We start from the raw sequence: 144,179 nt of genomic DNA, 5'->3' as shown, positions 1-144,179 counted from the left end.
ACCTCAGTAGAAACCAGAAAAATCATCATAAAGCAATGCAGTCATTAAGCAAGACATCGCATGAACGCAACTTGTGACCTTCCCTGTCAGTTTTCCCATTATCTTTACTTGTTGGAAGCCAGTTGAGAAAGTCATGAAGTGTGGGATACTGCAACCATCCTAAATGCACAATAATTGACAAGTGCCTGAATTACCATCACATGACCACAGGGATGTTGCAATGATCATTAAGTGTGAGGATTGCTTGTAAATCACTGTTTTCGGTGCACTGTAAATTTGTCATTAAACAAATGGTCATAAGTAAAGAACTACTTGAATTCATAATTGAATTTTTAATATCTCCATGAGGAGAACCTAAAAGAATTCCATGAAGCATTATTCAGATACCTTCTCTATAAAGAATTTATTTAATTGCAAAAACTCTGCACATCCTTGAAACCAGACTTAACCTCAAAAAGAAACCTCCAGATATGTTGAATTGTAATTCCTGGAATTCCTAGATATCTTTGCCTACAGTTATACAGTTAACCAGGATTTCTGGGAATTTAAATCAAACAGGAAGATTTAAGGCAAGAGAAAGCTGCTTAAGTCATAAGGTCAGAGTTGAAGATAATTTTTGTATGCAAATCTGCAGGTGCATCTGGAACTGGAACATCCTCAATAAATCCCCAGCTTTAATATAAAGTTTTGGATTGTCATGTTTTTAAATTCATTGTTTCCACTGTTGTTTTGCTCTTATCAGGAAAAAGTTTTTCTTAATCAGTGATTGAAAATATATCTATCCCATGAATTCTAATCTGGCCTTTTAAAAAAAAAAAAACAACTCTTTAAAGATGAATCTTTTATGTACACTGAGAGCATATGCACCAAGACAAATTCCTTGTGTGTCCAATCACACTTGGCCAATAAAAAAAATTCTATTCTATTCTATTCTATTCTATTCTGTTCTGTTCTGTTCTGTTCTATTCTATTCTATTCTATATTCTTTCTCTATCTCTATTTAGTCCCTGTTACGCAAGCTTTGTTTTCCATAGCTTTGTTTCCCATACTATTGAGCATTTTTGCTATCATTCTCTGAAATGATTTCTGAATTTATATCCTCCTTAAAAATATGCGTTGACCCAAAAGTCTTAAAAAATGTCTCCACTAAACATGTATCATTTTGGTTGTTATTTATGTCTCCTTTTCATTAAAAAGCTCTTTAGAATTGTCTGTACTCAGAAGAAAGGACTGATCAGGTTTTTTACCACACCCCGTGAAAATTTGGAGTATCTCACTATTTATAATTTATTATAAATTCGCACTTACCATTACAGCAGACAGGGCAGATACAGATCCTAAGCAAGTCAACCCTGTTGTGTAACTTGGATCCATCATGTATGGAACCATTCCACCTATGCTTAATGTTAACAAACCAGCATTCAGTAAGTGTCGTCCTGGTAAGTGGAGTGGGGCAGAATTCAGGATACCTATAAACGTGAAAACAATGTAATTTAAATTCTGGAACTAATGTAGACACAACAAAAAAAGTCAGGATGAATCCCACAGACCCAATATCGCAGGGGTGTCAAACTCACGGTGTCACGGTGGCATCACGTGACGTATCAGGACTTTTTCACCCCTTCGCTAAACCGGGCATGGCCAGCACGAGATGCATCCGGCCCATGGGCCAGGATTTTGACAGCCCTGCAATATCAGGTCTCTTTTTTTCCTCTGTCATATTAACAAAAGTACATCCTATACTTAACAATTCACTATAGGTTGTCCACAGGGACCAGATACTTGACTAAACATTGTTTTCTACTATTTATCATTCCATAATTTAAATGATATGGGCCTTATGAAACAGAATGCAAAGCTGCTGAGAGTCAACCAAAACAACTGAACTTATGACAAACCTTTATTTATTTAATATATTTATATCTTCCAGGAGGCTCAAGGTATGCTCTCCTTCCATTTTAGTCCCTCAACGATCCTATTCAGTCTCATGCTCTAGGCAGAGAGCATGAGACTGGAAAGAGTTTACAGGTTCAGAGGACTGCCCTCCTAAGGAAATCTAAAATCTCGTATTTTAATTAAAAGAAACGCTAGGATTTAGGGCGCCATAAATATTGCCTGCACGAATACTTTGTATTTTTCAGCTATCACAAATGCATGAGAAAAATTTTTCCCAAGTATTTCTGTTCAAGTATAATTGTATACTTATATACTATGTAGGAGACCTGGCTCACATCCTATTTCATTGTTGCTTGTATAAGGGTGAGAGACAGGTACCTTGGTCCATATATCAAACGACTGACCCATTGGGATCGCCATATCAAAACAATTTATATCAAAATAATTAACAATTTGCAGCCAGAACCTGAAAATAACATTTAACACAGCACAGTACTTAAACAAAATGGTTTGGTTGAGATCTGCATACATGGGACTGATTGGAGTAGATTGTAAGGATGATACCGAAATATAATTTTATGTCATTTTACTCTATTTTATATATTTATGTATCAACTTATATTGTATCTTATCCTATAACTATTGTACTTTGCCCTACTTTTATTTTAAATTGTTTGTATAAGATTCTATTGGTGATATGTGTTTACACCTTGTGTTTTGATATGGCCTATAGGCTAATCAATAAAGCTAACTGAAACTGAAACTGAATTATACTTTGCAGATGTTTCTCAGATGATCAGCATAATCCTCATTGTGTAAGTAAGTACATCTGGGTTCTATCCCATCTAGTTTCATCTTGTCAATTATTAAGCAAAACATGGTTCTCCACTCCGACATGTTAGTTTTCCATATGCAGCACATTTTGATGCATGTGAAGGAACAACAGAATCCATAAGCCCATATATGGATCAATTACAGTTTTTCAATGTAATAAGCTTCATACACACTCTGATGATAATTATAATATGTGAAATCTAATGTCTCTAAAGTCACCAAGCTTTGAAAGAGTGTTTAGCATCTTAGCGCAATTTAAGCCAAAGAAAATAGATAGTGAATATATGTCACGCACATACGCAGGCACTCTTATAAAAAAAAGAGCACACTATGGAAGAAAAAGGAGAGTTTACCCTGTAGTTTTCCATAAGCAACAAGAGAGCCACTGAAGGTTACACCTCCTATGTATGTGCCAAGATAGGCCACAATCATTGTGAGGCTTGCAGCTGGATCAGTTGCAAAATGGGGAAATTCAATCATGTATTCTGCGACACAAGTGAGAACAGCAGCCAAGCCAACCAAGCTATGGAAAGCAGCCACTAACTGAGGTAAATCTGAAATCTGGATACGTTTAGCAATTGTCAGACCTGCAGAAACAAAAAAAAAAACAGTTGCATGTTAACTGTGAAAGGGGATAACATTGCTCAATAATTCAGATCAATAATTCAGACCATAGGAACAACTGCTTCTTCAACATCAGCATGACTTTTAATCTCTGTGATTGGTGTTTTGTCCTTTAATTATATTTAATCAGAAATATAATCTGAGGAATCTGAGGGCCTAAATACAAAAGGCTAAGGAGCAGGTTTCTATCACATTCTAACAGTCCTATAACTTTTTCAAGTAGACCTCCTTTCCCATCACCTAACTGCAAATGCCACAACAGAATTAGGTAAGCCTTCCAAATCATGCAAATCCTTTTGCTTTGCACTTACCTATGGTGCCACCAAGGGCCATCGCACCCGACATCTGGGCCAGAAGCTCAACTGATGGTTTTAGACTTCCCAGGGTAGCTGCCAAACCTCCAGCAACACCTATCATACCCAAAGCATTGCCAAGTCGAGCTGTTCCTTGGGTAGAAAGGCCAGCCAGGGCACCAACACAGCACAATCCTGAACCCAGGTACATCATCTTTAAAAGATGAAAATAATATAGACATTTTTTTTTTTTTTAGAAAGGACTTAAAATTGTAGATTTGACTGGGGTACAAAGCACTGCTTAGCTGGGTTTCAAAATCCTCACAGCAGATACATGCTGCTTTCTCTTCAAATATATTTCTGCCCAACTGAGATTTTAAGCAAATCTGGAAGTTTGCAATGGAGTGGGCTAATGCCCGAAGGAAGTTCGTTCTGCTTGTTCAAAATTATTCCAATATTATCAGCGCCAAGAAAAGGCAGAGCTGATTATAAAATTTATACAGAAGACCTCTGGACAATCAAATTAATTTTCAACCTAATACATTTTACATAACGATTGGCTGCAAAGGAAAAGAAACACGCTCATTAGTAATCACAGCTTTTTTTAAAATATCAATACAGTTTTTTGCCTTTGCTAGATCAAGTTGTGTCATCCAATGCAACTGAAAAAGAATGTGTTCTACTCAATGGATTTTGTCATTAGGATAATGCAGGTGCTAATTTGATTTGGGGATAAAGAAATATATTAAGAAATGAGTACTTCCTTCTGTACAACTTCACCTTGAAGCCAAATCCGTATCTGAACCAACACAAACCATAGTTAAGGTTAACCAAGATTTCCTTTTAACCTGAAAACCTTTTCTGAAGATGGTTTCTGATATTCAAGTATAGTAACAACAGACTTCTGAAATTGCTACAAGGAGCATAAGAACTTTTGAGGCTACCAACTTACAATTCTGTCAACTGAGGTCACTATCATTTTAGTCTAAAGGATTGCATTAACATAGGAAATGAAGTTTTTGAAAGTAAATATATTCTTAAGATAACTTTCTTCTTTCTTCCTACCAAGATTATACCAAGAAGTTATATTTCGCTAGCTATATCACTGTGGCACGGCTACTAATTGTGTAACTATTATATTGGGCACTGCCACTTCCAATTTCCTCTCAGCAAAGGAAACAATAGCTGGTCTATTTAGTGTTTTACTTAAACACTTAACTTAAAATACACATCAAAACAAGAAACACAAATTATCAGCAGCCTTGAATCCATTTGCAAGGATACAGTTCTTGCAAGTCCTCAACTTACAACCACAATTAGAACCAGGACTTCTGTCACTAAGCAAGGTGATCATTAAATTGATTGATTTTTGCAAGCTTTTTGTTATAGACATTAAGTGAATCACACGGTCATTATTCTGGATTTCCTCACTGATTGCTAGTAAAACTGTCTGGGAAGTTTGCAAATAACGATCATGCGACTCCCACAGGACACCGCAACCATCATAAATACATGCCAGTTGCCAAGTGCCTGAATTTTTATAATGTGATTTTGGAGGTGCTACAGTGGTCAGAAGGATGAGGACAGGTTGCAAGTCACTTGTTTCAGCACCATTGTAACTTTGAATGTTTATTAAACAAATAGTTGTAAGTCAAGGACTATCGGTACTAATATATGAGGTACTATAAATGTTATACTACACATGCTGGATTCTCTTTTCATCCTAGCAAGCATAGAAAGACATCAGACAAGAGTAAGATTGACTACAACTCAGCAAATCAGCATCAGATGGCCTTTAATAACCTGTTCACAAGGATCTATGGATGCCTGAGTAACCTTCGTACCTGTTCAATGTTATAACCGCTTTGCAGTGATGTTCCATATCCTCCTATAAACAAAGCAGCAGGCAACAAATATAAATAGTTGTATTCAGGAGGATCAGTAGGACGCTTGAACATATCCAGCATTCTCTGAGTGACCAGGAAACCACCTATGCCACAAAAAAAATAATAATAATTAGGTTCTGAAAACTACCGTATTTTTCAGAGTATAAGACGCACCTTAGTTTTTGGGGAGGAAAATAAGAAAAAAGCTGATTGGCAGGTGGATCAGCCTCTCGGAATACGCCCAATCAGCTGTTCCCAGAGGTGAATTTTAGCAACAGGTTCCTTGGTTGTAAGCTCTGTGCCTTGCTTTTTTTTTTTTTTTTTGCTTTTTTTTCTGCCTCTGAAACTTCTGAAACTCTGTTTCAGAAAAAACTTTTTTTCCTGCCTCTGAAAGCCTCCGAAACAGTTTCAGAAAAAAAGCCTCTGAAGCTCTGTTTGGGGGCTTCTTTTCTGAAGCTCTGTTTGGGGGCTTCTTTTCTGAAGCTTCATTTCTGAGCCTTTTTTCAGCCTCTGAAACCTCCATTTGAGAAGATGGGCGGGGCTACATTCGGAGTATAAGACACACCCAGATTTTCACCCTCTTTTTTGGGAGGGAAAAGGTGCGTGTTATACTCCAAAAAATACAGTAAAAAGTGCTTCAGGTATGTGCTATAGGGAATCCACAAATTCAGTTAAATAGGAAATTGTCAGTCTTCCCTAGGAAGGACTATTATCTGGCTAGGTAACATTTTGATGCAGGAAAGAAAAGCAAGGAATAATTCAGAACAATGACTATTATAGGAACACTTGAGGTATACCATCAATGAAATGAAAATAATGAAGTAGCTCTGGCCTCAAAAAACCTTTCAGCTTATTGGAAAACCTTACGGCACTGGCCAGAAATTGTACAAAAAACATGCAAACAAGCCAGGTCAGATTTAGAATGGAAGACATTCCATTTACAACATCTGATGAATTTTGCTGCTATTGCCCAGATGCTTCAAACTCACTTTGTTGGCTAAAGTCTCTCAAGCTCTCCAAGCACTCAAGAAAATTGTAGCGTTTGAGCTATTCTATTCAGCACCACTTTTGAAAACAGATTTCCTGAAGATAGGAAGCAGGAAAGCTAGGAACTGCTTGATACCTGCAATGTTGACAGAGGAAATAAAAGCAGCAAGGACAGCAAGGCCCTGAGGCAGAGTTCCAGGTAAGTATTCCCCTCCCATCAGCGCTAATCCTCCAACAGCAGTCAATCCTGTTCAAAAAGAAAAACATCAACAGCACTGAAATCCTTGTAGCAAAAGAGAAGTGCTTCTGTTTGCAGGACGCAATTCTGATTATCATGACTAATTAGTACCAACATATCCTCCACAAAATGCATTTTAAGTCTTTAATTACATAGGTGGACTCCTCACAGTACTGATGCCAAAAAGTATGTTTTTTTAGTTTCCTCAATCCTCTTGTCTGTTGTACGGTCTCTCCTTTGCTTTCTATTCCTTTTTTTATATATAGTGCTTAGTGAACAGTGAACAGTAAATACTTAATACTTATTAAGTTCCTAATTTCTATCCCTTTTATCCAACCATAGATAAAACAAGTCCCAAGTTCAAAAGTATTGTGTCTTCTTTATCTTCAGTGTTAATCTGTCCATTTCTGCAGAGTCCAATATTTTTTTAATTATATCTTCTTCCGTAGGTGTTTCCTTGCTTTTCCAATGTTGTGCAAATACAATTCTTGTTGCTGTTAAAACATCAAATATCCATTCCCTTTATCATACTTTTTCTAGTATTATACCTAACAAAAATAGTTCTGGCTTTAAATCTATATGCTGTCTTAACATTTTTTGTAACCAAATGTGCATTTCATCCATTTTTTATTTTTTTTTGCTTTCCTTTGCTTTCCATTCCTGTTATAAAACTAGTTCTTGTACTTTGGGAGGGGGCTTTGTGAGTCAATGCAATTGAACAAAGAATGCCTAGATCAAAATTATTTCATTGTATGAAGTTATTTGCTACTCAGGTAGTCCTCAACTTACAACTACAATTGAGCCCAAAATTTATGTTAAGTTTTGCCCCATTTTACAACTTTTCTTGCCAGATTTGTTAAGTGAATCACTGCAGTTCTTAAATTAGTAACACGGTTGTTAAGTGCATCTTGACTTTGTCAGGTCACAGAAGGAGATCACATGACTCCAGGACACAGCAACCGTCACAAATGTGAGTCAGTTGTCAAGCATCCGAATGTAAATCACATGACCATGGGGATATTGCAATGGCCCTAAGTGTGAAAAAATGGTCATAAGTCACTTTTTTCAGTCCTGTTGTAACTTCAAATGGTCACTGTTGTAAATCGAGGATTATCTGTATTCAGGTAGTCAGCAATTTACAATCTTTCATTTACAGACAGTTCAAAATTAGAGTGACACTGAAAAAAGTGACTGACAGCCCATCCTTCCACCTACATCTCCCTCAGTCACATGATCAAAATTTGGCTGCTTGGCAACCAGTGTTTGTTTGTTTGTTTGTTTGTTTATGAATGAATGAATGAATGAATGAAATGGATAGTGCCGCCTATTCGCACATGGCAACTCAAGGTGGCTTACAAGAATATAAAAACCTCATATAAAAACCAATAAAACTAATAAGAGAATCATATAATAAAATAATAAAATAATAACCCCTTGCCCTGGTGACAACACATCACACAAGCCATTTAAACGGTTCCATCCCACTCTGCATTCCCCAGGCCCACTGGCAGAACCAGGTCTTTTGATGTTTGCAGCATCCTGAGGTCATCGGATCGCCATTTGCAATCTTCCCAGTTGTCTTCTGACAAGCAAAGCCAATGGGGAAATCTGTATTTGCCTAACAACTACACAATACACTTAACAACTGCAGCGATTCACTAAATTAACCCTCCTCTAGCAAAAAAGGTTGTAAAATCAGGCATGACCCAATTTAACAATCTCCTTGCTTAGCAACAAGAATACTGGTGCCAATTCTGGTCATAAGTCAAGGACTACCTGTAGTTATTTGCTATACATAAGTCTTAAAGACTTAATTTTGTACTTTCGGATCTTTTCATGGATTAGCAACAAGAACAGCAGACTTTTCTCTACCACACCTTTGGTTTAAGAACATCATATGCCTGCAGCTAATCAACAAAGATTATCATATTAAGAAAGGTGTTGCATACAAACATCTACCCAATGCATTCTTTATTATGGAAATCTATGCTGTACTGCTATAGAGCAGAGGTGTCAAACTCAATTTCATTGAGGGCTGCATCAGGGTTGTGTTTGATCTCAAGGGTGAGGAAGACATGGCCAGCTCAACGTCACTCGTTTTGGGGGCGCCTTGGTGGCCTGAGCACTCTGCCAGCAAAAACAGGCTCCCAAGCTCCATTTTTGGCTGCGACAGCCTCCTGCAACCCTCTGCCAAACAGAAGGCCGAGTGCAGGAGCCATTGCAACCAAAAACGGAGCTTGGGAGCCCATTTTTGCTGGCAGAGGCACCATGGGCCGGTCCTTCACTGTTTCCAGGGCAGCCCCAAGGGCCAGATCTAAGCAGCCCGTGGGCCAGATCCAGCCCCCCAGGCCTTGAGTTCGACACCCCTGCTATAAAGCAAAGCAGAAAGGTTCTTGGAGAAAATATGCAGAGGCTATTAGCAAAAAATGAACTCAGTCCAGGAAAGTCAAACAAAATGAAAAATAACTTAAAACAGTCCTGCTTTTAGGAGGGTAAGAAGGGGAAATATTGTTAGTTTTTCAGGATTCTGTTACAGTATTAGTCATTTCTTATTCTGTCTTTATTTTTTATACATAAATAATTTAAGGCTGCAAACGTATCTACAATTTCTTCCTCTTCCTATTTGCCACACCTCAATGGGCTGAGCTGAGAGTGACTGGGCCAAAGTCACCCAGCCTGCTTTCATATCTAAGCCAGGACTAGAACTCACAGTCTATTTCCTACTCAAAGAGCTGATAATTCAAAAGTTGCCATGATGTTTTGGCAACATCTTGACCAATCAGAAGTTGGAACTTGCCATAGTCCTGCACATTAAATATGCCTCAGGAGCAACCATCGGTAGAATGCAGATTTAGAAGTTTATTAGTACATATGGCAATCCATCTTTTGAACCAAATAAGGATTGGTACAAAGAGTTTAGTCTATGTAGTCTGCTTCTCAAGTGATAAACCTTGCCATAAACAGTGCAAAAATTAACTTTGGAAGAGTTAGGTCTCTAGGAGGTAAGAATTGAAAGTTCCACAGTAGTTCTAAACATATTTAGGAACTGAATTGATAGGTTTTATTACTGGTTGATTACAAGAGCAAATAGATAACCATCTTATCATAGATAAGATGAAGTAGGTCTAGATTCTTTTCCATCCTGATGTACTCCAGATGTAATAACTAATATATATTTTATATAACATATTTTAAGACATTATATCACTCATACTAATGGCAAAGTAGATACGGAAAGACAAACGATGAGCTTCGGAATACATTCTCTAGCAACACACAGCGCGCAGGCCAGATGCATCACACGCTGGCCATGCCCATCCCCAGTTTAGCAGAGAGGAAAAAAGTCACAATATGTTATGTGACAATGACGTGAGGAAGCAAGTTTGATGCCCCTGCTCTAGCAGAAAGTATGAATTGTATTAGCTGTACCCTCAAACAGACAATTATAACTAACACATAACTCAAATGCACAGTAATTTCATTCACATATTTTCATTTTTATTGTATAGAAATTCTTCTCAATCAGTTAAAAACAGAAGTATTAATGTTCAAAAGAAATACTGGCACCAAATGTACCTGCTCCTGGATAGGGAGGTCCTTCAGACCCTCATGTCCTAGTCAACTCATGCTTTATATTGTAATGTACTGTGCATGGAACTGCCCTTGAACTCAGAAACATCACCTGGTCCAGAACTCAGCACAGCCAATTATGCCTTGATATATCCATGTGAGACTTCTGCTCCACAAGCCAGACTGGTTGCCAGCTTGCTTCCAAGTGTGATTCAAAATGCTGGTTATGGCCTATAAAGCCCTAAATGGCATGGGGCTCATTATTTGAAGGACTGCCTATCTGCCACAGAGTCTGTTCAACTGATTTCAGCTGACAGAGTTGGTGTATTCCAGGTTCTTTCAATCAAACAGGACTCAGGAAGCACACCTTCTCTGTCGCAGTGCCTGCCCTCTGGAATAAGGTTCTCTCTGGCATCCATGTGGCTCCCACTCTGCTGGCATTCTGCAGGGCCGTAAGGATCTGATTGATATCCGAGACCTTGGCTTGCTGGCTATTGGAAGTTGTGGAATGTTTGAGTTATTACTGAATTTACTCACTTCTTCTTTGCTAGTTCTTGTTTTTGTTACACAGTATGTCTCTTTTTATTCTAGCCACCCAGAATCACCTCAGTACCAAATCAAATCAAATCAATAAAGTTATAGTCATACCCGAGATGGCATTGGTCACTGACATGAGTGGTGAATGGAGTGCAGGAGTCACGCCCCATACAGTATGGTATCCAACAATCCCAGCCAAGCCGAAGGTTGTCACCATCTGAGTGAAAGCTGAATTTGGAGAGGCAATGCCCAACCCAAGCAGGCTAGCAATTCCTGTAAAACAAGACAAAACACATTCAGCCTTTTGGAATACTGCAATCACCTTCCTGTGAATGGAGGCTAAGATGACCATTGCTTGTCTCAGGTAGGGGTGCTAGAGGCAGAAAGTATATATTAACTAACTGGCTGGCTATCTATGGAAAACAGCTCCCTTAAACCGTTGATTGTGTGTCCTCATTAGAGACAGCCCACTCAGTTTTGCATCAATTTTCAGGTCCTTGTCTAATACAGCCCTGAATATATGACATCACCATCCCAAGCAAGAGTGCCAAAGGTATGACTCTAAAGGGGTTTACCACTTAATAGACACTTGTTAGAAAAGCGTCTAGGTCAGGGGTGTCAAACTTGATTTCATTGAGGGCCGCATCAGGGTTGCGTTTGACCTCAAGGGGCCGGGGTGGGCATGGCTGGGGTGGGCCAGCTCAAAGCCACTCATGTTGGGGGGCACCTGTGGAGGCCCAAATGCTCTGCCAGCGAAAAAAGCCTCCTGCAACCCTCTGCAAGCGAAAATGGAGCTCGGGAGAGCCCCGCACGCGCCCCATGTGAGCTCTGTTTTTAGCTGCGACGGCCTCCTGCATCCCTCTTCCAGCAAAAACGGAGCTCTGGCAGAGGCCCAACAAGCCGGACTTCGCTATCTCCAGGGCGACCCCGTGGGCCACATCTAAGCACCCTGCTGACCGGATCTGGCCCCCAGGCCTTGAGTTTGACACCCCTGGTCTAGGTGAAGAGCACCCCCTTTTAATTTTTACTGATGCTAGAAGAAGTCTGGAGACAGGGACCTGAACTACAACAGCATGATGTTAAGAATTGTCCCAGGAAACTCAGGGGTATCAAACTCGCATTGTCACGGTGTCATCATGTGACGTATTGGACCTTTTTCCCCTTCGCTAAACCGGGAGTGGGTGTAGCCAGCGTGTGACGCATCTGGTCCGTGGACTGCGAGTTTGATACCCATGATGCAGGTGAATGGAAAATAAAGAAATAACCAGGGGGCAAACACCGAAGCAATGAAGAGCAGAGGGGGATATGGTGCAACTTAGCAGTTGCAAGAAAAAAAAATGGCAGTTTGCAGTATATTCAGAAAACAGTAGCAATGACATTTCCTTGTACCTAAAATTCCTGTTCTCCACACCTACAGTATGTCAATTGTTGGAAAGTACCTATGATCTAGGAGTTAATCCTGGATGAAAATGCTGACATGCTGTAACACTAAGTCTTGGCTGAACTAACAGAGTGAAGAGTCAAACTCTCTGTCTGCTTCTGTCTGCCAAGATTAGATGTAAAGAATGTGGTCTACAGGAATTCTATATTGCTCAACAGATGTCCCATTTGACAGTCTGCCAGCTTTAAGGTCATGCAACTGGAGTTGAATGGCTGAGTCTATCATCTTGGATTGTCTAACTCCAAGAATTCTCCAGCCAACATGATCTCTCAAGAAAATTCCGGGAATTGATCTGGATGATGCCAACAATGGAGACAGTTGCATTTTCTTGGACTGGGCAAGGCCAGCCTTTAACTGGGTCAGCAAATTCCAGAGAAGAAGCCGAAGAGTGGCACTCATTTCTCACCTGCTGTATAGGCAGACGCAGAGGTCATCGTTTTCCTGAAAGGTGTAATAGTAGCAGCTTTCTCTGCTTCTAGCTCTGCCACTGTCTTCTGCTTCACAGGTGCTGCCTGGGGAATGTTCTTAGGAGGCGGTGCTGGGAAAATCACTTTCCCATCCTAAGAAGAAAAAAGAACTAAGGGCTTAATTAAAAGATCAAATGGTTTACATTAATGATTCAAAAACCAGTCTCTGAGTCAACGAAACCTTCCAGAGGCCCTGTTATCTTCAAAGTTCCAATAGAAAATATAAAGGGAGCGGTGACTTTGATATCAAGAGGGTTTTTTTTTTTAACTTTTTGATTAAGTTAGAGCAGTCTTTGCCAACAGAGCATCCTGAAAATGCATCAACTCCCATACTCCTTCAAAACTTCTGATAATAATCTGATTTGCAATCCTAATGCATCAGGAAGCACCTGGCTGGATAAATTGAGGTAACAGACAAAGCAATAGACAAGGCAATTTGTCTTTTGGGAATGAATTCCAAAGTGGAGTAATTAATACTTTGTAAAAGTACAAACTTTTCCTATGGCAGAAGACAATACATGGACTCCTATTCTGCTGAATTTGATTGGCAGAAAATAAATCAACTCCAAGGTTGGAGCAATTTCAGGCTGATGTTATGGAAGTGTCAGAGGAACAAAGAGACTTTGATCCAGGTTAGTAGTGGTCTTTCCCACCACTACTAGTGGCAGCTACTCATGAGTATTTCAGTAGACTGTCGATATTATAGGTGTCATACTTGGGCATCCTAAAGATCTTCCTCTCCGTGGCATATATATTTCCCAATTAAACTTTAACCACTTTCATCATAGCCATATATTTTTCTCATTAACTTTGTTTGATACCCAGATGCACACAGATTTTCTTTGCCTTCCATGTCCTAACTCTTTATGCCAATCATATCTTTGGGCCTTCTTTTTCTTATCCAAATGGATTAAAAGGAAAGGAGAAATGTGTAACCAAAAATGTTGAATGGGAAATTCCCTGTCCCCAGTTTTACTCATTCACCATGTATATTTATTCCATATTGTTTTAATTGATTTTACACGTTTACAGTGAATACTGCCCGGAATAATTTGAGATGGGTGGCTGCAGAAATCAAATAAATAAATAAAAACTATAATGACCACCTCAAACAGATTTTTCAAGCATAAAAACTGGCAATCCATATTTTAATCCTTCTGAAGTGAAAGATGCTAACAGAATAGCATACCAACAGCACAGGAAAATACTATTGATTTTAAAATAATAAATGAGAAATAAGCTACTCTCCTTGCAAAATACATTTCAAAATGGGAATGAGTATATTTCACTCACAGGAAATTCAAATGCAGAGCCGTAAATAAGATTACTTAAATAAATAAGTAATAAGTATTAAATATATATAATCAGCTTTGGGGGGGTGGGGAAGAGCTCCTTTACCTTCATTACCACTGTTCCTCTAACAACGTGGTCAAGGGTGCCATAATCAAATTCATCCTTTATGTGAAAGTAAAAGTTTTCTTTGTCTGGGCTGATGGCTTTCAGGAGCTTTGTGATGTTGTTTGAATACAAGGTACTAGCTTGGGTAGCCATTCTGCTGGGCAGGTCTGAGTAACCTATATGTGTGATCCCCTGTAGGCAATAAAAAATATAGATGAAAGAACATAAGAAATTGCTTTATGCCAAGTTGGATTATTTATCTAGCTTGTCCAATATTGTTGCTGCTGCCTGGGGCCAATTTTCAGGGTTCCAGGCCTAACATATTTAACTTTTTCCAGAGGATACTAAAGTTCTACATGTCCTTTTGTCATATATTTGTACATATGATTAAATAAACTTAGAAATAACTTGGGGGGGGGAAGAAATCCAATTCTTCAAAATCTAAATCTAGTCATGACAGTAAATAAAGCAATTGTTTTCCTACATATTAACTTTTTTGAAAGCAATTTCTGAGCTTATATATGGGGCATCTTCCATGTCAATAGGCCTGCTTTGATTAACAAATATAAGGGTTAAAGTGCGAACCAGTGATTCTTAGGATGAAGGTGACTGTTAAATAAACACAGGGCAACTTGGTTTCAAGGCCTCCAAGAACAACAAGTATCTATTATTTCAGAAAACCAAGAGGAAGAAGCTATTAAGTTGAAATACTGAAGTCATAAAAGGAATTTATATCTTCAGGCAATTAACTGTCGTGAGTGGCTTTATCCTTGCTTACAATCAAGATTGTAATCTAGCCATGTCTGAAAGTCTTCTATCAAATCTAGTTTAGGAGCTCAATTAGGATACCTTGAGTTTAGTTTTTTTTTTTTTTTAAAGTGTTATTCATTAAATTAAAAAAGGCTAAATTAATATACTTTGTGCTTTTACAGTTTAATTTTAACTATTTTCATGGGCCTATTTATTTATAGCACAATTTATCTGAAAAAAAAATTACAAGGAAATAAAGGTAGTCCTCAACTCATAATGGCAATTGGGACCAGACATTCCATAGCTAAGCATGACTCGCTTAGTGAAGGCAATTGCTGCAGTCCCGGTTCTTGTTAACTGAATCCCAAAGTCCATTAGGTGAGGCAATTTCCTGTTGGCTTCCCACAGTCAAAGTGAGAAGGAAAACCTGCAAGAAACTGCAAGACCCAGATAGGCCAAGTAGAGGACCAGAATGGTGAACGGAGATGGAGCGATGCAGTGTGGGTCAGAGGGTGAGGTGAGAATCAGGGAGAGTGTGGTGTGGGTTGAGGAGGGGAGGGTGACCAAGAGTATACTAGAGTTGTGCACCATAGAGGGCATGCAAAGATGCAGCAAGGGTCAGGGACAGTGAGCAAAGCTACGAGAGAGGTGTTTTGGGGAGCGAGCACAGAGATATGCAAGTGGCCAGCAGGGTGCAAGTGCAGAGGGCTGGGGGAGGATGCATAGGTTGCGGAGACTTAGCCCAGTGACTTGCAACCTTCCCTGCTGCCTTTCCCACTGATGTTCTGGGGAAGCCAGTAGGGAAGTTTGCAAATGGTGATAATGTGATCACAGGGCACTGCAACCAATCATGAGACTGAAGCGATGACCATAGTGTCCTGGGATAGCCGGATCTTCAAGAACTGATCATAACCACCATTCACTCTGATAACGTTGAAAGATTACTGAATGTAATGGTCATAGAATAAGGACAACCTGTTAGCAGGCCCAAGTGGTAATATCACATGTGTCTGCCCATGGAACACTAAATATATTAATGATCAACGTTTTGCCAATATTGACTAAAACAAGTCCATTTGTTCCACTTAACTGTGAGTAAACAAAGTAAGGAAACTTACTGTGTTAAGTTGTTTAAGTATGAGATAACTACCATATTCATATCTGGAGATGAGAAATATTAGGAAATAACCACTTCATAGAGCACTAGGTTGGGACATTTAGCCTAGGAACTCCTTACTTTATACTATAAAAGGACAGCTATAAAGAACCTGATGAAGCTACCTTGTGAACATAGAGTTCCCCTGGCTTTGTAGTTTCAATATTCCCGCCTGCTTCAGCAGCTAGATCTACAACCACTGATCCTTCCTTCATCAATTCAATCATATCTTTTCGAAAGAGGATCGGAGCTTTTTTACCTGAAAAGACAAAAAATATCCACAATATTCCAAAGTTGTAATTTGTACTTAATAGAAATAACCCATTCGGTCATTTTTCTCTAGATAAAAAAAGAACAGTTAAGCTTATTCAGTTGTGTAAATTTCCAGAGAATCAGCCTTACTGACATAAACTTATAGGTAGTCCTTGATTTACAACTAATCACTTAGTAACCATTTCAAGCTTCGACAAACCTAGCTGAGAGGTGCTTATGGATTCAAAGTGCTAACAGTCAGTTCCCCACCAGTTACGTGACCTTATTTTGAGATGGGGCAGCCAGGCTGCATGTACAGCATTCCACAGTCAAATCACTGTGTTTTATGATGGTTTTCTGAAAATCGGTATTTAGTTCTGCTTTTCAATAATACAGCACTCATAGTGAACCATTGGCTTGCTTACAAACCACAGCATTTGGTTAATGCTAGCGGATTCACTTAATGACTATGGGGATTAACAACTGTAAAAAACAAATTCATTTTACAACTGTCATGAGCTCAACTGTGATAGACAGGCTTTATTATGTCATAACTCATGGACTACCTGTATAAACTTGGAAGGGGTCATTTAGATCACAAACCTGCTATATAGTGCAAAAATCACCACATTGTTGGGTATCAAAGTCATGTCACCACTCCAGAACTACAATAAATTTTTGGCCTTTAACCTAATTTTTTAAGATGAGTTGGAGCAAATATTATCAATCTTTGCTCCAATCAAACATTCTAGTGAAAAACTCATGTATATTCTACAGAATACTTACCAGGAATAAGTGCTGTTGTAATAATGATATCAACTTCTTCACATTGTTTAGCAAAGAGTTTCATTTCAGCTTCAATAAACTCTTTGGACATCTCCTTTGCGTATCCCCCTTGGCCTTCTCCAGATTCCTTCATGTCAACTTCCAATGGCTCAGCACCTAATGATTTAAATTGTTCTAATGCAGCAGCTCTACCAAGTAGAAAATAAAGCAAACTCTTAATAACAAGGAAAAGAGCAAAAAATATACAGAACATAATACCAGAAAAAAGTCTGTGCAGGAGTCTTCAAACCAGAAAATCATATTCTCCCTTAAAAATGACCTCCAATAAATTCAGATGTGTAACTAAAGTGATGATGAGTTTGTCAAATAAGAATTATTTCAGTATAGAAATAATGTCTGTAATTACTTGTTTACTTAATCTCGCAGGGATGTAATAAAAATTGAAATTTTCAGGAAGCCTGGGGGTCAAACAAAAGTGGTAGTCACCATGTGAAAACAGTAAGACAAAGGATGTTTTCATAAAAATCCTTCACTTTTCTATGAGATGAGCAGCTATGTAAATACGATGAACAAATGAATGAATGAATATCCCTACCTGTTTACTAAACAGTTTCTATTATTTTCTGTATTTTATTGTTTTTGCTGTCTTGATATTATGATTAAAGGTTTTATTGTTGATAACTCTCATCGTAATTTCTGTTGTATCACTGGCCTTGTTTATGAGGAGAAGGAGCATAAGAACAAAATAATAAATATAAACACGCAAGGTGGTGATGGGGATAGGGTTATCGCACTGAATATAAGAAGGGAATCAATCAAATTTGAGACTACAGTTTCAAATACCGATAGTCCTCATTCACTGACTACCTGTTCAGCAACCATTCAAAGTTGTGACAGCACCAAACAAGGAGACTTACAACTACCGTGTTTCTCCAAAAAGAAGGCCTGATCTTATTTTCTTTTGACCCCCGAAAAAATGGCTAGGCCTTCCCACTTCTTCTGCGGCCGCTTGCCACCACTTGCACGCATCGCTCTGGCCTCTGTTTCGGCTCCAGATGCCTGCCAGAAGGCATCTGCAGCTGATAATAGAGCTCCGGATCATCATCATCATCATCATCATAGAAAATAGTAGCAACCCACTACATGAATGTGTTTGTATTTCAAAACAAGTAAATCAAGATGATATTTCTTTACTCCAAAATCTTGTGTGAATTACTAAGGTGCAATCCAGAAAAATGTAAAAAGCTGAATTATTCCTTACGTTATGCAGTATATAGTGGTGTTCAGTTATGCAGCCTACTTGGGATATTCAAAAATTCATGGGGGGGGCACAAAGTTGTTTTAAGAAGAAATGGAAATAAACTCTTTGCAAGCTGTTCTGATTATTCTTGAGGAACAACAGAATACAAATGAATTATTAACTAATAAATTTTGAGAACCACTTTGATGTAGTGGTTAAGAAACCAGGCTAGAACCTGGAAGAGTGTGAGTTCTACTCCTGCCTTGGTCACAAAAGCAGCTGGATAATCTTTGGCCAGTGACAACTTCTCAGACCCTTCTCAGACTCAGGAAGGTATCAACTGCAAACACTTCTGAAAAACTTTGTCAAGAAAATTTGCAGGGATTAGTCCAAACCATTGCCAGGAGCCAACAGTGACAGGAAGGAACAAAATAAATAAATTTGTAAGAGTCATATATGTCTACCTGGTATCAAATCCACGAACTACAGCTCCCATTGATTTAGCTGTTCCTGCAGATGCTAATCCAGCAACTCCACCTCCAATGATCAGAACCTACATCCAAGCAAAGAATAATAATAACTTATACCAATCTAAATTGTAAACACTAAATGGCCGACATGAATCAACATAAAGTGAAGATGTAGGATGGTTTTAAGCAGCACCCAACAGCAGCTGTTTGTCTAAGAACATAAAGTTTCTTGAAAAGGAAAATATTAACCAATCAATGGTATTGTATATCAGTTATCCAAATCTTAAGGACTTTGCAGGAAAAAAAAATTATCAATCACTACAAGTAGTGTTGAATTCTCCCATAGTGGAATGTCTGGTTTTCAGATTCCATACAAGAGCAGTAAATACCAGTGGTTTAAAAATCTAATTTTGTTCAGTAACATCTAGAAACAGCCAAAACTATTTCCAGCCTGCGCTTGTCAAGTGCAAAGAATCAGGATCGCATGTTAAGTTCCAGTTAAGTAGATTTATTGCTCATGCCTATATCAGTGATGGATTTCAATTTTTTTTACTACCGGTTCTGTGGGTGTGACTTGGTGGGCATGACAGGGGAAGGATACTGCAAAATCCCCATTCCCTCCACACTCCACTAACCTGCTTTGGGAAGGAATCAAACTCCCCCCTCTTCATTTCCCTGAATAAAATATTACTCATAAGAAAAGGCTCCCAGAAAAGCAAGGAAAAATCAAGCTGCCAACAAGGAACCTGCCTGATACTCATTCCACATTCCTGCCAGCTGCATAAAGGAAACTTTGTAAGAAGAAAACAGTTACCAGTGCTTAGAGAGAATAGAAGGTGGAAACCGGAAGTTCGGCTCCATTTACAAGCAGGCAGAAAACTCATTGAAGGCAGGATATTTCACAATGGAAATCGCCCAAACCTTTTTAGAAACACAAAGCCCATGTTGCACAAACCCCAAAACTTCAAAAACATAGAACCATATAAGAATCCCTCCTCTTATCCAGTTTGTTGTTCAGCTGACCCAGAAACGAACTGCTGAACATCACTTTGCTTCTGCAAGTAAAAACCTCCTTCCAGCAGCTCCTTCTTGACTTGTCAATTTAAAGCAATGGCGTCTTTTTTTTTCCCCTTCTTCTTCTTTGCCAAGTGATCTCCTGGCTGAAAAGCAAGCCCTGATTTTTTTCCTTCTAGCCGATCAGTTGGGAGGCTTCTTGGCTTCTCAATTTAAAGCGACAGTATCTTGTTTTTTTTTCTTGTCAAGTGAGCCCTGATTTTTTCCTTATAGCCGATCAGCTGGGAGACTGGGGGGCAGCAAATAGATTGGGGGCGGGGCCAGGTAGAGGTGGTATTTACCGGTTCTCCAAACTACTCAAAATTTCCACTAGAAAGAACCGGGGAGAATCGGTAGCAACCCACCACTGGCCTATATACCAGAATCTAGTCAACTAACTTTCAGCACTAAATTGGCATTAGGCAAGAGTCAATGGAATTGGAGCATTTGTGGACACGTAACAATTCTAGGCTGAGTTGTCCCTTGACTCCATCTCCAGGTTGTGTTTCTTCCCCTACAGCTTTGCTTGAAACACAGCTAGTCAGGTGCATGACTATGCCAGTGCCATTATAAGCACAGTATTACTGAGTTACCCAATAAGAAATGCAAGCATTCTTATAGGAACCATGATGTTTTCAAAACTACAAACATGTATTTAGAAAATAATTTAATGGAGTAAAACCTTTTAAAAAGCCCAGTGCTGTTTGATTCCACTTAGCAATTGTGGAACACTAAACGATAATTAGGAGGAAAAAAGAAAACAGAAGGAAAAGTAATCACACTGAATTGCTTTAATTCTATAGAGCATCACATCATGCTACGTTTCATTGTAACTCTGTTTGCATAATTCATCCTCCTCCTGCTTGACATAGAGAGAAAATATCACTTTTGATTGGGCTTAGCTTTAGACTAATGAGGTTTCACCAGACTTTATTCACAAATCTCAAGTTTATTTATCAACACTATAAAGAATGAAAGGTTGAGTTCAAAAGATTCTACCGGATACCGAGTCATGCTTTTAATACATGTTTGCAAGGAACTATTTGTACAACTTGGAAAAGAATTTTCAGCATTCTTGGCAAGAATTCTGTTATCATTAACAGACATCAGTTAATTTCTGAATGCCAAGGTAACTAGTTTCTCTGTTAGCTGGGAAGAACGGAATTTACTCTTCCTCCTTCGGAAGAATTTAGCGCTACTGTCTGTACTTTTATAGTAATACTGAATACTGAAAACACTGCAGCACATGAGAAAATCATTTAATATTTTAAAACATAGTGTGGAATGGATGTAATTGTCTTCTACTTTAGAAGAGATAATGTAAGAAACCCATCAAACAGTATTAGCAGATTATATTTTGTATTGTAGTAATAGAACATGAATGTTTAAAAGATTGCATAACTCTATACAGGACTGTAATGAAACATATCACTTTAGAAAGTTATTTCAGTTATGACTGCTAATGACTGGACTAGTCATGTTATTTAGCCTGAAGTCAAGATTAAAATTACAGGATTACCCTATCCGTAATAGCAGTTCTTCAGACAAAGTTGTTAACATGTAGAAGTGACAGACATTTTACTGTTTGCCAGCAACAGTAAACCAGTTTTTATATTAATTTTATAATCTGCATAGCTTAAGCTTTCAGACATTAATTTGCAAATTACTCAGTATTCATTACAATTTAACAAATCACTGCCAACATCAAAAGAAATTGCATTTGATTTACCAGGGAAAGGCTAAAAGGAGTCTCTGGAGAAGAAAACTCACTAGAAGAGATTGTAATCAGCATATGAAGGCACAAAGAGCATTGCTAACCTGCTTATGATTGATTCATTACACATTTTTCCCACACATACCTTAGCTGGAGGAACTTTGCCAGCTGCCGTGATCTGACCAGTGAAAAAACGACCAAAATTATTAGCTGCAAGTACAACTGCCTTGTAACTGTTAAAAGAAGGAAAACCAGCCATCAGTATAATTGCATTTACATTTCTCCATAGATATAGTATGGTTTCTGTGTGTGGCTTCGAAGAGTAGCATATGCTGATCTACCCATCTGTCTTCTGTTCCCATTCACATAACCAACACAGCATAAGGGATAGTTCAAATGAATCTGATAACTGAAAGAAAGAATGAGTCACAACTGGTCATCAGAAAGCTGGACACAATGCAAATCATGGAATGAGAGAATCATGCTAAAGCACAGCTACTAATTGTGAACAATAAGCACTACTGTATCAATCTGTTTGCCATCAATTGTGTATGCTTCAGTTGCTCCCAGTATCAAAATACAAGTACTGCTTCAGTCAGCCTGACAAAGCAGTTCCCATACACAGAAGTTAAGTCCATGAAAACACACCATCAGCTACAGAAGTTCACAGCAAAACTTCAGGCTAACTGCTATTTTGAGCCCAACCTCAGAGGGTGGCTATGAGGAAATGCTGAGAAGTCACCTTGAACTCCTGGAGAACAAGATGAATGTTAATCTAACATAAACAGATTTGTTTACAGTTACTTCCCAGTTTTTTATTTTTCTGCTTCTCTTGTAGCATGTTTCAGTTTCAGATTTGTTTGTCACAGAGAATTCCTTCTTCAACTAGTGGATCTGAGTATCTTGTGAGATGGGACACTATATGAATTTGATTAATAAATAAATGATTCAAAATTTTTGTTCTTCCCTTGCACTAAGATGAACATTTTTCACATTTATGACTGTTGTAGCATCCCCACGGTCAGGCAATCAAAATTCAGATGCTTGGCAACTTAGATGCATTCATGACAATTGCAGTGGCCTGGGATCGTAGGATCACTTTTTTGTGATCTTCCGACAAACAAAGTTAATGGAGAACCCCGACTCACTTAACAACTGCAATGATTTACTTAACAACTGTGGCCAAAAAAAAACATAAAATGGGGCAAAACTTTCTTAACTGTCTTGCTTAGCAATAGAAATTTTGGGCTAATAAATTCTTTATTAGTAGAATTCTGCAAATTAGTAAAAACGGTAGATGGTATCATACCCAGAAATGTTGGCCATAGAGCTGAGAGCATCATATCCCTGAGCAATGGTCACGCGTGGAACCTGATCCATAGCCAAGACAGTGATGTTTTTTTCTGCTAGTTTGTTCAGCAGATCTGGATTTTGAGCAGGATAGATAAAACTGATCAGAGTACCATGCGATTTAAAAAGCTCAATCTCATGGATGCCAAGTACAGAATTAAACATTGGAGCCCTCACCTAGAGAGGAGTAGAAAAAGAGTAAATCACAAAAACTCATAATGCAAGAATGAAAATAAAGCAAAATGAAACAATATTCTAATTATATTAATTTTTAAAAGCATTTCATACTTTGTTTTAATTGCTGCATTTGGTTTGTGAACTCCAAGTAGAATAGCTCTACAAGCAAGGGAAACAAATAAATGAAATGTCATTTAATAATTTTGTACTTAATAGTTACATTATTACATATAGTTTATTAACATTAGCAATTTATAAATTATTATATTAAGACATGTAAGTCCTAAATAGGACTAAGACTCAAAATAGCAATTGGCAAATGCCTCAATTACTTGTTTAAAAAAGAAGTAGCACAAGAACTGACACGGGATAAGGAGTCAAGAAAGAGGACAGACAATTTTTAACTCTTTCTTCCCATTGCAATCTCAACTGAATGGACTTGCAATGTCTATCAATTGTACTGGGGGGGAGACCTAATTTGGTTACCTAGAAATATTTTTTCCAATGCAAAAGGGTATTTGAAAAGAAGAATCCAGAATCTATACACTTGCTAATGGTGTGGAAAATTTAATTTTCTCTTTCTTTACAATAGAAAATTCCTTTAGTTAATGGTACATAACTTTTTAATGAATAATTCATGGTTCGTACTGAACTCTCCCCTTAGGGCTATAACTCTCACACAAAATATTTCAGAAATGACCTTGTATTGTTTTGGAGACCATGAGCTGCTGGACAATTCTTAAGTATTTTTTAAGTTGGGGCATCCTAGTTGCCAATTCATGCTTAATAATGCCTCTTTCTCTGCTTGTCATGATAGCAAAAGATGAAGAGTTCTGTTCCTGAGATCACCTAATAATAATCACCTGAAAAATTATCTTAATAGAATTCCTGGACAGATCTTGTCCATCAATACAAACCAGTGATTCTTAAGCTGTTTGACCCAATTACCCTTCTCCCAATCCTGAATAACATCATAAACCTCACCCCCTCACCCCAAAAAACTCTCACTAATACAGACTGCTGTTTTACAAAAGCAACTTACAAACTGGATCCTCAACTCACAAACAAGTAATTACAAATTGCTCCATTACTACTAGGATACCCCAAATTATCCTTGGGGTAATTTACACCTACTTTAAGAATTGGTCTAATTCAGTATTTTTCAGCAGGAATGCCTGTTTTGAGTGAAAATAAATTATTCAAAACAAGGAAGAGTCAAGTTGACATAAGGTACCTAGTTAGATAATTTATTATTTTATTTGATATTATTTAGTGTTTTTCAACTTAAGCAAATTTAAGATGGGTGGAACTTTAACTCCCAGAATTCCCCAGCCACTCATGCTGGCTAGGGAATTCTGAGAGTTGATATCCACCTATCTTAAAGCTGCTTGAGAAACACTAGACTAGATAATATCAAATAAAATAATAAATTATCTAACTAGATAGCTTTCACCAACTTGATTCCTCCTTGTTTTCAGTCATTTATTCTCACTCAAAACCAGCATTCCTGCTGTCAGTGTAGACAGAAGGGGGGGGGCCGGAGAGGACAAATAATCATCATTAAAGATTCAGTTTGTGGAAGTAAAATGTTAGCACAATGTTGCCCCTGAAAAGTAACAGCAAAATGGACTTTGCTCAGTCAACAGTTTGCCTGATAATGCATCTGCTCTACAGCAACTGAAGTTTGCTCTCTGCAAGACAAAGCTTTATCAGATGTGCTTTGTCCTAGTTCCAAAGAAACTTTTCTAATGCTATGCCTGTTTTTAAAATGCATTGCCTGTGAAAGATTTCAAATAATGAAGCTAGCTAGTAAAAGTGACTGAATTTTGTAACTCAAACACTATGATTTATGTTCAAAGTACCACCATAGTTTAAAATGTACTGTGCACTATGCAAATAGTATTTTAAGATGATGTTTGAAGAATTAGGATAGGCTAGCAGCATAGCAAGTCCTACATGAAAATTCTTTCGACTTCTTGCAAAAAAATGTTATAATGGTCTTCGGCAGTGATGCAGCCAGTGAATAGAGTTTGCCAATCAAGAGATGAAAGGCTGATCATCAGTGTCAGATAATAATCTAAAGTAGTGCCACTGAACTACACTGTCTATACTGGAAGGATGGTTTTGTGTTTATACTTTCCCTCCATTTTCTTTAAGGGACTGAAAGGGGAGTGGCTTAGCCACTCTATAAATATGACCCCCCTTTATTCACACACACTGAGAGAAGAAGGATATACACTGACTTGACAGACTTACAGCTGCTCAATAACAGACATTCTGTCTCTGTCAAAATGGCTAGATAAGAAAGGAATGTGCTCTAAGCACATTTACCTAAGAAATAAATAAAGACCAAGGGATAATGCTCTGTGATTTAAAATGTAAATAGTTTATTGATTTTAAATAAACAATTAAGGTTTTTCTTGATAAAGGAAACCTGGCTTAAATGTAACTGCTGGGACATTCCAAGATCTTATTGACCTCTACAACCTAAACTAAAAACTTTTCCAACAATCAATTATGAGATCATAGTTGGCTTTTCTAAAATTATACTTTGGGATTCCGTCACATTGTCTATATGAGGATGTAAATTGAGATACAAATCTATAACGCTATGGTCACTGTTGGAAAGGGTTCTTTTATTTGTAGTCCATAATAGCAATTATGTACCGGTAGCAATTCTCTTATACAGAAAGCCAATAGGGTGTTGTGGTTAAGGTGCTGACCTAGAAACCAGGAGTTTCTGAGTTCTAGTCCCACCTTAAGTGTGAAAGATGGCCGGGTGACTGTGGCGCAATTCATCTTTCTCAGCCCAGCCTACCTCACAAGATTGTTATGAGGAAAATAAGAAGCAGGAGCATTAGGTATGTTTGCCACCTTGAATTATATATATATATATGGTATGTGCAAATTTCTCAAAATCAAAGTTTTGGATTCAACATGCCTACTTCCTGAGTTCAAAATGGCTTTGGACATTTGAAACAGTTGCTTCACATTTGAAATGGCTGTTTCCACCACCTGGGAGGTGTTTTGAGCTTGAAATGCTTCCAAAATGATGAGAACAATTCATTTCAAATGCAAACCATCTGCTTTAAACTTAATTATTTTGACAATCTGAATTCAAAACTGTAAATTTTTAATGGAAAAACTTTCCATAATGCATATACAGGAACTCCTCACAATCACAACTAGGTCCCATCATTAAGCAAGACATCATGTGATTATGATCTGTGATTTTACTGTTTGCTTCTCCATTAACTTTGCGCATTGGAAGCCAACTCTGAAGCACACCAATGGCTTTCCTTTGACTATGGGAATATTACAAAGATCATAAGTGTGAGATTAGTTATACATTTACCTTTTCAGTGCCATCATAACTTTGAATGGTCAACAAAGTGAGGGCCGCCTGTATATACTTAATTTATTTTGACAGACTTCTTGCATTTACATTGTCAGACAAATTCTCTGTTACTTATAGAAATAAGTATTTCTATATCTACGGTATAGAAATAAAATTATTATATTATTATTATTATATTATACTTATTCCCTGTTGATTGATCCACACCTTAAGGATAAACTGATGACAAAGTGGCACTGGCTTCCCAAAGGTCTACTATATATGCAGGCTCTCTTGAGTTCAACTGAGTTTTCTTGAAATTCCTCTTTCACATGTCTGGTTTTTACATCTGTAGCCTTCTATCTTCTTTACCTTTAGGAAGCCGATATTGCTTTGTCTCTTATCAGTGCCTGTGTGTTCCTACCAATTCCAAAAATGCAGCCAAAATATGCAGTGGTGGGATTCAAAAATTTTTACTACCGGTTCTGTGGGTGTGGCTTGGTGGGCATGGCATGCCATGGTGGGCATGACAGGGGGAGGATACTGTAAAATCTCCATTCCCACCCCATTCCAGGGGAAGGTTACTGCAAAATCCCCATTCCCTCCCCACTCCAGGAGAAGGTTACTGCAAAATTCCCATTTCCTCCCAATCAGCTGGGACTTGGGAGGCAAAAAATAGATGGGGGCGGGGCCAGTCAATTTTTATTACCGGTTCTCCGAACTACTCAAAATTTCCGCTACCGGTTCTCCAGAACCTGTCAGAACCTGGTGAATAGCACCCCTGCACCCAACCCACTAGCAACAACAAAGTGGAAAAACACTTTGGGGGGGGGAGAGAGAAACTGATTTCATAGGAGTAATAGTAAACAGATAATGATTACCTTGAGGACTATGTCAGAAGCCAATACTTCCTTGGGGCCCTGGATCTGTGCTCCAGCCTGTCTATAGTGGTCATCAGAGAATTTAGCAGCTTCTCCTGCACTTGACTCCACAATAACGTTAAAACCCTGCTTAACCAGTGCTTGAACTCCAGCTGGTGACAAAGCAATCCTTTTCTCATTTTGAAAGATCTCCTTTGGAACCCCTACAGTCAATTCCTTATATGGAATACCTATAAAGGCAGAAGTATTTGAAGTAATAGTTAAAAGCCTGAACATATTATAATATCCTATGCAAAGTATTATTTGCACGTACCGTAAAACTGTTTTTAAAAAGCATTTAAAGCATTATTTCAAATATAGTAAATTTTAGGAACACAGCCCCACAAGTCATGCACAAAACTAAAAATAATACGTTGCTGTTTTATTATTGCAGCTTTCCCCTACGTGGCAAATTCAAATGTTTTGGGTCTCACTAACTCCCATAATTCTGAAAGACCATAGCCAAAAGGAAATTGTGTAAGAGTGAATTTGGATTATTTTGCATCCATTAGCATAGCAATTTAGGTTTGATGGCATGTATAATCTCCATTTCTTGGGCTATTCTCTTATTCCATGGACAAAAATAATCCCAGTTCACCTACTAAGGCCAAATTAGTGCATCACTGTATAAAGTAGATATGAAGCCATAACTCACTACCGGTATTTATTTATTTCTTTACAGATTTTTTATGACTGCCCAGTGATCCTAGATAGCTCACAACCACCAATAAAAACAGGATATCCGCCATCAAGGGCTAGACTAATCCAACCGTTACTTCCTGGCTCAACCCCCATCCTAGCCTAATTCTTGGGGGAAGAATCAGGACTTTGTGGCCTTCCAGAAGACTAAAAGGTCTAAAAGTATGTCTCAAATTTGAAGTAGGATGCTACTCCAAAGGGGGTTATAAAGAAAGCATGCCTCCTACCGTGTTTCCTTGAAAATAAGACCCTGTCTTATATTTTTTTGAAGCCTGAAATAAGTGCTTGGCCTTATTGTCATGCACTCAAAAGCCCATTTAGGCTTATTATCAGGGGATGTCTTATTTTGGGGAAAACAGAGTAGGTCCCATAAGATGACCACATTTAAGGGAAGGGACCTACAGCATGCAATGTTTCAGCCGAGATTCCATCAACATCTATGTAGCCCCAAATACTGTGAAAACTATTCTTGACTCACATAGGTGATAATATCCCTAGGATGCCAACAGTCAAGGAAGCAAGCATAGCCAATTATTTAGTAGCTGAGAGTTTCATTCATTGGGCGGGGGGGAGGGGTTGGAGATACCAGAGAGAGAAAGAGAGAGAGAAGGTCCATAATGTGTGATGTGAGCAAAAGCCAGGATATTGTTTTATAACTAGGGTTGACAGTTTTGGGTTTTTTTAGTTTACACTTTGTGGGGTTGCCACAAAGAAGAGGGAGTCAAACTATTCTCCAAAGCACCTGAGGGTAAAACAAGAAGCAATGGGTGGAAACTAATCAAGGAGAGAAGCAACTTAGAACTAAGTTCTAAAAGAACTTAGAAATTTCCTGACTTAGAACAATTAATCAGTGGAACAACTTGCCTCCACAAGTTGTGAATGCTCCAACACTGGAAGTTTTTAAGAAGAGATTAGATAACCATTTGTCTGAAGTGGGGTAGGGTTTCCTGCCTAAACAGGGGGTTGGACTAGAAGACCTCCAAGGTCCCTTCCAACTCTGTTATTCTGTTCTATTCTATATTCCAAGTTTGCCATCTCAAGAGGTCAGTTTTGAGCATAAAGTCAAGAGTTTCTGGGAACCATAAAAAGGGGGCTCAAGAGGCATTAGTTCCCTGCTTGCGATAAAGATTCTTTTTTTACGTACAACTATGGGAAGGTTCAATTTAATGTGCGGCAATGCGAGTGACACTTATTAAAACTCTTCTGTATACACACTGTGGAAATAACCTTTTATGAGTATGAGAGAGGCTAAGCGTGCCTTGAAGACAAGAGGCATCAGATAACCCAACTACATACACATGATTAAAAGGTGAGGAACGAATGATTGTGAATCAACATCTACTTATCAGCACTGCTGAGTGAACACTAATTTCTATTCTGCCACCTTTCAAAAGGCGGGTGCAGAATGCATGGTGATGTTTAACAATAGCCGCTTCTATTGAACAAGCCAAGTGCACAGTTCCCCTCATTCCTTTATCTTTCCTCAAAAGGAAAGTTCCAGCACGAATTCTGTGTTGGATAAGCAGCAGCAGAATAGAAAACAATAGTGGGAACTGCAGCTAACACATATGTAGGGATCCAGCCTATAATATGGGTGCCATCGCAGAGTACCATTTGCTTATAGGAGATAACAGTAATCGTCAACTTACAACCTATTCATTTAGTGACCTTTCAAATTTACAACAGCGCTGAAAAAAGTGACTTATGACCATTTTTCACACAACGATTGCAGCCTCTTCATGGTCACATGATCAAAATCTGAGTGCTTAGCAACTGGCTTATATTTATGACAGTTGCATTGTCCTGGGGTCATGTGATCACCATTAGTAATCTTCCCACAAAGTCAACAGGGAAAACCAGATTCATTTAACATCCACATGAACCTCATGAGTCACTTAACCACTGCATGTTTCACTTAACAACTTGCAGTGATTTGCTTAACAGCTGTGGCAAAAAAAAAGGTCATATCATGGGGTGCAACTTACTTAACTACCTGTACTTACTACTGACCATTCACTTTGCTGAAACAAGCATCAGCCTATATCCATAGAAGCACCAAAACCCTACCAAAACTGCTATTGCACTTTTTTTAAATCACATGTTGATACATTAAGCATTACTAGCCACAGACAGTCCTCCATTTACAACTGTAATGGAGCCTGCCACTACAGTTGTAAAGGGGGTCATCTGACTGTGGGGGGATGTAGGTGTGGGCAGCAGCCATCAGAACTTCAGAACTGGGTCTAAGTACCCCTGGCGAGGTCTGTCATAATTTTGAAGAGTCACTAACTAACCGGTGGTAAGTCAAGGACTACCTGTTATTGATCAAGGCAATAAGAATTGACTACCTCTTTGGAATAAGTTCAAATCATGCATTTATTAGTATAGCTGAAAAAGCACACACAAGTCCACTTTCCCACACAATTTAACTTTATTCCAAAATTCAAGCAGCAATGTTATACATACTAAGGATATTACTAAGCAGATTCTTAATACTGCATCTTCCCTATGGATATTTTTCTTGATATGGCAAAATTTCTGGAAGACACCTGTTGGAGAAGACAACTACTGTAATACAAGTGTTCTGTGTAGATAATGAACTTTTAAGTATGCCATCTTCATTAATATTTTCTCAAAAATATGTTTGATGCATACTTTTATTAGTCTTTTCTATTGTACTCCATTGTATTAGATTCAGTCCTACAGACAAAATAATTGAACTCATAAAATATTTTATAGTCACTCATACTTTCTATTCAACCATATACTTAACTTCTTCTGTCCTATCAGGAAAATAAAAAAACAGAAATATATATCTCTGAAGGCAAAGCAAGCAACAAAGGCGATAGTTCTCATATGTAACAAGCCAAAAAAAAAAATATGCGAAGTTATTCCCGTTTGTTTCATCAGGAACGCCCTTTAACTGTGTTGCATTATTGACAAAGCTAACTATTGTTAATGTGATATAAAAACCACAGATCTTAAAAATAAAGATAAAAACATTTTTTTCTGGGAATCAGTCCAATTAATAAACCTCAGTTACTCTTAAAAATCTCACAATTAAGCAGAAATACAGAACTGAAGGAAGGCAGGCAAGTACAGGTAGTTCTCGACTTACAACAGTTCATTTAATGACCGCTCAAAGTTACAATGGGATTGAAAAAAGTGATTTATGACCATTTTTCACAGTTACAACCTTCGTAGCATCCTCATGATCATGTGATCAAAATTCAGATGCTTAGAAATTGGTTCATACTTATGACCACTGCTCTGTCCCAAAGGTCATGTGATCCCATTTTGCAACCTTTGGACAAGCAAAGTCAACGGGGAAGCCAGATTCACTTAACAACCGGGTTACCAATTTATCAACTGCGTGATTCACTTAACAACTGTGGCAAGAAAGGTTGTAAAATGGGGCAAATCTCACTTAACAACACGGAGATGTTGGGCTCAATTGTGGTCGTAAGTTGAGGACTACCTGTAGCTGGCTATGTTGGCCTTCATTGTGACTCCCTTAATGGTCTTCCGCAAGAGAAAAGTAGACAGACTAACCAAATCACAGCCACTTATATCAGTGATGGAAATTCTAAACTAGGAGTTCTATAAAAGAAATTGTTGCAAAGATTACTCACTAATGCTAAGGTGGGGAATAAATCTGCAAAATGTGTACCTCATAATTGGTTTACTATATCAACAGCTCTAGAAGCTGCTCACCTTTATTCAGAGTTCTGCAGGAAGAGGAGGAAATAGCCTAATAGAGCAAAATGAAATGAAGACAAAAGAATGCAGTGAATAACACAGAGGAAACAGAAATCCTTGCAATCAAATTTACCCGTATTTCAAAGGAAAATAAGACATTCAAAATGCACAAGCACACAATTTTCAATATAGATATATTACATTAAAGAGCTGAAGCAACAGAAAAGAAATACAAAAATGAAAGAAAAGAGACAAGAAAATTTAAGATGTGAAGGGTGGCAATAAGTGGATAAGCCTAGATTAATTGGATAAGCTTGGATAAATTCAAAAAATAATCATAGATCCTGAAGGCTATGTAAGAGCTGTAGCTTAGGTGCTATAGGTAACAAATAAAAATGGATTTCATGCATTGGTTTATCAGATGACTAATTTTAACCACAGTTCCTCCAACACAATAACTTTCAAGTGAGCCAGAATGTAACTCTCATTATGCCAGGCTCTAATAGATTTTTCTGATTCGACTCATGACCACAATTGAATCCAAAATTTCTGTTGCTAAGTGGGACGGTTAAATGAATTTTAGCCCATTTTACGAGCTTTCTTGCCACAGTTATTAAGCGAATCACTGCAGTTGTTAAATCTGGCTTCCCCATTGGCTGCTTGTCAGAAGGTCGTCAAAGGTGATCACATGATCCCAGGACACTGCAACTGTCATAAATATGAATTTTGATCACGTGACTATGGGGATACTCTTAACGGTCGTGTGAAGTCTCTTTTTTCAATGCCATTGTAACTTCAGTCACTAAATGAACTGTAGTAAGTTGAGGACTACCTGTAGTCTTGTAATTGAAAATATATATATAGAATACTAAAAGCTAGTATTCTAAAAACAAAGCAACATATTTCTAGCAACATTTCTATTTATTTGTAAAATTCCCTTGAGTCCCATAGCAGGAACGATGGAAGAGGAGTCATTTTGTGACCGTATAGATAGTCCTAGACATACAAACGTTCATTAAATGTTATAAGTTTTGAAAACAGAGTTATCTAAAGTGACTTATGATATTTACCTCACATTTACAACCATTGCAGCATCCCCAGAGTCATGTGATCAAAATTCACACTTGGCAACCAGCATATATTTACAACAGTGGTGAAATCCAAATTTTTTTACTATCGGTTCTGTGGGTGTGGCTTGGTGGGCGTGATGTGGCTTGGTGGGCATGGCTTGGTGGGCGTGGCAGGGGAAGGATACTGCAAAATCTCCATTCCCACCCCACTCCAGGGGAAGAATACTGCAATATCCCCATTCCCTCCCCACTCCTGGGGGAAGGATACTGCAAAATCTCCATTCCCACACCACTCTGGGGCCAGCCAGAGGTGGTATTTGCCGGTTCTCCAAACTGCTCAAAATTTCCCCTACCGGTTCTCCAGAACCTGTCAGAACCTGCTGGATTTCACCCCTGATTTACAACAATTGTAAACAATTGCCATTATGATCTTCCCAGAGGGCTTCCAACAAGCAAAATCAATATGGGAAGCCAGATTTGCTTAACAACTGTGTGACCATAGTAAAAAAAAAGTAATAAAATCTGATGCGATTCACTCAACCACATTGCTTAGCAACAGAAATTGCAATCCCAATTGTGGTCATAAATCACGGATTACTTGTACCCACCAAATGCTCCCAAAATTCTGAATGAACACTTTTTAGTGTAAAAGGTAATTAATTCTAAATTAAACTTTCAGTGTAAAAGGGGTTTTTTAGCATGTGGATAATTCACTTTCTTGAACTTCAACTTTTCATATTAGCCACTAGCAAAAATGAAGTAGCAATACTTCCTGCACCATTATATTACTGAAAATTCTGGGTTTGTCCTTTTTTTTTCTTTGTAAAAAAAAAAAAAAGCAGCAGCAGCAGAGGATCCATTTCAAAACACTTGCATGCCATTAATTTTCACTTTCATTTTATTTTCAAAGTCTTTTATTAGAGCTAGCCTTAGTCACTGAGAGCCACCGTTCTGCCTTCTCCTGCCATGTGCCAAATTTCAAGAGATCTCCAGACAGGCACACTTCCAGGCGTCCTAAGCATGTGTATAAACATGTCTTTCAGTCATTTAATCAGAAGAAAATACCACCCATTTTTTTCTGGCTACAGACTAGAAATGCTCTTCAAATTTCCTCTTACAAAGCAAATATGTTCCAGTGACTGAAGTTGCTATTATAGTTATAAAATTTTGTACTGAATAATTAAAAGTGGGTTTTGCTGACTCTTTTTCTGGAATTCTGTATTTACCTGCTGGTATAGGTATAGTAAAGGTAAAGGTTCTCCTCGCACATATGTGCTAGTTGTTCCCAACTCTAGGGGGCGGTACTCACCTCTGTTTCAAAGCCGAAGAGCCAGCGCTGTCTGAAGACATCTCCGTGGTTATGTGGCCGGCATGACTAAACGCCAAAGGCACACAGAACGCTGTTACCTTCCCACCAAAGGTGATCCCTATTTTTCTACTTGCATTTTTTACGTGCTTTCAAACTGCTAGGTTGGCAGAAGCTGGGACAAATGAGCTCACCCCGTTACATGGCACTAGGATTCAAACCGCTGAACTGCCAACCTTTCAATCGACAAGCTCAGCGTCACAGCCACTGAGCCACCGCATCCCTTAGTACTTAGTACCTGCTGGTACTCAATATCAAATTATTCCTCAGCAATTTCACCAACTCAGCTTTTTTTAGGACATGTTGCACTTCTCAATGCACTATAACTAGGAAAACATGCTGACTCTTCAGTAATATGGTTTCTTCCGAATTCTTTCTTTTTTCATTAAAACATCATTTTTAACCACACTCTTTATCAGTCTGCCAAGACTGCTCACCATTATTTTCTGCAGAAAACATCACCAATGTCTCAGCTTGGAGGAGGGGGTGTCTTTTTTTTTTTTTTTTTTTGCAGATTGCATAAGAACTACCACAAGTTTCTGTTCCTTCTATTCCTAGGTTATGTTGCCAATTTCTGACAAACCAACTGATTTTCTCTCATGCAATTATTTCTTATGCATTTTATAGTAAGAGACAAAATACAGAGGTGAAGTTCTATGAGATACAAGTACTTATCATTAGCCTTTAGCCCCAAACAAACACGCAGGTATATGCAGATACACATTAACAGAGGCTTCAAAATTTCAATGGGAAAAGTTTTGGTTTTGTCACCAGGGCCAAAATAAAATCATTCTTATAGAGTGAAAAAAGATTTTTAAACCAAAACAATGACTTTTGGGCACTTAAAAGTTACCCAGCCCAACTCTACACAATGTCCTAAATTCCTTAGTTAACCATGTGTCTTGAAACCTCTGGCTTCCTTAAAAAATGAATGATAACGATATTATTTCAAAAGTCTTCTCAGAGTCTCCTCAGTGAGGGACAATATATAAATTTAATAAAACACTTAAATAAAATATGATGATACTCATTATTGATTTCTGCCATCAAATCCAACATCAATATTGGACTATCAAAAATAATCAAATAATATATCTAGTTTGAAGAAAACTGACAGTAAGATGCAGCATTATGGTACTTAGAAGTCTATTTGGACAAGTAATAAGTTATATAGACATATTAAGAACATTCATTTACATACACTTCAACTTTCATGTAGTATCTTGGTGTTCAAGAGAATCACATTTCTCAAATAAGATCTAAAATATTCACTAATATGCTTTTAACTTTGTAGATTCAAATTTGCAAAGCTCCTATAAATTCTCCAAAAATGTTGATACGTAGGACTGTAATTTTTTTGTCCCACTTATATAACTTAATGGATTTTTAAAAGCAGACTTATCCACGTTTGGAATAGTTTTCCAAAATGAATGAATCTGTAAGGCTCTTGTTAAATTTCATATGGAGCTATTATTTTAAAAATACCAAGGAAAGATTTCTTAGTACATAACTGAATATATTCTGTATTGGGAAAAAAATATAATCTCTTAAGGCATCACTGATTTAATAAACATGTTAACACCTTGCAATTTAGTTAGCATGGAGTTTTCATAGCCAAGAGGCAATCTTCCCCATTCAAGACAGCTTTCACCATTCCTTCCAACTTGCTATCTCCGAAAATAACACAATAAGAATAGTACCGTGTTTCCCCGAAAATAAGACTGTCTTATATTTTTTTGAACCCTGAAATAAGCTCTTGTCCTTATTTTCGAGGAGGTCTTACTATTTTGGGGGGTGTGGAGCAAGATGGGACTCCTCTTGCCATCTTACCTGATTTACAGCTGTCTCCCTAACCCTAACCAGAGGAAATGGTGGGGACTGGCTACGCATGCATTCAAATATTTTCGGGGGGGGCGCTTATTTTCGGGGGGGGGTTATTTTAGCGCATGAGCATAACAGCCAGATTGGTCTTATTATCCAGGGAGGTCTTATTTTCGGGGAAACAGGGTATATAATTTTTCATGTGCATTTAGACTGGATATACAGTATTAGTATATCCCTATACTGTTTCATTAACAACACTTGCAGAACATAGTAGTACATAAACAAAAAAGTATACTTCCTATTGCAAAATAGGGATGGGAGAAAAGTCAAAGCCACACGTGTTGATTGTACAGGTAGTCCTCGACATATGACCACAATTTAGATAAGTTTTTGTCGCTAATCATCATGGTTAAGTGAGTCGTGCCCGATTTTATGACTTTTGACATGGTTATGTGAATCATGTGGTCATTAAACAAATCTGGCTTCCCCCATTGACTTTGTGTGTAAGAAGCCAGCTGGGAAGGCATTCGCATGATCTTGGGATACTGCAACCATCATAAATGAGAAGGCCAGCATCTCTTTTCCAGGGCTCTTGTAACTTCAAACGGTCGCTAAATGAATGGTTTTAAATCGAGGACTATCTGTGGTGCCATTTCTCTTTGAATCCCAAGCAAACAGTGAGAGCTACAGTTGCAATACATCCAGTATAATAAATTGGGAAAGCAACAAAATGAAAGTAGAAAAATGAATGAACCGTTTTCTAGGTCCCATGCCAAACTGTGTAAATCATTTCCAAACACGTGTGGAAAAATGTGCTCTGTGAAATTCTGCCACTACAGACTAAATTATAAAACATGCACCGACAGATACCCATTACATTAATTCAAGAGATAGTCTTATCAGTCTATCGTTTCTCCAGTTTGTAATAAGACTGCATTGTGTAATGTATCTAACAACCCATTCATCTAGGAACTGTTCTAGATAATTGGCTAACTAACAGATTAGTTAATACACAAAGGCATTTCTAAAGCACAATTCCATACTTTCAAGGAGAACTATTGTCTTTGTTTAACAAAGTATTAGTTGTTACAATCAAAGAACAAGGGCTAATGTGGTACAAAGAGCATCTGAAGGACATACATTAATGTGGACTGGAGCTCTTGAATAAGTTCTACATGCTAATTCTGAAATGCAGTGTCTTGTTTTCTTCCAAAAGTACATCACTACCAAGCCAAACTTAGGCATTTGACAGCCCTGGGGGGCCATATTGGCCCTTTCTCTGTCCCTGTCCAGCTGCATGAGGTCAATCAGAAATCAGACATAAATGGTACACCATGCACACAATTCAACTGCATTGCTTTTATTTTGAAGGAGAGTTTTCATGTTTATGCATGTACACCTATGGACTGTCACAGCCCTATTGGTTCAGCCCTGCACAACAGTCCCAATCTCTCACAGCCCCTTAGCAAAATTAATTGCCCACCCTTGCTCCAAGGTAACTTTCTGAGCTATGGTGCAGTGCAGATTACTAATGCCTATTATTCAAGTTCAAGTCCCATCTTAGCCACGAAAGCCAGCTGGATGATCTTGGGTCACTCATTCTCAGTCCAACCCACCTCACAGGGTTGCTGTTGTGAGGAAAATAGGAGGAGGAAAGTGTGTTGGATATGTTCACTGCCTTGAGTTATTTGTAAAAATAATAAACGTGTGATTCTGAATAAATTTCTACAGTTGGCTTCTGCAAATGGAACACAGAAATGATGTGCTGTCTTTCTCTTTAAGGTGTAAATGTCTAGGTCTTTCACATCCTATTCCTCTAGTGTCGTGATGGCGAACCTTTGGTACAGGTGCCACAGGTGGCACACGGAGCCATATCTGTGGGCACGCGAGCGTTGCCCTACCTCAGTCCAGCACACATGTGCGTGCTGGCCAGCTGATTTTTGGGCCTTCCGGGCCCACCGGAAGTCGGGAAACTGGTTGTTTCCGGACCTCCGGAGGGGCTCTGGGGGGGGTGGAGAAGGCCGTTTTCACTCTCCCCAGGCTCCTAGAAAGCCTCTGGAGCCTGGGGAGGGCAAAAAAATGGGCCTATTGGGCCCACCATGCCATCGTGTGCCAAAAGCGGGGGGGGTTACGCACGCATGCATGGGGGGACTGGGCACATTGAATTATGGGTGTGGGCACGCGTGTGCACAATCCCCCCCACTCCCCCCGCTTTTGGCACGTGACGGCAAAAAGGTTAGCCATCACTGCTCTAGTGTAATGAGTGAACCAAGTTTCAAAAACTCTATTAGAACACAGCCAAAGTCTGCTGCTTATCTTTAGATAAGGAACTATGATTCCTGTAGAATACAGTTGTATCCTGGCTTCTTTTTTTTATATTATTAGTGTGATAACTACTGGAAGACCAGAAAAACGTAATGGGACTGGCCTTTATCCATTTTAACACCAGACAGATTTGAACTGAAATCCTGTGAACCAGTTTACATACCTGGTTTGATAGCTGATTTACACCAGAGAACCTGGTGGGTAAGGAATGTCCGCACCCTTGACGTCTTCACAGTCTTCACCTTGTGGCATATCACATTGTTGAAAAGGGGAACAGAGAAATTACTAACAACTGTACGCAGGATGCCTGCCATATTGCCCAAATCCAGCAAGGGAGATCACACGTTCGGAAGCCGCACAGCTGCCCTGCTGTATACAAAAAAAAAACATTTTCAATTTAGCAAATAACACATGAAACTTGAAATGTGTCATTGCTAAAAAGAAGCTCAGGTTAAGGTTACAAAATACACTTGGACTTTAAAATGTGCTTGGCAAATTTTACAAGACAAATGAATGATCTTTTCTCCATAAATGCGTAGGATTTAGTAATTGTTTTAAATACACACCTTGAGAAAGTGTACAGAACCTGACTGCCAAAGCACAACAAAGACTGTATTTCATCATGACTTTGATGTAATGTTAAAATTTAAGCTAATATATACACAATTATGTAGCTGCAATTCTAATTACAATAGGAGAGTTGATAGATGACGTAGTCTTCAAGTACAAAGTACGGAGTTCAAAGCACCATTGCCAAATAAAAAAATAGTATCTGAACCCTTTGAGATTCCTAATTTTCAATAAGAGAAACCAAGAGAGATTCATGATAATGTAAATATATGTATGTGTGTGAAGTTGTACTATTTCAGAGATTAGGACTGAATATTTGTATTTAAATTACTTAAACAGCTGCTCCTCAAAGCAAGTGCAATAATTTAAAGTATTAAAAGAGTACTAGCTGGTTTAGTTGCAATAAGCAAATAAAGTATGGGTAAAATAGAATAACACATTATCAACTAGTGACATATGTATTTCAAACTGTGTATTTTATTTATGTTAGGAAAGGGATAAAGTTTCATTCCTTTATTAACCTTCAGCTGTGTATTTCTGGTTATCTATTTGGACTATATTTAACCCAAAACATTGACAGTAAAGTTAGCAAGATTAAACAAATTACAACCATGAAAAAGTCTGACAAACAAGGAAGAATATTTTAAAAAACACACAAACTGTACATAGCTGATAGCCAACAGTACAGATCTGTTGAGCTATTATAAAGTATGTTTATACAACTGCCAATGCAAGCATTTTATAATAGATACTGCAATTGGAATGGTTAATATATAAATCTAACTATAAGAACATTCAAAAGATTTAAAAGTGGAGTCTAGCATTCCAGTGTACTCGTACCCACAAGAAATTCAGGCAATAAAAAGCCAGCACGATAGTGAATAAAACTTTTGCTTTTGGATAACTTATATACCAACAACTACTGCATATTTAGCAATATACAACATACCACATCTATTTCCAAATTTATTAAAAATGCTTGAGCATTGAAAATGCATGATTATTCTAAGCTTTCAAAAAAATCAAATCATGGACAACATTTTCATTTAAGAAATAAGTTCATTGTAAGGTAGCTCTTATTATATAGCCACCCAACAATGAGAAACAGTAATAGTATTTCAACTAGAAATAAATGTGTAACCATTTCCAACACCAACATGAAGTGTTTCTAAGGAAACTGCTATAAATAGAAAACACTGAGAAACAGACTTCTGCCACGTACTCACACATTCAGAACACATATTCTTTCCAGCAAAGAGAAAATTAACCTCATTTGTGGTCGTCTATGCCCTCAAGAGTGACATGCTGGCAGATAAAAGAATTCTCTTAAATCAATAACCTTCATTAGTGACTAACGAGGCATTACCAAATCTTCAGCAAATGCAGGAAGCTGAATTCTTCATTCAAAGGAAACTCCAAGGGCTGGTCACTAAAGACAAGGATGTGCATAATCTGCCTAGGCATAGATGATTGGATACAGCTCCTGTCAATCTCCAACTAGTGTCAAATTCATTCATTGACTTGTAAAAGCTGCCTTAGCTTGAGAACTTTTAACTTGCACCATTTGCAGTCACAGTCCAATCTGATTCAAGCTCCCCAACTTTTTAAACAGAAGCTTGAAACAGAAGTTTCAGCCTGCTTTAATCTTTAAACCATCCAATGATTTTTTTAAAAAAGAAAAAAGATTCTATCTTTTGGAGTTATTTGGAATGCACTTGTGAATTTAGAATTAGTCTTCCATTTATGGGGTCTAAATAAGTAGAGCATTCTGTTTACTTCAAAAGCTTACTCCCAATTAAGAGTATCATTTATAGCTCATCTTCATGAATTTTTGAATAGTATTTTTAAAAAGCTGATAATTAGATTTCACAATAACTGTTTAAAGCTTTAGGGCAACTTTTTTTTTTTAACCTTTCATCATTCCTATGCTGTACAATCCTGGCATACATGTGCTATTTTTAAAGAATCTTTCAGTCAGTTCTGAACATTGCAGTTAAGTAGATGGGAATGGAGACAGCAATTAGTGTAAATTTTTATATCACTAATTCCTGGTCATCCATTAAGAATTACTGGCAGAAATATACCCTATTACACTTTCCAGGTTTGCATTTTTTGATAGCATGAAATCACATATTTCCTTTTCCTATTTTATTGGGGTACAGGGTTATCTGCACTAGCTCTAAATACCAGAAGTATCTATGTTCAATCCAAGACACGCTCACACCTCTACAAAGACATCCACCAAAGTATTATGCACGGAGGTACAAGCCCAACTAAAACCTTTCAACATCTTCCAAGACATTCTGAGAGTTGTCCCACTTTTGAATCAAAACAGATTCACAGTCAGCATTCATTAAAGCAAGATTTCAAAAGAGGTCCTCCTAATACATGTAATGGCCACCCTCCGGCATTTATCTCAAAACTTTTAAAGGGTGTGACTCCCTAAACTCAAAAAGTTGTTGAAGAATCCCTAAGTCGTCCTTTCAAGCCTCTTCCCACCCAGCCCCTTCTACTCAGTAAATAAACCTGACTAAATATTGGTTGATAGAGGAGTCTGGAAACTCAACCAAGGTCATAGCCACAGTTCCCACTGCATGTTTGACCTCCACCTAACAGTTGTGTTTGACTTTAGTTGCCCTCTGTCAGTGAGAAAAACTCACAACTCTCTCTTCCAAGGGTGGGTTGTTGTTGTTGTTGTTGTTTTGCAACCTGCAGCATTCATCTGCTACCTTTGGATTTCTTCTCCCGCTTCCCATCTACCGAAATATCTTTTCTCTCCTTAGAAGGCAGGCCGGTTTGTTTTATATTTCTAGTGGCTGCCCGTGAAAGTTCCTAGTTTCTGCAGGGGTCCTGGGGGATGCCAGACCTTCCCACCCTGCAGCCCAGCTACGAGGCCAGAGGCGTCCCTAGACATCCCCCACCGGGAGTGTTTTTCCACAGGGCTTCTTAGCAGGCAGGACAAGCTCCGCTTCTTGCACCCTAAAAGGAGCCTCCTCGCGAGAAGACCGATCCCTCTACTTCGGGGTCCGCAGCATCCAACGGGGGGGGGGAGCAGTTTCACCTCCCTCTGCAACATGGGGGTGAGGAAGGCAGAGTCACCGCAGGTGGCGACCCCTCCTTTGCCCAAACCCGCGTTGCTAGGCGCATGAACGACAACTGGCCCGGCAAGAGGACAATTAACCTCTTTGTCCTGCGCTCGGTCGGTCACAGCCAGGAGACGGCTGTGGGGGGGGGGGTTGGTTTTTCCTGCGCGATTCCCCAATTCCTCCTCCCCAGCCACCCACCCCCGTGGCCCGTTACCTCTCCCGTGGGCGCTGGGCTGCACACGGGTGGGAGATGCAACCCGAGAAATCCTCCAGAAAGCCTCGGGATTTGCTTTGCTGGCCCTCGCGCGAAAAGGGGATGAAAGGGCGGAATCGCCCCGCTTTCGTTCTCCCACCCTTCACCCACCCCCACCCACACGTGCAGCCCGGGGCATCCGCAGCGAGCCTCGGGTTGCCCCAGGCCGCCTTCCCCTCCCCTCCCCTCGGGGTAAAACCAGACAAGAGACCAAAGCAAAGCTACCTACCGCCTCCGCGCCCAGCCTTGCAAAACGCGGCGGCGGCGGCGGCGGCGGCTGCAGCTGCGCCGACGACCTACTTTGGCTCGCCCTAGCTAGCCGGCTCGAGACGGGAAGCCGGAGAGCCGCGCGCCAGCGCGAGGCCCGCGCCAAAGAGGGCGGGGCGGCTCGTGCGAGCACGAGCACGAGACGGCACCCGGGCTCCGGGCAAAACGCAAAGGCTGTTTGCGTGCGTGTGTGGACAACAGGAGCCCAACCTCTGCCGGCCGAGCGAGCGAGCTAGGGTGGAAGGGCGGGAGGCGACGTCACGCTTTTTGAAAGCGGGGGAGGGGGGCGACGAAGGGGGCTCTCTGAGGGCACGTGACGGCGCGGCTTGCTTTTTTTGTTTTGTTTTTTGCGCCCGCCCGAGTGCGCATGGGCTTCCCTTCCTGCAAAAAAAAAAAAAAAAAACGGGAAGAAGGGGAAGCCTTTTAGGTCCTGTCACCCGTCTCTTTGCGGGAGGGTAGGAGGAGGTGGTTTCTTCGGGGGAGACTTTAAAAAAGAGGAAGACTTCTCCGGGTAAGGGCAGGAGTGTTGGAGGTGGGCGGGAAAAGAAGGGGAAAAAAAAAACACTCTTTTGCTTTTCCTGCAGAGCAGAGCCGGCTGGCTTTGACAATCCTTGAGGTGGTTTTTTTTTCCGCTTCAGCGCTCTTCAGTGGGGCTGGTTTTCTAGGGTTTTTTTTTTTTTTTAGCAGGAGGGCTGTGTGGGAAATCCTTGGCAGGGAGGTGGGGTGGGCTACCCTGCTACTGAGGGACGAAGGGAGCATTTTTTTAAATGCCTGACTGGCTTAGTGGCTAAGACTCTGAGCAAAGGTCGGCGGTTCGAGTCCCTAGTACGGGTCTCCTGCGTGAACCAGGGGGTTGGATTAGATGACCTCCAAGGTCCCTTTCCAACTGTTGTTACTGTTAAAGCATGCAGGTTGGGAAAGAGCTGATGTCAAAAATACATTCATTGATGTCTATGGGGATTCTCAGCCATCCCCATAGGTTCAGGGTTGTCAATTTTTTTATTTCCCCAAGAGGCAACTGGACTTTCTGGTTTTTCTTTGAAGATGTTTCGCTTCTCACCCAAGAAGCTTCTTCAGCTCTGACGCAAACATTAATTGCCACCTGAAAGTGAAACCCGAGTTGAAAGTGTCTCTTTTTTTTTTTAATGTTTTCCTGCCATGGGTGTGATCCCATCACATGAGTCGCTCTCCTTCCTATGTTAATGTGGTCAGAGATTGACATTTCCCAATGAAATCCTAGCTAACTAAACTTAAAAAAAAAAAAAAAACTATAAAGCTATCAGCCATGGAACTGATAAAATCAACCTGAATTGAAAAACAAAAATAGTTCATATAAACCATATTATTTTGGTTTTTACACATGCCATAAATCGTGAATTACAAATTCCAATGACTGCAACAAGTAATATGCTACGTGAAACTGCGTTGTTCCTTTTTTTGCCCATTTCCTCATTAGGGACTTACAGTATCTGCTGGTATGACCTGACCCGATCCTCATGTTGGAACTAGAAGGCCTGCTATCTCTATTCAGTGATAGCTGAATATACGCCACTAGGGAGGAAATGACCTTAATTTGTAAACCTAATCAAGTTACTGCAGAAGTTGTTCCTTATACCCTGTTTCCCCGAAAAATAAGACATCCCCTGATAATAAGCCCAACCGGACTTTTGAGCGCATGCCCTAAAATAAGCCCCACCTGAAAACAAGCCCTCCCCGAAAATATTTAAACGTATGTGCAGCTGGTCACTGCCATTTCCTCTGGTTTCCTCCATGCACCTCAAAATAATAAGACCTCCGCGAAAATAAGGCCAAGCACTTATTTCGGGGTTCAAAAAAATATAAGACAAGGTCTTATTTTCGGAGAAACACGATACTAGACACAAAGCTTGGAGGGGTGACTAATACAAGTATTAGTCTTGTACTCGATTTACAACAGTTCGTTTAGTGACCGTTCAAATTTACAACAGCATTGAGAAAAATGACATGTTTTTTTCACACTTATGACCGTTGTAGCATCCCCATTGTCACATGATCAAAATTCAGACATTTGGCAACTGCCTCATATTTATGATGCTTGCAATATCCCAGGATCACTTGATTCCCTTTTGCGACCTTCCGACAAGCAAAGTCAGTGTGGAAGCCAGGTTCATTTAACATCCACATTACTAACTTAATGGCAGCAATTCACTTAACAATGGCAAGAAAGGTCGTAAAATGGGGCAAAACTCACTTAGCCAATGTCTCACTCAGCAACATAAATTTTGGGTTCAATTGTGGTCGTAACTGAAGGACGACCTGTACTTCAGAAGAGGGAGGGTAGTTCTTTTTAAACTGAACAAAGTGGTAGTCCTTGACTTACAACCGCAACTGGGACCAATATTTCCACTGCTAAGCAAAGCAGCTGTTCAGTGAGTCAAACCCAATTTTATGAACCCTTTTTTTACCATGGTTGTTAAGCAGTCACTCCGGTTGTTAAATGAATCATGCAGTCATTAAGCAAATCTGATTTTCCCCATTGAGTTTGCTTGTCAGAAGCGTGCTGGGAATGTCACAAATGACAATCGTGTGGCCCCAGGAGGCTGCAACTATTGTAAATACACGCTGGTTGCCAAGTGCCTGAATTTTGATCACAGGGTTGTGGGGAATGCTGCGATGGTTAAGGACCAGCCATTAAGTCACTTTTTTCAGTGCCGTTGTAACTTCAAATGGTTGCTAAATGTATGGTTGTAAGTCAAGGACTACTACTAGTCGGGCTTCAACAATTGAAATTGACAGGATGGAATTTAATAAGGAGATTGTAAAGTTCTGCATCTGGGTAAGAAAAATGTATGCCAGCAGTATGATGCAGTTACTATTGTTAGAAGAAATATCCTTCTGAGTTCAGCTCTAAGCGGGGGAAAAGACACTGGAAACATGGCGACTGCTTGGAAAGATGGTTTAATGGTGGACAGGATCACATGGTTTGAGTTCCTGAACAGAAAAGGGTCGAGATGGTGCAAGTTCCCGGGTTTTATGCCCTCTCTGGCTTTGAACTTCCTGGGGCCCAGAAAAAGTATCCTGATTGGTTGTCAGACTCCCATGGGGTGGGGGTCTTAACTAGCCTTGCTGGCTGATGTAATCTTCCCAGGTGCCATGTGGGGAGTTTCTGTTGCTAGATAGGTCCTATTGTGTTAGTTTCTGTTGCTAGATGGGTCCTATTGTGTTGCAGATGATGGTCCATTGACAAAAATGGTAGGGAATTGAGTTTCTGCCTCTGGCCCATTGACAAAGGGTGGGGAGGGCAAGAAGGTGGGAGCTGCTTCATCTTTAAAACATGCTTCTCCATTCCTCATCCAGGGAAACGTAATATTCTGCCTTTTTAATATTTCCTAAAATATTTCATTCTTCTAGGAAAGGGGTAGGTGCTAACTTCCTACACTATCTTGAGGTGCATGAACAAGAGCATAGATTTCAGCTCATGGAAAGTAATTGTGCCACCCTGCTGTAGTCAGACCTCACTTGCAATACTGGTTCCTGGCAGTAAAGTTCAAAAAAAGGGAGTGGCTTATTGGAGTGAATTCAAAAGCGGGTTACCTAGAGGGTGAATGAGCCTAGAAACTAAACCTGTCAGGAACAGTTACAGCTCTTCAATAGAAGAGATTGAAATATGATAACCATCTTTAAGTACCTGTCATGTAAAAGGGGGAGTTGATTTATTCTTTGTTTGCTCCAGGGAACAAACCAAAACCAGTAGCCATCAGTAACTGATGTACAACTAGTAGCTTGTAATATCACTTCCTGAAACCAGTGAAACAGGGTGGAATATGAAGAGGTAAAGTTTTCCCTGGAGACTTTCAAAGGCTAGATGCACATTTGCTAGATATGCTTAAATGAATCTTGCTCTCAGCGAAGAACTGACATCTAGAGTACCTTCCAATGTTATAATTCTATGAATAGATCATAATCACAAAATCAAGAAAAATGCAGTACTGAGCATTCTGAATTGTGAGGTATTATTGGATTAGAAATGCAGAAAATGGCTAAAATTCTAAATAGGTTGGTGTTGGAATAAAAATGTCTCCTATCCCTGAACTGAGATTGTTGTAGGAACATTGCAGTTTTTAAAAATGATATCTATACCTGTTTCCACCTGCCTTCCCACTCATGTCCCTCTTTTGGAGATTATAAAACTGAGGCAAGAATTATATTATTCTAATATAATGTCTTTCCAATATCTATTAGGTTAAACTTATTTCAAAAATTCTTCATAAAGTAATACCATAATAATCTGCCTAAAAGATAGGATATAAAATAGTGCCTCAATAAATTGTTTCTAAAACAGTTGTTAGTAATGGTTGGACTGCATTTTTATATGAAAAGCAGTATATAAATGATCCTTTTGCTTATATATTGTAATTCATCAAATCATTCTAAGAGGCATAATGGTCCTGGAATCTGAATTCTAGTACACAGAATACATGTAACATCTATCCTTACATTGTAAACCTAGTTGCAGATATGAATCAGGTATAAGGGAACAAAAGACATACTAGCCATAAGAAAAATTAAGAGCAAAATTGAAAGTCCTTGCCATTGAAATGCAGAGGTCGAAAGCAAAAGAATGGGATCATCAGGTATCTCAAATAAAAGCCAGGTGTTTATGGGCCACCCAAGGCTGGTTTGTTTGCTTGCTTGCTTGCTTTAGGACAGCGGTTCTCAACCTGGGGGTCGAACGGCCATTTCACGGGGGTCGCCAAAGCCCTCTCCCCCCCCCCTGCCTTCACTCACCCTCACCCTCTGCCTCTGCTGGATCGCCCGGTCGCCGTTCGCTTACCCCGCCCACTCCCAATCTATTGCTGCCTCCGGAGTCCCAGCTAATGGCTAGAGGGGAAAAAAACTTTAAATTCTTGCCACCAGGCTTCAAAGAGCCGCCCTACTCTCAGCTGTTTTGCGGAGGGCTCTGTTGCTAGCTAGCTGCAAAGAGGTAAATTCCTGGAGCAGATTTTTTTCCCCCTAGCTATGCTGAAAAAGCAAAATTGAAAGTAAGCAGGGTCTTGGCTGCAACGTGACAAAATGAGGCAGAGATATTTCTTTTTCTTTTTCCTCACCAAAAAAGGTAGGTGCAAACTGCAAACAATGGGACATTTAGGGCAAGAGGAGGTTCAAGATTTTAAAACACAGAAGAAAAAAAAGCTCTATTTAACTAGGGAATTGTAATAATTGAGATACTATTAATTGCATATTGTGTTGAAAGCAGAAATGGTTAAGTTGTGGTTTGGAGGAATATATGGGGGAAATTATTTGGTTTATTATTATTGGTAAATATAATTAATTGATTTGTAAGAAATTGGATTACATGGAAATAATTGGAATATTCATGTTCATATTGATTAATATACAAAAAAGGTAGTTATATAACTAATTGATTTATATTAAAATGTTGAATTTGTATTAAACAACTGTATTACATAATTAACCAATGTGAGGATGGATATAAAAATAGATGACAATGGGAAGGGGTATAATATAGAATAGAAGGGAAAAATTGAATTTGATTAAGATTAGAGATGAGGATGAAGGGTAATATTGGTTTTTTAAAAAAATAGATGAGGAATAAATATGGTAAAAAGGAAATATAAAAATTGTAAATTTAATTGAAATGACTAAATACTGTGTTGGAAGAAATATCCTTCTGGGTTCTGCTCCAAGTGGGGAAAAAGACACTGGAAACATGGAGACTGCTTGGAAAGATGGTTTAATGGTGGACAGGATCACATGGCTTGATAGGGCCCATTGTGTTAGTTTCTGTTGCTATTGTGTTGCAAATGTCCTTTGACAAAGGATTGAGTTTCTGCCTCTGGCCCATTAACAAAGGGTGGGGGGCAGGAAGGTGGGAGTTGCTTTGTCTGTAAAATATGCTTCTCCATTTCTCATACAGGAAAATATAATATTCTGCCTTTTTAATATTTCCCAAAATATTTCATTCTTCTAGGAAAGGGGTGGGTGCTAACCTCCTACAACTGTTTAAATTTGTGAACTGGCCAAATACTCTGTTCAAAGAAAATACGTTGTATGTTTGTATGTGTGTTTCTAATTATTGCTATTTATTCATATTTGTTCTCTTTTATTCTTTAAAGTTTAACAATTCATTCTTTATCTTAATATCTTTATATTTGTTTGGGGTTGGCTTTCTTCCCTTTCATCTTTTTTATTGTACAGCAATCTTTCTCCTCAAACCTACCACCTCTGTCTTTTCTTTCTTACTTACTTTCTCTTCCCTCCCCTTCTTCTTCTCCCTACTTCCTCTTTCTTTCTCCTTCTCCTCCTCTCTTCCTCCCTCTCTTACCTTCACTCCTACTCTAATTTCCCTTCCCTTCCTTCATCCCTCTCTATTGCTGTATCCTTTTATGCATATGGACTACTCAGAGGGCTGAAAAAGTTATTTTTGACTGGTCCTCGCACTTTTGACCAGTCCTCGAACTTACGACTGTCCTCACATTTTACGTTTTTTGCCCTATCTTATACCCTTGAAGAGAAGCAGTAGTGAAATGAGTGACATGGTTGTTAAGAATGCTGCACAGGCATAAATGTGAGGATGGTCATAAGTGTGAGGACCAGTCAAAAGTGCGAGGACCTGTAAGAAATGACTTTTTTCAGCCCTCTGAGTAGTCCCTATACACATAGCCATGGCCACCCGGTCACATGACCAGCTAGCCACGTCCACTCAGTCACATGACCTCCAAGCCACGCCCACAAAATAAGCCACACCCACAGAACCGGTAGTAAAAAAATTTAGAACCCACCCCTGGTTGGGGGTCACCACAACATGAGAAACTGTATTAAAGGGTCGTGGCATTAGGAAGGTTGAGAACCACTGCTTTAGGATAATACAGAGCTCAATTTACGAGTCAGCTTTGGTTGTTGCAATAGAATACAACCAGATTCATACAACAGATCCAGTGGTGGGATTCAACATTTTTTACTACCATTTCTGTGGGTGTGGTTTGATGGGCGTGGCATGGCATGACTTGGTGGGCTTGCTTGGTGGGCATGGCAGGGGAAGGATACTGCAAAATCCCCATTCCCTCCCCACTCCAGGGGAAGGTTACTGCAAAATCCCCATTTCCTCCTGATCAGCTGGGACTTGGGAGGCAGAGAATAGATGGGGGCGGGACCAGTCAGAGGTGGTATTTACCGGTTCTCCAAACTACTCAAAATTTCTGCAACCGGTTCTCCAGAACTGGTCAGAAACTACTGAAACCTATCTCTGATGCAGTTGTTAGGGAATCCAGTTTCCCCCATTGACTTTGCTTGTTGTAAGCCGGCTGGGAAAGTGATCCCATGGTGATCACATGACCCAAGATACTACAACCATTATTACTGCAGGGTTCGAATCACGCCAAGGCTCAAGGTTGACTCATCCTTCCATCCTTTCTAAGGTAGGTAAATTGAGGACCCAGTTGTGGGGGCAATAAGCTGACTTTGTATAAATATACAAAAAGGATGAAGGCTATTGCTGAGCACATTGTAAGCCGCCCTGAGTCTTCGGAGAAGGGTGGCATATAAATCAAATTAAAAAAAAAAAAAAACAACCATTATAAATGCATGCTAAATCCAAGCGTTCAAATTTTGATTACGTGGGGGTGCTGTGATGGTTCTAAGTCAGTTTTTTTAGTACTGTTAGAACGTCAAACGATCTCTAAACAAATGTTGTAAAACAAGGACTAGTTTAGTTAACTTGGCAAAAATGTGAAAAAATAGTTTGCATCATCTAAACTTTTCGTCTTTTTTCATACTCTAGTTTTCCTAGTGGTCTCTCTTCTGAGCATAACCAAAACAATCCCTTTAAGTTTTTGAGAAGGATAGCAGCCCAAGTCTTTTAAGAAGAGGTGCTATGAGAACATTGGAAGCCGGTTGGAATAGTTCAGTAATGATATCAGGATCTATTTGGCAAGGATTTAAGACAGGGCTCTCCAATCTTGGCAACTTTAAGACTTGTGGACTTCAAACTTTAAGACTTGTGGAGTTGAAGTCCACAAGTCTTAAAGTTGCCAAGATTGGAGACCCCTGATTTAAGATATAATATGGCTGCTTTGTGTAGCTTTTGTGTTATATTAGAATCCCTGCACTGTAATACCTTAAAAGTTAAGATTTTGCACACAGGTTGAAAAGAGCAGATAACTGATTCACTCTCTGCTGCTCTGACTATAATTAATCAGCATAAATCTATTAACCCATTGGATTCACATATTACATTTTCTTGTTTTGTTTCTTTGACAAAAATATGCAAATATAAAAACCAATGTGCATGTTGTTTAATGCTGTGTGAATACACACACACACACACACACACACACACACACATATTATGACATTGAAAAGAAAATGAAAACTAAATGGCTTGGGTGGGAGGTTATATGAAAAAAGGAGACAGACAGTTCTTGCCCCTGTGTACTGTTGGAAAAAATATCCTTCTGGGTTCAGCTCCAAGTGGGGAAAAAACACTGGAAACATGGAGACTGCTTGGTTTAATGGTGGACAGGATCACATGGTTTGAGTTCCTGAGCAGAAAAAGGGCCGAGATGCTGAGCGTACCTTGGTTTTATGCCCTGAGCTTTGAACTTCCTGGGGCACAGGAAGAGTATCCTGATTGGTTGTCAGACTCCCAGGGAGTGGGGGTCTTAGCTAGCCTTGCTGGCTGATGTAATCTTCCCAGGTGCCATGTGGGGAGTTTCTGTTGCTAGATGGGTCCTATTGTGTTGCAGATGATGGTCCATTGACAAAGGTGGGGGAATGAGTGAGCTTGGCTGAGGCCTTAATGGCCCATTGATAAAGGTGGGGGGAGGCAGGAAGTTGCTTTGTTTTTAAAACATGTTTCTCCATTTCTCATCCAAGGAAATATATTCTGCCTTTTTAATATTTCTTAAAATATTTCATTCTTCTAGGAGAGGGGTGGGTGCTAACTACAGTTAGCACCCACCCCTCTCCTAGAAGAATGAAATATTTTAGGAAATATTTAATAAAAGGCAGAATATTATATTTCCCTGGATGAGAAATGGAGAAACATGTTTTAAAAACAAAGCAGCTTCCTGCCTCCCCCCCACACACACCTTTGTCAATGGGCCATTAAGGCCTCAGCCAGACTCACTCATCCCCCCCCCCCTTTCATCTATGGGCCTTCATCTGCAACACAATAGGACCCATCTAGCAACAGAAACTCACCTCATCACAAGACTCAAGCAAGCTTGAGAGACACCTACAAAGTTAGCTAAGACCCCAGACCACCTGGGAGTTTGACAACCAATCAGGGTACATTTCTTATAAAGGAAGAAAAAACTCAGAGGTGGGGCCCAACAGAGGGCATAAAAACCAAGGCACTCCCAGATTCTGGGGCTTCTTTGTTTTCTACTCAGGAACTCAAGCCATGTGATTCTGCTCAGGAGCTCAAGCCATGTGATTCCTGTCCACCATTAAACCATCTTTCCAAGCAGTCTCCATGTTTCCAGTGTCTTTTTCTCCACTTGGAACTGAACCCAGATGGACATTTCTTCCAACACTACAGTTCAAACAATTGTTTTCAAAATGATTTGTTGGTGAAGCAATAACAAGAAGAAATGGAATTTCAAGTGCCAGTGAAGATTATTAATCAAGCCTAACACTTTTCAGCTACATGCTTTTGAAGGGGGACTTTGTAAAGGTGGTAGAGATGTATTGCATTGATATCCCTAGTTGGCACACACACTAAAAATCTAAATGTGTCAGACTTTATTGCCTTTATCTTCTTTGTTTTCTCGCTTATTTTTACTGAATTGGATTGGCACATCGATCTAATAAATTTAGTTCGCCGAAAATTTAGTAAAAAGTTGTAAGCAAAAGGCTTTGCTTTGTTTTGGCTTAGTCTTGATGCAGACTGGCTAAGCGTCCTTCCGGGACCGTCCCCTATAGCGCATTCAGCAAACGTTGGCTTCCCCAGCGGCAGCCTCGAAACCGGAAGAAGCTTCCTCCGCTGTGCCAACAGAGGGCGCTGCGAGCTCAGGCCCTTGCCTTGGAGGGAACTCGCTTGTGTGTGTACAGTACTGTGTACAGTAATATACTTGCCGGATTGTTAATGCGACGTCCTGGCAGAGGCCTCCGGAGCGCTAGGTGGCGCTGTGCGCAAAAGGCGGGGATCGCTTAGAGCCGCTCTGCTTCTCGTTCGCCCGGCGCGTCTGCGACCAGAAGCGGGGAAGCGGAGTGGGGAGGACGAAGAGCGGCGGGGCGAGGGCGGCGGGCGGCCCGGACCCTGCTGCTGCCCCCCCCTCCCCACTCGAAAGAAGCAAAGGCTGTGGAGAGCTGATATGTCCGACAACGGCTTTGACCGGGCTCCCGGCGCTGGTCGAGGCCGAGGGGGTGGTGCCCCATTGGCCCCGGAAAGCGGGGCTCGCTTGGGGGGCGGAGGCGGAGGCGGCGGAGGCACTTTCGGGACTCCCGAACAGCTCCTGAAGCAGAGCTTCGCGCGTCCTCAGGAGCCTCTCCGGCCGCCCAAGACAGCGCCTCCGGGCACCAACGCCGCCTCAGGTACTGCGCTCCGCCGTCGTCCCCCCCCCCACACCCCCCCCGGGTCCCCTTCGCTCCAGCAGCCCAGTTTCTGTGGCTTGGTTTGGTTTGGGTGGAGGAAATGTGTGTGTGTGGGGGGGGCTCAGTCCGCTCTCGCCTCCAGGGATGGGCCGCTGGGGAACCGTTTCCCGCCTGGTGAGAAAAAGGCCGTCCCACGCCCCCCCCCACCCTCCCCTCCTTAATGCACCATTATGGGGGAGTGGGGGTGGGGAGGTTGCCTTCATCCACCCGCTTCCAAATGTCTCTCGACGCCCCTGTTGAGTTGCTCGCCACATTCCTCGGTCTCCAAGCTCTGCAGTTGTGTGGCAACATACTAAAACATACTCCAGGTTTACCTCTGCTTTTTCAAAGAAATAAAACACGCAGCCGCCTTAATTTAAGCCCCGGCCGCCTTTTGCTGTAGTCCTTGATAACAGTGAACGATCAAATCGCATTTAAAGTTGTGTTGTGTTGGTGGGGGTGGGTGGGTGGGGGGTGTTGTCGGTGTGCAGTTTGCGTGAGATTTGGCCGTTTCACCAGATGAGATCCAAACGTGAGCTTTGCAAATATTAGGGGGGGGGCAATTCTTAGATAACGCTTCGCTTTCGTTTTAATTGCCAGTGGATGTAATGGGACTTCCGAATAAACGATTATAAATTGTAGTGTGAAACATCTCTGCTCGTAGAAAGCTGATTTTTTTTTTTTTTTACTTGGAAGGAAAGAAGGAATCGAATTATTAACTTAACGAAAGGCTGTCTAGCTTCATTTTATATGAATATAGCTATGGATATTGTAGAATGACTGACTGGCTTTCAGCTGCAGTTAGCAATCCTATTCCTTGAATACTCCTTCCTCTGTTTAGATTGCCCTTTAAAATGCCCTGGAATAGATATTGTAGGGTTGTAACAATGTGTCATTGATCTATATTTGTGTAACTTCTGGTGAGGTATGTATGATTTGACCTTTTCAATGCATGAACCCATTCATGCCTATATCTCCTGGGAATATAAATACGAAGACAGTACTCTTTTAATAAGGGGTTTATTATAAATAAATAACTTATTTTTATTTTTGCCTTCCTGATGCTAAATTTTAGGCCAAATGGACATCATTTTGCTCAATCAGTAGAATTTAGTTCCAAATTTGTATATTGTTCGCTCTGTGAAATCCTAAACATGTGAATAAAAATACAAAAAAAAATCCTAAACTTAATTCTGAATACTCAAGTTTTTAGGGATACATTAAACTTAGTACAACTATATTTAATCAATCCAAATAAAAAATTAAGATACTCAAGTAATTCTATTCTAGGCATGTAAAAGACATAAACTGAATTTATATTTAAATCAATTTTACAATGTACAATAAGACACTAAGAATAAATAGCAATCTAGGTAAAACCTGTGTAAACCATGTTTACATGTTGCACTCTGATTGAGAAGCAAATTCTATTAAAATCATTACCTGTAGCTTATTTCTAAATAACTTTGATTTGTTCACTTACTTGAAAATGTTCTGGACCATCCTTCATAGCTCTCAATAGTTCAGATTCTGGACAAATGGGGAAAAAAACTGTTTTTTCCCCAATTTTTCTGGTTTTTTTCCAGGCGTTCCCATCTCTAGGACTTCACCATTCTTGTACTTTACAAGGATATTATCAAGCTACAAATGTGAGTGAAAAAGTCAGAAGAACGTGTGTTTTCAATAAATGCCTGCTGTGGCATTTTTTATTCCTTGGGGAGGGATAGTTTATTCAATTTTGTCAAATAGCATAAATATTTATGGCACTATTAAACTAATCATGAGATAATGTGCTTTTTAAAATACTGTTAAAATAAATTGATTGCTATTTTTTTTCAGAAAATAGTATCTATACAACTTTTGATTATTATTATTTATCATTTTAATGTTTATTGGTTTTTAATGTTTGTGTGCCACCCAGAGTTGCCTCTAGACGAGATGGGTGGCACACAAATCTAATAAATAAATAAAATACAGTATTGCTCTTGATCCATCCTATTTGTACTTTTTACCTTTCATTTTAATATTCATATCTTCTTAGGTATTGGAAGGATGCTCAATGTTTGACTTCCTTTTTTCCGACATTGAAGGATTTCAGTATATTTTAAATAATATTTAAAGCCAGGCAGTATAAGGATCTGTCCTCGGATGGAAGAGGTAGCATTTTAAAACAAAAATGTTATCTTGTGATTATATCGTATATTACAATCTGGACTGTTTATCTTTTCATAAGAGGGGTGTTGCATATTAACATTTGCATTTTGGTGGATAATGTCATCAGTACTCTAGTGTAAGAATGACCCCCACACATACACTATTGGTGGCAAAAATGCATGATGCTATTCGCCACTCAGTCCCAGTTAGTAGCTAACGTAACTTCTGCTTCTGTTTTCTGGCTCCACATCAGATGTACACAGGTTGAAGGCTGTAGGGCAGAGAAGTCCATTGGGTATTAACTGCCTTTAAACAATTCTACAGCAGTGTAAACAGCCTTCCTAGATTAGTGCTCTTTGATTGGCATTACAATCAGCATTCTGGAGGAGGTAAAAAGGACAAGATTCTTTGATTCAGGTAATCAGCCAGATATTCTACCTATCCAATAATTCCTCAGTCTTTGGGATGCTGTTGGAAAAGAGCTGCATTAGCTTGCTGTACTATATAGACATAAATCATTATGCACTATGATTTTATTTTGCAGTTTTGAAGTGACACTGTACTTTATGTACTTTAACAGTATGTGAACAGAATTAATGATGATAGTCAGCTATTACTTGGTATTTTAAAATTGTATTTTTCTTTGTGACTTGCAGATTTCACACTGATTCAATAATTTTCTTAAGGTTGAAATCTTCTGTAGATGTTCCAGTTAAATTTGGATTAGAGTCAGGGTCACTGGGTTTATTCTACTCCATTGATTTCAAAATTGCAAAGAAATATTTTCTCTTAGAAACTTTTAGAAAAATCTTGGACTATAAGATTAGTACAACTTTTCCTCTGATTGATAGCAATTTACATTTAAATTACCACAGATTCTAATACTGAATTCTAAAAATGCAAATACCCCTTATTTATAATTAAATGTATTTATTTAGGTGATCCCTGGCTGCTTCCAACATTAAAAATCCAAACATAAAAACCCATACGCATCGCCCCCGCCCCCATGGCAGCAGCCACACAAACCAACCCCTTGATTGGCTCCATCTCCATTCATTCATCCCCAATCCCACTGACAAAAATCATTTATTCAAGGCCTTTCATAAAAGCAACAAGATGGAGGCCATTCATTCCTCCAAGAGAATGATGTTTTATAGAGAAGGGTCCACCACCAAGAAAGCCTTTTTTCATGGTCCCTCAAATGAACACCCTAATAGATGGAACTCATAACATATCTTGCCTTTCCATCCTGGTGGGCTGGGTAGATGTAAAGGGAAAGAAGTGGTCCTTCAAATAGTCTGGTACCAAGCCATGTAGGGTATTAAAGGTGATAACCGGTATCTTTAAATTGTGCTGGGAAGCAGATTGGTAGCCAGTGCAGTTCCTGCAAAAGAGATGACACATGCACAAGTCTAGATTTGTGTAAAACTGCAGACCACTGCATTCTAAACCAACCAAAGTTTCTGGACCCTCTCCAAAGGCAGCCCCATGTAGAGTGCATTATAATAATCCAGGTGGGAGGTGACCAAATTGTGGGTATTGTGGGTAACTCTGAGAAGGTCACGTTGGTCCAAGAATGGGCATAACTGACACGCATCTTGAAAATTGATGCAAGATTCTTACAGCGCCATCATATGTATTCTTGCAGACAGCAGTCTTTGAACAGAATTACTGTTACCTAGAAAAGAGATATCAACCATTTCCACTGCTATGGGCCATTTTTATCCTCTCAGGAACCACTCCTTATATGTGTGTTGTATTAATTTCAGTAGAGGACTGTGAAATGAAGTCATTTTCAACTCCCATTACTTTTTAATTTCAGAGGGCTTTCATTACTTTCAGAGACCATTCTTGTAATTTAGTACAATCCTTTCCAAAGTTAGTCAACAGTGAGATTATTTGACCAAACTCTGGGAGAATTCTCTCTGTTCTGCTTCAACTATCCTTAAAGGAGAAAAAAAACAATATGTAGAGGAGGATGCATTTCCTTTCAGACTCTCCACCAGAATACTGGTGAGAACTAGATTCATCCTGCCAGGATAACAATATAGATGGGAAGGAGAAATATGTGTATGAAATATACAAATATATATCATATGAAATATGAAACCAATGCAAGTTTGTATAAGGGAGTCAGAGGAGCAGAATCTGATTGAAATTAAGTAATTTAATATATTTTTAACAATTATAAATTTAAAAAATTGTATAAAATAAAAATAGAGAAAAATTTAAAATTAAAAACAAATCTCGTTAAAATATACGTGAAAGATATATCTACCAATGGCTACTAATCTTGACAACTATATGAAATACAGGTAGCTGACTTTATTATATATTCTGGAGCGACAATGAAAAATGGTATCTTCATGTCCTGCTCATCATCATCTTTAATTGGCCACTTTTGGTACAGGGTTAATAGAGCTCTTCTGAAGCTGGGAATATAGTCAAGTAATGAAGCTTAAGTAAAAAAATATGTATATACAGTTCTCTCACTGCTACTACTTCCACTAAAGTGTTAGAACCAACTCCATTTAGACTATCATCCCATGATGGCATTTGATAGAAAAAGGAGAGCAGCTGACTATCAATTCCCATATATTTGACTATTTTATAAATGTTCAAAGTTATGTTTAAAAAATTAAAAATTGTTCCCCCACCCTCAGGCTTTAGAAATTCAGTCAGTAAATTAAACAAATATGCTAGGAGAAAGTCCCAACAGAGTAAGAGGAGAGAGTAGGAATGCCTCACCATTCTCATAAAGTAGACTCTGATGTCAGCATGTACTCACATGCATTATATAACTTCAATAGATAAGATCAGAGGGTACTAGATAACCACTTTTTCAGCAGTAGCTCCAGAGTCACAGAACATTCAAGGAGTTCTTGCTTCATTTAGATGTGTTATTAAACCAACTCTTGTTCCTGAAAACTTTCTGCCCCCTGTTTTCGTAGTGCTTCAGATATTGCCTAGTGAGGCAATATTTCTTGATTTTTAATTGCTTTTTACTGTTAAGGAGTCTAATATTGTAAAATATCTTGGAAGGAATTTATCACTAAGGTTGACATATCCATAGTAAAAACAGTAAAATAGTAAGTGAAATCCATCTCACTATTTTTCTGTTTACAGAAGCAGTTTCCGTTAGTTTCAGGTGCCTTACAACAGCTCTATAGTGGATTTTGAGGGTGTATAAGGAGGGAAGGAGAGAATGTGACATCCTGTCACATGTGAAGGTTCACCTGTTCATTTTTTATTTTTTTATTTTTTGGTCTTGTCTTTTAATGACCCCGTTATCCCTTACATCAGGGTGGAGTCAGGGCAACTGAATGGAGCTGAGTGTTTACTGGCCGGATGCCCTTCCTGTCGCTAAGGCAGAGTGTTGTGCCCAGAGAGAGAAATATCTGCCACTACCTAGGATCAAACTCACAGCCTCCTGATTGTGAGGCGAGAGCTCTACCTCTAGGCCACTGCACCACTCGTTCACCTGTTCAATAAATACACTTAATATATTTTACTGGTTTATTTATATAATTTTTTATAATTACATATCCCCTAATTATTTGCTGAGCTAGTAATTTATAATGGCAGATTGTATTTGTCTGCTTCCAGAATAGATAACGGTAGTTTTAAATTGACATATAGTGCAGCATATGAAAGCTATTTAATTAGGTTTTGTATATTTTTTCAGAGCCAGCAAGACCTGCATCATTACCAGAAAAAAAAAATCCGGGCTCAGCAGTAACTAAACCTCAGGTGGTTGTGGCTCCAGTGGTAATGTCAAAGCTGTCAGTAAATGCTCCTGAATTTTACCCATCAGGATATACCCCAAATCATACTGTAAGTATTAAGAATTTCTCTCTACCTGTTCCATCTAAATAAAAAAAATTATAAATTTATTTTAAAAAATTAGGAAATGCATTCACTCTTAAAAGAATAACTATTTCATTCAAACAAAATTTCCTTTGTGATGTAGATTTAAAAACTAAAATGTTTAAAATTAATGTCATTCCATTAGTATTCCTTGAATACTAAACTCAACATATAGAGAAATTTTAAGTCTAAATTAATGATAATGAACCAATTCAAATTGATAATTATTTTTAGGAATCTTCTTTAGAAGATGACTGTGATGGATATCCAACTTCAACAGAATATGTGCAGGATTTTCTGAATCATCTTGCAGCGCAGCCAGCCTGTTTTGAAACTGAAATAGTACATTTTGCAGAAATTCTAAATGGCTGTGTGACTACATACGAAGCTTTACAAGAACTTGTTGAACTCATATATCAACAGGTAATGTGTTGGGTAGCTATGGTTTTAGAAATTTATGTAAATAAAGCAAGGGACTACATGGCCCAGGACCAAGTTATTTGAGGAACCTCTTTCTGCCTGTCCAAACATGCCTCAACAGAGAGCTCGTGTTCCAGGTCCCTCCCTTATTATTTATTATTATTATTTATTTTGTCGCATTTCTATGCCGCCCAACTCTCAAGGGACCCTTGAAACAGGGTCATCTCATGGGACTTAGGAGGTGGGCCTTCTCTGCTTTCACATCTGCCTAGTGAAATGATTCCTCTCCCTCCCACACACCCCCAAAGATTCAACTAGCCCCAATCCTTCTAGCCTTTAGGAAAACTTTGAAGACCTGGTTTTTCCTCAGATGTTAGGGGCAGAATGGGGTTCATCTTGCAGGTAGGTGTAACAGGTGTGTTGACAATTATGTTACCTTTTAATGGTTATTGTAATTTTGGATGTTATTACTGTATGCCTCAGAGAGTCTCATTTTTGCAAATTGGGTAGTCATATAAATCTTTAAAATAAGTAAATAAGTAATGCAATAAAATCTTTACCTCAAATAATTAAAAGCTTAGACCAATTGGAAATTTTGAGATGAAAAAAGGTTTGTTGTGCAATATAAAATAATAGAGGGAAGCATTTCTTTTGAATATTGAGTAGCAAATTAATTGTGTACTTTATCTGTTTTAACACCTGATATGAAAGAACATTGCAATCTAGCTTAACTGAGAAATAGTTACCAAATATTTTTGTTCAAGAAAATAAATGGAAAGAGTGTATAGTAAACTTCTAGGCATTATTTTTAGGAGAAAATCATCAGCGAATCAGCTGTTTTTGATTAGAATCTAACCAAAGGAAAGTTTTTGTATATAAAGCAGAAGTAACAGAAACATGCAAGGAAAATAGCCATATATTTTGCAGATTATTTATTTTAGAAGAAACTAAAGCTGAATGCTCTTACATTCATATTTAGGATGTCAAGAAAATGGATTATAATAGGGAAACAATAGCAACATTTTATTATGGAGAAGGTAATGTGAAAATCCTAAAATTTGAGTTATTAAAATTAAATTGCAAATAGTTCCAACAAAAGAAAGAAAGAAAGATAGTTGAAGATATTAAAGTGCTCAGAATGCTTTTTACAGAATCTGAAAATCACAAGGATATATAGATAAAAGGAATGGACCATCAAGAGTGCACAGAGATAGTCCAATTTTGTAGCGATGGTGTCCAGAAGGCTTAAGTACAAAAATTATCTGAATTAAGTGAAGGATGCTAGCAATAATAAAAAGAGCTTCTGCTAATATATTCAAAATAAATAGAGAAGAAAACAATTTACCATCCCCTCAATGGAAATGACAAAAGAACAGCAAAATTCAGCATCTATTTTGTCTTGTTTTTGAAAAGAATATGGATTCCAGTAGGCAATTGAAAAGAAGCAGTAAAAGGTGCACATTTCAATTTGAATTAAGGGATACCTACTGGCTCTGAATTATGTTCAAATTTTTAGCCCATATGGATTGCATCTTAGTGCCATGAAATACCTGGATGATGATCTGTCCAAACCTCTTATTAGTATCTTTGAGAAATTCTGAAGAATGTGTGAAGTGTCAGATGACTGGAAAGCAATGCAATATCTGTTTTCAAAAAGGGGTGGGGGATCAGTATTTGGAAAGATTGTAATTCAAATCCTAAATCAGTATGTTAGTGTCTTGAAAATAATGCAGTCATTGCCAAGCAATTTGCTAGGCAAATTCTTTAATGTGTGTGTGGAGTGGGGGAGGGTGAATAACTTCTTAGCAGATGACGGAAATGGGATGGACATAACGCATCAGGACGTCAGCTAAACATTTGATAAAATATCCCATGATATTCTTATTAGCAAGCTAGTGGAAGATGGGATGGGATGGGATGTTAGTTGGATCCTTTGGAGACTTGAAAGGTTTACAGACAATGTTAATCATTGTTTTGAGAGAGTATTTTTCAAATGGACTGCCATGTAGTTTGGTCATTAAATATATTCCCTAATGACTCAGATAAAGAGAGAAAAGGGTTTTTTTTTTTTTTTTTTCAAATTTGTGAATGGTATAAAAACTAGGAAAGCTAAAACTTCAATAGATGGAAATAAAATACAAGATCATATCGATACAGCAATGCCAGGATTAAATTTAGCAGAGTGAGAAGAGGGAAATGCCAGTTACCAGTTCTTTATGAACGGGCAGGAGAAAGAAACCTAGGACTGAATCCAGCACTATATTTTTTTCCAGTATTATGAGGCACTTTGCACAGTCACTCATGCCCTGTCATCTCTCAGTTGGTTGACCACAACTCACTCTACATTTGGAAGCTACCACTGGTGCAGAACGCAGCAGTACAAACAGTTCTGGAGGCCCCTCAGGTAGCACATGTAACACTGTTGTTGAATGATTAAGGTGTTGATTAATGCTTTTAAAGCCCTTTATGTCCAGGATATCTGAGGAGCCATCTCACCCCAATGGAATTAGTCTGTCCTACTCCAGCAGAAGAAGTCTATTTTAGATCCTGTCTTTCAAAAAAAATTTGGCTTGCAGGGTCCAGGAGAAGATCCTTCTGTGGGCCCTGTCCTCTGGAATATTTTCCTGCCAGAGGTGAAGTCCAGACCTGGCCTTCTGGAAGAGCCTTAAAATCTGGCTCTGCTGGCTGGTCTGGGATCCTGATAAGAGTGGTGCCCTCTGCTGAGAATGACTGACAGGATAGATAAAAGATCCCCACCCATCCTCTCCTGTATCCCTGGGTGGTCTTGATTTTTAATTTCTATTTAATCTTAATTATTTTACATCAGATTTTAATAGTTTATAAGCCACCCAGAATCACTTCAACAGATGGGTGGCAATAAATTAAATAAATATATCATTGGAATCTTTAGGCTGCTAGAAGCTTCGTCTCATTTAGGATGCTATGATTGCAGTAACAGAATTTTACTCATTCAAGTCAGATTCTAGGTTTCTTGTGAATGTGCCAAATTCCAGAGAAAATTATTGCTAGTATCCAAGGCAATCTTGGGATGTAGGGAAATGGGCTGTAAACAGATTGAATTCAATAAAGATCTAAAGTACTTTGCTGAGAAAAAAGAAGCACCAACAATAATATAATTTCCAGTCAGACAAAATAATTATTTCACTGTCTCATTTTCAGGAGAATGTCCTATTCTGGGCTCTAGACTCCTAAGAAAAATGTGAACAAACTGAAACTGAGCAAATAAAAATAGTGAAAATTATCAAGATGTGTTACACAGAAGACAGCAAAAACCTTTTGTCTGGAGTCCTAGGTGCTCTTTGTTTCTTGCATACGTTTTATCACCGATTAGCTAATATTAGGATCATGATGTTGATCATGATGGGAGATCATGATATTAGCAATAGCACTTAGACTTATGTACTTCTTCACAGTGCTTTACAGCTCTCTCTAAGTGGTTTACATTATCTAGTCGTGTGATGAAACATCTGCAAGCAAACAGCCACGCTCAGAGAGCACCAAGGATTCCATAGTTCAAACCTGAACTTCATATATTCTCTTCTATTGGAACGTGTTATCTATCAGTCCTGAGTGCATAGCATGGAATGATGGTCTTCTGTTAAAAGAAAAGAAGGTTCTGAGTGAATGGTAGAAAACAATTTGACCAGAACAGATTATCTAGGGAGACCTAAGCTGTTTTCTCTGGATATGATCAGACAGAATTTAGACAGCCATCTGTCAAGGACGCTTTAATTTGGATTCTTGACCTAAGCAGACTCAATAGTTTAAATGCCCCTTTGAACCTTGTTTCTGTGAGGGGAGTTAGGTAGAAGTACATAGATGCCATTTCAATACAAATTCATGAAAACTTTAGATATAAAAGAGTAATAGGTTGGTTTTCTACAATGCTTTCATAATAAATAGTAGATATTAGGACAGTCAGTCTTGGTTTCTTGATTTGGTGTATTTTATAATAATAAAAAAACCCTGATGTTTGTTAATATTGCCTCATTTTTTATCTAATCAAACCAGATATAGATTGTTTTTTTATGGGTAAATTTCAAAATAGTATTCTAAGCATGACATCTCTCTATTCTTTTACTATAAAGGTAGTAAATGGCCGTAACGGAGCTTGCCAATCACAGTCATAACTCATGACCATGATAAAATGGTTTGGTCAACCCGATTATATGACCTTTTTTGCAGTGGTCATTGAATAAATCAAAGGTTTGCTATGAGCACGGTTTTGCCATAAACAGGACATGCTGATTTTCAGCAAAACTCTCATAATCCCCGGTCATGTGACCATGGAATGCTGCAAATGGCCATAAATGCAGCCTAATAGCCAGGTGCCCAAAGTTTAGTCATGTGTCCGTGAGGGGAAATGTTGAAATTTTGAATTCAGATTGTAAGTATCCCCTAGGGAGGTCCATTAAAATTTCAAGCACTTGCTAAGTGAGCAGTTGTAAGTCAAGGACTACTTGTAGACATATGTTTATCTTATATATGTACATCATTTAAGAAATTGGTTTTTTAATCTTGGAAAACGTCTGCTGCATAAATGTAGAAAAATAATACTTACTGTGGAAGATAGTAATTGTAGAAAAAGAACATTTAAATACCAAAGTTAAGACCATCTGTATATTTTGAAAATGAGGACAAAGGATATGAATTGAGAACATGAATCCACTAGGGAATTCATTTGAGATTACAAAGCAGCATTTGTTTGTAAATATTCTGTGGTGAGTTATGTTAAGTGCATTTGGTTTCTGTTTTGTTTTAGCATGGGTTTTGTTCTTTGTTAAAGGAAAGTGAAACTAGCAAGGGCAGTTTTGTTTTCTCAATTAAAAAAATTGACATTCAGGGAAAGGAAGCTGTGTATCTGTAAAAAATGAAATGGTTCAGGAATTCATAATGCTGGGCACAGATTGATGTACATGTGTTTTCAAAATTGTTATAAAGTAAAAGATTAGGTGTTGCTAGTAATGTTCATATGCTTTTGAGTTGTTTTGACTCTTTGCTACTTCCTGCACAAGTCCCTGTAAGATTTCAGAAGTGGCTCCCGCTTGCCTGCTTCCTAAGGCTGAGAGAGATTCACTGGCCTAAGGCCATCTGTCTTTGTGTCTAAAGCAAGACTAGAACACATCGTTTCCTGGTTTCTAGCCTGGTGTCTTAATCACTACACCAAACTGGCTCTCATAAAGAAGTGAACTAATAATTTGAGAGAATTCGTATGTGTTTAAAGGAAGGATTGCCTAACTTCTAAGCAATCTTTTCTTACTCTCTTTATGAGAGAGTAAGAACTCCTAAATCTCTGAGAAACTCTTTCAAGCCCCAACCTTAAAATTCAATTCTGAAGTCAAATACAACCTTAATGTTCTATTAATGACTATCCAGTTTTTATTGTGATGTCAAGTTTTAGCAAAAATCCAGAGAGACTTGCCGCTTAAAATTCCTGAAACAGTATTCAGAATATTACCTATATTTGAAATAAGTAGAAAATATACAACCACCACAGAACTTTTGAAAATGTCTAATTCTGGTTGTTTTTCTGATTGTTTTCAAAGGCTACATCTGTCCCCAATTTTTCCTATATTGGGGCACGGCTATGCAATTATCTCTCTCATCACCTCACGATTAATCCACAAAATGGCAACTTCAGAACATTACTCCTTTCCAGGTCAGTACGTGTGTATGTGTGTGAGTGAATTATAGAAAAAAACTTCTGATTCAATATTTCCAAAGAACTTTTCAAGACAATTTTTTATTTCAAAATTAATTCTCTATGCATTGTTACCAGCTTTAGTTCGTAAGATACTTGTATCAGGTTGAAATGGAAGTTTGCAGATCTTGTTATATTGAAAGAAGCTGCCATTGACAGAAACTAGACTGTCAATCTTGATTCTGTGTGTATTCTGCATTAGAGCTCTGCATACTTTAAAAATAATTCACAGAACATGCTAACACAAGCCCTTTCTACTATTCATTAAAGCAGTCCATTTTTCCACACTTCCAATCAAGGATGAAGAAAAATGTTGCTGCTTAAGATGTTCATTATTAATAGAATAGTTTAAAGCAGCAGTATCTGTTTTCCAAGCTTATGTAAAAGGCTAAAAAAAAATGAATGATAATACAGTATGCTAGATATGTATTGCTCAGAACTATTGTTTCAACATTTAAAATCATTTCTCTTTTGTTAAAAATGAAGAACACTTTTCTTCAAACTTGCTTCTTCCAGAAATATTATTTGAAATTTCAAGTGAACAAAATACCTTAACTAAAAATGAATCAAAACATCTGCAAATTTCAGAGGGAAAAATCTTTAGCTTTTCTTATATCAGACATTATTTGTTTCAATTATTGTAAGCAATGTGGAGGTTTGCTTGCCACAGACTTGAATTTTGAGCCCTGTGGAAGAACAAGCAAAACAAGAGACTGAGATTTTGAATGTCAATTATGTTGTGCTGTTTGCTTTTATATTCTCAAAGGTAAACTTTATAAATGAATATTAATGAAAGTGAGATGATACTCAGAGTCTGTTTACTTCTTTCAGAATAAACAGATACTCTCTGACTCATCTTGCAGATAAACTAGGTGAACCTCCTTTGTTCCCCCCTAAGGTCAAGAATGTTGCCTTTGAGGACATCATCAAGTCAAGAAAATAAAGCCTGTGTTTGTCTATAAACATGTTTTTTTCCCCCAATTTTGAGGCTGCTTAACTCCATAGCAACTCTAGGCAGCTTTCAGATAAAACATTAAAAACAAAGTATAGTAAGAAAAAGAAGACAGCATTTTAAAAAACACTTGGGAGAACAAACAGATTTCTAGCAGTTTGTGGAAAGTCAAAATGGTGGGAATAGTACTAGAATCTACTACAATACTGTTTTCTGCAACAACCAGCTTTCTGTTCTTTCTTTGGAGACAAGTCTGGGGAAAACCTCTAATGAAATATCAGCCACAGAGAGCAGAATAAGCTACCTGTGGGGGGAGGGGAGGAAGAGAGTCTTTACCTAGTACTGAAGACCCACATCCATATTTGTTCCTGGGTGAAAGTCATACCAGATATTCTGGGATGAAATGCTATTGCCCCTAAATACATCAGATTAAAGTTTTACATGGAGCCATCATTGTTTACATATTTTACTATTGGGGTCCCTTTTTAGTCATGTTAAAGCAGACTATTGACACTCGTGGTGTTGGATGATAGTTATGATGATTCTTAAACTTTGACCATGCCATCAGGGATAAAAGGGTTCAGAAATGATATCCCAAGCAACAACAAAATATATAATCAAGCTGCATAATCTATTTGAATGTTTTGTTACTTTGCAACCATAGATAAATTATTGTATACATGTTGATCTTTTTCCTGTTATCCTTTAACATTATATATGCCTCAGTTTTTAAATCATATTTTATGAATTTACCAATAAATACAAAATTGTCTCTTTTAGGTGTCAAAAAGAATTTGAAAATAGAGATGGAGCTGCCAAAGGTGATGATGCTGTGAGGAAAAGATTTCATGCATTTGTGCTGTTTTTGGCTGAACTTTATCTAAATCTAGAGGTAAAAAAAATATTTCTTTCTGGTTGAATTGTTTCTTACAATCTATAATTCTGGCTAGACATTTTGTAAGGAAAATGGCTGAAGAATTCATCTGTAGAGCATTGTAACTTATTGAAAATAGGAAAACTCTGAACAAATTTAAAACTTTATTAGAGTATTTCTTATAGTTTAATTTTGTTTTTAATTGTCATATGCTTGCATCCTTATAAAAAAAAACACCAGGTGTTCCTGTACTAATTTGCAAATTATTATTTTAAATGAACAATTGAATAAAGTGCAGAGAGTTAAATTGAAGAGAAGAGAAGCACAAAAATACCACCGACTGATACACTGTCTATAATTGTATGGAATGATTATGTTTTTATGTTTTGTTTTGTTTGTGTTTTTGAAAATAAAAAAAAATTATCAAAAAAAAAAAAAATAAAGTGCAGAAAGCATATTTTCCATTATGTTTCCAGAAATAAATTGTATTTATGGAGATTTTTATTATTTACGTAACAGTTCAGAAGAGGAGCCAGAGATGTTGTTATAAAAATGAAGTGGTAGCATGTTTGTACATATTGTCCTGATCATTTTATTGCTAGAATGATACCTTTCAATACAACAGTCATGAATCAAACTTTTCTCCTTCACTAGAATCAATTGCAACATGCTACTGTAGTATTTTTATATCCTCTTAGGTATAAAATTGTGAGTTCTCTCATTCAATTAAATCTAACAGGTAGTTAAATTTTATTTGTTTATTAAATTTATATGGTGCCGATTTCACTATTGAGAGTGATTCTTAATAAAAGATTTTGCTGGGTTACAAACGGCAGCTAAAAAATTTTGAACTGAGAAAAATAGCCTTCTTGAGGTAAAGCATTCTATTGTATAATCAGCTATTCAATTAATATAGAAAAATACCAAGAACTTGAAATAGTTTTTAATTTCCATATTGATTTTATAAACTTTCATGCAGATGTTATTTTTACATATTTATAGGTAAAAGGAAATAAAGGTCAAGTAACTCGAGCTGACATTCTTCAAACTGGACTTCATGAGCTATTAAATACACTTTTTTCAAATCCTCTGGACAGCAATTTAATTTGTGCAGTAAAACTATTGAAAGTAAGACATTTTTATTCTGAGATTTTTTTAAAAAAAACAGTTGTGTTAATTATTAATAGAGCCTCTTTGGGTGTTGATTAATATTAATATTAGTATAAATACTGTGGTGTGATTAAGTGTTCTTTTTACCTGGGGGAAGTACATTCAGCTCTCCTGGCAAAAATGGGAGGTTGAATATTACATGTAGTCCATGGATAACCTGTCCTATTACTGGATATCCTAGCATTCAATATGCTGATGATAATCCAGCTACATCTCTACCCATGGCTGTCCAAGCGAAGCTGCCAGAATTCTGTTCCCGTATCTGGATGTGGAAGAATAGGCTTCAGCCAACCCTTCCAAATATTAATGGCTGTAGGCATAATGACTAGAAGGAATAACCTTGAGGAACAGGAGAATCACAACCAAGACAACACTTAGAAGACAAAAAAAAACCCCAAAAAAGAGAGAAATGTAATTGAACCAAGTGTTTTAGACAGGATTTTACATAGTTCTCCTGAAGTATTCAGACTTTGAAGATTCTGTACCTTATAATAAAAGTAGTATTAGCATTCGTAACTTTACTTTCCTAGATTGATCTATCTTGAAGGGCAGTTAGTAGGTCTTGAGACCCAGAGGTCTAAGAATTTGAGAGTTTACATTTTGGACTCTTGAACTAGGCTCAAGATTCATTGTGCATCTGCTCAGGTCACAACTCCTGCCAGAAGAGTGGTGACAGCTATAGCCAGGGAGGTTATTGAACAACTTTGTCTTCTGTGCCAGTTGCTGGACCAGGGGGCCTTGCTCATACCTTAATCAATTCCCATTTGGGTTACTACAATGGACTGTACATGGGGCTGCCCTTGAAGAACTTCTGGAAGTTTCTCTTGGTCTAGAATGTGGTGGCTCAGGTAGTTAAAGGCTTTTCTGTGGTTATGAATACACCTCTACTTCACAAGCTGCACTGGCTTCTAAAAGGCTTCAAGATTCCGTACATCATCTGTGAAGCCCTACATGATATAGGACATGGTTATAGGCAGGAATACCTACTCTAGGGTTGTCCCAGATGCTCCAGTAAGGCCCATTCTTGCTCCCGACACCGACACCTTTTGGGACTTTAGTGATGTATTTTCGGGGGGGGGGGTTACTTTTGAAACAAATTGCCGTAATACCTGGCTGACACTGGCCCGTCAGACCTTTGGAATGTCTGTCAAGACCTGGCTTTTTCCCCCAGCATTTGAGTCCAGATAAGTGGAGCATCAATTGATAGAGTTGCAGTGCAGTTTAATCTGGTTGCCATTTTATTGCTTCGATTGTTTTTTTTTTTAATGTATTGTGCTGCTTGTTGGGGGGGGTGTTATTTGTTGTTAACTTTTGGTATGAGTTGAGCAGTCATTCGTATTTTATAAATATATAAATAAAAGTAGCTTTGCAAGAAGCTTAGACTGTAGTCGAAGAAAGGTTAGAAAGCATAGTTCTTATTCAATTCTGAATGCAACTCAATTTTTCAAATTAGTTTACTCTGACAAGTGTTCTCAGTCATCGCTTTTATTTGTTTCCCAGTTGACAGGATCTGTCCTTGAAGATGCATGGAAAGAAAAAGGAAATCCTTATATGGATGACATAATACAGAAAATTGAAAATGTTGTCTTAGATGCAAATTGCAGCAGGTAGTAAGAAAATTCAGTGGTTTCTCAGTTATCTTATACTGAACTGTTTATTACATTTCTAATGTAGTAAAAAGAACAGTTAAATTTGTAGCTGTCTTGCTCATTTCCTACAAAAATTATCATTTATTGTAGGAAAAATGGACTGTGAAGTGTGTGTTAAAATATCTGTCATATTTAAATAACACATCTTTCAATAAATGTACACAGTAAAAAATGTTTAGAGGATCCTAGGAAATAGATATGTTTTGCCTTCTTTAAAATCTCCTTGCAATTACTTTGAACAGTGACATAATATTTTGTATGATTTTTTTAAGACTAATACTGTGTACTAGAAGACTGCAATGAACTCACATGGCATTGTACGATATTTTAATTTTTGTAGTTCTGTAATTTTGCAGCATCCTATCTTTGCATCAGAAGGGTGCCACAAAATGACACAGGTTAGATAACTTCTGGATTAATAAGTAAAGCAAATAATAACCTGAGAGTTTCATATATTCCCTAAATAATTCTATATTTTAATTCCATATTCATTCTTTATTCTTTCATTTCTGTGCTTAAGCAGAAAAAGAATCGGGTAGACCAAAATGAACTTTGCAAACTATCCTGTGCTTACGAGCAAAGCCTTCTGTGTTATTCTCTACAGGCTATGATTTTTACTAGCCCTGCATTACACTCTTCATTTTTACTAGCCCTGCATTACACTCTTCAAAGAAACTTCATTTGTCTTTAGTCCTGCAGTGATCATGGTATCCATGATATCCGCTTTGTCTTTCTTATTTGTTGTAAAAAATCAGCATGTCAGCACGATCTATTGCTAACCTAGACCTTGCCTAGATCATTAGGCTACTTCTCGTGTATGAATTAGCACCTGTAATAGATATTAGGGAAAGACCAGAACTGCTTGTCATAACCAGGGTCTCCATACTTGGCAACTTTAAGACTTCTGGACTTCAACTCCCAGAATTCCTCAGCCAGCCATGCATTCTGGGAGTTGAAGTCCAGAAGTCTTAAAATTGCCAAGTTTAGAGACCCCTGGTCATAACTGTTAGAGTTAAGAAAATGCTTATACAAACATTTACACTTACAGAGACGATGGTACACTTAAAGAGGGATAAGGAAAGAGGCTGGAGTCCTTGAACTCAGCAGAAAGGACAAAATCAACAGAAGTGCTAAATTTAAATAACTCTGTTTAACCAACCTAAATGGTGTAGATTCTTCAAAGCCATGTATCATATTTAATACCTATATTTAATGTATGAGAATACTGATAACAAATATGGTTCTTTGACAATGCGTTAGCATTAAATTTTATTTACATTTTGAGAAGCTATAATAAATTAGGTGTATTCTAATGGTAAACGTAATGATTTTTATTTTCTACTTTTCTGTTACAGAGATGTAAAGCATATGCTATTAAAATTAGTAGAACTGCGGTCAAGTAATTGGGGAAGGGTACATATTGCTTCAACGTACAGGGAAGCAACTCCAGAAAACGATCCTAACTACTTCATGGTAAAGTATACTGGCATTCTTCTTCTGTAGATTATCCCTGAGATAGCTTTACTGAAATAGATATACAAATGTTAAAGCATACAAGATTAAAAAATAGAAACATAAATAAATAAAGCATATTTTAATTCTAGAATGAACCAACATTTTACACATCTGAGGGTGTGCCTTTCACTGCAGCAGATCCAGGTATGTTCTAACTATTTGCTTTGCAAAAAATAGCTAAAGTAGAAGTTAATTAAATTTAAATTTTATAGCTCTCAAAGAAGGCAGTCAAAAATAGATAGAACTTTATTAAAAGTTCCAGAAAATGCTTTCTATCCATTCAGATGAAATTCTAAGCGTCATGCTAATTTCATTGTCTGCAGTCAGATCAGCAGAACATTGAATCCATTGCTGTTTCTGTCATTTGTAGATAAATTATTAACAAAGATAAGTAAAACCTAGAGATATAAAGTTTTGTGACAGATCATTATGGAGAAAATCCATCTATAGGTAATCCTCATTTAGGAACCACAATTGGGACTAGCAGCTTGATTGTTAAACAAAGTAATTACAACCGTTCTTACGATCTTACTTCAATTTTCCTTTCTTAAATCTGAAGATTAGCAGTAGCACTTAGACTTATATACCACTTCACAGTGCTTTATAGCCCTCTCTAAGCAGTTTACAGAGTCAGCCTATTGCCCCCAATAATCTGGGTCCTCATTTTACTGACCTTGGAAGGATGAAAGGCTGAGTCAACCTTGAACCAGTGGGAATTGAACTGCAGCCAGCAGTCAGCAGTGCTTCATTCTAACCACTGCGCCACCAAGGCTTAAGATTGGTTACAAAGTTACTTTTTCCCCACAATCATAACTGCAAAAGGTTGTTAAATAAGAACTATATGTATGGGATTTCTAAGACTACTTGATGACAGTTAATCAATCAATGATTGCTCTCAGTCACCCTTTATTCCATACCCAATCTCTTTTTTCTTTGTGTAACTTTCCATTGCTTAGCACTTAATTGCTTTTGATTCATTGTTTAAAGCACAGAATGTGTCTTTCCACTTTATTGTGCATTGCAGACGTTTACTTTTGTTGGCAGTGAGAATACCATTCTAGAGTACAATATATTGCAAGTTCTTTAATGAGGAGCTATGCTGCTTGAGTGCAAACATTATTTGAAGAAAAGCCAGGGGAAGAGAAAACTCAGGATAAGCATGATGAAGTATAATAAAATGATACATTTAAGCAAATTATTTCAATGTGCTATTAAGAGCTTACCCAAATTATGTTTGCCTATTGGATACATATTTGTAATATCTTTACTAATAGATATAGTAAATAAATAAGATTGGATGTGGTACTTCATAAAATGTTGATATTATAGATTACCAAGAGAAATATCAAGAACTTCTTGATAGGCAAGATTTGTTTCAAGGATATGAAGAAAATGGAACAGGAGCTGAAGACCAGTAAGTTCTTATTTTAGTCTAACTTGTGATGCAGACAGAATCGTTTTAGCTTGATCATTAACATTCCTAAATTGGTCATCACTTTTCAAGAATATTTTTGTCAAAATTTATCATTTTGAAAATACTTTTGTATTTGAACTTTTTATATACAACTGACTACTGCTTTCAGTTTTATTTGCTGATATTCTACTAAATGATAACGTTAATCAATACCTTAGAGATCTACAGAGCTCTTTTTACTAATTGTTGCTTTTGAAAAGAATATTTTCATAATATTTTAGGCCCTACAACAAGAAAGCTACTTTAAGATTATTATTTCTATCTTTCTGTTCAGTTCCTTATCTGATCATTTTCTGTTTTTTGGATCCTTTAAATTCCTGTTTATATTTGAATGTTCAGCGGAGACCTTAGCAGCTGGAATGTAGGTGGTTTCCTGTTGGAAAGAATACTTGTTTTGTACTTAGGAATTTAAATTGACCATTCTTGTTCATAAGTGATGCTAACATTTATAAATGTGAACTTCTTTGCACTTAAGCAATTTAAACTTAGTTTGCAATGAGAGCTTGCCAGAATCATAACATTAATATTTGTATTTATCTTTTTTTGCTTGTTTTTAACATTTGAATGTTGAAAACTGTGTATTTAACATGAATTTTATTGCAGATATTTTGATGATGATGATGATGATGACGAAAAAGATGATGAGATGGATCCAGAAATTGAAGAAGCATTTGAAAAATTTTGCTTAGAATCTGAACGCAAGAGGAAACAATAAGTTTTACATAAATATTATTTGTTTTTTTGAAAAAAATAAAACAACATAGATGGACAATAAGTAAACAAATGGGAAATCCTTTAATCCATATCAAAGGAAATTAAGTTTTTCCAAGTATGCAATTTCCCTCTTGTTAAACAGAATCTGCCAAAAAGAAGCAATTGTAAAGTGAAATTCTTTATCCTGAATAATATGTAAATATTATAGTTTATTTTATGTACAGTTAAATAAGCAGTGTTTTTGCTGTAACAAATTTATTTGGCGCGTCACATTAATCTAAAAGTTCAACTTAGATTAAATTTGTATTTAAAATTCACATTTTTCTGAAGTAAAATCCTTTCAATCGTAATGCATTTTGACTTGCTTTTGGAATGGATTTGTACATTCTTTCCTTTGGATAGCTTGTAGCATTTACCCCACATTTTTAGGCTCATGAAGTTGCCAAATTGTTTACTTAATATTTTACAAATCATGAAAATTGTAACCACCCAAGGACAATTTAGAGCTGTGCACAAAAATTAAATTTTCAAACAGCTACATTGTCAATTGATGTTTTAATTCATCAAAGCTGTCTTCAGCATCATTACTGAGTTTTAAATGTCATATTGGTCATCTTCTGAAGTATGGTTTTAGATTATCAGAAATGTGTCATGTATATTCATTTACCCATTTTCATATTAATACTTCCTGCTTTAGCCCATTGTTTATTGTCAGGCATGTGTTGACAAAACAATGATTAATGCTAATCAGGATTACTTTAAAATATTAGTTAAAAAATCTGGTTCATCAGGTGAAGGATAATGTTGCAAAGCCCCCCAAAATCCATGATTTAGGATGCTTTTTAAATTTTGATCCACAAATAGCAGCCTAGAAATTCTGACACTGACCTTTGCTCATGTTTGCAGAGGATAATTAGATTTTTACACATTGGGACCTAAGATGAGGACTTGCTGTTTCAGAGGTTTCAAAATACAATGTCTGAATTCAGCCATTTCTGTTGATTTTCACTTTGAAATTTTAAAGAAGCTATTTTTTTAGTTCAAAGTTCATAATTTGTGTCTTTGAAATGCATACTAAAAAGAAAGCCCTCGTGTCTCTTTTTAGTTTGCATCACATTTAACAAGTAAATTGTTTACAAAGAAATTTGTCTACTGATTATGTCTTCCCTTTAAATCATCTGGTTTTTTCTCTCTAAACTTTTGTCCAGGATACTTTTAACATTTTTATTCACTATTTTATATTACCTAGAATCTTATTTCCTAACACCAAATGTGTTGAACTTCTTGAGCAGTAGGTTAAATAACTTATATAAAGACATAAGTTGTAAATATGTATGTAAATAGTGCTGTTTAATATTGCACTGTTATAACTTGGTACAATTTGTGTCTGTTAAATGAGTTAGTATAAAATTACATCTTCTGGTTGTTTAGCTTTTAGTTAACACCATATTTTGCAAAAAAAATAAACAGTTTGTTGTTGTTGGATACGTTTTATTTGCTTCTTTAGTGCTTTCATTTTCATTAAGAAAGAATATTAAATCTTCCTTGTTTTTTTTCTGTGCTGAGGAATAATATCTTTATAGTTGCTGGCAAAGTCTCATTTAAGGCCTGATGACTACATGTACATATCCATATTTTCTTGACAACAGTGTGTGTGTGTGTGTTCCCATTGCCTTCTGGCAGGATGTTTTTTTTTCAATTGCAATCTCCCTGTCTAGCCTAAGGCCCAATGTATATTGCTTGATAGTTTCCTGCTGAAATACTAACTGGATTCAACTCTGTTCGCCCTCTTCAAAATCTTCATCCTCAGGAGATACCATTTTTTTAAAAAATTGAAAGACTTGAGGACCACATGGATCTCTCTCTATATGTGTGCTTTAGTTCCAACAGTACAAAACACTAAATCCTCTGCAAGGAACAGTATTTACACAACATACTTCAATCCCAAACCAGCCACCATCATCTCATCTAGTGTGTGGTGTGAACTGGTTAGTACAGGGGTCAGCAACCTGTGGCTCCGGAGCTGCATGGGCCCTCTGCTGTGGCTCCTTGTCAAGTGATCTCACCACTGGCTGACCCCACCCCTCGCTCTTCCCTCCCAGTCACTCCTAGCCTGGCCTGAGAAGGTAAGGGCGACGGTGGGGAATGGAGAAGCGGCCAGGGCAGAGACGGAGAAGCGGCCAGGGCAGAGACGGAGATACAGAGAGAGGGGGAGAGAGAGAGGGAGGGAGGGGGGAGAGATGTCAAAACGATTTTGTGGTTCCCAGTGTTTTTAACAACTGGTTCTCTGCCCTAATGACCAGCTGGGTAGGCGTGGCTAGGGGTGGGTCATTTGACTGGTGGAAGTGAGTGACATCGAGTTGGCCACGCCCACCCAGATTTTGTGGCTCCCAGTGTTTTCTGTGGGAAAAGGGTCCTAATGGCTCTTCGAGTATTTAAGGTTGCAGACCCCTGCGTTAGTATATCAAGGACCATTTAGTTAGTATATTACACAACCCAACAAAAGTTAACGATACATCATTCAACGTGTGGTTTGAACTCAGCCATTATGGCTTATCAAGTTTTACAATACAAAAATCACATAACGGAAGACAGAAGAAATAAAGGTTGGGAGGCGGAATCTCAAATGTTTAGAGGGGGAAAAGTTTCAGTTGGGGTAGTTTGCTTATGAGAAAGGAAGAACACTGGCTATATCTCACTCACTGTCCATCAGAGACCACAGGAAATGACAGTGACTACTGTAAACAATTGGACCTGTAGAGCAGTGTTTCTCAACCTTGGTAGCTTGAAGATGGGTGGACTTCAACTCCCAGAATCCCCCAGCCAGCGCTGCTGGCTGGGGGATTCTGGGAGTTGAAGTCCACCCATCTTCAAGCTACCAAGGTTGAGAAACACTGCCCCAGACGGTGCTTCCAAGCATTGCATCCCCTGACAAGCATGGAGTTGCCCTTTGCTTTATTCAAAATGCACAAGCTGATTCCCCGGGGATGCGCAAGGTTCCATACAAAACCATAGTACACCTCCAAACCCTTCAACCTTGGGGGAATAATCCCATAACCTTTCTGATCCAGGAAGGACTAGCAGTGAGAAGCACCTACCTATACAAACTGGTAACTCAAGAGAAAGCCGAAGCCGCCGCAAATCCGAAAAAAATCCTCCACTTCTGGGTCCCTCCCAAACTCCGCCTTCCCTAAAGAGGCGCGTTAGTCCGTTTGAATGCCGGCCTCCTCCTCCTCTTTAGCGCCGCCCTTTGAGTCTTTTGCCCCCCGCGCTCTTTGGTTGGTTTCCCGGCTCTTCGTACCCCGAGGAAAGAGGACTTTAGCGGAGTGATTCTGCCCTAAACGAGGTAACGTTGTTTAAGACTGGGTTTCCCCGTTTGCACCAGCGGAAGATTAACTAGCGCTGCGTTGCTTCCCGCGGCTGAGTAGACGAGGAGTAGAAGGCTCTCGTCTCGGCGGATTGCTGGAGAAGAAATCCTCCGTTTTTAGTTACTTCTCCCTCCTCTGGTGTCGTCCGAACGTGTTGCCCGAGAGGTCCAGGCAAACGAACTTCTTTCTAGCTTGTAAGAGCTAATGTACGATTAGCCTTTTTCCTTGAAAATCTTTGCACCGTTTTATTTTGGGGGGTTCACCACGCCTGGCCTCATGTTTGCCATCTTTTAGCTTTCTTTTTTTGTAATTGATTTTATGGTTTAACGTCTTTGTTGTAAGCCCCCCCCCCCCCGCTCAGAGTTGGGTGGCATGTAATTTTAATAAATTATTATTCCCTGATCACAACAATGTGATGTCACAGCTGCTAGCTCTTTATCCACAAGAACTTATTCACAAGAATTTAGGATATCTATTGATGTAGTATATCTGTGAATCCCAGCAATCCGTATCCTTTGGCGATTGCCAGATGGAAATTTTGTCAAATGTGTGTATTTTCTAAGTGCCCTCCAAGATCTTTTTGATATGGTACCCAGTGTCCCAATAACCACTGGGACCAAGTTATTATATGGTTCATTGCACAGGCAGGCAAATATTTAGACAGGATTTAGCATTTTATCTACCTATCAAGCTCTTCCCAAGGACTTTAGATAGGCAGATGCTGTTTGATGGTGTTACAGGCATCATTGCAGGATGGAAGCTGTTCCAAGTAAATTAAAAATAGTTTAATTAAGGTGGGTATATCTGCAAATCTAGGCAGGGGTTTATTGAGCATGTGAAATAACTTTTTATTCCCTGGTGATCCAATTTGTATTAGAACAAATTCCGTAGTAGTCAAATTCTGATCAAAATAGTTGTGTGTGTAGATATCCTAGCCATTTACTTTTATTTCCAAATAAATATCTTAGGAAAGCCTTCTGTCTTTTATCCGTCAGTTCAACTGCTGAGGAGCCCCACAAAAGTATAGGCTCTATTTCTGGTGTTGCTCCACAATCTTAATTATAAATGTAGTAAAAATACAGTCAGAGGGGGGGGGCTCCTGTTGATATCATGGATACACCCAAGCCTGAACTTCAACTTTTGCATAAATTCAACAATAAGAGGAATGAATGATTTTAGAAAGCAAGAAGAAGAAACACCGCAATGCCTTGAAAGCCATTCTTTTCACCTAATATGGTGAAAAGGATATGGAGTCTTTAACTTTTTTAGACTAAGAGCAGCAACAAATAGGTGGAGCCAGATTTTTTTTAAAAAGAATGAATCTAGAATAAAAACTGAAACTGATTTAATATAATAAATTAATCACAATGCATGTTCATATATAGCAGTAACAATCTGACAACTGCTTTGGGGATGTACTCAACCATTTGGGGTCTGTATAGGGCTTGAGATTGCGCTACCTGCTGAGGACTTTTGTAGAGTTCATAGTGCTGAACAAAAGTATAGTACACTTTTGTAGTACACATTTGTACATAGTCCTTGCTTATCTACCACAATTTTTTTCAGCAATTCTATTGCTAAGAGTCAGTTGTGAAGCGAAACATGACATGACTATGCCTGACTTAAGCCATAAATTCATCAGTTTCAGCCACAGTTGTTAACTGAATCACCCACGTTTGTTATGTGGTCATGTGATGTGCAACATCACATGACCACAATTTTCTGCTAGTTTCCCATTGAGTTTGATTATGAGAAGCCATCTGAGAAAGTTGCAAATAGTGATCGCAGAGCACTGCGACTAAATGCAAACCTATTGCAAGGTACCCAAATTGCAATTGCGTGATCAAGGGAATGCTGTGGTGACTTTAAGGATTGGTCATAAATCTCTTTTTTCTACACCATTGTAACTTTTTTAAAAAATTTGATTTATATGCCGCCCTTCTCCGGAGACTCAGGGCGGCTTACAATGCGTTAAGCAATAGCCTTCATACTTTGAACGGTCACTGAGCATATAGTCGGTAAATGAAGGCTACCTGTAACATTACTGATACCATTCCTTATCCACACCTATATGCTAAATAATCAGTTGTGATTCCTTTCACAGATTCACTTTGTAAAAACACTTTATGTGTTTTTAATTGTTGTGATGGGGTCGGAAAGTCTCATGATCCTTTATGAAGATAATTCAGTGGAAGTCCACTATGTAGATGGTTCCAGATTGCTCCTTTCTCCATGTGGATCAGAGTACTTATTTGAAAAGGCCCTTCCGCCCTCTGCTCACCCAATACAGCCACCGGAAAGAGTTCGTCAGAGGACACCATTTGCTATTAGTCTCTATCGGGTAAGTGAAACCTTCGTTCTCTAAGCAAGAGGAAAAGACCTGGGATAATAGGATTGGAGTAGAAAATCTTTTGCTTAAAGTCTAAAGAAAAGTGCTGAGCAAAAATTTGGCAATTCTGAAAAGTCAGCAAAGAAGGCAAATTCATCACTGACATACCAGCAGACTACGGCTCTATTCAACCCAATTCTTTCTATCATCAATCCCAGTGATCATCATATAAATGCTACTATAACCAAACATAAACATAACTTTAAAAAAAAAAAGAACCATTCACAAAGAGGGTAGTACAGGTAGTCCTTGACTTACGACCACAATTGAACCCAAAATTTATGTTGTTAAGTGAGATATTTGTTACGTGAGCTTTGCCCCATTTTACGACCTTCCTTGCCACAGGTGTTAAGTGAATCCCTGCAGTTGATAAATTAGTAATCCAGTTGTTAAGTGAATCTGTCTTCCCGGTTGTCTTTGCTTGTCAAAAGGTTGGAAAAGGTGATCGTATGACTTTGGGACACAGCAAATGTCATAAGTATGAACCAGTTGCCAAGCATCTGAATTTTGATCACATGACCATGGAGATGCTGCAAAGGTTGTAACTGAAAAATGGTCATAAGTCACTTTTTTTCAGTGCCGTTGTAACTTTGAACGGTCACTAAATGAACTGTTGTAAATTGAGGAATACCTGTATGAGGAAGCTTAAAAGATATTCAGTGAAGACAATGTTGAGCCTTCAAAACAATTCAATTAAAGAGTTACACATTTTGAATTCGGGAGAAGGGTGGCATATAAATTACATAAAAAAATAAATAAAATAATAAAATAAAATAAAATAATAAAATAAAATAAAATAAAATAAAATAAAATAAAATGGGCAATGGCCAGAATGTTAAACAGTAGCATCCCAAAGTGTAAAATGTTCTTGTAGGTTGTATTGGTCCCATTTTTAAAATTGTGAGATTTTTTGGATCAAACTTGTGATCATTATACAGTCCTATACATGTCCTAATTCTACGCAGCCCATAAGTGTCTAGCTACATCTGTTTTACAAGAACAGAAAACTGGACTAAGGAATTCTTTGGGCTGATCCACTTAGATTAGGATTCCTCATGGGAAGAATGGTATTGGTGAACAAATCTCCCTTGAAAGCTTGCAACTGTAGCTTTGTGTGGTACAGACCTGGATGCCAGTAAATTACCTGTGCGAAGATAGAGTAGATGGATTTTGCTTACTTTCCATTACAAGTTAAAATCTCCTTTTTCTTCTTTTAAAATCAGAAACTAGGCTGGATGACATTTTAAAAGAACTTCTTGTATAGCAATAATGCTAAGGAGTAAGAATTAAGTGATTTTGCCAATATATAAAATCAAATTTTATTTCCTTTTTTTTTTTTTTAGGAACAACTCTTGCGGGCAATAGATTTCCGAAATCAGTACTCTGAGCGACCCTATTTACCTTCAGACATTATACCTCCAGAAAGGAAAAATGTAAGTTTTGAGTATGTGTTTGGAAACAAACATGGATTCCAATGAAATATTTGATTGGCTAATTTTATGTGTTATCTTATTGGATGAATTGAATTGAATTGAACAGAACAGAACAGAATAGAATTCTTTATTGGCCAAGTGTGATTGGATACACAAGGAATTTGTCTTGGTGCATATGCTCTCAGTATACATAAAAGAAAAGATACATTCATCAAGAATCATAAAGTACAACACTTAACTATAGTCATAGGGACATAAAGTACAACAATTAACTATAGTCATAGGGAACAAATAAGTAAATAGACAATAACATAGTTATACTGATTCATTTGGAAGTACAGATAAAAAAGAAATTAGTACACATCTGTGTTTGCACAATACGCTGTCCTCGTGTCATAGTTCATTGCTGATAAATCAGGAAACCCATAATCCCAGATGGGTTAAGAGTTTCCATCTTTTGCTCTACAGGCGCACTGCCAATTTCCTCCAATCATGCTTGATGTTTGTGTTGGGATTTGTTTGAAGTTCATTATCCAATAGTGACTTTCCAATTGAGCAGATCAGCCTTGAGTATTGCATTCAGTCACTTTGGGAAATATGCTTTGATTGGGTTTGCTACTAAGTTTTATAGTGTGACGCTTTCCATGTGAGCCCCTGTAGTTCACCACCTCACTTTTTACTGGAGGACTAAGTGGGGCTTGACCTCTATACCAGGTTCTCAGGCTTGTTCAAAACAGGTAATAAAGGAAAATCGTCTTGACTCTAAAAGTTATCCCAGATCTGACAGAGTCACTCACTCTGCTGAACTCTTTACTGACTTGGTTATACATTTGGTTGTTTGGTTGCAATAGCACTTAGACTTATATACCGCTTCACAGTGCTTTACAGCCCTCTCTAAATGGTTTACAGAGTCAGCGTATTGCCCCCAACAATCTGGGTCCTCATTTTACAGACCTCGGAAGGATGGAAGACTGAGTCAATATTGAGCCTGGTGAGATTCGATCTGCCAAATTGCAGGCAGACAGCAGGCAGCAGTAGTAGTCTGCAGTACTGCATTCTAACCACTGCGCACCGTGGGTTTTATATATCTTTATATCTTTTATATATATATAAAATGAATAATTAATCATTCTTACTGACAAGTAATCCTAAAATCCATAATGAAGCAGTTCTATATGTTCTTAAGAATATTTGATAAAACATGGTTTTTATTTTAAGGTGTTACTAGGTTCTGAAATGTATACATTCCCATAATTGGAATCTGATTTACATAATTTCCTTATAAATAATTACATCAAGAAAACTGATCCATTCCTATTTTCCATATTTAAAAATCTCAGCTATACTTCTATTAATGAATCATTTTTATCTGTAGAGGGAAGAGAGAATGGCCTTGAGGGACAAAAAGAGTTGTTATCGAGGCCATGGTCAAATAAAAAAGGCCTGAGTACAAGGCAAGAATGTAACATGTCTGAGACAGATGCCTTCCTAGTTCACAAGAAGATAAAGGAAAGGAGGGGAGAAGCCCTTTCAAGATTCTGTTACTCTAACTGTAATAAATGTTGTATTGGCCTATGTGACATGGGTTTCCTAGTCAAATCCTAATTCCTGTATTGAAGGTCTGATACCATCTTACTGCAGCTAGAAGAAATGCATTAGGTTTAAGTCCCTTATCACAAATACCTCCTAAATTATATAAAAATTAATTTTGTAATATTATCATTTTTTTGTTATCCATAATAATCCTTGAAAATTCCTGGAAATTATCTTTGTTTGGATAAACTGTAATGTTTGCAAGCTACATCTCTTAGTTCCATTATCTACTCTGTTCCACTTATATTTATTTTTTTCTACAATCTTTTACCTCCTGAGATAGCATTCCAAATTCCATAGGATAGTGAATTTCCTTCTCTAAAATTGAAATTGTTGACCTCCAAAGAGGGAAGCTGCGACTTGAGATTCCCATTGCACTTCTATACCACCTTGGTAGCTGGCTGTTTCTAAGACCAGAAGATTCATCCCAGAAAAAAAATAAAAGAGAAAGAGTTGTGATGGAATTTGCATTACGCCAGAATAAGTGGGGTTAGATATGGTCCCCTGTTCTTTTGCTGAGTTCAGAAAAAATACCCTGAGTTAATTTACCATATTTTTCGGAGTATAAAACGCACTTTTTCCCCCCTAAAAGAGGGTGAAAATTTGGGTGCGTCTTATACACCAAATGTAGCCCCGCCAGCCCCCACCCTTTTGCCTCTGCCTTACAGCAATTTGCCTCCTAACAGCAACAGCCCGTTTCAGTTTCAGCTTCAGCACAGTCTGATTAGCACAAGCAGCTGATTGTCGGTTGGATCAGCCTCCCGACCATCAGCTGTTTCAGGCTGCAGGGATTGCCATTGCCAATTGCCACCTTCACGCGCCCCTTTTTCAGCCTCCGCTGTTTGCTGCAAGGAGTCAAATTGCTAGGAGGCAGAGGCAGATTTTTTTTTCTTGTTTTCCTCCCCCAAAAAGTACAGTAGGTGTGTCTTATAGTCTGGAGTATTTTATACTCCGAAAAATACGGTAAATTTATTCTTTCCTATTAGCCAAAGGATATGAACAGAGAAATACAAGCCTTTCTTTATCTCTTTTTTTGATCTGCTGTTGGCAGGGCTTTGGGAAAGCCTAATCAGAACTTTCAAACTCAATCTCTTCTGCAGGTTATTTTCACGGATGTCACTGAAGCCAAATGGCCTGGCCTTCATAGGGCTAATGAGGAAATGTGTCTGCTAAATGGCAATGTGAAACTCACATCTTTAGATGGACATGCTTCTCTTTTTTTACCAGAGCTTCAGCAAGAATTTACGGTGGAGTTTTTATGCAGAGTAAGTGAGGGGCTGACAATCCCACCATCGTTTTCAAAGAGGAGCTCCTGTAAGTCAGCCCAAGCAAGTTATGAAAGTACCAGCCAAAGTTCTGACTTAAAAACGTGTTCAAGGCTGCTAGGGATAAAAATGAAGGACAATGTAGTTAGAGAAAATTGTGCACAAGAGAACAATTCAAGTGCTGTGCAAAAAGAAGATAAGATATCTCAGTCTTCCCAGAAGAGTTTATTTGAATACTGTAGGGTTATACAGCATATATCAGTGTCATCCTGCCCTGAAGAATGGAAGTACCCTTTGTCATTAGCATTAAGAATTCATCAGTCACATAGTAGAAATGAAGTTGGCTCTAATAAAGGAAAGAATGAAGACGATAGCCTAAGCCTGGATCTTGCTAATGAATGCAGAATGGCTGACACAGTTACATGTCTACCTTCAGCTTTACCTCTCAGTTGTCATGCTCCATTTCTACACAGGTAAACTAGTTTTATTTATTTATTATTATTATTATTATTATTATTATTATTATTATTATTATTATTAATTGAATTTCTATACTGCCCTTCTCCTTAATATATATATATTAATAAACAGTAAATAATAAATTGAGTCAACTTAGTGTATCTGCTAAGACCTTGGCATAGAATTTAGATGTTTATGCTAGCCCTGCTTGTTGAAACAGAAAGGTCTTCAGGGCACGTCGGAAAGTGCGAAGATCTGGGATTATTCGTATTCCAGGGGGTATTTTGTTCCAAAGAGTAGGTGCCCCCACAGAGAAGGCTCTCTCCCTTGGAACTACTAGACGACATTGTTTTAATGATGGTACTATGAGTAGGCCTACTCTGTGAGAGCATATTGGTTGGTGGGAGGTTATCGGTTGCAGCAGGTGGTCTCGTAAGATTAAAATGTCTGTGTCCTTTATTTCCGTTTTTTTAAAAACTGCCTTTTAAATAGCTAAAAATCTGTTTAAAATCATACCAACATCCATACCAATCAGTGGTGGGATTCAAAAATTTTTACTACCGGTTCTGTGAGTGTGGCTTGGTGCGCATGGCAGGGGAAGGATACTGTGAAATCTCCATTCCCACCCCACTCCAGGGGAAGGTTACTGCAAAATTCCCATTTCCTCCCGATCAGCTGTGACTCGGGTGGCAGAAAATAGATGGGGGCGGGGCCAGTCAGAGGTGGTATTTACCAGTTCTCCAAACTACTCAAAATTTCCGCTACCGGTTCTCCAGAACTGGTCAGAACCTGCTGAATACCACCTCTGATACCAATGCAGACAATGTGTGTAATTTTCTCCAAGTATCATCAAAATTCAAATCATAATTAATACTCTTCTATTTACATTTTTTCTATCTTTAAAGGTCTAAGTCGTCTAAACATTAGAGCTTTCATAATCTCTGGTCAACAGTGTATAAATACCACTGTATTGAAATATGCTTTATGTATGTCTAATAACAATATAATAGTTTTTTTAAAAAAAACGTTGATTTGATCCACAGGTGGACCTTCACTGATATTTTTGAACAAAAACAGGAGGAGGATGGATATCACTCATACTCACAACCTATCAAAGTACTTTGGAGCAAGGGTATTATTTACAGGTATGCGCATGTGTGTTTATGAAAGGAGCTTTAAAGACTAATAAATCTGTAAGAACACTGAAGAATTTACAAAATAATAATTATAGATTTTTAATGAGCATCCGTGTGCCAGTATAATGGAAGTCCTTATTTAACCAACCACTTCTTATTTACCAACCACTTATTGAGCAACTGTTTGAAGTTATGATGGCACTGAACAAGTGCTACTTAGGATGAATCCTGACATTGTAGTTCCCCCATGGCCATGTGCTCATGATTCAGTCGTTTGCAACCAGCTTGCCCTTATGACAGTTGTAGCGTCCCATGGTCACACAATCCGCATTTGCAACCTGCCCTGCTGGCTTCCCATAAGCAAAGCTAATGGGGGAAACCAGCAGAGAAGGTCACAAGTTGTTCTGGTAACACCTCCCGCACACAAACACCTCAGGCCTTCCTGCACAGCATATCCTCCTTCCCTCCTCTTCCCTCTGCTCGAACAGACCTGCTCCCGCCTTCCTTCAGCTGCCATATCACAGCATCCCCTACTCCACTTACACATCATCTGCACCAGGCCTCCCCTAGCCCCTGGCAGCTCCCCTGCTGTTTACTTGGGATCTTATCCACTTCCCACTTAATGATCCAAACATCTTGGGATTATGATGGCAATGGGGACTACCTGGACAACTGTTTCCCATTGCCTGTCCTGATAACATTCTGGAAAGCCATTGAAAACCTCACAATTTTCCCAGGCTTGGGGTGAGAAAGTCTTGAGACCCTGTCAGGTTTGATTTGGCAGGATTTTTTATTTTACTGTTGTAGCATTTTATAGTGTAAAGTGTCCACTCACTAGAAGTAGTATTTCTTTTTTTTTTTTTAAACCACTTTATTTAAATAAATATCTCTGAAATCTTATACCTATAACTTATCACACTGCCTTTAGACTACCAAACCCATTTTGGGAGTCACTTCAAATTGAGATCTCATGGTTTAAAGCATGGGTCCCCCACCTCCGGTCCATGGACCAGCATGCCAGAAACCGAGCTGCACAAACAAGCGAAGCTCCATCCACAGGATGCAGGCAGCCCGCAAAACCACACACACCCCCAGGACACAGAAAAACCTCTCCATGGAACCGGCCCCAGATGCTCAAAAGGTTGGGGGCCAATGGTTTAAAACATTTAGCATACATTTTTTCCTATTCCTTAACCCTGGTTTTTTGTAATACTTTAATTTATTAATTGTTCAAGAGAATGGAAAAACTTGCTTAACCTTTTGATATTTCTTTAATTTCAGTATTTAATTACAGATTGTAATTCTTTCTTCCATGGATCAATAAGACTATGAGTGTTTTTTTAAAAAATCTGAATGGGGTTCTGTTAGCCTTCTTCCAGAATCGGATCTGGATTTGTCTACAATTAATCTATGTAACCTATTGAGATAATAAAAACATAGTGGAGCTAATGACCCATACTTTCTATTAGGTTTTCTCTTGGACTTAGAAGCATAGAAATCTATCCTGGTGATGGATCAGTCTTTAAATCAGAAGGTTTCTTTTTGGGGAAATACTTCACTCGTCATTGTATTAACCCACAAACCAAACAGGTAAATAACAGCAAGTAAAACTTTTCTTGAATATTTTATAATAGCTGTTTTTCAAGAACGCTGTAAAACTAACCCATTTAAAATGAGGATTGTGATAGATTAAGAACCATGGCTAACAAATTAGCGAGGGAAGAAGAGGTACTCTGGGTGTGGGTGTCGGTGTGGGTGTGTACACAGTACTCTTTTCTTGCCCCTTTGCAGGTAACAACAAAGCCAAGACTGTATAGACTATTAGTGCATCTAGTAATTTTTTACTTGTTTGTTCATATACTGTATGTCCAATTCTTTGTACCTAGGGTTCTTACCATTATTTAAATCAGATGTGAGATTTTTGATGTCTAGACCTGCAACCATGGTTTAAATGTTTGGTTTTCCTTTCATGAAACAGAAGATAACAAAGAGCAAGTTATCCTGACTGCTTCTAACATAATGACCCTTAACTCTGTCTTAAGAAACCCATTTTGTCATAGTCTGCGACCAAACACCTTTTCCAAACAAAATCAAACTGGTAACATGGTTCCTTCTTATATTACCCAATTTCCCATTTTCCTAGAATATTCCCCACCATCAGTTTTTCTTTTCTTTTCCGAGCAGATAATCCTACTTCCACATTAATTCCTGGATTTACTGTCAGAACCAAGGTGCTTTATGTTCATGTTGAAATCCCTACACCTATCAACAGTCTTATAGGCAGTCTTGCACTTTTAGTTTTTATTTTTGACAGAGCTGCATCAGACCTACAATTATCTGTGACATATGTCACAAAAACAAGAGATTAGAGCAATTTTTTTAAAATTTGATTTATATGCCGCCCTTCTCTGGAGACTCAGGGCGGCTTACAATGCGTTAAGCAATAGCCTTCATACTTTTGTATATTTATATAAAGTCAGCTTATTGCCCCCACAAACTAGGTCCTCAATTTACCTACCTTAGAAAGGATGGAAGGCTGAGTCAACCTTGAGCCTGGCAAGATTCGATCTTACTTTAATTGCAGACAGCTGGTGTTAAATTACAGAGGTCTGTCTGTTGAGCTATCCAGGCTCCTGATGTCATTGGACGTCATTTAACACCAAAGGAACAAATTGCTTTAAACAGTATAATGAATAACTGTTGATTTGGTGTCCAATAGTTTAATGATCTGTTGTACTTACTTTGTTGGTTAGCGCTTTTGTAAATAGTTATTTTTTTTTTCTATTACATTCATCTTTTAGATAGAAGAAACTATGTATTCTGTAAGCAGTCTACCACCAGATGTCCCTGGGAGTCTCTACTCTGTAGGGACAATAATAACACAGTCAGTAAGGTGAGGCACTTTGCTTTCTTTTAAATATTTGTTCATTTATTTAGATTAAAGTAAAGGTAAAGGTTCCCCTCGTACATATGTGCTAGTCGTTCCCAACTCTAGGGGGCGGTGCTCATCTCCGTTTCAAAGCCGAAGAGCCAGCGCTGTCCAAAGACGTCTCCGTGGTCATGTGGCCGGCATGACTTTGGTAGTTATAATTTTTTTCCAAACATTTTTATTTCATCAGATATTTAACAATACAGTCAAGAAGAAAACCAGAAAAAAATGGAAAACTAAAAATAAATAGGGTAGAGGGTTAGAAGCATTATAACAGTAATTATTTTTTCAAAGTAACATCATTAGTTAGTGAGCTAACGTAGTAAAATATCCTGTGTTAATTTAGAACTTCAAAACATTATTAAAATTAAGTTAATATGTAATAATTAACAGCAATGAACAGTATGAGTAATACATTTAAATCAGTGGTGAAATCCACATTTTTTTACTACCGGTTCTGTGGGCGTGGCTTGGTGGGCATGGTATTGCTTGGTGGGCGTGGCAGGGGAAGGATACTGCAAAATCTCCATTCCCTCCGCACTCCAGGGGAAGGATACTACAAAATCCCCATTCCCTCCCACTCCTGGGGGAAGGATATTGCAAAATCTCCATTCCCACCCCACTCGGGGGCCAGCCAGAGGTGGTATTTGCCGGTTCTCTAACTACTCAAAATTTCTGCTACCGGTTCTCCGAACTGCTCAAAATTTCCGCTACCGGTTCTCCAGAACCTGTCAGAACCTGCCTGATTTCACCCCTGATTTAAATGTTTTAAAAGGCTTGCAACTTAAAGTGAAATTTGAATCTCTCTTTTTTATTTTTCTAATTAGAGTTTTTCAACATGATCTTGAGAATATGCTTTCCTTGACACATAATTATAATGTTTGCTGCTGGAAGTTGGTAGGTATGAATGTGATAATCAAATACTAGCATAAGTTAATACAAGTAAAATGTATCTTATTTGATTTCACTTGTTTTTTAATAGTCTTCTGATACAGGTGGAAGAGAAGTGTTACCACTCCCTGTGGCTGAAACATTTGTTCCTAATGTAGGAAGATTCTTTGCGTATTCAGATAAGAAAATATATGCTGTATTTTGTGATGGGATAGTCCTGAATATGGAGTGGGATTTCAGTTCTCACTCTGGAAGATCACAGGTAAGCAATGTTGTTGTTAGTCGCAAAGTTGTGTCCGACCCATTGTGATCCCATGGACAACGTTCCTCCAGGCCTTCCTGTCCTCTACCATCCCCCAGAGTCCATTTAAGATCAATCCGACTGCTTCAGTGACTCCATCCAGCCACCTCGTTCTCTGCCGTCCCCTTCTTCTTTTGCCCTCAATCGTTCCCAGCATTAGGCTCTTCTCCAGGGAGTCCTTCCTTCTCATTGGGTGGCCAAAGTATTTGAGTTTCATCTTCAGGATCTGACCTTCTAAAGAGCAGTCAGGTGAACAATAGGTAAAGTTATTTATTTCATATTTAAAGAAATACCAAGAAGGATCATTGGATAAATCGAATCAGATCAGAATAAGTGCCCAAGTGCCCATCCTATAAACAATCCTTGGCAACTTTTAAGATTGGCTATTTAACATATGACCTTGTAAAACAGTGTTTCTCGACCTTGGCAACTTTAAGGTGCATGGACCTGGGGGAGGGGGGGAGGGGGGGACGGACACATTAAAATGTCCAATGCCTGTCCTGTGTTCAACACTGCCCTGAATAGACTTTTTACATAAGATTAGATTAACAGAGTTGGAAGGAGCCTTGTAGGTCATCTAGTCCAACCTCCCGCCCAAGCAGGAGACCCTACACCACTTCTGACATGTGGCAGTCCAATCTCTTCTTGAAAGCCTCCAGTGATGATTTTATTTTATGTTCTATTTATACGCGCATGCATGTTGCAGGAACACACTAAATAGGGAAAAAATAGTTTTAATGGAAGATTAGCATTAAATCCCTCCCATGCTTATAGCATGTCGGGCAGCAAGCATTTTCAGTCTTGAGCAAGTAGTTCAGTGTCTTCCATGTGATGTTTAGAGTCTTTAAGTCTTCCATCTTGCAGAAGATCCAGAAAGCTACCTGTTCCCCCAGTTTAGAAACAGACTAGGAAATCAACATGACCTAGAATAAATTACAGTGGACAGGGAGACTAGACATTCTTTCCTATTTTATTTTTTGTTCTTTTGTCCAAGAATCCTCAAGAGAACAATGCAGGTTGGTGTAAACTGACTTGTCCTGAAGGAGCACAACAGCTGTTCCAGATTGATCATCCTGGGCCCTATGAGAGGTACTTGTGGAGAATTTTCGGAGACTTAAACTTCTCTAAAACCAAGATGGTGGAAGTTGTTTTAAAAATTACTTTTTAAAATATGGTAGATGTTAAAAGTAGTTGTATAGTTGTTGATAGTTTTTCAAGAATTACATTTTTTCCTCCAGAATTCTTTGTGTTATGTTACACAACTATTAAGATTTGTGCAATCCTTAAGTTAGCAGATAATCACAGAAAAAATTATTATATGCAGCGGTACAAGGAATATGTCCTTCTACTGTTGCCAAAATAGTTTCCACGATTAAACACTCATGTCCCTCCTATTTCTTATGTCACCATCACTTTCATGCAGCCCTCATCCATTCTGCTGATAAGCCCATAGAAGTTACTGACTTTCCTGCATTTTTGTTCTGCTCTTTATTTTTTATTAGTTTTTACTAACTTAATTGATGTTCATAAGATGCTCCACATTTGCCGTGAGTCCTTAAAAGCTGTTTCCCATTTACACCAGATGTAACAAAACCTTTTTCTTTAATGCAGATATATCACAACAGTGGTGGAATGGTGCAAAAGCCTGAACAAGGACAGAGAGACGTATACCAGTACAAAAGAATCCATTCAACAACAAAGCTGGTATTCTTAACTAAAACAAGCCTGAATATTCTCAAATCTGCAGTGATGCTTTATAAAAGCCATCCATTGGATTTATTAAGGGTCTTTTTTCCATTTTAATTAAAAGTACCGTTTGTTCTGCAAATTAGTAGCAAAACATGCATTCACTTTCCAGTAATTCCTATTTTTTTTTAGAAGTATATTAAATGGAAGCAATGAAACAAACTTTTAGTGTTCACTTTTTAGAGGGACATTCTGTTCTACTAGATTTTACTAATATTACACTGTTCATTTTAATTAGGTTTTTCTTTTTTTCTCATAGGTCAATTGCGGCTGAGCTTGAAAAAATAAGACGATTCAACTGTATCCTTTTCTACACCTTTTCAATCCTCACAACACTTCTTAAAATAGATAATTCTTGGTTTGATGCATCCAATAATTGCCCTGTTGGGAACTCTGATTCAGTTTTCCAGTCAAAGCAGCAATAAATAGCTAGGAACAATAACATCCAAATGGTACAGACTTTCTTGTGACAATGTTTGTTATGCCATACTTATCATTAACTATGGATATGAATTATTTAATGAAATATTCCAAATTCTAAATTGTGATGTGCGTGTTTAGTTGTGTTCCAAGTTCACAGAGACACAGTCAAAGGGAAGTTTTTGTAAAATTTTATATACATATATATTGGCATTGCAGAATACGATACAGTGAAAAGCAACTCAACAAGTTCCTTCTAATTTGAGTAACAGAAGAGAGAAGTGGCTGTTTTTAGTATCTTGTTTCTCCTTAACTACATACTATAGTTTTAGTCGACAACAGCAATATTCCAAGTCGGATTTCAACTGTGGGAAGAAATTTGTCATCTGACCTAGCTACAGAAAGTGTATCAAAAGAAGTCTTTTTGGCAGAAGATGTCAATATCAAGAACATAACTGAGTCTCTGGAAAAAACTTCAAAAGTTATAAATGATATTGACTCTCTTCTGGCTTCTTCCACAAAGCGTGCTGGAGTCAAAAATATTTCAAGGGAGGTTGTCCGTCTTTAATCTGACTGAAAAAGCAATGGTCCCTAACTTCGCAGATGATTATATAAAATTTATATAAATTATAACAAATCATAATATTTCTTTTTTAAGATTAAATATTAAATTAGAAAGAAATGTGAAATGTGGCTTCACCAAGATACCCAAATAAAATTTCCCACATATGGACATCTAACGCTGTTGACTTGTTTTTTTATATAGTTTTCTCAATATTGTTCAAAGTCCACAAAAAGGCCTAACCAAGATAATATGTTCTAATTAAATTGGCACAGTACTTTATTGCTTGATAAGTAAATTGCAGTCATGTCTGTTGTGGGTTTTTTTTAATGTCTTTTCTGTATCAGAGTTGTTTCTTTGGTGATACCAAGCACAGATTGGAAAGTGAGTGTTCTACATTTAAAAGCAAACCTTGAATGAGGCTGCGTTTTAGCATTAAGCCATTTACTCACCTGTTTGTTTGTTTATTCATCAAATTTCTATACCCGTGATGGCAAACCTATGGCACAGGTGCCACAGCTGGCACACAGAGCCCTCTCTGTGGGCACATGAGCCATCACCTAGCTCAGCTCTATCGCGCATGCTTGCCTCCCGCCGGCCAGCTGATTTTCAGGATGCGCTGGGGGTGGGCCACATGTGGGAGATAGGTGGGCAGGGGGTCATGCGCGAGGGATGCAGCCCCCCCCGGCCCATTTTTCGGCCCAGGAGGCTGCAGGGAGGCCTGCTAGGCCCAAAATGAGGCAGGGGGTCACATGCGCATGCGTGGCGGGACATGGGGAGTCGGGGTCATGCATGCATGTGCAAGGGGGGCACATTGCATTATGGGCACAGCACGAGCTTTCGGTACACGACAAGAAAAAGGTTAGCCATCACTGTTCTATACTGTTCATATCACTTAAGTGACTGGGTGGTTTACGAATTTTTATTTTATTTATTTATTTATTGCAATTTATATGCCGCCTTTCTCCCTAGGGACTCAAGGCGGCTTACAAAATGACAACTTCAATACAAATCACAATACAATACCAAATTAAAATCAGTAACCCAATTAAAAAATGATTTAAAATTATACCAGTGTACCCCCAAACGGATCAATTTAATTGGCGGAAGAGCCACGTCTTCAGTTCACGACGGAAGGAAAGAAGGTCGGGGGCTGTCCTGAGCTCAGTGGGCAATCCATTCCAGAGGGTCGGGGCAAATAAAATAAATAAAAACCATGAAAAGTGACATAATTAAAAACAGTACTAAAGACATAGTTAAGAGTTACAGAAATTAAAAAAGTGAAATAAGATTAAAAACTAGAGGGAGCACTCTCCAGCCACTAACCATCCCCAAGCTTGCATGTCACTCTTAGACCCCCATGTCAGGTCTTTTTGGAAGGCCAGGAGAGTGGGAGCCTGCCTCCCCTCTGGGGACAAGATGTTACATAGGGCAGCGTCAACAACAGAGGAGAGACTTTTCCTTTAGCCAATGAGACCCACAACATAACCTCCCTGCTTGGTCAGGTGAGATGAGTCGAAATAGGGGGAAAGTATTTGTTGGTAGTTACAAGAAACACACAGATTTTATTTTATATTAGGAAACATCCTTAGGATATAAGCATTTCAATGAGTGTTATATTTAAGACTTAATAGGTTGGTGGGCTTTTTTCTTAAATAAACTGAACTATAAATTCCTGAACTATAAATGTTTTAAATAAATATCGAAATAGGAGCAAAACCTTATTTATGGCATGTGCCTTTATTAATGTAGAATTCACTTTCCACTGTAAATTAGGTGAGATGGGTGAGGTGGAAAATGGATAGATGGATAGATAGATAGATAGATAGATAGATAGATAGATAGATAGATAGATAGATAGATAGATAGATAGAGAAAACCTATTGGGAAATTAGATTAAAATTAAATATAAAAAAGATCTAATTAATCATAACAGATACAAAAAGAAGTGATAATGAAAGTATTTAATTAACTTCTGTTAAGATCAACCATCAACATAAAGAAATCAGCAGTCAAGAAATACCTCACAGACGATCACTCAGTACAGCAGCCATGAAGGCCTTAAGAGAAAATATTCAGATGCCAGAATATATCTAAACCTACAAAGGCAGAATTGTTTTGGAAATGGTTTTCCCTGTGACTACGGTAGCGAAACTTGGGCTTTGAAGAAGCAGAATAGGAAAATATAAAAGTTTTTGAACATGAACAACCAAAGAAACCATAAATTGGCAAAACAAACTGAACCCAAAGTTCTCATTGAAGACACAACTGACTACCTTCACATTATCCTACTTCAGACATCTGAAGACTTTGCTCTCTTGAGAAGTCTGTCATGCTGGCAAAGGTGGGAGGAAAGAGTAGAGGATGGCTAGCAACAAGGTGGATAGGTGCATGGTTGGAGTAGCTGAAACATGGGGAAAAGTGTATGTGGTTGCTAAAAGTCTTAATCAGTCAATCAGGTCCCAGACCATGGTGCATACTGTCTTTGTCAAATAGCCTCTGGTCTCAGATGGTACAACATGTTTTCTGGTGGATCTAAGCAGAGTCAGGCTGGATTAGTCCCTGGATGGGAGACCACAAGGAAATCCCAGGGTTGCAAGTTTGCCTTGAAAATAAAAGAAAAAAAACCTTTACATCCTGTTAGAAGGCTGTGCCAAACCCCTTCAATAATATTGCCAAGAAGAGTGCGTGAAAATTTCCATCTAAGAATCTCGAATCTCTATATCTGGTTGTTTGTTTAAAGTCACTTTTTCATAAAATGAAAAACAAAGCCCAACAGACTTAACAGGGAGTATCCCTTTTATTTCCCAGGCCTTTAAAAACACCATGCCTCCCACGTACGACTGTAACTTGGTTGCTTGTATCCTTATGATTTATATTGTTTCCTAGTATGTTTTTTTTTTTATTGCAAAAGTTTTACAATTACATTTTCACCCCTTTTTTCACCCCCCCACCTTCCTCCCCAAACTTCCCGTCCTCCCTAACCCTCCCTAACCCTCCCCCCCCAGACTTCCCTATTATGTACTCATAACTAATAACACTGATATATATACCTGAACCCATCCCTCCCCCTATATAATTTTCCCTCTTTATCTCTTTACATTAAGATATTTCTAATACATTGTTTTCAAATAAAAGCTATTTGATACTTTCTAGTTTGGTATTTGTTCTGAACATATTCTATCCACCTTTTCCATTCCCATTCATAAGTCTCTTGTGAACAATCTTTTAAATATGCTGAAATCTTCGCCATCTCTGCAAAACTGGCCATCTTCAAAGTCCATTCCTCGATAGTAGGCAAAGCTTCATTCTTCCAATATTTACCTATCAACAATCTTGCTGCTGTTATCATATACAATATTAATTTTATTTCACCCCGTGTAAAACCCTTAACTATACCCAATAAAAACAATTGTGGAGAAAATTGAATTTTTTTCTTCAAAACATTCTGCATGACCCACCATATTTTTATCCAAAAAGCCTTAACTTTCCTACAGGTCCACCAAACATGATAATACGTAGCATCCAAGCATTCGACTGTAACTTGGTTGCTTGTATCCTTATGATTTATATTGTTTCCTAGTATGTTTTGATCGCTTACTTGTACCCTATGACTATCATTAAGTGTCGTACCTTATAATTCTTGACGAATGTATTTTTTCTTTTTATGTACACTGAGAGCATATGCACCAAAGACAAATTCCTTGAGTGTCCAATCACATTTGGCCAATAAGGAATTCTATTCTATTCTATTCTATTCTATTCTATTCTATTCTATTCTATTCTATTCTTCTATTCTATTCTATTCTATTCTACTCTACTCTACTCTACTCTACTCTACACTACACTAATTTTATTCTCTCCTCTCCTCTCCTCTCCTCTCCTGTATTGCGTTGTGTTGCATTATATTATATTATATTATATTATATTATATTATATTATATTATATTATATTATATTATATTATATTATATTATATTATATTATATTATATTATATTATATTATATTATATTATATTATTATATTATGTATTACACTACATTACATTACATTACATTTTCAGCTAGTCCCAACTTGCCGCACAGATGCTGATGCCAGCTGGTGGGGATGGGGAAACACCAACGATGGAGGCGGGGGGGGGGGGGGGAAGAAGGAGGTGGATGGGCGGGGCTTATTATCTCCGCAGCCCGGTGGCCGTCCCAGAACGCTCCGCGCGCGCGTGGCCGTTGCTGATGAATGGGCGCCTCGGCTCGTGCTGGTGGGAGGTAAGCGAAGCGAAGGGGGGGAGGGGCAGAGGGGGCCGCCGTGTGTGGGGGGGGGGGCGGCAAAGAACGGGCCCTCAAAAAAAAAATCCCCTGAAGAGCCGGGCAATCCGGAAGGGCTGGGGAAGAAGCAGGTGACATCGGAGGAGCGCCTCGTGGGCGAGAGGGAGGGAAAGATGCGAGGAGCACCGTCAATGTGGAGCTCGGCTCTTCCCTTCCCGTGGGTGACAGCGGGGTTGGTGGGGGGGCGGGGGTGTCCATGCCTTCTTTTTTTTCCAGGCAGAAATTCCACAGGGGAAGTCAGCGTCAAGAGAGCGCAGAAAGACGGGCAGTGGTCAGCCATGGCTATGAAGTCTTCTCCCCCCCCCACCACCCCATGCCGCCTCCATCCCTGCATCTTCGGCACTTGGATAGTAGCCTGGCCCGGCTGAGCCTCCAGTGTGGACCCCGGCTGGGCCGTTCTGGCAGGCGAGGCCTGTGAGGAAAGGATGATTAAGGCTTTGTGGCGTTAATTGTTTATATCTTAGGGCAGGGGTCTTCAACCTTGGCAACTTGAAGCCTGGCGGACTTCAACTCCCAGAATTCCCCAGCCAGCAAAGCTGGCTGGGGAATTCTGGGAGTTGAAGTCCGCCAGGCTTCAAAGTTGCCAAGGTTGGAGACCCTTGTTTTAGGGGGAACATGGGAGCAGCAGCCAGCCGGCTTTCATGGATTCGGTTTAATCTCCGGGGCTAAATCGTAGATGCAGCAAGGTGGAAAGGAGACAGGGATCTCTGGGGAGCTGGATTAGATTGGAAGGCTTTTTGTGTGTGTGTGTGTAAAGGCAAAATTAAAAATCCCTTGAATGGTTCCCACAAAAGCTACCTGGACAAATAATCATAAAGTCACAGGAGTCCAGCTTGGCTCAAAGAATGCAGTAAATCGACAGAATAATGAATCAGTGGAAGGACTGGCCTCCAGAAGTTGTGAATGCTCCAAGCTTTTTTTAAAGAAGAGATTGGACAACCAATTTATCTGAAATAGTATAGGCCTTTCCTGCCAGAGAAGAAAGTTGGACTAGAAGACCTCCGAGGTCTCTTCCCACGCTGTTATTTCTGTTATAAATATTTGCCCGGCAAATATTTCTTGGATTTCAATTCACAGCCAGCGTGGGAATGGGTGAGATGGGATATGCAACATGGGGAAGGCAGTAGGATGAGTGCTTCCAGCATAAGTGAAATGATGTTTAATTCTGCTGTGGATTCCTACCTCACCTTCCCTCCTGTCAAATTTTAGATGATGGGCGTCATAAGTTCTCAAACTCATTATTTGTATTGTGTAAAGCAGTGTTTTTCCAAACTTGACAGGTTTATGATATGTGGATTTCAACTCCCAGAATTGAAATCCACATAAGGGAATTGATATCTTAAAGTTTGAAAAACACTTGCATAAAGTGTCATGTATGATGATTACTATGAAGTTAATCAATGGATAAGAGTAACATTGAAGGAAAGGGAAGCTACCAACAGCAGAAATTGAGAAAAGTTAACATGTAACATGAACTGGAAAATAAATTTGGGGAGGTATTGTATATAGATTAAGACACTGATATAAACAGTCATGATGAAAGAGAATTACTTTTTAAATTTAAAAGCAATAAAACTATTGCATAGGAGTAGAAAAAATACAGATGTAAATTGATTTAGTGCGTAGAAATAAAGGGAGCAAAAAACAGGAATATGTCTTAAGTGGGATGTTAAAACAATAACAATAATAAGATTGGGTTTTAAGGTAGATCACAGATTATATATATATAGCAGTAATTATATAACTAAACACAATTAAGAGGAGAGGTAAAAAGGAAGATTGGAAAGAGTAGAATAGCCATACAAATAAGTCCACACATTTGGGGGGGGGGGGAGTAAGTTTGCAAGTAATTTTTTCTGGTTTCAGTCATAAAAAAATTCAAAATGCTATATTTTAAACATGTTTATCCTTGCATACCATCCTGTAGATATTTACAGCTTCTATAATATCTCCGGTTTAGTCTATGCCACTGTTAGACAGCAACAGGTATCTAAAGTAGTTACAAAACTTTTTTTAAAAAATCAGCATAGCAGAATATCACAACTAGAAATATGAACATAAGTTGCAACTTTTATTATATTGTGAGTGATTGCTCTGTAGTAAAACATACTTTTTAGTTAGGCTGTTATCCTAACAGTTATCAGGTACGCTGTGTATTTGAAGTATAGTGTTAAGCTTACCTTGGGGATGTTCATTTGCCATAGTTCTTAAATTTATATGCATTATTTTTCTTTTTCCACTAAAACACAATTCTTTTGAAAGCTAGAACAGGCCAAACTATTATCAGAAGATTACAGTACTGAATTCACTATGGAATTGCATTTATAAAATTAAATTACTAAAGCAAGATATAATCTGGCCTACTTGAAAATCAAGACCAGGAAGCAAATATGTTAAAATTTTACTCTCAGATAAAAATACTTAATGTTACAGTCATAATAGCCACTGTTTAAACTATGACTATAAAGACAAAGTCTCTATGAATAAATTAGTAAGCTTGGCTTTTTAAATGTTTTATGTAATAGCTAGCAATTTAGTGTATCTATTTTATCTTACGAATTTATACAAAAATCACAATTATAAATAGCATAGAATTGATTGACTCTCAGTTGAGAGTGCTATAAGATGAGGTGCAGGAAATCAGCTCTGAATAAGAAGTAACATATTAGATTGTACTGCTCTGTAATGCTGATTTTTAGAGTGTCATGTTTCCTGCTGTTGCTGTTTCCCCTTAAATATAAAAATTTGTGTGACAATCTAAATCAGATTTAGTTCCATGATCTAAATGGATCTTTAATCACTTTTTTCTATGTAATATATCAAATTTCCTCACCAAAGCACAAACAAAGCAGCCCTTCATTTTTAAATCTTTACTTTTGCCATATTCTCTAGACTTATAATTTTCTAATGATTGCCAAATGAACCCTCCAGAATGGCTGATGAAAATGGATATATCTTTTAGCCTATCTGTCAGAGAAGAGCAACTATAATTATTTTAATATAATCATCCGATGCTAATTGCAGAATAAAATCAAGTTTCAAAATCATTTCATCCTGAAATGTAGTTTGTACCCAGCATTCAGAAAGTATCATCCCATTTTGTGACAAGGACTGGGTAATGTGAATATTGACATTATAAACATGTTATAGAATTAACAAGCACATATTAAATATAATTCAATAACGATAGCTTAATGTTACTTTAATAATTATAATTATTGTTTCTTTTATAACTAGTCCTGTAATTCTGTTTAAGAATTGATCAGCATACGTTGTATTTATATGTTCCAGAGCATAATTGAAAAGTGCTTTTTTTCTTTCTTCTTAAGATAAATTTATCAAATGTAAATGCTATTGTAAGTGTAAGTATATATAACCATATGTTCTTTTGCTAGAGAAGAAAGTTAAGACAAACAAACATTAAAGATATTTAAAAGGGCTTAAGAGAGAAAAGTAGAATAAAAATGAGAAAAGATATAAAGGGGTTCTTGGTGCTCTCTGAGCTTGTTTTCTTGCAGACATTTCATTACCAACTTTTGAAAATAATATAATTGCCTACTTTGAAAATAGTGCAGTGATGTCAAAATGTGAAAAATGTTACAATCTGTGCATCCAGGGTACAGGGTTTTCTTTATATGGGACAGTGACCTAAAATGTGTTTACAGAGATAATTAATTCACTGATTTCTCTTATGTTTTTGTTTATTTAAGGAAGAAGAGTGTCAGAATTGGTAAGGCTTCTCATTAAGTTTCTTTGTGGTAATTACAGAATGCCTGAAGATTTTACAGACAATGGGCTGTATGTACCCTGATGAGATTTTGTGCATGGAGACATGTTGCTTGCTATGGCATCTGAGACTGAAAAAGCCAATGCTCTTCTCCAATCGTTCAGCACAGCGTCTGTTATTTCAAGTCTAGGACTGGGGATTTTCTGCTATTTAGCAGATAGACTTCTGCAATTTTCTTTCATTCAGCAAACTTACTGGCTGCGGGCATTGTCCGATAATATGGTGCATGGTATTATAGGACTGTGGTCATGGGCAATAGTGATTGGACTCAAGAAAAAAAGTGACTTTACAGAAGTAATTTTAGCTGGTTTCCTCTCCTCCGTGATTGATATGGATCACTTTATTCTAGCTGGCTCCCTTTCGCTAAAGGTAAGCAAAACTTAAGTTTATTTGCCTGAAATTTCTAAAGGATTTATGAGTAAATAAATCTGAAGAGACTTTAAGGAATGTAAGTGTTGCAAAAAATATTTAAAACTATTTATATTAAAATCATGACTTCAAGTTTTAGTAAATCTATTTAGTAGACTTCTAAATTACAACTTTTATTGTATAATAAAAGTATTATTTTGTGTGGGCCACCCTGATGTGACACCTTCTTGCCTGCGCTGAATTTGATTAAAAAGAAATTTGGGCAGCTTTTCATGCTGTTTGCTGTCCAAAGTTACGGAGTAATTTACATTTAATTGAAACACTCATTACTAATCGCTCATTTAATCACTATTGATAGACATACAAAGTTTGATACTAGCCTGACTCTATTGGATGTGTTTGCTATGAAAAGAAATAGCACAGTTTATCTAATCCCAGAGGCAGATCTTCCCAGGTTTTCTTAAAGGAAATTCAGGAGTTTAATATTTGTTTCATGGAGAGCACACATTAGCCTTGACTAGTTTTCAGAGTAGTTTATTGAATAGTCTGGTTCAGTCATAATGCTAAGTGATGGTTAGGATACCACATTGGTTGGCTTCACATAAAACACATTATGCTTTATTTATTTATTAGATTTTTATCCTGCCTTAGTACATTATGTGGAGAAATCCATGGGTGAACAAACAATAAAAAAATTCACAGTGAAATTGGGGGCAGGGGACAGCCATAAAGGATTTTCTCCAGAACTATTTTCATTACCACCTATATTTAAACTGGAGAGGATGAAAGCTCATTGTTTATCAGCTCTTTCCATCTCTTAGTTGAATGCCACAACTAAAAAAAAATGGAAAGAAGTTTTCTAAAAAATGGTGGGGATATTAAGACTGAAAATCAATGAATACAGTCCAGTCTAATTGTTTAGAAAAACTATGCATTGTGTTGTTTCTGTGCTAAGTGATGCCCTTGTCCTTATTTGACCTTAAACACCTTGGTGTAGTGTTGTGGTTGGCAGGTTGGTTGGTTCCTTAGCTAAGGAGGGGAAAACTAGCATGACATCAGATATAAGGACTATAATCAACTAAGCATAATCCTCTGACAATGCTGCTCTGTTTGTCCCGTTCCACACACTTCAAATATTTCAAGATCCTTGGAATAATAGCAAGGTTTGTTGTGCTGTTTAATAGACAGGTTGACCAACCAGAAATCAGGTTTAATATTCAGGCTTTTTAATCTTGTAATTTCCATATGTAAAAATATATTGTTATCATAAAATTATAGTTTATTAAAAATGCCTGATACAGAATTATAACTGAGGTCTGCCCGGTTAAAATACAATTGAAAGAATTTACTTTAAAATTTCATCACAAGAAGATTTAGTTTCTGGTTTGTGTTCCCTCTTTTTGGATGGTGTATTAAGAAGAAAATATATATTTGGAATAAAGATTACCATCACAGAACAGAGTGACATAATTTAGCATTCAATTTTGATATATTTTTTTAAGATCTGCCTTCTAACATTTTAAAACAGGTAACAATCAGATTGTTTTATCACATGTTTTTCCAGTAGATGGCATACTTGAAAAAGAATTTATATGTACTGATTTTACATGCAGGATTTCTAATTCTCATTTAACTCTTATTTACAAACTTTGATTCAGTAGGATTAACATTGTATTTAAGTGACTTGGTTTTTTAAATTTGATAGATGGAAGCACTGAAGGCTTATCCATTCATTGTGGTCATCATAATTTATACTTCTCATTTCTGGTTCACATAAAGCTACGAACTACAGGTCAAACAGACTAAATATAGTAGTTGCCTTATTTCATAGAGGAAAATATCCATCTGGTCTAGAACTGAGGCTTTAAGTACTATCTGTTTTTAAAACCCAGGAGGAGCAAGTTTTTAATATGCTCAATTAGATGTCCTCATTTTTTGCTCTTTTAATAATCCAGGGCATGTTTTTGACCATCAATATTAAACATTGATCAGAAATAATGCAACAAAAGTAATAATTGAGATCTTTGTGTATAGTAAAAAAATGAATATTTCCTGTAGTAGGGGTATAACAACTAATTTTTGTGCATGTGTGTGTTTTTAGATACACCTTTAGTTGAGGAACTCTGCTCAGCATCCCTCCTAAATTTGCCCACAATGGCAACCCTATGAGGTAGACTGGCCTGAGAGATTGTGACTAATTCAAAGACACACAGATAGCTTTCATGGGAAATATGGATCTTGGATCTCCCAATAGGAGTCAACACCTGAACCACTTCTCCATACATTTCTCTATTGTCTGAAGTTCAAGTTGCAATAATATTGCTAAAGAGGATAGTTATAAACAACTCAGAATCTTACTTTTTATGTGGTTGTGATAACAAATTCTCTTCAAAAAGGCCTTAGTCAACCTACACATATGCGAACAATACTGTTTTATTTAATCAGATATTAGTAACCTACATACAAACAATTTTGGCTGAAGTTGGGAAATAGGATTATTTATAAATGATTTCAAATAGGTACTGTCATTGGCAACTTTAAAGTGAAAGATTTTATTTTTGTTCATTTAGAATTGGCATTTTCTACTTCACTAATTCCCAAGTCTGTCAGAAAAATGTAGAGTTAGAACGTTTTGCCAAAATAAGAAAGTCTATAATTGATATTGCTTATCGCTCCCTTGTTCCCAGTTCTCCAGCCAAATAAATTTTTTAAATGAATAGTAGTTCCAGGGCTAGCAACCAGAGAATGTGTCTAAGCCAGGGGTGGGTTCTATTTACCTTTACTACTGGTTTGCAACAGGAGTACATGCGCAGATCATCCATGATGGCAGGTGGATGGAGCCTCCCTCCACTTTTACTACCGGTTCGCAAGAACCAGACCGAACCGGGAGGAACCCACCACTGGTCCAAGCTATCAATTAAATGGACTGCATTTACCAAAACGTAGAATAGCAGCAAATACTGGAACATACAAAGCATTAAATATAAAAATCCTAATACTTTCTGACTTGTGTGTTGATTTTAGTCAAAATGCAAATCAACTAAGTTGGTGCAATTGTTATATATCTTTTTTCCCCTTAAAAAACAGTATGTTTTTTCCTTTCCAATTCAAGCTAGGATTGTACCTTTTTTTTCCCCTCCCTCTCAGGCTGCCCTGACTCTTCCACAAAGACCGTTTCTTCACTGTTCTACTGTGATCCCAGTTGTGTGCCTGATGTTAAAGTTTGTTATGCATCTTCTCAAGCTGAAGGATTCCTGGTGCTTTCTTCCCTGGATGATGTTTATCTCCTGGACTTCGCATCATGTTCGAGATGGAATACGCCACGGCCTGTGGATCTGCCCCTTTGGAAAGACGGTTCCCTTGCCTTACTGGCTTTATGTGGCGGTCACCACAACTTTACCTCATCTCTGTTCTTTTCTTTTGTATTTAACCGGAACAAGAGAACTGATGTCGATAAAACATGGGATTCGTATTGATGTGTAAAGATATTGAAGAAGCTTCTGTTCTTGAAAATATTTTTTTTTCCTGATTATTGAATTAGGTCAAAATTGATGTTACATAGCCTAATGAAACAATGTTGATTTCCTGCGATCACCACTGCACAAGGTACTGTGGGACTGGTAGGGGACAATTTATTTATTGGTAGCTCCTTTTTTTTAGATTTTAGTATTATCTGTTTTTGTTAAGTGTCTGTAAATAGATGCTGGTCCCAATCATTGTTTTTCTTGCCTGAATCTAGTGGCTAAAACCCCTTTTAATAAATGGATTCTAGTTTCAGAAAGCAAACAAAATATATTTCCTCCGATTCGGCATCTGTTTAACATCAGGACCAAAGGGCTTAATGTATAGGAGCTGTTACTGTAGATTTCTAGGCAGCTGACGCTCTCTGCTTCTGCTTCCCTTGAAAGATGGAGAAAAAAATGGATAAAATGCTATCTGTCTCAGCATTACTTAGATGTTCTCCTATATCTTCTGCTTTAGGTATTTACCATAGATATTGTCAGCTGTATCTGCACCATTTTGAATATATGAACAACATCACCGATAAAAAGTTTAAAATTCAACACTGATGTTATTTAGGAAAATATAATAGTAGTGACACTGCACTTTATTAAGAGATGGCAAGTAATAGGGGCCTTTGGAGTTAATGCCAGCTCCCTAAAAATCTATATTTTGGTAGGGTTGTGCAAAGTATTCAGAAGAAATTCTTTCCCAACAGGTAGGTATACAAAAGAAGGGATTTTTAAACAAAAAAAATCATGAAAGCAGCCAAATGTTTTGCAAGGCTTGTACATCAAAAGCTAAGGTATCTCTGTGTGTCTATGTATGTGTATGCACAGACAATACTACCGTGTTTCCCTGAAAATACGACCCCTGAAAATAAGTCAGTCCTAGCTTGATTTTTACACCTGTCCAATATAAGCCCTGCTCCCCCCAAAATAAGCCCTGATTAAGACCCCACCCACTCCAGGGTGCACGGGTAAAAATTAAGCGAGGGTGGGGATGGGGGGATGGAGCTGCCCTACTACTTACCTTTTGACAGTTGCAGCCAGGCCTCGCACATTCCGACACCTGCCTTGCTGGCCTATTTCTTCTGCAGCCAGCAAGGCTTTCCTGAAGGCCTCTGCAGCCGATAACAGAGCTCCGGATCGATTTGGAGCTCTGTTATTGGCTGCACAAGCTTTCAGGAAAGCCTTGCCTGCCACAGAAGAAGTTCCTGAAGGCCTGTGACAGCGAAAAGGACACTGGGGGCGATGCACGCAAGTGAGGTGAATCACATGTGGACGACATCCCCCCCCCCCCCGAAAACAAGACCTAGTGCCTTTTTTGGTGCCAAAAATATAAGAGGGTCTTATTTTCAGGAAAACACAGTAACAGTGGGACCCCCTCAAAGGAAAGTGTCTGGGCATGCAAATGCATGCTGAGAAGGGGCGTTGGTCCTGAGACGCACCTTCTCGTTGGGTGGAGACAGCAGCCAGGATGGGGTATGCTCATCTATTCAGATTGATGGACTGAGTCTGTCAAAGTCGTTTAGTCCCGCCCTTGTTGCTAGGGGCTTCCAGCTTTTGGCGAAGACGAAGAAACAGACTCGTCCTGTGGGACAGAGAAAGAGAGAAAGGTAAGAGGCATAGAAACCAGACTGGCGAAGGGAGGGTCTGGCTGCTGTCTCTACCCAATGAGAAGGTGCGTCTCAGGTAGGACCAAGGCCCTTCTCCATTGTGGGTGGAGACAGCAGCCAGGATGGGACATACCCAAGTTCACTGTCCCTAAGTCTGGGGGGGACCAGTCTGGTCCTGAGAGACCTCCGTAGTGTAAACCTGTTGTAACACTTGACACCCAAAGGCGGCATCCGCTGAAGCGAACTTGTCCAGTTTGTAGTGCTGGATGAATGGGGAAGGCAAGGTCCATGTTGCCGCCCTGCATATCTCAGATAAAGAGGCTTGCGTGGCTCAGGCTACCGACATAGCCACACTGCAGGTCGAATGAGCAGTCAAATATGGGGTTTAGGCAGGGAATATAGTTCATAGGCCGTGGCGATCGTTTGGCGGATCCAGCGTCCGATGGTCAACAACGACACTTTGCAACCTAGGGAAACTGGCAAAAATGACACAAAGAGGGATTCGGTCCTGCGGATGTTAGCAGTTCGCTTAATGTACAGATGCAGCGCCCTCATAAGGTCTAGAGTATGCCACCGCTGCTCCAGAGGGTGAGCAGGCCGAGGACAGAAGTTAGGAAGGATAAATTCCTGCATGCGGTGGAACGTTGTATTGACCTTTGGAACAAATGTCAGGTCGAGGCGGAGAACCATTGGATCCACGTGGAGTACACAGAGGTCACAATGAGTAGAAAGCGCTGCAATCTCCGAGATGCGGCGGGCCAAGGTAATGGCCACCAGGAAGGCGACCTTACACGATAGCAGACGGAGGCTAGCCGTCCGCAAGGGCTCGTACGGGGAACCCGTAAGCGAGTTCAGAACAATCGAAAGGTCCCAAGTTGGGTACCTAAGCAGTACAGGAGGACACAAATTGGTAGCTCCTTGCAGAAAACGAATCAGAGGGTGTTGAATCAATGATTCCAAAGAGCCACAGGTAAGTATCGATGAGATCGCCGTCACCTGTCTGTGCAAGGTATTGGGAGAGAGACCCTTGGATAGACCTTCCTGGAGGAAAACCAGGATATTGACAATGGAAGCCTGAAGGGCTTGCACCCCATTCTGGTCACACCATGTACAAAAGGCCTGCCAGGTGGCCGAGTAAATGCGGTCTGTAGAAGGCCTCCGCGAAGCCTGGATTGTTCGGATAATATCCGCTGGGATGTTGGCTCCCCTTAAGGTGCACCGCTCAATCTCCAACCGGTCAGATTGAGCCATGGGAGGTCTGGATGACATAGAGCCCCCCATGTCAGGACATCCGCCCGTTGAGGAATACACCAAGGTAGGGCGACAGATAAAGAAACTAGGTCCGCAAACTAAGGCCTGCGAGGCCAATGAGGGGCCAGGAGAATCACTTCCGCTCGTTCCAAGATCAGTTTGCGTATGACCTGCGAAAGGAGAGAGATTGGCAGGAAGACATACAGAAGACCCGTCGGCCATGGGGACAGAAGAGCATCGGTGGCCTCCGTGCGAGGCAATGGATACCATGCGAAGAAACGCGGGAGTTGTGCATTCAACTGTGTCGCAAACAGATTGACCTCCGGTGTGCCAAAATGGAGCGTCAGGTCCTTGAATATCTGTGGTTGCAGGCGCCACTCTGCATGGTCCAAACGTTGACGGGTCAGCCAGTCTGCTTGAATGTTGGCCACTCCGGAGATGTGCTCCGCTTTCAAGGAGCTGAGATGACGTTCCTGTCGAGCGTCAAACAGCACTCGACACCATGTCCATGGATGGCGAAAGACAGCAGCCGGCCAGGGGGGGGTTGGTGCAGGCGCGGAAGGGGCACAGGGTGATGGTGAGGGGATTTAACGTTGCGAATAGGACCATACGCCGCACAGGTGCTTAGCGGGGTTCGCGAGGGGCGCCAGGACGGCGCGGCGGGCAAGCAGCGGCAGCGCCGGAGAGGGACGGCCAAGGAGACGAGGCGGAGATGACGTCAGAAGTACGCGCCCGGAGGTGAGCAGCGGGAGTTTTAAACGCGCCCCAGCTGCTCAGCTTTGGCTTGCGCTATAAAAAGCATTGCTGGAAATAACTGATAGCCGCGTTTTTGACTTTTTATGTGCATTCCGGTTTCCTGGAAAAGCCGTTGTCACTGATTAAACTGAGTTACCTTGCTGAATCCCAGTGTGTCTCGTGGTTTGGTGAACACGGTCTACCGGAGGCCGAGAGGAAAGCGCGGCTCACAACCCCCTCGTAGACGGCCACACTGGAGCAGCGCCATGGTGGAGGGGGTCTCTGCGGACGCGCTGCCTGAGGAGTTGGAGGAGGAGGCTGCAGAGGACACCGTCATTGAGGCGCGCGACCTGGCTGAGCAACCAGTGGTGCGTCCAAAACAATGGGACCCACCAAAAGAGACAACGGTAGAGCCCCGAACGGAGGGAGGTCTCGAGGAGACGCATGGCCTCGGGGTGGCGGCTCCTACTGGGTCCGAAACATGGTGGCATAGTTCGGCCCTGACAGGCACACGAGTGCAGACCCCTCCATATACTGGCACCCAATTCCAGGGCTGGAGAGAACGTAAATGGGTCGATGAGGACAATGGTGAATGGAGCTACTCCACCGGCCCGGGAGCAACCATGATGGACATATTACGAGACAGGTTCGGTGAGGCCAGTTTCCGTGACGCGCCTTCTTGGCAGCCCTGGGCGCCCAGCACCGAGCCAATGGGGACCTGGCAGGGGAGCACACTTGAAAGCAGGCTGCGTATCGCTAGTCCCAAATTTAAGCTTGAACAGCGGACGAGCCGAGCCAGTACAGTACAGGCTTCTTTCGATGGGACGTCGGAGAAGGTGGCGTTATTCCTCAGTCAGGTGATCAGCCACATGGACTTGTATGGCAAGTTATATCCCTCACAATGGTCCATGGTAGTAGATGTGACAGCAGTGCTCACAGGTGAGGCTGCAGACTGGGTTACAGATTTACACAGTGAGCACGCTCGTGAATTGACGGACCATGGCCTATTCTTGGAGGCATTACGGGCCCGGTTCAAGGACGAGACCCGGACCCAGGTGATCGAAGGGGAGCTCGTGGGGCTGAGGCAACGGGGACGCCCAGCAAAGGACTATGTTAAGGAATTCCGGGGCTTAGCCGGAAAGTTACGGTCATGGCCAGAACGCCTCCTTATCCACCAGTTTCAAACGGGGTTAGACAGAGAAATACGTCAAGCTTGCGTGTACCGTGGACTAGGGCCCCGTCTGTCAGAATGGTACAAGGCGGCTGTTGCTTTGGATGTTGGTCTTTGAGAATTCAGGCCCCGGGGGGTGGGTCAGATCCAACAAAAACGTGGTCCTATCGGACAACCGAAGGAGAAGGCTTTTTCCAGACTACCCCCCTTCATAGGAGGGGGGGTTGGAGAGACAGGGAGACGCCCGTTCCGCTGTTTTCGATGTAACCAGGAAGGGCATAGGGCGGCTGAATGCCCCCTGCCGCCGCCAAGGGTATCCACTCCAAGGCCGCAGGGACTGAGCACCGGACCAAATGAGAGACCCGGACGTACACCGGAGTGGTTTAGAGCAGCAGCTCACGTCTCCCTATCACAGCTAACGCTACAGTCCGGTGGGAGTGGTTCACCTGGGACAGCTTGTGTTCCTGAGACCATGGGGACTAGCGAGGATGAGGAGGACATCCAGGATCCTATGGTAAGTGAGCCCATACATCCCTTTCTGATACCGATTGTACTACGGCACCCAACAACGAAACGCGAGTGTAACCAGAAGGCCTTAATTGATTCTGGGTGTACTAGATGCCTGATCCGCCGTACTGTGGCAGAGGGGTTAGGCCTCCAGATATTCACTTTACGCACCCCTATTAAATTCAAACAGGTGGACGGGACTATTCTTGGTGGACAACCAACCGCACATATAACCGAGCCAGTCATCCTAGAAGTAGGGGAACACCGCGAGTTTATTCGCTTCATAGTCATCACACAGATGGTCAAGCCTGTAATTCTCGGATTAGCATGGTTGGATAAATGGGAACCAACCATTTGGTGGGAAGGGGGATACCGCAAGCTACGGCTACCGGTAACAGTGGAGCAGTGTACAAGAACACAACATGAGGTGGAGCATGGGCAGCCATACCCCCGAGTGTATCAGGATCTTGCCCGAGTCTTTAGCGAAGACGAATGCGATGTACTGCCACCACATCGTGATACAGATTGTGGAATTGAATTAGTCCCCGGGGCGAAACTACCGAAACCGCGAATGTACTTGATGACGCCCAGGGAATTGGAAGAGTTAAGACAGTATATCGATAAGAACCTAGCATGAGGGTTGATATGCCCCAGTCGTTCTCGTCTGGCTGCTCCGGTTCTCCGTGAGAAGAAGGGCGGGGGACTCCGCTTATGCGTTGACTACCGGGGATTAAATGCTGTATGTGTCGAGCCGTTATACCCGCTTCTTTTAATAACCGACTTGTTAGCCACATTGACCACCGGGAAGATCTTCACCAAATTGGACCTTCGTGAGGCATACTATCGGGTACGAATACGCCCCGGTGACGAATGGAAGACTACCTTCAACAGTCCCCTGGGGAGCTATCATTTCCTGGTGATGACGTTCGGGTTGCAGGGGGCTCCTGCCGTTTTCATGCAACTAATCAATGGGATCTTGCATGATTATTTATATCGTGGGGTTTTGGTCTATTTGGATGATATTCTTATTTATTCAAACGCTGGAGGAACATATCCAACTTGTAAGACAGGTACTCACTAGATTGCTGGAGGCACGGCTGTTTGTTAAGCTCTCGAAATGTGAGTTCCATCGTAAGGAAATAGACTATCTGGGTTTCAGAATTACAGCCGCAGGAATACAAATGGACCCGAGGAAAGTAGAAGCTGTGTTAGGTTGGCAGGCCCCACGGACACGGAAACAATTACAAAGCTTCTTAGGTTTCGCGAATTTCTATCGACGATTCATTCCTTCTTTCACCAAGACGGCCCTACCGCTGACAAACTTATTGTGCACGAGAGGACTGTCACCTCCCGGAGTTAAACCCAGACCAGGGCATATACTGCCCTGGACCTTGACGTGCCAGGAGGCATTCGAGAACCTTAAGGGCTTATTTGCCAAGGAACCTATTCTGAAACATACAGACACGTCGCTACCATTTATCGTGCAGGTCGACTCTAGCGACGTGGCTGTGGGAGCCGTCCTCTTACAGAAAGACACAGTAGACGACCTGAGGCCCTGTGCATACAGATCACGATAATTCACGTTATCGGAAAGAAACTGGGCTATTTGGGAGAAAGAGGCTTTCGCCGTGAAGTGGGCACTGCAGACCTGGCGACATTTGTTGGAAGGCGGTAAGCACCCGTTCGAGGTCTGGACAGACCACAAAAACTTAGAAGCCCTCCAGACACCACGGAAATTATCCCCGAAACAAGTGAGATGGGCACAATACTTCCAACGTTTTCGTTTTACGTTGAAATACAAACCGGCAGGGAAAATGTTCCTAGCCGATGCCCTGTCCCGAATGCCGCAATATGGAAGTAAGAGAGTTAGCCCATTACAGGCTCTAATACCGTCAGTGCAAACGGAGACCTGTGCTGTCGGAAACCGGCAAGGTGATGATTGGTTTCCTATGTTCCAAAAAGTGTCAGCGTCCGATGAATGGCTACTCAACAACCGGTCAATACTGACCCACCGAAATGGGGTAGCATGGTGGGGAACCAAGTTATATGTCCCCGCTGCATTGAGGCAGCAGGTTTTGAAACAATGCCATGATATGAAAACCGCAGGGCAATTCGGTTTCCTAAAAACATTGCATTTGGCCAGACGACAATTCTGGTAGCCTAAAATGTGAAAAGAGATCGAAAACTATGTTCAAAAATGTCATATTTGTGCTCTCTCCAAACCAAGACCCGGAAAGTCGTTAGGACAGCTGCAGTCAGTAGCAGAACCCACAAGACCATGGGATGAGGTCTCGATGGACTTCATCGTAGACCTCCCAAACAGCAAAGGCTATACCATGATATGGACAGTCCTGGATCTTTTTTCAAAACAAGCGCATTTCGTCCCCTGTAAGGGACTACCCTCAGCACGACAATTAGTAAAACTATTCCTACAACATGTCTACCGTCTACATGGGGTACCAAGGCAAATTATATCAGATAGAGGGGTGCAGTTCACGGCCAGGTTTTGGAGGGGCTTTCTCCATGAAATCGGAGCCACTCAAGGATTGAGCTCTGCCTACCATCCCAGTACCAATGGTGCTGCAGAAAGAGCTAACGCTATGGTGGAGCGCTATCTACGCTCTTACGTGTCGTATCAGCAAAACGACTGGGCGGATCTGTTACCCTTTGCCGAAGCTGCTTATAACAATTCAGTCCACCGTAGCACAGGGTACGCTCCCTTCCAGGTTGTCATGGGGCGGGAATTTGCAGTCATCCCCGAGTTGGAACCCCACACTCCAACAGCTATGACCCCTCAGGACTGGTCCTATAACGTACAGAAAATATGGTCACAGGTGAAGGAAACCCTAGATAAGGCGTCACAAGAATATAAACAACAAGCAGATAAGAAACGAACTACCTGTCCGCCATTTAGAGTCGGAGACCAGGTATACCTCTCGACTAAATACCTACGTTTACGCCTACCAAGTCGAAAACTAGGCCCCAAATACATAGGCCCTTTCCCCATACTAAAGATCATAAACCCGGTAACTGTCAAGTTGAAACTACCCCCCTTACTAGGTAAAGTCCACCCGGTGTTTCATTCCAGTCTACTTAAACCAGTTAGTCACCCCTCTGTATCCCAAGAAGCCCCGGGACCGGTAAAAGGGTCGCATTATGAACTCGATGATATTATCGATTCCAGGTACCATAGAGGGCACTTGCAGTATTTAGTTAGGTGGAAAGGGTATCCCATTTCAGATGCATCCTGGGTTCCCTTAACCGATATAAACGCTCCAAGGTTGTTAAGGAAATATCATAGGCATAACCCCCAAAAACCACAACCGAAACCAAAACATAACCGATAACATATGTTTCTTTTCTGTCTCCCCTAGGCGGAGACCTGGTAGGGGGAGCCACCTGTCGAGCGTCAAACAGCACTCGACACCATGTCCATGGATGGCGAAAGACAGCAGCCGGCCAGGGGGGTTGGTGCGGGCGCGGAAGGGGCACAGGGTGATGGTGAGGGGATTTAACGTTGTGAATAGGACCATACGCCGCACGGGTGCTTAGCGGGGTTCGCGAGGGGCGCCAGGACGGCGCAGCGGGCAAGCAGCGGCAGCGCCGGAAAGGGACGGCCAAGGAGACGGGGCGGAGATGACATCAGAAGTACGCGCCCGGAAGTGAGCAGCAGGAGTTTTAAACGTGCCCCAGCTGCTCAGCTTTGGCTTGCGCTATAAAAAGCGTTGCTGGAAACAACTGATAGCCGCGTTTTTGACTTGTTATGTGCATTCCGGTTTCCTGGAAAAGCCGTTGTCACTGATTAAACTGAGTTACCTTGCTGAATCCCAGTGTGTCTCGTGGTTTGGTGAACACAGTCTACCGGAGGCCGAGAGTTCCGCCCAGAGGCCCAATTTCATGGCCAGCGACATAGGGACCTGGACCTTGTGCCCTCTAGCCGGTTGATATGAGCCTTTGCCGTAGTGTTGTCCGTAAGGATGAGAACATGAGAGCCTGAAATGAGGGTGAAATGCCCGAAGGGCCAAGAAAATCGGGTGCAACTCCAACCAATTGATCGGCCGTTAAGCCATGTTGCCGGTCCACGTGCCCTATGCTATCTGACCTTGGCAGTGGGCACCCCAGCCTTGAAGGCTGGCATCCGTCGTCACCACCACCCTCTGGGGCTCGAAAAACAGGCAACCTTCCAAGATGGCTGCAGACCTCCACCATCTGAGGGATAAACCAATTCCAAATCCAGTATCCATATCCAAATCCAAGAACCAGAAATCCAAACGTAGAGGTTGAGAATAGGAAAATAAGATAGAGACAGAATCCCACACGACTATCCATTCTGACAGACTGAGTCAAAAGCTGGAAGCCCCAAGCAACAAGGGCGGGACTAAACAACTTTGACAGACTCAGTCCATTCTGGACTGCTGTCCACCCCCATCCTGGCTGCTGTCTCCAACCCAATCCTGGCTGCTGTCTCCACCCCCATCCTGGCTGTTGTCTCCACCTACAATGGAGAATAATCAGGGACAGGTTTTAAAGCAGCTGCGTCTATATTGCAAAAGACGCAGCTGCCTTAGCAGTTTGAAGAGTGGTGCTTCATTCGTGTTCTCATGAATGACACAACATGCAAACTAATACTGACTTTTGAATATTTTGTACTGTCCTCCTTTATGCTTCTAATTTCTTAAGTACAAGTGAGATGAGATGTGGTAGATAAGTGGAATATTATGTAGTAACAGGCAGAATATTCTTTTTGCCACTTGCAGAGAGGTTGTTTAACATTCAGAACACTGGAGAGATATTCTGATTTTGAAATGAAATGATTTCCATTTTATAAAGAATATAAAATGGCTAAAATGAAGAATGTATTCTATTGCCTGTAACATTTTGGTGTGAACATAAATGCATTTGCTTTCAGGATTTTCACTGAAATCATAACGTAATTAACATTCCTGGAAGAGTTGGTGCCAATTAAAATATTTTCTGCTTTTATTGAATGTTAGTATTCCTTTCGATTTGCAAAAGAATATTGAAATGTGCAATATTGTAAACTATCAAGAACTTCTAAGCAATCCTGATAAATAGTTTCTAACAGAATAACAGAGTTGGAAGGTATTTTGGAGATCTTCTAATCTAACTCCCTGCTCAGGCAGGAGACTTTCAGACAAATGGTTGTCCAGTCTCTTCTTAAAAACCTCCAGTAATGGAGCAGCCACAACTGCTCATTGTCTTTTGTTGTTGTTTTGTTGCTTGCTTCTGTTGTCTTATGTATATACATGCACACATATTTGCTTGTCTTGAGAAATACATAAGAAAGTGGAATCAGGGACAGTAATTCAATATTATTGCGAATGTTTTCCAGTAATTCAATATTATTGCGAATGTTTTCCAATAATGCTCCTTTTGTATTAAAACTGCTTTAAATACCTGCTGTTGAAATATCCTTTCTTTCAACTCAAGGCAGCAAGTATATCTAATACAGGTAGTTCTTGACTTGTGGCCGGTCACTTAGCAAACTTTCCAAATTATGACGGACCCCAAAAATGAGATTTATGATCCAGATTCATAGTTCCATAGGCCTCCCCTCCTGCAGTCACATGACCCAATTTGGGCAATTAGCATTCAGACCACATTTATGGCTGTCTGGAGTGCTACATGCTCACATGACCACAATTTACGACATTTTCATCAGAAACTCTGATTTACTTCCAGTTTCCAGCAAAAACTGCCCCAGAGTGCTGCCCCATGCTTAACAGCCAGCATGTTCACTTAATGATTGCCATGTTTGCTTAATGACCTCTGGGGGGAAAAAAGTAAAATAGGGCATGGTCTCTTCACCCAACTTAGCAATCATAATTATGGGCTTAATTATAGTTGTAAGTTGAGAGCACTTTCTATTTACACCTGCCTCTTGCTTTCCCCATAACTATCCATGAAGTGGGTTGGACTGAGAGAGAGACAACCAAAGATTTCATAGGTTTCATTTGTTCTCTCTCCCACACATCACATATTAACAATAGGAAATTGCATCAAACAAAACATGTTTTGTCCTAAATGAAAGAAATTAGACCAACTCAGAATACTCCATTAGAACAATTCAAGTTTTATTACATTTTAGGTGCACACTTAAAAACTCTTAATATATAATATTAAGAATTAGCTGAAGTGTAGGCAGAACCATTATTTTGAACAAACTGATTTACAGGGAAAATCTTGTCAGTGTGTGTTTCTTATGCCATAAATTATCTGCTTAAAAAACTGAAGGGAACAATGTTATTTAGCAAAAGTTTCAAGTACATTGTGTTTTGAATGAATACATTTCAAGAAAATTTTAATAATTTCATCACAAGGAACAATGGGAAGTTGAAATAACTTTTACTTCCTTGTTTTTTTGACCTACATAATATAGTAATCCATACTAAATGCTACCTACTGTGTAACTTGCAGGAAAAATGGCCAAGGGTATTTTTTTTTAAAAAAAATCAAGCATTTCCAGTTTGCATAGCATAGCTATCAAGATAAAGAAACAACATAACAATTTCTTCCCATGCACATGAACAGAATAATGACAGCAACAGTACTGTACACTCTTTTGTTTAACTGGCTTTGGCTAATGCCCTTTCAAGTCCATAGACGGCAGGATTCTTTTTTCAATGAGATAATTGAAAGTATTGAAACACTGAGAACATGGAATCAATGGTACCCTTTTGACCCAAGTTTAGAAAAGCATAGAGGCAAAACTTTTGAGCACCAATTTATTTTTACCCCAAAACTCCTGGCACTCAAATTTGAACCTGGAATATTTTGTGATTTATGAATTGTCGGTGAATTCTATTAAATTCTACCAGTGTCTTTAACATGTGACCTTGTTCCCGAAAATGTCTTTTTTGATTCACGTTACATTTTAGGTCCACACTTATAAACTCTTAGGATGTAATGTAAGCATTATCTGAAATGTAAGCGGAACCTTTAAACAGAGCAAATTGGTTTGCAGGGAAAAATTTGTCAGGTGTTCATTATGTCTTAAATATAAATTATGTGCTGGAAAAACTGACAGGAGCAATGCATTTCTGTAGCTATTCTTTAACAAACATAAATGCACCCCAGTTGTTTGTAATGTCTGCTAAATAATATATGAAAAGAAACTCATGATGCCCACTAATGCAAAGAAAATGGGCTTGGATGATGTATCTTCTGTTGTACAGTTACCTTATCCACTTTGTGAGAGAATCTTCCATCTTTCATATATATGGTATTAGAATGCAATCTAAGTGAATGCGGACAGCTTGACATTGTATTATAAGTTTTATCCTGTTTCAAAATTCTTGATAAATGATTTTTCCTTTTAGAAACTGTTTTTCTAGTTAAAACTCCTTTGTTCATTCCTGCAAACTCAGTTCAGAAGCATGCTATCCATTGCTATATAAGATGAACTTTTAATATCTGTTGTGACAATGATTCACCTATTTTTGTTTTATCGTTAATGGTATATATCAGTCCTGTCCTGGATTGCTAACAGTGTAGGTGATTGATTGTCATAGGTAACATCCAGGCAGAGTTAATACAAAGTCATCTTTCTGATGCTGAATCAGAGCTTTGTTTGAAGTTTAACACAAGCCAGAATTTATTTTCTCCCTCTTTTTAAGCAACAAAGAAAAGAGGTGTTTTCTAAATAAAATTTTGCAAAGGACCTGCATTTTCCCTCCAGTTTAGTGCACTGTCTGTCCCTGCTTCAAACAGAAGTATCATTTTTCTTTAAAAATGAATGATTGAAACTTAAGGACAAAATGCTTTAACTATGAAAAAGTAATTTTTTCTACTGGCCCTAATAGGAAAAGAAAGAGTTTAAAAAATCATGTATAAAAATCATGTTTTGGGAGTGCAATTTCTTATTTTAAAAGAAATTGCAACTGACATTCTCTAAAGAGAGGCAGCGTTCACTTTAGAAAATTTAATAAATGTATTTAGTTGCTTAAGTTTTGTAGATGTCATACAGCTTATACAGCAGTACTTGATTTAGAAGCTTATTCATTTACCTGCAGTACAATCTTTACAGAGATCAGTCCTGCAAACAGATTCAAGACAGAGCTATCTGTGGATTAATCCATGATTGAAACCTAATGATACATTCAAGCATTCAATGGATATAATTATGTCTGTGATAGTCACACTGCATTTCAGATGAGACATATTTGGATTTTGTATACACCTAGCCTCTAGTCTGACTATGTTTAAAAAAAACTGAAAAAGTTAGCTATTCTGCTAAATTATGGATTAGAGTCTGTGTGCAGGGGGTAGGGTAGGGGAATGTCCTGTATATGTCTTGCATTGATTTGGATAATTTTCATCTTCAAGACTTCTGTGATGATATTTTACTTGTATTGCTTTAGATCTTATTGCACGTCATCCAGAATCATTATAGAGTTGGATGAGCTTATAAATTTAATAATATGCATCGGTATTCTTAAGCATCTTTCCAGGATGAAAGTACATCCTGAAATGAAAATAATTGCTGTCATTTTTGTTGTTTTTCAAAATTATGTTATTCTGAATCTGCTAACAAAAATAAAAGGTCATCTTTCCAGAAAGAAATAAAATATTATCTACATTAAGATTATTTTAAGATTAAGATTAAGAAGATTAAGAAAAATCAAGTTGCATAGGTCTTTAAAAAAGCAACTCCTGGTATCAGTCAGTTCTTCAGTAAAAAATGAAAAATGCTTTTACTACGGAATATAATTTTTACGTTGAAGTAGCATATTTTGGCTAACTTGTGAATGAAGAACTGTGAACATTTAAGTGTTCAATTGCTTTTGCTTTCAAATTAAAAAAAAAGAATTATTAAAGGATCCCATTCAAAAATTCACGAAGTTTAGATCACTAAACCGGATATATATATATGTGTTTGTGTGTGTATATATATGTGTGTGAGTGAGTGTGTGTGTGTGTGTGTGTGTGTGTGTGTGTATTATATATATATATATATATATACACACACACACACACACACTGTGTTTCCCCAAAAATAAAACCCCTGTCTTATATTTTTTTGAACCCTGAAATAAGCGCTTGGCCTTATTGCCATGCTCTCGAAAGCCCGATTGGGCTTATTATCAGGGGATGTCTTATTTTGGGGCAAACAGGGTATGTGTGTATATATATATATATATTTGCACTGAGGTGGATGCTGTGTGGGTGGGGGAGCCAAAGGTGACTCTTTTGTCATAGATCAATTTGTATTTGGTTATAGAGCTTCAGCTGATTTCCTTCCCTTCCCTGCCCCCACCTTTCAGACACGGAGGCTCATCGCAAGAATCCACTCATGGCACCTTCTGGATCTGGTGAAATTCCAGAATTCATTTCAGAGTCAGTTTGCTGTGTTACCAAACCTTTCAGTGGAACCTTGTTAGTGGGCTGGAATTCCAGCTTTCTCAGGCCATAAAACATTTGTTTCCCAAGAGGTCTCTGGCTGCTTATCAAGCATGTGGATTTCTTTTGTTACTAAAAAATTTTGGCCTGCGAAGCAAACAAATGTCTGGAATCCGAGTGATGGAAATCTAAAAGTGAAAACGATCGAACACAAAGAACCCTTGAATATTTTTACCATGGCTTTGAGAATAGGAAAAAAAAAAAAGTTGAGTGGTACAGAAGCTAATGCATCTTGCTAAGGTTAAGGGAGGCCTTCTCATGCCCTTGGCAGCAAACTGCGATGGCTTTGCAAATATTTTCTCAGGCAGATTGAAGACACAGATTCTGATGAAAATAGGATAATACCAGCACATCAATTTTTTGAATTTTGTTGGATTAATTTTTGTTGGATCCATTTGTTTCCCTTGTTAATTTGGGTAGGCCGGACAATTTCAAGCTACTATTAATCCACTGTCCTTTGCTTCCTCTTGGCTAGTTCCTTCTGGGAAGGGTCCATTAAGGGAAATGTTTGATACTGTTGTTAATGCCTCTCTTTCTCCAGAGCCAATGCCATCTTTTTTAAAATAATGTGCCCTCTGCTCAAAAATCTATTTTAAATTCTTGTGTTTTAACCATTACAATGCAGTTTCTACCATTCTTATACAATAGAATAACGGAATTGGAAGGGACCTTGGAGGTCTTCTAGTCCAACTTCCTGCTTAGGCAGAAAACCCTACACCACTTCAGACAAATGGTTATCCAACATCTTAAAAACTTCCAGTGTTGGAGCATTCACAATTTCTGGACGCAAGTTGTTCCACTGATCAATTGTTCTGTCAGGAAATTTGTCCTTAGTTCTAAGTTGCTTCTCTCCTTGATTAGTTTCCACCCATTGCTTCTTGTTCTATCTTCAGGTGCTTTGAAGAATAGCTTGAGCTCCTTCTTCTTTGTGGCAGCCCCTGAAATATTGGAACACTGCTATCATGTCTCCCCTAGTCCTTCTCTTCATTAAACTAGACATACCCAGTTCCTGCAACCGTTCTTCATATGTTTTAGCCTCCAGTCCCCTAATCATCTTCGTTGCTCTTCTCTGCACTCTTTCTAAAGTCTCAACATCTTTTTTACATCGTGGCGACCAAAACTGAATGGTTCTTAGTGATATTGATTGAATGGATAATAGCTGAGCAGCTCCAAGCACTTCTGGATAATGATTTCAGTATAGCTTTAGATTAGAACATAGCACTGAGATGGCTTTGGTCTCCCTGACAATCTGCTGAAGAGATTCAACAGGGTTATGTGTGATTTCCTTGTGTTCCCATACCTCTCAGCAGCTTTTGATGGTAGCCTCGCCTCCTTGACCACTTGAGAAAATTGGGGGTTGGGGTCATGGGTTCATCATTGTTCTGTTCCTACCTTGATGGCAACCTCCATTTGGTAAGAGTGAAGCTCCATTCTGCCATGAAAAGTCAAGAGGTCCTTGACTTCCAGTGAAGATTTATGGCAAACTACATGCCACTGAAGCACGCGACAGCATTGCAACACAGATTGGCAGCCAGATGGTGAATTCTGGCTGGCAAAGTCACTCTGAAAAAGAGGAGATCATGAGATTGTACTTGTATCCTGGGCAGCTACTCCTTATGAGTAGATTTCAGGAATGGAGGCTTTTATGGTCAGATCGTAAGTTGAGTGGCTGAAATTCAAAAGAGACTTCAACCAAGTTCACAGCTGTAATGCAGCCTATATAAACATAAGATCCGCCAAGCTTCATTTCTTCATGACTTTTTGAAATTGCTTCTTAGCTGCTTTTCAGCTATTAGGAAACTTTGGATGGATAAGATGTTTATAGCAAAGGGTGAATTTCTTTCAAACCTGAGCAAGAAAAGTGTCAAATATACAATCAGACTTTGAAGGTTACACACAAGAGAGAACTTTAAAAATGGTTTAATCATGGACATATTGTAGGATATTTGGAAACAATGCACTCAGAAGTTAACTTGTCTGCTGGCTGCCTGCAATTTGGCAGTTCAAATCTCACCAGGCTCAAAGTTGACTCAGCCTTCCATCCTTTCCAGGTCAGTAAAACGAGGACCCAGATTGTTGGGGACAATATGCTGACTCTGTAAACCACTTAGAGAGGGCTCTAAAGCACTGTGAAGCGATATATAAGTCTAAGTGCTATTGCTATTAAGAGTGTCTGCTATTATAGAAAAAATGTTTCACATGCTGGTTTCCTTCCCAATAGTTTATCATAATGCCATTCTGTGGGGATGCCTTCAAAGGAAGCCCGGGGACTACAGAAGGTCAAGAACATGGCAGCCAGGCTTCAGGGGAATTTGACACAGTGGTGGGATTCAACCAGTTTGCACCACTTTGGGCCAACCAGTTGTTAAATTGTTGGCTCGCCCCGCCTCACCCCTTCCAGAAGTCGCCATGCACCCTGTTTTGGCTCCCAGGTAAGTGCAGGGACGCCTATTAGGTCCAAAATGGGGCTTTGGGGGGGTGGGGTGGCATGCCCCCCCATGGCCCATTTTTGCTCCCAGCGGGGTGCAGGGGGCCGACTGCTGCCTGTCACACCCTCTGGCTTTACCCACCATGGCCTCCCCCACCCAACCGGTCATTAGGGCAGAGAACCAGTTGTTAAATTATTTGAATCCCACCACTGATTTGACATCTCTCCCACCTCTGTAGAACTTGCTTCTGGTAACTTTCAAAGCCAAATTCAAAGTTCAAGTCATTGATAGAGTTATGAAAGTTAACACAGTGATTAAATACAGTAGTTTCTATTTAAACTAAAAGAGAGACATACTGCAACTAGAACTGCAAAGCAATGCTGAGTTTTACAGGCAATATAATAAAATTTGCCATTTCAAGGAAATGGAATGTTATTGGTCTGATAGAAATATTGCACATAAAATAAATCAGAATTGTCTGGGTAGTACACTGGAGTCATGAAATAAAAAGTTATGAAATTTCGTTATGAAATGAAGTAACGCTGAAGGCCTCGTGTTAACTTATACATTTCTTAATATAGTGGAGGATTCTGCCAGCCTAACTAGAGGAGTGACTTTCACATGATCACATCAACTGGGAGATCTCTTGATCCTGTATGAATGTATTATGATGAATGCTATCTGGAAAGAAGACGCAAATAGAAGCAAATAACAGCAGGGCTGTCTAAGGAACAGCACCAACTCTGGAAACTCTCTCTCTCCCCCTTCTCTCTCTCTCACTCACTCTCTCACTCTCATGCACGCACATGCGCGCGCACACACACACACACACACACACACACAGACATTGTATGGTGACTGGTCTGGATTTTATATATGTCTGTATGGATTTTATTTTATTAGTATTATGTATTATTCTAATATAGCTTTTCAACTGATACTGCTTAATATTGTATTCTTGTATTAGCCAGTCTAGGCTGAGCTTTCCAAAACAAACAAACAATCAAAAAGTCATATGATTAATGACATTGTTCAATAGAACAGGCAAATGCAGTACTACTAAAATGTAAAATGTAATTTTAATTTTAAAAAAATGATATTCAGAATTGAATAAATGTTTGCAGTTGCATATGGAACTCCAACAGAAACAATCAGGAAATAAAATATCAAAAGCTTGAATCCAGTGCACTGGATCTCAAGTAGGCTCTCTCAGTCAGGAGCATTGATGGAACTTTCACCTGTTGGGAAAAGTGATTTTCAGAATTCTCACTTCTTCCTACGGCACCAAGCACCCCATTCCGCTGTTCCCGACGGCTCCCAGACTTGCTAATCATAAATGCTGCAAAAGGTTTGGTAGAAAAAGAGACCTGCAAACTTCACCACCTCTGCCTGCAAAAATGTTCCACCAGATCAAAACCTTCTGCTTCAGGGAAGACAAGATCAGGATTGTTTTCTACCAAGCCGTTTTGAAAGGCTATCAAGTTTTCATCATAAAAGGCATAGTACTTTAAAATGTTCATTTACTGGTACAATATTTTGTTGGTTGGCTACTAAGTAATACGGGAGGTGAAATTTGCATACTTAATGCAACTTGTTTGTTTATTACAGCTATATAACGCTCAGTTCTGGAGAATAAGGAAGTTATTTTTAAGATGTATATTTCTCCTGGTCTTGGAACACTGGAGATCTTGAAAGAATCTTGTGTTACCTGTATTGTATAAGTAACAACCTGTAATTCTGCCAAGTGCTTGGCTTTTTGAACTTTGGCTACTTCCCTGTTGCAAGTACAGCACTCGCACAACCATAAAATCTAAACGTATATACTTTATTAATGGTGCAGTTACATTAGCCATAAAGTTTTGTGCTGATTATTTTTGGCTGACTTTGATGTGAGATTTTAAATATTACATAATTTGCAGATTAAAGACTGAGGCCGGGCTAGAGCTGGCAGCTGGGATTTATTCCCTGAAATTTGATCAGCCCCTACATGGTTAGGCTTCAGGAAACCAGGGGTGAAATCCAGCAGGTTCTGACAGGTTCTGGAGAACCGGTAGCGGAAATTTTGAGTGGTTCGGAGAATCGGCAAATACTACCTCTGGCTGGCTCCAGAGTGCGGTGGGAATGGAGATTTTGCAGTATCCTTCCTCTGCCATGCCCACCAAGCCACGCCCACCAAGCCATACCATGCCCACCAAGCCACGCCCACAGAACCAGTAGTAAAAAAAATTGATTTCACCACTGCAGGAAACTCTTAAAAGCAGAATCATACATTTTATTTTTTTATTTGTATTTATTTATCTGCTTTTATTACTTTTACAAATAACTCATGGTGATGCACGTATCCAACACATCCTCCTCCTATTTTCCCCACAATAACAACCCTGTGAAATGGGTTGTGCTAAGAGAGTGACTAGCCCAAGATAATCCAGCTGGCTTTCATGGCTAAGGTATATCTCAACATCTATAAATGAATTTTAAGTCTTAAATTAAAAACCAGTTTAAATTAAATTAAAAACCAGATTCAATTAAAACCAGTTTGGTCTAGTGTAATGCATTAGGCTAGAAAGCAGGAGTCTGGGAGTTCACATCCAACCTTAGCCATGAAATATGTATATATGAGAGAGAGATGATAGATATAGATATATAAACATATACTGTAAATATGTTTGTATACACATGTACATATGTGAGATGATAGATAGATGATAGATAGATAGATAGATAGATAGATAGATAGATAGATAGATAGATAGATAGATAGATAGATAGATAGATAGATATACAGTATATGCTGTTATATCTATATATTTATACCTATATCTATCTCTATCGGCTATGTTTTTTTTAGTACTGTAATTGTTGAGATTGCTTATAGGTAGTTGTGCAATTATAATTGTACTTTATTTTTTTGCCTCAGAATGATTAAATTGCATGTAAGGAAACAACACTAATTTAAGCACACACATACACAAAGTTTGAAGACGTAACCAAATGAAACCTGGAAGAAATTTTAAAGTACACTGAGAATAAGGTATGAAAAGAAAACTATTTCACAGGCAAAGAAAACTGCTAAGCAATTGTAAGATAGATTTCAGCACAGGATTGCTATTATGGAACACCATATCTTGTATTTCATCTTAAGCTTGATATAAAATGCATACAGAATAACTTCCCCATGATGCCTAACTTTCTCACTTTGCCTCCTTTTCCCCTTGGTCATGAACAAAAAATTAGAGGGAACACAAATCTAAGTGTTTTGACATTCTAGTTGTTTCTAATATTTTATATTAACCAACTGAAGCTTGGTGAGGAATGTTAGATCTAGTTTTATTTAGTTATTTCCATTTTGGTCCAGCACAATACAATTATTATCTGAGATTTCTGGTTTGTCAACACTCCTGTCAAACGAGAATTTCTGTAAGGGCAAAGTATCAGATATCAGATTGACCAAAAAAACATTTTTTTTTAAAGAAAGTTGAGAGATTTTATGTTCAGATTGCTGGATTATCTAGTTCTACTTGTTGAACAACTTGCCAACAATTGGTGAACACTTCAGATTTGTTTTCCTGATAGTCATTTACTGGTAGCAATTAAAATAGCCATTAAGAGCTAGTATTGCTAAGATACTTCCCCCCCCCCATTCTGAATAACAAGTAAAAGTTATAAAATATCTTGAGTTTCCCATTCATGTGAAACATCAGGTGTCAGGTTCCTCTCAATTATTCAGTGGCCGTGCAGCCTCCTCCCAGTATGGCGGGCTCCTCTGGGTGTCTCCGCTGCAGCTCCGCAGCCTGGAACCGTGAGATTCGGCATGGTGGCAGGGCTAGCGGTTCCCAGGGTCCTGGTGGCTTCCTGCTGCTTCCAGAGTGGCAGCTGGCCGGAGGTCTCAGGGCGGCAGCTCTCTGCTGAATAGCAGCTCCGGGCTGGCCGGCATGCCGGAGCTGACATGAGGAGTACTCCATTCTAGATAAAAAAATGTAAAGGTGACTATGTTTTGGAGAATGAAGTATTGATGTCAACAAAGAGTTCAGGTAGTCCTTGACTTACAATCATTTATTTAGTGATTTTTTGAAATTACAACGGCATTTTAAAAAGTGACTTATGACCAGTCCTTGCACTTATGACCTTCACAGCATCCCCAGTGTTACATATTCAAAACTTGGGCACTTTGCAACCAGCATGTATTTTTACATGGTTGCAACATCCTTGGTCATGTGATCACCATTTTCAACCTTCCCAGCCAGCTTCTGAGAAGCAAATTGAAGGGAGGGGGCAAGCCAACTTCACTTAGCGATCACATAATTCACTTAAGAATTGCAATGACTCATTTAACAACCATGGCAGAAACACATTGTACATTGGTATATTGTATGTGACTTACTTAATAACCACCTTGCTTAGCAACAGAAATTCTGGTCCCAATTCTGGTTATAAGTCAAGGACTACCTATATTGAGACCTTCTTTAATTGAAGAAGACATATATGAAGACTCAAGGACACAAAATACTAATGTGAGATCTTCCAGATCTTGAAATTTGCCTGTAACTCTTCTGATGACTCATTGGCCATATCAGCTGAGGTTTATGAGAGCTGGATTTTTCTATCTGGAGGAACAGAGAATAGTATGCCATCATGTCATTCCACTATGAGTTTTCTCATTTTATAAAAGGCAGTTCATCAAATGGGAAAAAAATCGTAGTGCTGTGAAATTAAAGCAACTCTGCAAATCCGGCAACCAGAAACAAGACTGTGTACTTCAGCTTTCCACCAGACATGCTTCTACACATTACTTCTCCCTATCAGAGCATAACTGAGATTTAGAAAAGAAACCATTCTGTAACATGTAGCTGTTCTTTATCTGTACTTAGAAAGCTTAATGATAAGGGGTCTCCAGATTCATGGAAGCTTAATGTGAATATAGAAAAGGCTTCGACAACTTTAGTTTAAAGTTGGAGAAACCGGGGTGTTCCACTATGTCTGGTATTCATTGAAGAACTATCTGAAGAACTATTAGTTCCTCAGAGAAGAACATTTTCCAGCATTTTATAAGAAGCTGTTATAGAATTTGCACTTGGAGAAAGAGTAAGGAGAGAATCCTGGCATGAGCACCAGAGTTTCCCATGGAAGAGGCAGAACATTCTAGAGCAGGGGTGTCAAACTCAAAACCTGTGGGTTGGGCTTGGCCCACCGGGTGCTTAAATCTGACCTGTGGGGCTAGGCTGGAAATATCAAAGGACCGATCTGTGGTGTCTCTGCTGGCCTTGCGGCGCCTCCATGCAGCCTGTTTTCAGCTGGCAGGGTTCTGCAGGAGGCATCTGTCCCGTCTCCCCCCACCCCGCTCCCCACAGAAGAGAACTACAATGCTGATCCGGCCCTCAAAGAAATCCAGTTTAACACCCTTGTTCTAGAGAGAAGCCGAAATTAACAGACTGTGGAGCCCCAAGGTAGATGGGGCACCTAGAATATCTTAGAATATATCTATTAGGTTAGTTGGCTACAGCTTTAGTCTGGTGAGATTCCCTCTATTGAACCGTGGTTGCACAGTGGTTAGAGCAGTGGTGGTTTGCCCCCGGTTCGGACCGGTTCACAAGAACTGGTAGTAAAACCGGCGGGAGGCCCCGCCCACTGCTCCGGATGTTGTCATTGGTGATCTGCGTAAGTGCAGAAGCAAGGCACGTGCACAAGCGAAGTGAGCGCACGAGCGCAATCCCGTTGTGAACCGGTAGTAAAGGTAAGTAGAACCCACCCCTGGGTTAGAGTGCAGTACTGCAGGCTACTTCTGCTGACTGCCAGATGCCTGCAATTTGGCAGTTCGAATCTCACCAGGCTCAAGGTTGACTCAGCCTTCCATCCTTCTGAGGTTGGTAAAATGAGGACCCAGATTGTTGGGGGCAATAGGCTGCCTCTATAAACTGCTTAGAGAGGGCTGTAAAGCACTGTGAAGCAGTATATAAGAGGAAGTGCTACTGCTATTAGGTGTAAGCAAATAAAACATTGGACTCCATTGGATTTCATTGTGGATTTGACAGATACTGCTGTAAAGAATCACTATGTTCATATGATATACCACTGTTAATAATGGTTTGCTCAATTCACCTAACTAGCTAGTTACATCCACCATATGAATCAGAAACTAACCATAAGGGTGCATTCACACAACATACCCAGCTAAATGTAGTTGGCTAGCTTGTAGTTCACCATGTCAAGTGAACAAGGGCAGTTTCAGCACCATCATCAACAGCCATTTCAAATCAAATACTTACATTTTGAGGAAAACTATCTCTTCGGCTACAACAATTATAGTTGGATAATATCAACCGATCTGTGAAGTTGGCACACGTATCAGTAACCCAAGCCATTGCTTAATAAACAAACACAAGACACAGAGACAAGCAGGAAAAAACATTGTTTATACAGTATTGCATCAGATTAAACTTTAAGACTGTGTTTTTAGAAATCCAATTAAATTTTTAATATAGCCCAAGGTTTTAAAAAAATGGACCTTTGACTCTTCCAATGTTATCAAATACAAGAATGTTGGTGTATCTGGAACCCTGGTTTTTATTATTATTTTATTATTAGTTTTAATATTATTTTGTGCAACTTGAATTAAATTTCCCAACTATAGGCAAAATATTTTGATGCACCTAGAAAATAAAAATGGATGATATGTTAGTCTCCCATCAGTAATCATTGCCTCCACGCTTGAGTTCTTTGTAGCATTTGTGTATTTGAATTACATAGTTTACCAGTGGTTACCAATGGTTCTCCGGGTCCGCTTCAAGGTGCTAGTCCTCACCTATAAGGCCCTTCATGACTTAGGTTCAGGATATTTGCACTATCTTCTCCTGCCTGCCTCTCACCGTCCTGTTCGCTCACATAGGGCCGCTCTCCTCGGTTCCGACGGCAAGCCAATGTCACCTTGCTGTGCCCAGGGGTAGGGCGTTCTCTGTGGGTGCTCCCACCCTCTGGAATGAATTACCTACTGAGCTCCGGACGGTTCCTGATCTCCGCTCCTTCCGTCGGGACTTGAAGACTTGGCTTTTCAAACAAATAGGCTGAGACTGATTCCGGGCTTTATTATTTACTACTAATTAATTATTTGGATTAAATTATGATTTTATTGTACTTGTTTCTTAACTTGTGTTTCGCCGCCCTGAGTCCTTCGGGAGAATGGCGGCATATAAATACATGTAATAAATAAATAAATAAATAAATATTTTGAACTGGAGCTAGAATTTTTAGTTTTGTTCTTGTCTGAATGATAGACAAGATGCAACAAACTGCTGTGGCTATAATTGCTTGATTTCAATGTCTTAAGTAAGCTAGTTCACAGCTGCTGAAAAAGCCAGTGCAGTCCTAGCTGCATCAACAGAGGAATAGTATCAGGATCACGTGAAGTGTTAGTGCAGGTACCTTGACTTACAAAGTTCATTTACTGAAGGTTCAAAGTTACAATGCCACTAAAAAAAATGACTCATGACTGTTTTTCACAGTTGCAACGATTGCAACATCCCCATGGTATGTGTCCAAAATTCAGATGCTTAGCAACTGACTCTTTTATGACAGTTACAGTATCCTGGGGTCCAGTGGTGAAATGTAAAATTTGTTACTACCGGTTCTGTGGGCGTGGCTTGGGGGGAGGGGGTAATGTGACGGTGGGCGTGGCCAACTTTTTTTTTTTTTTACTTTTCAAAGCATTTTTTCTACAACCTTAAGAGGTTGCAGAAAAAAAAGGCTTTTAGAAGCCTCTGACAATCAGGCAACTCAGCTGGGATCATCAGAGGCTTTTAAAGGCATTTTTTTCCTACAACCTCTTCCGCCGAAGAGGTTGCAGAAAAAAATGCTTTTAGAAGCCTCTAACGATCCCAGCTGAGCCGCGCGATCATCAGAGCCTTTTTTTTTTTAACTTTTAAAAGCATTTTTTTGGCCAAAGTGGTTGTAGAAAAAATGCTTTTAAAAGTAAAAAAAAAGGCTCTGATGATCGCGCGGCTCAGCTGGGCATGGGGGGGGGCTCGCAGGGATTTTTGCTACCGGTTCTCTGAACCACCCGCCGCCATCGCTACCGGACCAGGAGCATTTCACCCCTGCTGGGGTCATATGGGATCATATGGTCATCTGTTGCAACCTTCTGAGAAACAAAGTCAGTGGTGAAGCCAGATTCACCTAACAACTGTGCTACTAACTTTACAACAGCACTGATTCACTTAACAATGGTGGCAAGAAAGGTCCTAAAATGGGGGGGGGAACTCATTTACCAACTGTCTCGCTTAGCAACAGAAATTTTGACCTCAATTGTACTTGTAAGTCGAGACTACCCATACTGCTTTAGACTGCACTGGTGAGACCACACTTGGAATACTGCATCTAGTTTTGGTCATTATGACACAAAAAAGATGTTGAGAAAGAGTCCAAAGAAGAACAGCAAAGAGAATTAGCAGTCTTGAGGCTAAACCATTTGACGAACAGTTTTGGGAACAGGGCAGGGGTCGGTTCTAAAATTTTTTACTACCAGTTCTGTGGGCATGGCTTATTTTGTGGGCGTGGCTTGATTGTCATGTGACAATTATTTAGCATTTAGCAGAGGTACTGGTCTACCAGGATTTTAACTGCTTGCAGAGCTGTACCAATCTACCCATTTATTTTTGCAGGCACTGGTCTACCCATTTATTTTTGCAGGCGCCGGTCTACTCATTTGTTTTCTTTTAACACTGATCAGCTGTAGGGTGGCCCTTTGAAGCCCCTCGGCAAGAGTTTAAACAGTTTTTTTCCCTCTAGCCATCAGCTGGGACTCAGGAGGCAGCAATAGATTGGTGGTGGGGCCAAATAAAAGGTAAGAATAATGCAGGGGTGGGCAGAACCGGTTTGGTGATGTCATATCGTCACCGCTACCGGCTCGGCCGAACCGGGAGGAACCCACCACTGGAACAGGGTATGCCTACTCTGACAAGTTATGCCTAGAAAGGAATCTGGTAAAAACTAACCAATAACATTTTTATGCCAAATGTGACGTGTGTGTGCGTGAGTACACACACACCTCATTCTCTCCTTCTGTGCCTCTCTGTAGGGCACAAACATTTCTTTGATCTTTGGACTTCAGGAAATCAAAGGGTATGGTAGTTACACAATCTTTGCATAAGTGTAAATCCGTCTTTCCCTGGACATGTTTCTCCTGTATGTTGCAGGCTGTGTAATTTAATGTGACTTGTGGTTTAAAGTACAGCGTTAACAAAATCTCTTGTTAAAAATACACCACAGGTTCAATGGCCAACCTACCAGAAAATGTCAATGCTTTCTAGCAATAAAATATAGCCGCATTGAGAATATTCTTTTCCAGATTTTATCTGTGCCTCTCTTTTTGTATTGGGAATAGAGAGTTTTGGACTACCGCTCCACTTGAAGTGAAGATTCATGGGAAATGAGCTGTGCACATAACAGAAGAAATGTGGAAAGTGATGGGCTGAATCCAAATATTGTACTAAGCCATAGTTGGTTTTAACATGATTAACCAAATAATCCAGGGTTGTAGGTACATCACACATCATGTTAAGACAAACCAATTTATACTTGCTGTCATGTAGGAGCCTAGCTGTAGAGAAATTTGGAGACACCCTTGAAAATGGAATGTGAGAGCAGTTATATAAATACCATCTTAGCCTTGAGTAAGGAGAGAAGATTAGAAATAAATTTAAGATTATCCTCCCTTGATTGTCTTTGGTATAAGAGGGAAACAGCTTTTCAGATTCTGTTACTATACCCTATAACAGTGATGGCTAACCTTTTTGCCATTGCATGCCAAAAGCTTGGGGAGCATGGGGGGCAGGCACACCCATAATGCAATGCACCCCGCCCCCTAGAAAGCCTCTGGAGCTTGGGTAGAGCAAAAAACGGGCCTTCCCCACCCCCCAGAGGCCCTTCGGAAGCCGGAAAAAGCCTGTTTCCTGACTTCTGGTGGGCCTGGAACAGGGATGGGTTCTACTTACCTTTACTACTGGTTCACAATGGGAGCGCGAGTGCGTGCTCGCTTTGCTCATGCGCATATACACTTCTGCGCATGCGCAGAAGCTTATGTGCAGGCACAGATCATCCATGATAACATCTGGGAGGGTGGGTGGAGCCTCCTGCCGCTTTTACTATGACTGAACCAGGAGCAACCCACTACTGCCCCGGAAGGCCCGAAAATCAGCTGACCAGCGCGCACATGCACGCTGCAGCTGAACTAGGGCAATGCTCGTGTGCTCACTAATATGGCTCCACGTGCCACCTGTGGCACGTGTGCCATAGGTTCGCCATTACGGCCCTATAACCATAAACAAGAGTTCCAGTAGTTCTTGGGGTATCTGTTTCTTGACCTGGTCTATTTCAAAGGATTGACAGCCATACATGGTTGGGAGAAAATAAAAGATGAGTCCTACAGTGAGGAATTGGGTAGGAGATGTGTGAAGCTTGGCCACCTATCTTCTCTACTCCTTGATATCCTTTATGGATAGTTTTTCTCTTAAGGACAGACCACACACATCCCAAACCTAGCAAGATGGGATTACCAAACAAAGATACAAATTCTGAAACAAACAATTTGATTATATGTCTTCCAATCATGTGACGCTTAGTAACCACATAGATAGAGTTGACCAGGATGATTTACCCCCTACCTGGCCCACTCAATCTTTCAATATTGGATCGATTACTGCTCTAATCAAGTCATCCTTGGTGTTAGTCATTCTGTTCTTCTCTCTCCTTCCACCTTTTCCAGTATTATAGACTTCTCAAGGAATCTTCACATAAGCAATATCCAGTCACAGATCTGTGGCTATGTTCTGATCATCACAGGAGAAAATAATGATCATCATTATGTTCATTTTTCATAGAGATATGGTTCTGCTATTTATAATAAGGGATGCAAAAAAGAAGAAACATATTATCGTTGGTCACACAGTCAGACAGCTGTTTATAGTGGACTTGGTATTTTAAATTCACCTATCGAGTCCTTCCCAAAGGCCTGGAATAGGGAGATGTTAAAAGTATCATCACAGGATATAAGCTGTTTCAAGCAAAACTGCCTTTCGCAATTGATTGGTAATTATTTTGTCAGTGCCAACGGTGTTCAAGTGGTGCTCCAGATGTTTTGGGATTGCATCCCAGGTGCCTATCAGATTAGTACCATCTATGCTTTCTTTTGCCACAGTTATTCCTCTTCTACTTCCAGGAATTGTATTCTGTGATTTTCTCCAGGTCTTACATATAGCATCTATATATCTAGTTTTTAAAAAGATCCTAAAGTATTGCCACTTATTTTTAAAGAGAGAGAGAACTCTACATAACGATAGGGCTCATCCTTACTTCCCAATTACTATAGCATGATGATGCTTTTGAAGAAACACGTCCTGATGTCATTGTGTTTGTCTCTGGAATAGGACAACTTGCCACAGCCAAATCGACACGGCCAATTCACTGCTGCCAACTGGTCATGGCCAACTTGCTGCAGGCAACTTGCCACGACCCACTCACCATGGGACAACTCACCAGAGGACAATCCAACAATTCAGTTTATTTAAAATATTTTAAAATTATTTTATTTTTTGTCATTCACATTTCATTTTGTCTCCTCTTTTACACCCTTTCTTTAATGATTCTATTCCACCATTTCTTCAATATTAGGGTAACTCTTGCCCCATGGCGAGTTGTCCCATGGTGAGTGGGCCATGGCAAGTTGGCCATGGCAAGTTGGCACCGAGTTGGCCATGGCAAGTGGGCCGTGCGAGTTGGCTGTGTATCCCCAGCCCTGCTATGACAGTAGCTTGATATCATCTCCACTAGTTCTGCTGTTGAAGTAATGTTTTTCTTCTTCTGCTGACCCAGGTCTTATCATACAAGCACTCTGCAATATGCAGTGACAAGTCTAACAATGAACTGGCCAGTTCAGAGGTGGGTTTCAGCAGGTTCTGACCAGTTCTGGAGAACCGGTAGCGGACATTTTGAGTAGTTCGGAGAACCAGTAGTAAAAATTATGACTGGCCTCGCCCCCATCTATTCTCTGCCTCCCAAGTCCCAGTTGATCGGGAGGAAATGGGGATTTTGCAGTAACCTTCCCCTGGGTGGGGTGGGAATGGAGATTTTATGGTATCCTTCCCCTGCCACACCCACCAAGCCATGCCACGCCCACCAAGCCACACCCACGGAACCGGTAGTAAAAAAATTTGAAACCCACCACTGGGCCAGTTCCAATTGACTATTCTATGCGCTTCTTTCTATGACAATCTGCATGTGGGCTGAGAGAGAGACCAGACATCTGGCTTGCACACAGTAGACCTGCCAGCAAGAAAATTTCCTTCCTCTACCATATCCCTATACCAAAAAACAAACAAGCAAACATTTGTCCCAGCAGCTGACGGGTTGCTTACGCACATGAGAGGAATGAGGTAAAACGGTAGAGAGCTTTGTTCTTCTCTGGGCAAGCTCCACTGAGAAGTTGTGGATTTCATTATGCTCTGTGTTATTTTTCTGCCTTAGGACTATTGATCTCCTAAAAGATCAATAGTCCAATATTTCATCAACAATAAAAAAAAAAAATCTGGCTGAGCAGTTGCTGGTGCATATGAGGGAAATGGGATTGATGAGGTGAGAAAGAACCGTTGATCTGTAAGGCAATTTTTTCCCAAGAGACAGAGGAGTGAAGAAGATAAAAGATAACACAAACTAATAGAAAATAAGGAAGAAAAAAAGGAAAAGAAAGAAGGAATCAAAGAAAAAGCAGAAAGCACAAAAAGGAGAAAAAAATGAAGAAAAAGAAAGAAAATGTTAAAAAACTTTCTCTTTGGAAAGTTCATCAGGTTATTCTTCTTTCTGTAATCTGATCCTGTTTAATCATCAAAAGCATAAATCCAAGTTCTCCTTTTTATTACTAAGCAAAAAGTGGTTTCCAGTCATCAATCAATGTAGGAAATGTAGGAAAGCAACAATCCAATAGCAAATAAACAAATAAATAACCCAGGATACTGGCAAATTCTAGGAGAAGTAGACCTCATCTTACAACCAGCTTACAATTGTTAAAAAAATATTCCAAGACTCTTCTTCACTCATAATTTATAATATCAGTCTTGGAAGGAAAATCCATTTGGTTCAGTTCCAAACTGGGAGAAAGATGCTGGAAACAACATGGAGGCTGATTGGAAAGAGAGGTTTATCGATGAAGCAGAACCACCAACCACATGTGATTCAGGGACAGCTGACAAAATGGAATTGAGAGTAGGTGGGTTTTTATACATTGTTTATTTATTTATTTATTTTATTTATTTAATTTGTATACCGCCCTACTCCCGAAGGACTCAGGGCGGTGAACAGCCAAGCAATAAGATACATAAATACAAAAATTTAAAAAACCAGTTAAAATCGAATTAAATCATTTTTTGGCCCAGACAAATTAAAACACCCCAATAATTTAAGAACAGATTTAAAATTTATGTATTAAAAGAGGGAGGAGATTAGGCCAAGCCTGCTTGATGGAATAAAAGAGTCTTCACAGCGCGGCGGAAGGTGCGCAGATCCGGGATCCTCCGTATCTCTGGGGGGAGCTCATTCCAGACGGTAGGTGCCCCCACAGAGAAGGCTCTCCCCCTAGGGGTCGCCAGCCGACATTGTTTGGCTGACGGCACCCGGAGGAGTCCCTCTCTATGAGAGCATACTGGCCGGTGGGAGGCTATTGGTGGTAGTAGGCGGTCCCGTAAATAACCAGGTCCTAAGCCATGGAGCGCTTTAAAGGTGGTAACCAAAACCTTGAAGCGTACCCGGAAGACCACCGGGAGCCAGTGCAGCTCGCGCAGGAGAGGTGTCACATGGGAGCGCCATGACGCTCCCATTACCACCCGCGCGGCCGCACTCTGCGCCAGTTGGAGCCTCCGGGTGCTCCTCAAGGGGAGCCCCATGTAGAGAGCATTACAATAGTCCAGGCGGGAGGTGACGAGGGCATGAGTGACTGTGCGTAACGAGTCCCGATCCAGAAAGGGACGCAACTGACGAATCAGGCGAACCTGATTAAAAAATCCTCCCGGTCACGGCCGTCAAGTGCTCTTCTAAAGACAGCCGTGAATCCAGGAGGACGCCCAAGTTGCGAGCCCTCTCCGTGGGGGCCAGTGATTCGCCCCCAATAGTCAGAGATGGCGTCAACTGACTATACCGGGACGTCGGAAACCACAGCCACTCGGTCTTGGATGGGTTGAGCCTGAGCCTGTTCCTCCCCATCCAGATCCGTACGGCCTCCAGGCACCGGGACATCACTTCAAGGGCATCGTTGGGGTGATCCGGGGTGGAGATGTACAGCTGGGTGTCATCAGCGTACTGATGGTACTCCACCCCGAAACCACGGATGATCTCGCCCAGCGGCTTCACATAAATGTTGAACAGGAGAGGCGAGAGGACCGACCCTTGCGGCACCCCACATATGAGGGGCCTCGGGGTCGACCTCTGTCCCCCTGTCAACACAGACTGCGACCGGTCAGAGAGAAAGGAGGAGAACCACCGTAACACAGTGCCTCCCACTCCTAACTCTTCCAACCGGTGCAGCATGATACCATGGTCGATGGTATCAAAAGCCGCTGAGAGATCTAACAGGACCAGGACAGAGGAGCACCCCCTGTCCCGAGCCCTCCAGAGATCATCAACCAACGCGACCAATGCCGTTTCCGTGCTGTACCCGGGCCTGAAACCCGACTGGAACGGATCCAGATACGTTGTTTCATCCAGGTGCTGGGGGAGCTGTTTCACGACCACACTCTCAACAACCTTCGCCACAAAACGAAGGTTGGAGACCGGACGATAATTTACCAACATTGCCGGGTCCAGGGATGGCTTCTTGAGGAGAGGCCTCACCACCGCCTCTTTCAAGGCGGCAGGAAAGACACCCTCACCCAACGAAGCATTTATAATCCCCTGGAACCAGCCTCGTGTCACCTCCCGAGAAGCCAGCACTAACCAGGAGGGACACGGGTCCAATAAACAAGTGGTCGCGTTCAGTCTACCCAGAATCCTGTCCACGTCCTCAGGGGTCACAGGATCAAACTCATCCCAGATAACATTCTCAAGACCTGCCCCTGTCCCTCCTCCTGAGACTACCCAGTCGGAGTCCAGATCTTCCCGAATCTGAGTGATTTTGTCATACAGATATTGAACAAAATCCTCAGCTCTACCCTCCAAGGGGTCCTCCCGCGCTTCCTGGTGGAGCAGGGAGCGGGTCACCCTGAACAGGGCGGCCGGGCGATTATCTGATGACGCAATAAGAGCAGCAAAATAGCTACATTTCGCTGCTTTTATCGCCACTAGGTAAGTCCTAATATGAGATCTTACCAGTGTCCGGTCCGATTCGGAACGGCTGGCCCTCCAACTGCTCTCTAGGCGTCTTTTCCGGCGCTTCAACTCCCTCAGCTCCTTGGTAAACCAAGGAGCTAAATGAGATCGGCGCCGGGTCAGAGGCCGCAAAGGCACGACCCGGTCCAGAGCTCCAGCGGCCGCCCTATCCCAGGCGGCCACTAGGTCTCCAGTCGGGGCGTGTGCCAGAGCCTCAGGGAATGGCCCAAGCTCCATCTGGAACCTGTCAGGTTCCATCAGGCGCCTGGGGCGGAACCATCTTACCGGCTCCGCCTCCCTGCGGCGGGGTGTAGCGGTTCGAAGGTCGAGACGAAGGAGAGAGTGATCCGACCATGACAAGGGCTCGGTGACTATATCCCCTATCTCAAGATCACTCAACCACTGTCCAGAGACAAAAACCAGATCCAGCGTGTTTCCCCCCGTGTGTGTAGGGCCATGAATTAACTGGGTCAGGTCCATAGCTGTCATGGAAGCCATGAACTCCCGAGCCACCTCAGACGCCTCGCCCACGGATGGTAGGTTGAAATCCCCCATGACCATAAGCCTGGGGGTATCAACCGCCACCGCGGCGATGACGTTGAGTAGCTCGGGCAGGGCTGCTGCCACGTGGCAGGGAGCCAGGTACGTGATCAGCAAACCCATCTGAACCCCATGGCCCCATCTCACGAGGAGGGATTCACAGCCGGTCGTCTGAGGGACAGTGGCCTCCCTCGGTTTCAGACCTTCCTTAATGATAACCGCTACCCCCCCGCCCCTCCCCTGTGACCTTGGCTGATGGAAGGCAAGGAAACCTGGTGGGCACATTTCAATGAGGGGAACCCCCCCCTCATGGCCCAACCAGGTCTCCGTAACACTTGCCAGGTCCGCACCCCCCTCCTGAATAAGATCACAAATGAGGGGGGCTTTATTTACTACGGACCTGGCATTGCACAGCATCAGCCGAAGGCCCGGGCCCTGAGGGTCTGTGCAACCTGGAAAACGGGTGGAGCTTTGGGGGCCGGAGCACGCCATCGCTCGTAAACAGCGAGTGCGAGCTCCCCTAACACGATATGGCCCCCTGCTCCCGCCATATCTACCCCTCCCACCCACAGTATTGATATTCAAAACACTATCTGGATGAGCTCTAACCCCCCCCTCGATCCCGGGCCCACCCCCCCACCGTGCTTCACAGCCAGACCCGACCCCGACCCTCCCCCTTGTGGGTTTTCCCCCAAACCCGCAACCTGAGTTCTAATTTGACCCTCCCCCTCCCTGAGACCCCTTAAAAATTTAACTAAAAAATTTGATAAAAAAACCCTCAACCCCCTAGTTTTCACATGCCACCTCTCTGGGTCCCAAAGCCCGTCATTGAGGTGGGCCCTCGATAACGATGAGGGCCACATCTGCGAGAGGGGGGAGTCTCGCAGCGCAAGCAAATCCGCAGCCGTGTACATCTCCCAGTGCAGCGATGGAGGAAGGGAGCTTAATCAGGGGTCTCAAGATGTATCATGGGGCCATATTGTTCAATGATGTACCATTGGTATCTCTACTGTCCTCCCACGACAGTAGGAGGGTTCTGACAATTTCAGCCAATGGGAACAGCGTCCAGTCCGCCCTCTCACGGCGGGACCCTCAAAGGGTCATAGATCTAAAAGTACTTCTCCCAGTGGCGAAAGTCCTGATGTGATAAAGAACCCCTCAGCAGTTGCATCAATTAACTGACCCATGGTCAGAGGGAGATAGTTTATCAGTCAGTCAATCCGTGAGTCATGCCAGGGGGCTTTGGGCTTTGTATTTGAGCTTCCTGTTCCTATGCAAGATCCCGGATCTACGCACCTTCCGCCGCGCTCTTAAAACCTTTTTATTTCACCAGGCTGGTCTGGCCTAATCCTTTCCCATTCTTTTTTAATGTAAATTTTAATTTGTTCTTAATTTGGGGTTTTAAATTTGTCTTGGGTTAAATTGATTTAATTCGATTTTACTTTTGTTCTTAATTTTTGTATTTTACGTGTTTTATTCTGTGCCTGTTCACCGCCCTGAGTCCTTTGGGAGTAGGGCGGTATACAAATTAAATTAAATAAAATAAATAAAAATAAACATGCCCTTTAATATTCTATTGGCTGTTAGCAGATTCCTATGGGGTCATGTAGAGGTTATGTAGGGGTCATAGCTGGCTCTATAGACAAAAAAGGAAATGCAAATCCTAGGTGCTTGTCTAAGCTAATCTGGTCAACCTCTGGCTTATTGTTTACCTGAGATCCCAGGTTTCTGTGACTTTGAAGTTTGGACTGCTCTGTGGCCAGGGCAATGAAGGGGCTAGTGTTCTGAAAGGGTGTTGAGCAATTCCTATTGTGGCTAATGGCTTTTGTCCTGTGCTGGATCTTGGGTGAGGGGCTGCTTTCTAATCTTACCTTTCTGCCAAGGAGTTTTGAAATATCCAGTATTTGCCTTGCTTATGAATAGAGCTATCTAGATAGTTGTCTTCCTCTTTCAATAAGCTCTTTATCATTTAAGTGCTGGCATCTGCTGTGGGCTATTAAGAAAGCCCACTGCTTCCTGCCTCTAAAAACATTTTTCTCCATTTCTCCTTTAGGAAAATATAATATTCTGCCTTTTTTAATATTTCCCAAAATATTTCATTCTTCTGGGGTGGGAATGGGGGCTGGGGGAATGGGGGAATGGGGGCTTCCCACATCAGTGAAAGGACTGTCCACCCAAATTTGACACCATATTCACACATTGTTGGCTTGATCCTGCTGTTTCCTGAACTAGAAGCCAGCAGTAAAATACAGAGGGAGCAAAAAGGCTCAGGAACAGACATCATTATTCCATTATTACCATAGGAAAAGCTGAGTTTACCAGATTTTAATTTCAGCCATCCTCTCCCTATATGAACTTCCTTGGATGACTAATGTCTTTGGAGATGAGCAGTAAAAGAAATATACTTTGTATTTATTTACATTGCAGACATGGATCCATCAACTCGAATAAATAATACCTTTGAAGTTCAAGTGAAAAGATCACTGGCTCCTTCCTTCTTGAAAGAAACCCAAGAAGTTATTAGATGACTTTCCATTTGCTACTGGAGTTTCATGATACCCCCAAAAAAGTTTGAGGCAATTTTTCCAAATCTCAAAACTTCCATTTGTCCCAGTCTCTCTGTCTTTCATTCCTTCTGAATTTAGTTTAATATGAATTTGAGACTAATTCAGCTATATTTACTATTTCCTACAAGAGTATATTTGGACATCAGGACAGACATGTAGAATAGAATAGAATAGAATAGAATAGAATAGAATAGAATAGAATAGAATAGAATAGAATAGAATAGAATAGAATAGAATAGAATAGAATTCTTTATTGGCCAAGTGTGATTGGACACACAAGGAATTTGTCTTTGATGCATATGCTCTCAGTGTACATAAAAGAAAAGATACATTCGTCAAGAATCATAAGGTACAACACTTAATGATGGTCATAGGGTACAAATAAGCAATCAATATAAACCGTAAGGATACAAACAACAAAGTTACAGTCATACAGTCGTAAGTGGGAGGAGATGAGTGATGGGGACGATGAGAAGATTAATAGTAGTGCAGACTTAGTGAATAGTTTGGCAGTGTTGAGGGAATTATTTGTTTAGCAGAGTGATGGCGTTCGGGAAAAAACTGTTCTTGTGTGTAGTTGTTCTGGTGTGCAGTGCTCTATAGTGTCGTTTTGAGGGTAGGTAAATATTTTCACAGCCCTCTTTTTGACTTGTGCAGTATACAGGTCCTCAATGGAAGGCATGTTGGTAGTCATTGTTTTTTCTGCAGTTCTAATTATCCTCTGAAGTCTGTGTCTGTCTTGCTGGGTTGCAGAAACAAACCAGACAGTTATGGAGGTGCAGATGACAGACTCAATAATTCCTCTGTAGAACTGAATTAGCAGCTCCTTGGGCAGTTTGAGCTGTTTATAGTTTAGTCAGAGTTCAACCAAACCACCAGTCTGGTGGTGCCCTATTTGGCCAGCAGCAGAACCCAGATGACTTTCAGCCATTTGGGACTTATTTGCCTCCTTCTTGTATGTGTCTAAACACATGTGGGAAGAAATATCCATCTGGTTCAATTCCAAGCTGGGAGAAAGGCACTGGAGACAAAATGGAGGCTGGAGGTTGATTTATTATTAAGAGGGTCCATTTATTGATGAAGCAAAACCACCAAGCATGTGTGGTTCTGGGCAGCTGACCACAATGGGGTGGGGTTATCTCTTGGGCTTTGCACTTGAGCTTCCTGTTCCTGTGCAAAACATGTATTCTATTGGCTGTTGTCAAACTCTCATGGGGCCATGTAGGAGTGTATGGGTCATAGCTGGCTCTATAGGCAAAGTACAAATCCTAGGTGTTTGTTTAAGCTAAGTTTGGTTGAAGTTTCTGAGGATAATGCAATGAAGGGGTGTTGGGCAATTCCTATTGCGGCTGAGGGCTAACCCTAACTTTGTTGGATCTTCTAAAGAGCTGAGGTTGTGCAGCTCAAGACTGACTTAGTTTTCCATCCTTCTGAGGTGAGTAAAATGAGGACCCAGATTGTTGGGGGCAATATGCTGACTCTATAAACTGCTTAGAGTGGGCTGTGAAAGCACTATGAAGCGGTATATAAGTCTAAGTGGCTATTGCTATTGGGTGAAGGTATTTGCTTATGAATAGAGCTATCTATCTCTTTATCTCTTAAGTGCTGACATCTGCTGTGGGCTATTAAGGAAGGTGAGGGTTACTTTCCAAGAGCATGTTTCTCCATTTCTCATCCAGGGAAATATAATATTCTGCCTTTTTAATATTTCTCAAAATATTTCATTCTTCTAGGAGATGGATGGGTGCTAACTTTCTACACACATATCCCAGTATCCCCTTCCCCAAAAGAGAAGAGTATAAATTGCTAGCCTTTCACCATATTTCTCTGCTTGTCAGGGTAGCAAATCTCACATGCTATCAAAACTGATATTGCTGGCACATTGGCAGATTCAACTTTAATTCAAGATCACTGATAAAATTGGAAGCCAGGAACCAGATTATAAAATGAATCAACAATCTACTTCAGTGAGTGTAAACACAGGCCTTCAGGCACACAGGAAAGCGATATGTTTCCATTCTGAACATATCAATAGAAGAAAATATTTGTAGCTCAGGACTGAACTGTGGGGTCCTGGGTGCCCTCTGAGTTTGGTTATTTTCTTGCAGACATTTCATTACCCAACTAGATAACATCATTAGTGCATCACTGATGAAGTTACCTAGTTGGGTAACGAGACATTCTGAACATATCTCTGGCATAGGGATGCACTGAAATTTCTCACAAGTAGAAGGTCCCAGTTATGATATCATACAAACAATGGAGCAAGTTTCTCGTTTTCATTACAGTATTGTGACTTTGGGGAAGACCTAACAAGTTCAATGCACTTGTGACACTGCCTTATTTATTTATTATTTATTTATTAATCAAATTTATACACCTCACTATCTAAGTGACTCTGGGCAGTTGACAAGTTAAAAGGGCTTACAAATTATCCTAGAGCAGTGATTGCACAGAAATATGGTGCGCACAAACACACGCCTGTCGGGGCCATGCTCTGGAAAAGCCAAACTTCCAGGTTCTGGCGTGCATGCGCACTTGGCAATCAGCTGGCTGGTGCGCATGGGCACACCGGTTTTCAGCACTGCCATACACGCAAAGGACAGGCCCCCATATGCCAGGCGACATGGTTTCACGTGCCACTTTGGGAACACATGCCATAGGTTCGCCATCACGGTCCTAAAGGATCCTGATGAATGAAAAAGGAGGCTGAAAGTATTTTAAACAGTACATTGGACAATTCAAAATGCTGGACTGAGATCATTGCTACGCGAGGGTTTCAGTGAATTTACCAACTTAGAAACCATTTCCTCGGAACTAAGTCCCGGGAGGGGGCATGGCCGGCATCAGGCGATACGGTGTGGATTCTGGGGCTCCAGGAGAACACCGATATCCTAGCCAATTTTGGGGATCCCCAGGAATCATAGCTGTCTTGTGGAGACAGCGAAGAAAGAAGATGCTGGCTGGCACGGATAGGGAATGAGCAAGTTCCCTGAAATGCCAGCAGTAGTCTTCGACTCATCAGCGAAGGAAGGCAGCCATTAAGGATCTGTCACAAGCCAGAATGGCCACAATCAGAAAGAAGGAATGTAGTAGCGGTAATAGAACGGAGTATTGTTGCCGGGTGAGTAAATTAGCCAACTCACAGGTAAAAGAAAAAAGGTCTTTGATTGCTTGAAAAAATTGTAGCGGAAGATTGGTGGCTAATTGGCACAGAAGGATTAAAGCGGAGGGGGAAAAAACCCCAGAACTTTAAAAATCAAACCTAAAGCCCTGGAAAAAATCTTCCATTCGGATTTAAAACTGGACTTGTGGGAAAAAATAAGACAAGGAAAAGAAGATAAAAAAACATTTTAAACAATAGAAGAACTTAGTGTGCTTTTGTGTATTATAAGATGTCTTTGTTATGGAAAGGATTGTGAAAGAAAGACAGCTGCTGGCAGACAGCATGAGAAAGAGGTCTGAAAGAATTCATCCAGCTCTACCAAGAGAAGAGAACAAAGGACAAAGACTGAAACAGTGCTGGCTCAAGTGAAGATTTGAATTATTATTAATATTATTATTATTAATGGAACTTGTATGCCGCCCTATCTCCAATGGACTTGGGGCGGCTCACAACAATCAAAACAAAACAAACAAACCATTAAAACAAAAATCCAGGTTAAAATTAACAAAAATTCAATAAAAACCCAGTTAAAATTCTATTAAAACCCCCATCAGTCCAGGGCGGCCAGGTGAAATAGCCACATTTTCAGGCCATGGCGGAAAGAGCAAAGGTCGGGGGCCACCTGGAGCTCCAGAGGGAGTTGATTCCAAAGGGTAGGTGCGCCCACAGAGAAAGCCCTCTCCCTGGGAGTAGACAGCCGACACTGTCTGGCCGATGGCACCTTGAGTAGGCCCTCCCTGTGGGAACGCACCGGGCGATGGGAAGCTGTTGCTGGCTGCAGATGGTCCGCCAAATATCCCGGGCCTAAGCCATGGATATCCCAGGCCTAAGCCATGAATTGGACATTATTTAAAGGGGGGGAAAAAAGAACACTATATGGACTTGGAAATTTGAAATATATGTAAAGGAAAAGAATAAATTTAAAAATCTCAGCCTTTTAAACTGAAAATATGGAGAATTGGGAGGAGGAATATGAGACATTGAGGGAGATGTTTCAAAAAATAAGAGAAGCACTTAAGGGAAACAAAGAAGCAGAGGATTGGTTAGAATGCAAAAAAAGAGAAAGAGAACAGAAGAATGAGAAACAAAAGAAACAAAGAGATAATATTGGAGAAGAAATAATTGAAAATAAAGATAAAGATGATTACACTGGGTTTAGCAGTGACAGAATAAGAATGGATAAGGGAAAATACATCTCAAATAAGAAGAGAAATAAATGGGGAAAGATTGAGAAAGAAAATTAATAGAGTTAAAATTAAAGAAAAGCTGAAGGGGAGATATAAGAAAAGGAAAAAGAGGAAGATAAGGCAATGGGAGAAAGGGAGGCAAATACTAAGAA

General features: G+C 39.8%; 4 protein-coding genes and 1 long non-coding RNA gene across 12 annotated transcripts in view; 3 read left to right on the top strand and 2 right to left on the bottom strand.

Moving 5' to 3' along the window:
- The window catches only part of NNT (nicotinamide nucleotide transhydrogenase), a 68,737-nt gene extending 25,904 nt beyond the window's left edge, over window positions 1-42,833 (bottom strand). The window contains exons 1-16 of one of the 7 annotated variants that reach the window (XM_034440835.3): window positions 42,498-42,833; window positions 38,523-38,728; window positions 27,338-27,567; window positions 22,902-23,119; window positions 21,738-21,825; window positions 18,820-18,908; window positions 17,116-17,303; window positions 16,203-16,336; window positions 14,172-14,363; window positions 12,713-12,866; window positions 10,977-11,138; window positions 6,657-6,767; window positions 5,492-5,637; window positions 3,666-3,861; window positions 3,084-3,317; window positions 1,309-1,469 (exon numbers count right to left, since the gene is read on the bottom strand). In XM_034440835.3, coding sequence (XP_034296726.1) covers window positions 1,309-1,469; window positions 3,084-3,317; window positions 3,666-3,861; window positions 5,492-5,637; window positions 6,657-6,767; window positions 10,977-11,138; window positions 12,713-12,866; window positions 14,172-14,363; window positions 16,203-16,336; window positions 17,116-17,303; window positions 18,820-18,908; window positions 21,738-21,825; window positions 22,902-23,119; window positions 27,338-27,567; window positions 38,523-38,673 — 2,454 coding nt within the window. In that variant the 5' untranslated portion in view covers window positions 38,674-38,728; window positions 42,498-42,833. Of the gene's footprint in view, window positions 1-1,308; window positions 1,470-3,083; window positions 3,318-3,665; window positions 3,862-5,491; window positions 5,638-6,656; window positions 6,768-10,976; window positions 11,139-12,712; window positions 12,867-14,171; window positions 14,364-16,202; window positions 16,337-17,115; window positions 17,304-18,819; window positions 18,909-21,737; window positions 21,826-22,901; window positions 23,120-27,337; window positions 27,568-38,522; window positions 38,729-40,155; window positions 40,383-42,229; window positions 42,334-42,497 lie in introns of those variants that run through there. The other 6 variants (XM_060690702.2, XM_087885652.1, XM_034440836.2 and 3 more) reach the window with 6 other exon arrangements.
- Window positions 42,834-52,584: 9,751 nt separating this feature from the next.
- Window positions 52,585-75,113, top strand: PAIP1 (poly(A) binding protein interacting protein 1). The gene is made up of 11 exons (XM_034440834.3): window positions 52,585-53,071; window positions 58,950-59,098; window positions 59,366-59,554; window positions 65,119-65,231; window positions 67,006-67,117; window positions 68,102-68,227; window positions 69,770-69,876; window positions 71,274-71,391; window positions 71,523-71,577; window positions 72,763-72,847; window positions 73,511-75,113. The coding sequence occupies exons 1-11, from the start codon at window positions 52,852-52,854 to the stop codon at window positions 73,620-73,622; spliced, it is 1,386 nt and encodes a 461-aa protein (XP_034296725.1). The 5' UTR covers window positions 52,585-52,851; the 3' UTR covers window positions 73,623-75,113.
- A 1,703-nt stretch (window positions 75,114-76,816) lies between these two features.
- C2H5orf34 (chromosome 2 C5orf34 homolog) lies at window positions 76,817-92,286 on the top strand. Of its 2 annotated transcripts, none has more exons than XM_034440833.3 (13): window positions 76,817-76,967; window positions 79,094-79,330; window positions 80,722-80,811; window positions 83,505-84,142; window positions 85,172-85,273; window positions 86,734-86,854; window positions 88,066-88,157; window positions 89,021-89,090; window positions 89,176-89,346; window positions 90,380-90,474; window positions 90,997-91,089; window positions 91,391-91,431; window positions 91,878-92,286. In XM_034440833.3, the coding sequence occupies exons 2-13, from the start codon at window positions 79,136-79,138 to the stop codon at window positions 92,117-92,119; spliced, it is 1,950 nt and encodes a 649-aa protein (XP_034296724.2). In that variant the 5' UTR covers window positions 76,817-76,967; window positions 79,094-79,135; the 3' UTR covers window positions 92,120-92,286. The 2 variants fall into 2 exon arrangements, with proteins under 2 accessions (XP_034296724.2, XP_087741773.1); XM_087885647.1 differs by lacking the exon at window positions 76,817-76,967 and adding an exon at window positions 78,970-79,007.
- Window positions 92,287-94,062: 1,776 nt separating this feature from the next.
- On the bottom strand, window positions 94,063-96,238 carry LOC117679103 (uncharacterized). The gene is made up of 2 exons (XR_004595279.3): window positions 96,171-96,238; window positions 94,063-94,718 (listed from the first exon to the last, which is right to left on the bottom strand). It is a non-coding gene; the product is annotated as an uncharacterized LOC117679103 (long non-coding RNA).
- A 68-nt stretch (window positions 96,239-96,306) lies between these two features.
- Window positions 96,307-114,798, top strand: TMEM267 (transmembrane protein 267). Its single transcript, XM_034440831.3, has 3 exons — window positions 96,307-96,380; window positions 100,151-100,596; window positions 103,744-114,798. The coding sequence occupies exons 2-3, from the start codon at window positions 100,273-100,275 to the stop codon at window positions 104,077-104,079; spliced, it is 660 nt and encodes a 219-aa protein (XP_034296722.1). The 5' UTR covers window positions 96,307-96,380; window positions 100,151-100,272; the 3' UTR covers window positions 104,080-114,798.
- Window positions 114,799-144,179: the final 29,381 nt, after the last annotated feature.

The sequence above is a fragment of the Pantherophis guttatus genome, chromosome 2 (assembly GCF_059756535.1).
Source record: "Pantherophis guttatus breed Tessera chromosome 2, ASM5975653v1, whole genome shotgun sequence".
Classification (NCBI taxonomy): domain Eukaryota; kingdom Metazoa; phylum Chordata; class Lepidosauria; order Squamata; family Colubridae; genus Pantherophis; species Pantherophis guttatus.
This window is presented reverse-complemented; position numbering and strand designations above follow the sequence as displayed.

Bases quoted from the DNA above. Each gene is read 5' to 3' on its own strand.
- PAIP1 (XM_034440834.3), top strand. From the start codon at position 52,852: ATGTCCGACAACGGCTTTGACCGGGCTCCCGGCGCTGGTCGAGGCCGA. The intron at 53,072-58,949 runs GTACTGCGCTCC...ATATTTTTTCAG, and splicing joins GGGCACCAACGCCGCCTCAG to AGCCAGCAAGACCTGCATCA. The intron at 67,118-68,101 runs GTAAAAAAAATA...ACATATTTATAG, and splicing joins AACTTTATCTAAATCTAGAG to GTAAAAGGAAATAAAGGTCA.
- C2H5orf34 (XM_034440833.3), top strand. From the start codon at position 79,136: ATGGGGTCGGAAAGTCTCATGATCCTTTATGAAGATAATTCAGTGGAA. The intron at 80,812-83,504 runs GTAAGTTTTGAG...TCTCTTCTGCAG, and splicing joins TACCTCCAGAAAGGAAAAAT to GTTATTTTCACGGATGTCAC. The intron at 91,090-91,390 runs GTATTCTTAACT...TTTTTCTCATAG, and splicing joins TCCATTCAACAACAAAGCTG to GTCAATTGCGGCTGAGCTTG.
- TMEM267 (XM_034440831.3), top strand. From the start codon at position 100,273: ATGTTGCTTGCTATGGCATCTGAGACTGAAAAAGCCAATGCTCTTCTC. The intron at 100,597-103,743 runs GTAAGCAAAACT...CCTCCCTCTCAG, and splicing joins CTGGCTCCCTTTCGCTAAAG to GCTGCCCTGACTCTTCCACA.